The sequence below is a fragment of the Martes martes genome, assembly GCF_963455335.1.
Source record: "Martes martes genome assembly, chromosome: 1".
Classification (NCBI taxonomy): Eukaryota; Metazoa; Chordata; class Mammalia; order Carnivora; family Mustelidae; genus Martes; species Martes martes.
The window spans coordinates 7,774,530-7,918,708 of record NC_137888.1 but is presented as its reverse complement, the minus strand read 5'-3'; the positions used below and the strand labels follow the sequence as shown (position 1 = coordinate 7,918,708).

The following is a 144,179-nucleotide window of genomic DNA, read 5'->3' as shown; positions in this document are numbered from 1 at the left end:
TTGTCACACTGCCTGAAATTCTGGTGGTTATCTCAACTCAAATGCCCCTGTGACCAGCCAGAAACACCACATGTTTATTCTAAAAAGCGAACAGAAACTATCGGACTTGCCAAATTTATGCAGATTACGTTATATTAGAGAGTCACTGAGCTGAAGAGTGAAGTGTGAACACTTCTAGGCAAGCTGAGGGGATTCTTCGGAATCCATTAGTGTAGTCAGGTGCTCTGAATGCTGAGAGACATGAAGTGAGGAAAGACGTTTAAAGGACGCGCTTGGAAGGTGGGCATGCCCTGGCTCAGGGGTGCTTAAATGAGGGGTCAAGTGAAACTTGAGGGTGTTGTGGGAGAAGGGTCCTTGGAGGACGGAATGAATGCCAAAAGAGAGAAGCTACTGCGGACAGACATGAATCTTTTCAAGCAGACTGCAAAGAAGATTCTGCACTTTCCTCTTTGCCTTCCCTGCACCACATCTCTGTCTCCAGCACCCAGGGTTAAGACGGTTTTACACAGACTCTTCGTGGTCTGGGGACTTGCCCTATTAACTCTATAGCCCTCCATGTATCCGGTTTACCATTGTAACCAGGAGCTTCCTGGAAGGAACTGGTGGACGTTTAACTGACATTTCTTTTTTTTTAAGATTTTACTTATTTAATTGACAGAGATCACAAGTAGGCAGAGAGGCAGGCAGGGAGAGAGGAGGAAGCAGGCTCCCTGCCGAGCAGAGAACCCGATGTGGGGCTCGATCCCAGGACGCTGAGACCATGGCCTGAGCCAAAGGCAGAGGCTTTAACCCACTGAGCCACCCAGGTGCCCCTTAGCTGACATTTCTAACATGGCTTTTCCCCTTGAAAAGGGGAAATGCATTCTAAGTGACAACCAATCAAGTGTTCAGCAGACTTTTGGAATAGGGTGGGAGTTGCCCATATTGGGAAAGTCTGTTTTGAGGAGCATAGCACACTGACTGTATTGGGAAAGTCTGTTTTGAAGAGCAAAGCACACTGTGCTAATCTGTGCTAGAATCCAAGTGCCTGTTGTATAGAGAAATACGACTTAGAAGCATGTTGTTCCTTTATAACTGGTTATGTGGAAAGCTGTTTGAATTCACTGAGTATTTTTATTCCTTTGACTTTTAGTCTCTGTCAAACACTTGTAAATTTCTGCTGTGTCCCATCAAAATGACTGCAGGGTCCAAATTATGGAGTTCTCACATATTTCATTGTTTATTCGTAGATTTATTTAAACATCCAAATCTGGGTTAACATCTTTTTTTCATGTCCTAGCTTAGTATATCTTCTGTGCTCTCCTTTTTTGTTAAGGGGATTTTTAGCTATTCTTTGAAAGTAGAAACCTGTCTTTAATTCTGTCAACCTCTACTTTATGTCTTCTGTCCCACTTAGATACATGGTCTCTCATACGTCCTCTTCCTTTAAAGTTTCCTTTATTTCTTTTTATCATCCCTCCTGTTACCACCATCATCCTTATTATCTCTGACTTGGGGTATTGCAGTGAGATTTTAAAAGATTTTACCTTCGGGGCACCTGGGTGGCTCAGTCAGTTAAGTGCCAGACTCATGATTTCGACTCAGGTTATGATCTTGGGGTTATGGGATTGAGCCCATGTCTGGGCTCCATAATCAGCCCTGAGTCTGGTTAAGATTCTTTTTCTCCCTCTCCCTATGCTCCTCCCCCTAGATGTGCTGTCTCTCTGTTTCTTTGAACTAAGTAAGTAAATAAATAAATAAAATATTTTTTAAAAAAGATTTTACCTTCTTCTACCTAGAGTTCTTAACATTAAGGGTTATAATTCATACTGAGCTGTGAAATCAGTTTAATAATGGTGACTAGCATTGTTTTTAGTAATCGAATAGAATAGAAATATCAGCATCTCAGTAAAGGCAGTTCTCTTTCAGTTGTGTGTGTGTACATACATACATATATTACATACACATGCTATGGATCATAATTAAAATGTGTTTGTTATTTTGAGTCACAGTCAAGAAGATGTGAAGGCCACTGTTTTGGTCTAACGCTTTCATGGGCCTTCTTACCCAATCCTAATCCATTTCTGTCTTTCAAAGCTATTTTTCCAAAACTAGAATCTCATCATCTCACTGCCCTGCTTGAGACTTCACTGGCTCCCTATGGTCTACAGGAAAAAGTCCACCCTCCTTACATGGCTTATAAGACCTTTAATAATTTGAACCCGAAGCATCTTGGGTACTGTTCTCCCTGCCCTGCCTTCCATATGTCCACCTTGTGTCCCAGCCACATAGTGCCTCTTGCTTTTTTTCAGACATGCTGTACTCTTTTATCCTTCTGCCTGGCCATTCCCACTGCTTGGAATCCACTCTCCACATGGCATCTCATTTTTTTTCTTTTTTTAAGATTTATTTATTTATTTTAGAGAGAGAGAGCCGGAAGGAGGAGGAGAGGGAAAGAAAAACTCAAGCAGACTCCCTACTGAGCACAGAGCCTGACCGGGGGCTTTTATCTCATGACCCTGAGATCAGACCTGAGCTGAAACCAAGAGTCAGATGCTTAACTGACTGAGCCACTCAGGTGTCTTAGCATCTCATCTTTAAAGACAGAAATCAGAAATTACTGATTTTGAGAAGCCCTTCTTCAGTACCAGATAGTCTGTCACGCCTCTGTGCCTATATATTTGACCGCCTCCCCCAGCCTGATTGGGGAGAGTAGGTGAGGGCAGGTGAGGCCCAGGGCTGTGTGTGTTCTGCTAAACTGGAGTCTTCGATTAAGCGAGCACCACCACAGTTCTGGTCTTTGGGTGTTTGTTTTGGTTTTTTTTTTAAGTAAATCTTCCTATTTAAGTACTTTCTAAACATGTTTTTAGATCTCAAAGACAGAATTAGATTGGTTCCTTGAAGATCTGGAAAAGGAAATTAAAAAATGGCAGCAAGAGAAAAAAGAAATCCAAGAAAGTCTGAAAGCACTAATGAAGAAAATGAGAAAGGTTTTAAATGCCAGTGAGACGTAAGTAACGACTGAAAGGCAATGATTTTTATTGCTTGGGGGAGGGGGTTGTTAATATTTTTCGGACTATGTCAGGTAAAGTACAAACTTAAATATTGTTTTCATCACATTTTTTAGAATATTCAGTGGGAAATTATTTTACCTAAAACTTTTCCTAAACTTACCCTGTTGTCAGATAAAATGGGACTATGAATCAGCAAAGAACTGAATTCCTTCTAGTGGGGACACCACCCCTTACTGTGAACATTACCTTTGACCCATGTTTTCCTTATCTGTAAAGTGAGGGGCTTGGTCTAGATCTAAGGCTCTTTCCTGCACTAGGATTCTGAGATGATTATTTATATTACTCTCATCTTGAATGTTTAAATTATTAAAATTTGGTCTTGTGCTATGAAGGATTTGGTAATGCATACAGGTAAGCAGTTGTCAGATGGGCCACATTTGTTTCGAGATTCTCTGTGATCCATTCCTAATCCCTCTCCCCCCTAAAAAGTGATATGTCATATGATTCCTGAGCTTAATTGTTAACTACCAGCATTTAACAAAACACCCAAACCTGGTGGCTTAAATTAGCGGCCATTTTATTTGATCCTCATCTTGGAACTTGGGCTGAGTTCCACTGGGCTGTTACGCTGGTCTTGCCAGTGGTTCCCCATGTGGCTGGGGGCTACACTCAGCTGGGATGTCCTGGCCTCTTCTCTCCATTTAGTTTCAGGGTTGTTCCCTTTCCATGTGACTTTTATCTGTTGGTCTCTCCATGTGGCATGTGGTCTCCAGCATGGTAGACAGACTTCTTATGTGGTACCAGAAGGCTTCAAGGAGATAGGAGTGGAAGCTGCCATGTCTTCTGAGGGTCTGGACCCAGAACTGTCAGAGCATCACTTCCACCACAATCTGTTGTTTAAAGCAAGTTGGCAGGTCTGCTTTACACTTAGGGGCATGAAGAATGGGAGGCATGGTTCACTTGGGGCCACACCACCACACTCACCGTTCAGGACCTTTGTGCTTTTTCCATTAGCCATGCCATTTGACCAGATGACTTCTATTACGAGTCTTGCTGGCATTACATTTGGGCCATTTTTAGGTAGTCCTTAAGAGAATTATGACATATAAAACACTCCTGTGGCACATCATTTTGAGTATGCTCAGAGTAGAGTAGTTCCGTCAGAACACATTTATGGAAATGATACTGTCTGTAAAGCTCTTTACAGTATTTCCCCCTTCCCTCCCCATCATTGTCACTTTCCATGGTTTTAGTTACTCTCGGGCACCTGCAGTCCAGAAGCTCAGATGATCCCCCTTCTGACATGTTGTCAGGGGATCAGTAATAGCCTAACACTGTGTCACACACCTCACCTCATCTCACCGCATAGGCATTTCATCATCTCACGTCATCACAAGAAGGGTGAGTACAGTGCAGTAAGATGTTTTGAGGAAGACCACATTCACATAACTTGCATTACAATATATTGTTATAACTGTTCTAAGTTATTATTATTTATTGTTGTTAATCTCTTACTGTGCCTGATTTACAACTTGAACTTTATCATAGGTGTAGGTTTAGGAAGAAACATAGGTTCGGTACAGTCTGTGGTTTCATGCATCCATGGGGCGGTCTTGGAACTTGTCGCTCCATGGATAAAGGGGATTGCTATGCCTCTTAATATTTGAGCATGCTGGTAGTTAAGTTATTAAAAAATTCAGGATTATTTATATTTAATATATATTTTTGTATACTCAATTCAAGTTTACAATCAAATTAGGTAAAATAAATGAGGCTATTTAAAAAATATTTTCTGTACTATCATAAAAATTAATGGTTTCTGTTGCAGAATAAGGTTTTATTGATTTTTTTCACTTTATTTTTTCTCACTTTTTTCTGTTTAAAGATAAGTTACAGACTTCTCTATGTGTATTGTTTTTTAAACTTTACAGATGATTTTTTTATTTCCAGATAAATTTTTTATTTAGATTTTGAAGTAAAATCTTAGAACCTTTTGGATCTCTTAGAGAAGTACAAAGGATATGAGAAATGATGGCTGTCCAGTATTGAGACTTAGAGGAGGACGTATTTTACAAAGGAAGTGAAAATGACACTTAAATATTTAGGTTCTTAGAATTTTTAGCAAGTAGAGATGACGAAAATTTGTGTGGGAGAGAATGAAAGAAAGGCAGAGTCCATCTTGTACAGGGTTTTGCTTTATTACTATTGTTATTATTTTTAAGATTTTATTTATTTGACAGAGAGATCACAAATAGGCAGAGAGGCAGGCAGAGAGAAAGGGGGAAGCAGGCTCCCTGCTGAGCAGAGAGCCTGATGTAGGGCTCAATCCCAGGACCCTGGGATCATGACCTGAGCCGAAGGCAGAGGCTTAACCCATTGAGCCACCCAGGCGCCCCCAGGGTTTTGCTTTAAAATCAAAGACTTGTACACTTTGTTTTGTAGGGTTATCAGACTGGATGTATGTGTTAACTGGGCTTTAAGTTCTGTTTTAAGGACTAGAAGGCTATTTTCATTTTGAGTGAGAGCTGCTGGTTCTACCGATCATGATCAACAACACCTGCACTCTTCTGGGTCACGTTGAACCCCATGGGGCTTTCCTTGCAGTGAACTGAGATAGGGTGGTCTACACTCAAACATATGACCCAGGGTGAAGAAAAGGTTTCTGCCCTCCAGGCATGAAAGGAAACCCACCCAAATTGTTTGCCTGTTTCTAAGATAGTAGAAATAAAATAAAAATGTAGAAATTTACAGGGAATTCAAAAAATGTTTGAATGGATATAGGTAGAATTTACTGTGTGGGATCGTGTCTTTAAAAATATTTGAAAATTAAAACAAATAAAAATTAAAAAAAATACTTGAAAATTAATTGAAATTTGGTGATTTTCTTTCATAGATGTACCCAGGAAAATGATGGAAAGGATAAGGAACATGAATTACTTCTGGATCAGTCCCTTGAAATCAGGCAAATTAAGCTTAAATTTGTTTTTACTGTCTTACTATACTTTTAAAACCAGAGGCACCAGCACATTAGGCTTCTAAGTCTATTGTTGTAGCTTGTCTATTTTTCAAGAATAATTATGTGTTTCTGTTCTTTACTTGTTTTTATTTTATTCTTTAAATTAACATGTAAATACATTTATTCTTTGAGTATTTTTATTTTATGATGTTCCTACTACTTTATTTCACATTGTCAGTTAAAAAATCCTGAATTTATTATTGTTGACTACTCTTCTTTTGAATTCTGAAACTAAAAGTGTGTTTTTTAAAACCTTTATTTCGTGTTACTTAAAATAACAATCTCAACTTTGCTATGGTAGTTTGTTGCTCTACAATGATAAGTTTATTTAAGGTTTTTATTATGAACCTATAAAATGTTTTCCTTTTAATCTTTATTAATGGAAATAATGTGTTTACATACTGGTAGCTAGTGTATCCAGTAGTTAAGCAGTTGTGTTCGCATTTCTTTGAATATTATTTCACGTATACATTTCCATTCACGTCATGATTTTTGGCCTCTCTTTTTAACTCTTATAAACATATTTCCATGAATAACTTTGTACATATTACTTTTTTCCTTTGAGTTATTTCCTTGTAATGTGTGTCAAAACAGAATTTCTGACAGAAAGGATGAGGGAATGTTCTATAAAGCTTATTGATATAGGCAGATTGCACTCCACCTGTCCTCATAAAAAGGACGAACCGGTTTCTCAGCATTTCCACCAAACACTCAATTTTATGTATTCCTTTGATCATTTGTGAAGTGCAAAAAGGGCATATGAGTCTGTGTATGCAATAGTCAGATACTAGGCAAGAATGTACTTTAGAGGATGTTATATAAGTCTGTCTGTGGCATGATTCAAAGCTAGGCCTTTGGTTATCTCACTGGTTTGGTTTGGTTTTGTTTTCAAGAAGTTTTTTCCTTAATATTTGCAGTAATACATTTACAAATGAGAAAATGAAAGTAGAAGAATGTATAAAGAAAGGGAAGGAGAATTATGAAGAGAGTCTTCGAAGAGCTGTGGCTGCAGAGGTGAGTCTAAGACACTTGGTGATGGACAGATATGGCAACGTATACGGCAACGTATGTTTACTTTCTATTCAATTACATATGCGGCATAACGGCATTGCCAAAAGGTGTGGAGTCCAGGGGACATCCTGTCACCCATAATCCTACCTCCCAGAAATAGCTGCTTTTTCCTTGCCTATCACATTTTAATGTTTTTTTACCCTTAAGCTTACATTGTGTTACACGCTGTACCCACGGTGTAAACCAAATTTTGCGATCTGCTTAACTATTATTGTAATTCAGTCCTTTTCCATGCTGTACGCTTAGAATGGCTTTATCATATGTAATTAAGTGATACACCATGAAGTAGCCAATCATAAAACATACTTGCCAGTACTAGAAGAACTTGAAAATGTTCCATTTATTAATATACTCTCAAAAAGAAAGAATATGCTTTTTCCCCCAGAAGAACATATACCAATGTCAGTGTACTGTTTGAGACACTGCTAAGACAAAAATCAAAATATTGACCTCTGGCTCTATTTTATTTAGTTCCCAAAATATGGCTGTCTTTGTTTTTCCAATTGAGAAGTCATGTTCTTGGTTGGTGTATATATCTGTGATTATTCTGGGAAATTAAAAAAAAAAAGCTTAGCTTATGTAGTCCACAGATGCACTTTTGATTAAATATCGGCTGTGCAGTTGCTTCTAAGGATAAGAGAGGGGAAGAAAGCCAAAGTACACATATTTTTGGGTCCTATGCCCACATCTGTATTCATAAGCTTCTTCAGATCCCATTTACCACCATTTGGCCAGCCCGTCTGCCTCGTGGGTCCGGGACTGACACCTGCATTAAAACAAAGCACTTCTGTATTTCTGTTAGTGACTTAATGAAAATGGCCAGTAGGCTTATTGGGAAGCTAAAGAGTCTAAAGTTTTAAAAACCTGCCCCAAAGGCTTTTGAAGCTCATAGTGAGAACAACTTCTCGGAGGCCTTTGAATTTGAGAGGGTGCAGCCTTGGGGTTATTCTGCAAGCCCCTGGCCCTCTGCTTTCCAGGAACAGGACCATAGGTAATGCACATCAGGTGTATCCATGCAGGTAGCCTGGCTCTGTGCTCGTACATGGCTCAAGCGGTAAGCCATGTGGAAAGTTCCGTATCTGAGAAAATGTATCATTGAAGGTAAAATAATTTTACTGTCATTATGCTACTCTGTATTCAAATCCAGTTTTGTTTAATTCCTATTCACTTGTGTGAAATTATGACATAATCCAGGTTCTAGTGATTCTGTCATCATCTGTCATTTAAGAAGAAACTTGAAAGTAGTCCAGAATGTTTAGGTTTTAACAACCTAAAATAGTTTGTTTCACTATCTTAAAATACTTAAACACTTTTTAATCTAATGTTAGGTATCCGTGCTTGAGAACTGGAAGGACATGGATGTGTACAAATTACAGATCCTGGAATCACAGGCAGAAGGGTATCTTAAGAACCTGAAGCTTCTGGGCAGGTACTGTGTGGTATCACAGATGTTCGTTTTGGCATGTCATTTAGTAAATCCAGATTAGAGCTGATCTGAGAAAAAAATGTTTATATTAGGACCTTTTTTTTTTTTTTTAAATGTGGGCTGGGCATGGAGGCCAACAAGGGGCTTGAACTCATCACCCTGAGATTAAGACCTGAGCCAAAATCAGATGCTTAACTGATTGAGCCACCCAGGTGCGCCAAGACCATTTTATTTTATTTTATTTTTTAAAAAGATTTCATTTATTTATTTGACAGAGATCACCAGTAGGCCGAGAGGCAGGCAGAGAGAGAGGAAGGGAAGCAGGCTCCCTGCTGAGCAGAGAGCCCGATGCGGGGCTTGATCCCAGGAACCTAGGATTGTGACCTGAGCCGAAGGTAGAGGCTTTAACCCACTGAGCCACCCAGGCACCCCAAGACCGTTTTATTTTTAATAGTTATACAGTCAATACATGTTCAATTGTAGAAATATCAAACTATACAAACAAAACTGATAAAGATTATCCATAATTCTAAATTGATGTGTAACTAGTTAGTATTTTGGAATAAATCGTAATCATTAAATGTTTGAAAAAAAATAGAATTTATGGGTTTTTTCCACTAAGTAATATATAGGAAACTTACTTTCATATCAATAATTACATTTCTCTAACCTAATTTTGTGAAGTTGGATAGTGTTCTAGCATACAAATGTGTTGTGATTTATTAAACAACACTGCGATGGTAGAGTCAGGTTATTTGCACATTCTATTAATAAAAGCTGCACTTCAGTGAGTTTCCTTGTAGCTAAATTTTTATGCACATCATTAATCATTTCCATGCAATAAATTTCTGGAATGATGATCACATTTTCAAACTTTTTAAAAAATTACTTTCTATAAGAATAGTCACTTAACAGTTTTAGTGGTAGACTGAGAATGGAATGTCACTTCCAAAGATACTCACCTGTGGCCCTTTTTTCAACTCTCCATAATCTGTTTTTTGTTTTTTTTTTAAGATTTTATTTATTTATTTGACAGACAGAGATCACAAGTGGTCAGAGAGGCAGGCAGAGAGAGAGGAGGGAAAGCAGGCTCCCCGCCGAGCAGAGAGCCCGTTGCAGGACTCCATCCCAGGACCCTGGGATCATGACCTGAGCGGAAGGCAGAGGCTTTAATCCACTGAGCCACCCAGGCGCCCTCAAGTCTTCATAATCTTTGCTTATTTTTGTTTGACTTCGGTTTTGGAATAAGGTTTACCTGGGAATTCTAAAGGGTCTTCTTCAGTCTAGCCTCAGCACTTTCTGTGTGGATTTTCATATAAGGGATTACTTTTCATCTGGTCTCTTTATCATATTCCACAGTCAGGTTTTTCATCCTTCTCTATGCTTTTTATTTTATACTTCAACTCTCAGTGTTGACCCTCTGTGGGTCATGGAAAAAGTTCTAACAGTTTTTATTTCTTGATTTTTTCAAGATACCGTTTTTTTCACATGAGAAAACCTTTCTAATGAGAGAAAACTAATATGCTGATTCGAATGACAAAACTGGTACAGCTGAAGTGGAGACCAGTGGTGCCAAAAGGCGCCACACATTATGGCAGCTCTGGAAATAGAGCTCTCAGACCTTCCATCTGGTAGTGTCAACTTCCTCATGAAGCGCCACAGTACATGTAGCTTCTTTCTTAGGGATTTTGTATGAACTCTTTCATTCCATCAAAGGATAGGGAAAGAGAAAAGATGTAAAAGGAATGTTCTGGTTTTTCCTCAAGATATATAATGAGAACTGATACAACCATGGATTGATAATGTTATTGATCTTCCCAGTTAGGAATGGAAAGCTTGTTTGTCACTTTCAGTAAAGGTGCTGAGGTATAAACTTACCAGTCTGTTAGGCCCCACCCTTTATTTTACCATAAGGTGAGGGTGAGGTTTTATTGAAATGTTTCAGTGTTCCAGGTTGCCCTTTTATTTTTTTAATGCAAAAACAGCCTTTGATGTTAAACACGAAGATGTTAAATGAAAAATGGTCAGATCTTCAAATTTAGGGCAAGAAATTAAAATTCAGGAGAATATGCTGTCTGCCCACCAGTTCGGGAAGTTTGGTTGATCAATAATTAAGATTTCCTCAAGTGTTTCTACTGGTGAGTCTGTAAGATATATAATTGTTTAAAAATAGTTTTCTATGTGGGGCATCTGGGTGGCTCAGTCTCTTAAGCATCTGAGTCTTGATTTCCGGTCAGGTCACGATCTCAGGGTTGTGAGATGGAACCCCACATTGGGCTCCACACTCAGTGGGGAGTCTGCTTGAAGATTTTATCCCTCTACCCTTCCCCCAACATGTGAGCACTCTCGTGGACCCTCTAAAATAAATAAATCTCCAAGAAAAATAGTTTTGCATGTGTGATCATGTTAAATACATCTTTCTGGGGGGCCTGGGTGGCTCAATTGGTTAAGTGCCAATCTTCTGCTCAGATCATAATTCCCCAGTCCTGGGATCGGGCCCCATATCGGGCTCCTTGCTCAGCAAGGAGCCTACTTCACCCTCTCCCTCTGCCTGCCTCTCCCCCTGCTTGTGCTTGCTGTCTCTCTCTCTCTGTCAAATAAAATCTTTAAGAAAATAATGTATATGTAATCTTTCTCATGTTTACATGTTTTCATTTGCACTTTAGTGTTTTTAACTTTTAAAAACATTTCTGAAGTAGACAGTAAGTGATTTCATGTTTTTCTGCTGTTTCAGTGATTCTGCAGCTTACCCTGATATGGAGTCTGATGTACATTCATGGGAATCGTTTCTTTCTAAGGTTAGAAAAGAAATTGAGAAAGCAAAGGTAAGTTATAAAATATTTTGTAATTCTTTCAAAACCTATATGATGATTATAGTTCTCAGGAGGTAGGTTAGTGTCACTGAAACTCTTTTTTAAACTGTTAAAGGCAATATGTATTTTTTTGTTGTAATTATTAAAAGTTTTTCCTGAAAGTAATGCTGTTTTCTTAATTAGCTGTCTTAAACTCTGCCTGTAATTGAGAAAATTAGAGAAGTTATATTTGATAAGGCTATAGAGCATTCTGATTAATGAGATCTAATTTTGAACTTCTTTCAAGAAGTAATTGTTCTGATACTTTGCATCTCCGTTATATTTCCTGGAAGATTGTTGACCATTTGTAAATATATAGTAAGAAAAAAATATAATTCACAATGGTGGTTTTCCCTGGGAATTTATTAGACGAGCTTAATACTTTCCCTTCTACCTACAGTCTCAGTATGAAGAACAAATTCAGGCAGTTAAAAATGGCTCTCGGCTCAGTGAACTTTCTAAAGTGGAGATTCCCGAACTTTCATTTCCTATCTGCAGCACAGTAAGTCTGTCACACCTTCTTTTTTTCTCACTTTTTTCTTTTTGTGCGTGTGAAGAAAAGAAAACAGAACAGTAAACCACAGTTTCTTTCTTATTTGGCCAGACCAGATGTTTGTTGTTTGTATTTTAGGAGTGGGGATGAAATGGATTAATAAGTTGCCTTAGTGCTTTCATTATTGGTGGTGCTGGGTAACCCTTTATGCTTTATAATAAACATTCTAATATAAATGGAAGATGAATCTTCCTATGTGAGTGTCTGAGGACAGGACTATAGTAAACACAGGGCTGGTACATCTGCTTTCTTCTCTGGATACTGGTGTATGTGTTTTCTGTGTGTGAATGAGTGATCCAAGAGGATCAGCTGCCTGTGATTTAGACCAACTCTGTCTACAGATATAGTCTTATTCCTAGATACTGTGGGCATAGGACCAAAATTAACATTTGTTTTTTCATCAAATATAGACAAAAAAGTGCTATACCTGAGACATACAAAGGTTTTGTTGATCTGATCTGTCGTATTTTACTGCTAATTTAAGGTATTTGCTGAATCTTTTGAATAATAGTGATTGCTGAACCTGGCTTTGTATTTTATTTATTTTATTTATTATTTTTTAAAATTTTTAATAAACATATAACGTATCTTTATCCTCAGGGGTACAGGTCTGTGAATCGCCAGGTTTACATATTTCATAGCACTCATCATAGCACACCCTCCCCAATGTTCATATCCCCACCACTCTCTCCCATCCCCCCTCCCCCCAACAACCCTCAGTCTGTTTTTTAGATTGAGTCTTTTATGGTTTGTCTCCCTCCCAATCCCATCTTCTTTCATTTTTTCTTTGCCTACACCCCCAGGCTCCCCACATTGTATCTCCACTTCCTCATATCAGGGAGATCATATGATAGTTGTCTTTCTCCGATTGACTTATTTTGCTAAGCATAATACCCTCTAGTTCCATCCACGTTGTCGCAAATGGCAGGATTTCATTTCTTTTGATGGCTGCATAGTATTCCATTGTATATATACACCACCTCTTCTTTATCCATTCATCTGTTGATGGACGTCTAGGTTCTTTCCATAGTTTGGCTATTGTGGGCATTGCTGCTATAAACATTTGGGTGCACGTGCCCCTTTGGAGCACCACGTTTGTATCTTCAGGATATATACCCAATAGTGCAATCACTGGGTCATATGGTAGCTCTATTTTCAGTTTTTTGAGGAACCTCCACACTGTTTTCCAGAGTGGTTGCACCAGCTTGCATTCCCACCAACAGTGTAGGAGGGTTCCCCTCTCTCCGCATCCTCGCCAGTATCTGTCATTTCTTGACTTGTTAATTTTAGCCATTCTGACTGGTGTGAGGTGGTATCTCATTGTGGTTTTGATTTGTATTTCCCTGATGCCGAGTGATGTGGAGCATTTTTTCATGTGTCTGTTGGCCATCTGGATGTCTTCTTTGCAGAAATGTCTATTCATGTCCTCTGCCCATTTCTTGATTGGATTATTTGTTCTTTGGGTGTTGAGTTTGCTAAGCTCTTTATAGATTTTGGATACTAGCCCTTTATCTGGTATGTCGTTTGCAAATACCTTCTCCCATTCTGTCAGTTGTCTTTGGTTTTGTTAACCGTTTCCTTTGCTGTGCAAAAGCTTTTGATCTTGATGAAATCCCAATAGTTCATTTTTGCCCTTGCTTCTCTTGCCTTTGGCGATGTTCCTAGGAAGAAGTTGATGCGGTTGAGGTCAAAGAGGTTGCTGCCTGTGTTCTCCTCAAGGATTTTGATGGATTCCTGTCTCACATTGAGGTCCTTCATCCATTTTGAGTCTATTTTCATGTGTGGTGTAAGGAAATAGTCCAATTTCATTTTTCTGCATGTGGCTGTCCAGTTTTCCCAACACCATTTGTTGAAGAGGCTGTCTTTTTTCATTGGACATTCCTTCCTGCTTTGTCGAAGATTAGTTGACCATAGAGTTGAGGGTCTATTTCTGGGCTCTCTATTCTGTTCCATTGGTCTGTGTCTGTTTTTGTGCCAGTACCATACTGTCTTGATGATGACAGCTTTGTCACAGAGCTTGAAGTCTGGAATTGTGATGCCACCAACTTTGGCTTTCTTTTTCAATATTCCTTTGGCTATTCAAGGTCTTTTCTGGTTCCATATAAATTTTAGGATTATTTGTTCTGTTTCTTTGAAAAAAATGGATGGGATTTTGATAGGGATTGCATTAAATGTGTAGATTGCTTTAGGTAGCATAGACATTTTCACAATATTTGTTCTTCCAATCCATGAACATGGAACATTTTTCCATTTCTTTGTGTCTTCCTCAATTTCTTTCATCAGTACTTTATACTGAGTATAGATTTTTTGCCTCTTTGGCTAGGTTTATTCCTAGGTATCTTATGGTTTTGGGTGCAATTGTAAATGGGATCGACTCCTTAATTTCTCGTTCTTCTGTCTTGTTGTTAGTGTAAAGAAATGCAACTGATTTCTGTGCATTGCCTTTATATCCTGACATTTTACTGAATTCCTGTACAAGTTCTAGCAGTTTTGGAGTGGAGTCTTTTGGGTTTTCCACATATAGTATCATATCATCTGCAAAGAGTGATAGTTTGACTTCTTCTTTGCTGATTTGGATGCCTTTAATTTCTTTTTGTTGTCTGATTGCTGAGGCTAGGACTTCTAGTACTATGTTGAATAGCAGTGGTGATAATGGACATCCCTGCCGTGTTCCTGATCTTAGCGGAAAAGCTTTCAGTTTTTCTCTGTTGAGAATGATATTTGTGTTGGGTTTTTCATAGATGGCTTTGATAATATTGAGGTATGTGCCCTCTATCCCTACACTTTGAAGAGTTTTAATCAGGAAGGGATGCTGCATTTTGTCAAATGCTTTTTCAGCGTCTATTGAGAGTATCATATGGTTCTTGTTCGTTCTTTTATTAATTGTATCATTTTATATTATTGTATCACATTGATTGATTTGCGGATGTTGAACCAACCTTGCAGCCCTGGAATAAATCCCACTTGGTCGTGGTGAATAATCCTTTTAATGTACTGTTGAATCCTATTGGCCAGTATTTTGGTGAGAATTTTCGCATCTGTGTTCATCAAGGATATTGGTCTGTAATTCTCTTTTTTGATGGGATCCTTGTCTGGTTTTGGGATCAAGGTGATGCTGGCCTCATAAAATGAGTTTGGAAGTTTTCCTTCCATTTCTATTTTTTGGAACAGTTTCAGGAGAATAGAAATTAATTCTTCTTTAAATGTTTGGTAGAATTCCCCTGGGAAGCCATCTGGCCCTGGACTTTTGTTTGTTTGGAGATTTTTGATGACTGTTTCAATCTCCTTACTGGTTATGGGTCTGTTCAGGTTTTCTATTTCTTCCTGGTTCAGTTGTGGTAGTTTATATGTCTCTAGAAATGTATCCATTTCTTCCAGATTGTCGAATTTGTTGGCGTAGAGTTGCTCACAGTATGTTTTTGTAATTTGTATTTCTTTGGTGTTGGTTGTGCTCTCTCCTCTTTCATTCATGATTTTATTTATTTGTGTCCTTTCTCTTTTCTTTTTGATTAGTCTGGCCAGGGGTTTGTCAATCTTATTAATTCTTTCAAAGAATCAGCTCCTAGTTTCGTTGATTTGTTCTGTTGTTTTTTTGGTTTCTGTTTCATTGATTTCTGCTCTGATTTTTATGATTTCTCTTTTCCTTCTGGGTTTAGGCTTTCTTTGTTGTTCTTTCTCCAGCTCCTTGCGGTGTAGGGTTAGGTTGTATGTTTGAGACAGTTCATGTTTCTTTTTTTTTTTTTTTTTTTTTTTTAATTTATTTGACAGACAGAGAGCACAAGTAGGCAGAGAGGCAGGCACAGACAGAGATGGGGAAGCAGGCTCTCCCCTGAAGCAGAGAGCCTGATGCGGGACGCGATCCCAGGACCCCAGGATCATGACCTGAGCCGAAGGCAGGGGCTTTAACCCACTGAGCCACCCAGGCGCCCCAGCTCTTGTTTCTTGAGAAAGGCTTGTACCACTGTATATTTTCCTCTCAGGACTGCCTTTGTTGTGTCCCACAGATTTTGAACCGTTGTGTTTTCATTATCATTTGTTTCCATGAATTTTTTCAATTCTTCTTTAATTTCCTGGTTGACCCATTCATTTTTTAGAAGGACGCTGTTTAGTCTCCATATATTTGGGTTCTTTCCAAATTTCCTCGTGTGATTGAGTTCTAGCTTCAGAGCATTGTCTGAAAATATGCAGGGAATGATCCCAATCTTTTGATACCGGTTGAGACCTGATTTATGACCCAGGATGTGGTCTATTCTGGAGAATGTTCCATGTGCACTAAAGAAGAATGTGTATTCTGTTGCTTTGGGATGGAATGTTTTGAATATATCTGTGACATCCATCTGGTCCAGTGTGTCATTTAAGGCCTTTATTTCCTTGTTGACCTTTTGCTTAGATGATCTGTTCATTTCAGTGACGGGAGTGTTAAAGTCCCCTACTATTATTGTATTATTCTATTATTGTCGATGTCTTTCTTTGATTGGTTTATATAGTTGGCTGCTCCCTTGTTAGGGGCACAGATATTTAAAATTGTTAGGTCTTCTTGTTGGACAGACCCTTTGAGTATGATATAGCATCCTTCCTCATCTCTTGTTATAGTCTTTGGCTTAAAATCCAATTGATCTAATATAAGGATTGCCACCCCAGCTTTCTTCTGATGTCCATTAGCATGGTACATTGTTTTCCACCCCCTCACTTTAAATCTGGAGGTGTCTTCGGGTCTAAAATGAGTTTCTTGTAGGCAGCATATTGATGGGTTTTGTATTTTTATCCATTCTGATACCCTGTGTCTTTTGATTGGGGCACTTAGCCCATTAACATTCAGGGTAACTATGGAGAGATATGAATTTAGTGCCATTGTATTGCCTGTAAGGTGACTGTTACTGTATATTGTCTCTGTTTCTTTCTGGTCTACTACTTTTAGGGTCTCTCATTGCTTAGAGGACCCCTTTCAATATTTCCTGTAGAGCTGGTTTGTTGTTTACAAATTCTTTCAGTTTTTGTTTGTCCTGGAAGCTTTTTATCTCTCCTTCTATTTTCAATGATAGCCTAGCTGGATATAGTATTCTTGGCTGCATGTTTTTCTCATTTAGTGCTCTGAATATATCATGCCAGTTCTTTCTGGCCTGCCAGGTCTCTGTGGATAAGTCTGCTGCCAATCTAATGTTTTTACCCTTGTATGTTACAGACTTCTTTTCCCGGGCTGCTTTCAGGATTTTCTCTTTGTCACTAAGACTTGTAAATTTTACTATCAGGTGATGGGGTGTGGACTTACTTTTATTGATTTTGGGGGGCATTCTTTGCATCTCCTGGATTTTGATGTTTGTTCCCTTTGCCATATTAGGGAAATTCTCTCCAGTAATTCTCTCCAATATACCTTCTGCTCCCCTCTCTCTTTCTTCTTCTTCTGGAATCCCAATTATTCTAATGTTGTTTCGTCTTATGGTGTCACTTATCTCTCGAATTCTCTCCTCGTGGTCCAGTATTTATTTGTCTCTTTCTTGCTCAGCTTCTTTATTCTTTGTCATTTGGTCTTCTATGTCACTAATTCTTTCTTCTGCCTCATTTATCCTAGCAGTAAGAGCTTCCATTTTTTATTGCACCTCATTAATAGCTTTTTTGATTTTAGTTCTTTTATTTGGTTAGATTTTAGTTCTTTTATTTCTCCAGAAAGGGCTTTTATCTCTCCAGAGAGGGGTTCTCTAATATCTTCTATGCCTTTTTCGAGCCCAGCTAGAACCTTGAGAATCGTCATTCTGAACTCTAGATCTGACATATACCAATGTCCGTATTGATTAGGTCCCCAGCCTTCGGTACTGCCTCTTGTTCTTTTTTTTGTTGTGAGTTTTTCCGCCTTGTCATTTTGTCCAGATAAGATTTGCTTTCTCCTCCTCTGGAATTCTGCTGTTCTTGGTGAGTGAAGTTGGTCTTGGCTGGCTTTTTGTTGATCTTCTGGGGGAGGGGCCTGTTGTAGTGATTCTCAAGTGTCTTTGCCCGAGGCAGAATTGCACCACCCTTACCAGGGGCCGGGCTAAGTAATCCCCTCGGTTTGCTTTCGGGAGCTTTTGTCCCCTGAGCAATTTCCGTAGAGTCCTAAGGACGGGAATGAAAATGGCGGCCGCCCAGTCTCCGGCCTGGAGGAGCTGAGAGCTCGGGATCCCGCTCCTCAGTGCGCCCTCAGAGAAAAGCGCCCAACCGCCCCCATCTCCCTGGCCTCCAGCCGTGTGCTTGGAGAAGAGTGCTCAGTCACTTCATCTCCCTGGCCTCCAGCCGTGTGCTTGGAGAAGAGTGCTCAGTCACTTCATCTCCCTGGCCTCTGGCCACGCTCTGAGCTCACCCAGCCTGCGACCGGTTCAAGGTAACCCCGAGCTGAGAGCTCACTCCTCAGCTTTGTCACTGTAGCCGGCTTCCCCGCTCTAATACCTGTGAGCTCTGCAACACTCAGACAGCCCCGATCCTTTCGTGACCCTGCGGGACCTGGGGCCACACTGACCCCACGTGGGCTTCCCCCGGTTTAGCCTCTGGAGCGATGTCCCTCCGTGGAGCAGACTTTTAAAAGTCCTGATTTAGTGCTCCGTTGCTCCGCCACTTGCTGGGAGCCGGCTCCTCCCCCCGCGGTCTTTCGTCCCGTCACTTTGGATTCACTTCTCCACAGGTCCTACCTTTCAGAAAGTGGTTGATTTTCTGTTTCTAGAATTGTTGCTCTTCTTCTCGTCGATTTCCCGTTGGATTTGTAGGTGTTCGCAGTGGTTAGATAAGCTATCTAGCTGATCTCCTGCTACCTGATGTCGTCTCAGCCTGCTACTTCGCCACCATCTTGACTCCTCTCCTCTGGCTTTGTATTTTAAAATATGCAGCACAGTAAAGGAAAACCATTTCTGTATTGTGGACTTTAAAATATGGCTACACTGAGTATCACTTTATTGTATTCTCGGGTACGTATTTCTTATTTGGGCACAGAGCAGATGCTCAGCCAATATCAAATTGAAAAGAATTAAGACCAAAGGAGATCTGACTATAAGAATTTAAAGGGGGACTCTATTCAAGAGTTGATTAGAGGTAGGTTTCAGAATATTTGGGGACATTAAAATCTTCTGGTTGTGAAATAGTCTTCTGTAAGGAGACTGTTTTCCTTACATCCTGATTAGCACCTTCCTGCCACTGGCAGACCTTTGGGCTGTTCCCCAGCCTGGAGCAACAGCCTCACCCTCCACCTTCTGCCTCTTCCTAAAAGCCCAGTCAAGGCCGCCCACATTTGTGCCTCACCCTGTGACCCTTCTGTCATGTGTGTTAAGTCTCTTTAACATAGGTGACTACACTCGGGAGCTTGATCTTGAAAGTCTCATTCTAGCCAGTACCTTGCATACTAAGCATGCAAGCTTATTGTGGTTTCACCTGCCAGAAAATGTTTGGGTGCCTGAGTGGCTCAGTTGGTTGATTGTCTGCCTTTTGCTCGGACTGTGATCCCAGAGTCCTGGGATCCAGCCCTGGGTGGGGCTCCCTGCTCTGCAGGGGGTCTGCTTCTCCCTTTCCCTCTGCCTGCCGCCCCTCCTGCTTGTGCTCTCTCTCTCTCTCTAATAAATAAATAAAATCTTTAAAAATAAAAAAAAATGTGGAGCACCTTAGTGGCTCAGATGGTTAAGCATCTGCCTTCAGCTCAGGTCATGATCTCCAGGTCCTGAGATGGAGCCCCACATCAGGCTCCCAGCTCAGTGGGGAGTCTCCTTCTCTCTCTCCCTCTGCCTTTCCCCCTGCTTATGCTCTCTCTGTCTCTCAAATGAATAAATAAAATCTTTAAGAAAATTAAAATAAACAAAAAGTTTGTGTTCCTCCTGCTTGTGCTTTCTCTCTCAAATAAATAAATAAAATCTTTTTAAAAAATAAATAAATAAAACATTAAAATGTTTGGCCACCTTGGGGCGCCTGGGTGGCTGAGTGGGTTAAAGCCTCTGCCTTCAGCTCAGGTCATGGTCTCAGGGTCCTGGGATCGAGCCCCGCATCGGGCTCTCTGCTCAGCAGCTTCCCCCTCCCTCTCTACCTGCCTCTCTGTCTACTTGTGATCTCTGTCTGTCAAATAAGTAAGTAAAATCTTAAAAAAAAAAAAAAAAAGGTTTGGCTACTTTAAACTGAGTAATAAATTCTGTTGAGATCCATTTTCTTCTCTCCATAGAAAAACATTTTTCTCTCTGTTGAACTGAATAAGATAGTAGAGTTTGATATAGAATTAAAGATCACTTATTTATGTTTCTCAGTTCTTTCTTTTTTTTTTTTAAGATTTATTTGAGAGAGAGTTTGGCAGGGAGGGACAGAGGGAGAATCACAGGCAGACTCTGTGCTGAATGCAGAGCCTGAGGCAGGGCTCTGTCTCACAACCCCTCAGGGTTGTGAGGGGTTCATGACCTGAATCAAAACCAAGAGGCAGAGGCTCAACTGGCTGTGCCACCCAGATCCCCCTTTTTATTTTCATTTTTTTAAATTTTATTTTAGAGAGACAGTATGTGTTTCTAAGTTCTTAGTGGCAGACATGGAAGGGGAAAAAAATGTGAGATCTCAGTAGAATGTTTGCTATTAATTTTTAGTTGTATCTTACGTAATCTTAGAAATACACAAAAGAATTTTATTTTTTTTAAAGATTTTATTTATTTATTTGACAGAGAGAGAGATCACAAGTAGGCAGAGAGGCAGGCAGATAGAGAGGGGAAGCGGGCTCCCTGCTGAGCAGAGAGCCTGATGCGGGGCTCAATCCCAGGACCCTGAGATCATGACCTGAGCCGAAGGCAGAGGCTTAACCCACTGAGCCACCCAGGCACCCCCACTAAAGAATTTTAATATCTAAGCCTTGGGAACTCTTAGGGTTCCCAAGTAATAAGTGTCCCTAAAAACCATTAGCTTTGTGTGTCATTTCTCCCCCATTCATTCATTGGGTATTTAGTGGTGATCAAGATTAGATGTGGTCTGTTCCCTCAAAGGGCATATGGGTTTGGGAAAAGAGAGTCATTAAGCCCATAATTATAAGTGAAGTGTGCCAGGGTTTTACATAGGAGCAGAAAAATGCTATAGCAGCATAAATTAGAAGGCATTAACCTAACCTAGAGGTCTGGGCCTCAGCAGAAGATTCCCTGTTGGAGGTCTCGGTGAGTCAGAGATCTGGAATAGGAATTAACTAACCAGTCAAAAGGAAGACATGGGTGTGTATTTGAGAAAGGGTGGATGGTATGATATTTGGAGGGTCAGAGTGTTTCGAATGGAAGAAACAGCATATTTGGAGGCTAGAAAAACAGAGAATACTTCTTTCATGGATATAAAAGAAGTTCAGTGTGACAGAGGAGGGCTTTGGTGAGAAAAATCATGAAAGTACCCAGGGGCCAGAATGAAGGGAACCTTACTCTGTAAGGTGTGTTTAGCAGTTTGACTTTTCCTGAGGTCACTAAGAAGCCAATATAGGTTTCAAGTAAGGAGATGCCATCAGCTTGCCCACAATGTAGAGAAGTGGGAGAGGGGCTCACTGTCAGCAGCTGTGTCCTGGATTAGAGAGTGGGGGTCGGGCTGGAGGGAGAGAGTAGGTTTGAGAGGTATATAGGATGAACAGTGGAAAGAACTATACTGCCTGTGAGATGGGGGGGCATGGTGTATTTGGGAGAGTTAAGACAAATCTGGTGTTCTGTCCATGAGGGGGACACCCAAGGAAGAGCAGGGTTGGAGACTGAGCTGAGCCTGATTTTGAAGACGCTGAGTTTAAATGGCCTTGGATTTGCCTAAGAGGAAGTTTGGATTTGTAGGTTTGGATCTGAGGAACACATTCAAGACTAGAATCTTTTAAAAAGTGGGCGTTATCAGTACCAAGCACGTAGTCACTGAGGCATGAAAGAATGTGAAATGTCCTGGGGGAAAAAAGTGAATCTCCACCCCAGCAGCATCCTAAGGAACATCCACATTAAGGCACAGACAAGCATTAAGAACTGCAGGGAGAGGGGCGCCTGGGTGGCTCAGTCGGTTAAGCATCTGCCTTTGGGTCAGGTCATGATCCCTGGGTCCTGGGATCAAGCCCCGCATGGGGCTTCCTGCTCAGTGGGAAGCCTGCTTCTCCCTCTCCCAGTCTCACTGCTTGTGTTCCCTCTCTCACTGTGTCTCTCTCTGTCAAATAAATAAATAAAATCTTTTAAAAAAAGAAGAAAGAACTGCAGGGAGAGCCTGGGAAGGGGCTGCAGAGATGTGGGCGGGAGGCCAGCAGTGTGGAGCCCAGTAGAGCTCATTTTAAAGTGAAGATGAACAGCAGTTTTCTAAAAACAAAACTGTTTAGTTTATTGTATTCAAGTTTCCTGTGCACTTGATCTCGCAAATTTTATTACAGTCACGCTAAATCGTCAGTCTTGGGCACGGATGTTTCTCTTAGTGATCCAAGGACTATGGTATATTCTTCCCAGATTCTTCCTGCGGGACTTCCTGAGTCTTCAGGCCGTGAAGATCACAGAACCTCCACTTCTTCGAGTCATGGGCCTGGAAACCAAACAGCGGTTCCTGAGGATTCAAGTCTGGTCTCTGCCAGTGATGACCCAGTGGGTGTTTCCTCCCCACCATTAACAGGATCGCTCTGCCATCAGCCCGAAGTCACCCAGCTGCCCGAGTATAAGAGCATGGGCCAGGACACTCCGCCAAAACAGAGCCTTGCGGCTGACCAGAAACTACCTGTTCTTCCAGGACGTGCTACCCGCTCAAGCCAGTCTCCAAAAAAGCCGTTCAATAGTATTATTGAGCACCTGTCAGTTGTATTCCCATGTTACAACAGGTATGGATATAAAGTGTCTGTGACTGTTAAATACTCCGTTGAACTGAGGTTTCCTGATCAGATAATATTATGGCCAGTTAGGGGCTAAAGTGGAAATGACTTCGTAGTTGTTTTACTCAGAAAAGATAGGTACTGCATTTTTTTCTTTTGTAAACATAGAGGTGAGCATTTTTAAACCAACTTTTTGATGTGTGGATCTAGACTGAAAACACTGAATCCTGGTTACTCCACACTCATCAGAACCTAGGGTAATTTGCTGATATTTTGATGAGGTCAGTAACATGCTCCAGTCCTAGCATGCAGTCCCTAAGTGAAAAACAAAACTGCAAAGCACCAGTTTTGTATCATTTGGGGGAGGAAATACCACCTAGCAAGGAAGGCAGTAACAACTTACACCTTGCTAGTACCTCTGATTTGTTAGAGGTGTGATGTTGGGAGGACTAGGTGTGATTTGATAGTGAATCAGGCCTGTGGGTGTGTTACAGAGGGTCCTTGAGGGTGGAGATTGCTGCTTTAGCTAAGCCAGTGAGTGTTTGCACCACAACCTCTGGCCTCAATCTCCAGGTTGATATGAGGGAGCAGAAGTGCTCCCTGTCTCAGCCAAGGAGAGAAGCAGTGAAGGCAGTGTCTCAGGGATACAGCTAGGAAGAGGGAAATCCACATCCCAGAATGACCCTCTGTACTCTGTCCCATGTGATTTCTGTCTTTGATACAGTATTAGTTGCAAGTTTTAAAATTACACTTTTGAAACAAAGTAGTGGTTAAATTATGATTGGCTGGAATTAATGTTTTTTTTTTTTTTTAAAGATTTTATTTATTTATTTATTTGACAGACAGAGATCACAAGTAGGCAGAGAGGCAGGCAGAGAGAGAGGAGGAAGCAGGCTTCCCGCTGAGCAGACGTTGGTGGAGCCCTGCTTATTTGAAAATCAGTATATGTTCATGGGCATATCTACCCTAAGTTTGAGAAATATTTTAAGTTCTCTCAATAGCAGTTCCCATGCCAGTTGTAAAAAATGCTCATTATAATTACCAGAAGTACCTTACAAATAAAATGGTTTGCAATCCTGACTAAATTGGGGAGAGTTTAAACAACTGAATAGAAATGCATCCTGATTTTCTGAAAATTAAAACATTTGAGGTATTAGTGCTTCAAATATCAAGTTCTATTGATTAATGGTTTAATTCCATCCGCTGGTACTTGTGAAATATTCAGGCTTTGAAAACCTTGTTGTCAGGTTTTTTTAAGGAGGTAGTCAACAAATCTAGTTTCCCCTTAGGTAAAGGAGATTTTACTGATTTCAAGTCAGAACCAGTGTTGTCTGATCAGTCATTGATTTAGCATAAAGCTACAATATATCCAGCATATATGAAATTTGGTTTCAAAGTAGATACAGATATCCCAGATGGATCTAGCAGATTAAACTGTTCGTTACTTTGAAATTCTAGTAAAATAAATATTTAGAAATAGTACTGGAATTTTCATAACTACTTGTAAAGAGTGATTCTCTTGCTTTTATGTATAGTTACCATTGTTTAATTTTGTTTGTATGTATTTGGTTTCTTTCTTATAGGTGTTGGGTTAATATTGGCACATAATATTTCCACGTAGTAGAAAACTTTGACTTTCTCTTGTCATTTATCTCCACTTTCTTTTTTCTTTTTTTTAGCACTGAGCTTGCTGGTTTTATTAAAAAAGTACGAAACAAGAACAAGAACTCGCTCTCGGGATTGAGTATTGATGAAATTGTCCAAAGAGTGACAGAACACATTCTGGATGAACAGAAAAAGAGAAAGGTCAGTGTTTCATCCAGCTACACTAAAATGGTCCACTTTGTTTATAAAATATGAGAATGAGAAAAAGCAAAAAAAAAAAAAAAAAGTATCCAGCCAAAATCTAGAGAACACTTCAGTAAAGATAAAAGATCTAGGTACTAAACTTGCTTCTTTCCCCACCCACTTTATCTCTGTAGCCAAATTCAAATTCAGGAAAGGATAAGAAATTATCTGAGGCGAACTCTGCTGCTTCTGTGACCAGGGACTCCCAGGGTCCACCCTCCATGATTGCTGGACCATCGCCCAAAACCAAGGGACAGAAGACAGAAGATTCCCCTGTGAGTGTTACATGTACGACAGTGGAGTCAGTTTTGTTTTTTTAATGTACAAAATAGTTGATCCATGATTTAGCCCCATTCTTTTCATTTCTAGACCTAATTTATTTGATCTTAAAATTAGAAACCGGGGGCTCCTGGCTGGCTCAGTTTGTAGAGTGTGCAACTCTTGACCTTGGGGTTGTGAGTTTGAGCCCCAGGTTGGCCATGGAACCTACTTTAAAAAAAAATATTACGGTCTCTTGGATGGCTTAGTCACTTAAGCATGGACTCTTGATTTTGGCTCAGGTCATGATCTCAGGGTGGTGACCTTTGACAAGACCTTTGACAGGCTCCGCGCTCAGTAGGGAGTGTGCTTGAGATTCTCTCTCTCCCTCTTTCTCTGCCCCTCTCCCACTCGTGTGTGTGCACTCTCTGTCTCACAAATAAATCTTTAAAAAATATTAGAGACGAAATTTAGGTGTACTTGAGTGTCCCATTAGAACAGTCTGTGAAACAGTGAGGTTATCTCTGCTTTTGTGGGTATCTGTGGGTCCCTGTTGGGAGAAGCCCCTGCACTAGAGAGACCAGGGGAGTTCTGGCCACATTGTGGGAACTGGGCCTACTGACAGTCAAATACAAGTTAAATTTTATATTAAGTGTGTTATTTTGAATAGTTGGGGAAAATTATTTTTGAATCATTTTATTCCATGTCACTACGGGCTTTGGAATCCCAGACCTGGTTCTGTCATTTAGTCGCACTGTTGTCTGGGTGACATGCTGGAATAGAAGGATCAGGGTGCAACTCTGTGTTCAGGCAAGTCTGGTTGCTTCCCTTCTTTCTCCCCTCGAGTGCCTTAATGGGGCGAGGGGCACTGGAATGCGCTAAACTTGCCTTAATTTGATACACAGATTTAAAATGTTTTTTGTTCTTTTGGGCAGTAAGAGTGTTACTTTTACATAGGCTTTTTTTTTTTTCCATAAAATAGTGTGGTAATTATCTCAATTGATAAGGCATTATATTTGTCTTTATTTTATAATGAAGAAACCGAGGCACAGATGATTCATGCCGCTTGCCAGCATTCCTTCATTCGGTCTGGGTGTGTAGCATGTCATTCCCTAATCCTCACCACATGGACTCAGCTGATGCTAGGGACTGTGTAGTAGGAACCAAACGTGGTTGAAAGAGGCCATTCAGGGCTGTGTGCTCCGGGTTAAATTCTGGTATATAGCATGTTTTCCCCTTTTGTCCAACTGTGATATCAGTTTATTTTTTAAAAGATTTTATTTATCCATTTGAGAGAACATGAGCAAGCATGAGTGGGGGGAGGAGTAGAGGGAGACAGGGAAGCAGACTCCCCGCTTAGCAGAGAGTTTGATGCAGGACTCCATCATGACCTGGCCCAAAGGCAGATGCTTAATTGACTGAGCCACTCGGGCTTCCTGGTATCAGAGTTTAAATGAAATGAAAATTAGAAGAGTTTCTGGCCCCACAGTGGAGTCAGCAATCCCTGATTGCACAGAGTACTAGTTTGCTGACTTGAACTAAACAGCAAATCTTTGTGTGAACCTATGTTTTTATTCCTCCTTTACATTTTCATTATCCACTATTCTTTGGATATTCTCCAAACCACATACACTCATTTTCCAGAGCATCTGACTCCAGTCAGAGCGCTTAGGAGCATACAGAGCATTCCTGCAAGACCCAGCTGGAGTGCCTCCCTCTCCCCAGGCTGCTGACTGGCCAGGTGCTGTGTGGCCCTCCAGCCAGGCCGAATTCTCAGAGCATCCTCCCTGACAACCCCCTACCCGCCGCCTGAGATAGAATGTAGTCACCTTCAGGGGAGAGATTACTTTCTGCTTCATGGTTGTTGGTGATCATAAAGTTGTAAAAGCTGACTTACAAGAAAAATATGTATTCAAACTGGGACTTAGTTTGATAATTATAGGCAGTTTTTTAAAAAATTAAAAGTAGTTTGCTTTATCTTTTCAAATTATAAAAGCCGTATGTATACTGTTCATAGTAGGAAATACAAATTAAAAGCCTTTAAAGAACCCCAAAACCCACCCTCAGGTAACCAGTATTATGATATCAGTATGTATTTTTCTAAACTCTTTTGTTTGTGTGTGTATATGTGAATTTAGTCAAAACTATATATACTTTTTTGTGTCTTTGTTTTTTCATTTAGAAATGTATGTGCCCATCTTTTCATGCTGATAAAAATAAGTCCAGTTAACAGGGTTTTTCAAGTCAAACCTAGCTCTGAGCTTTGCAGAGGCCTTAATTTGCCCTTCTGTGGGACTGACACTTCCGTTGCTTCCCTGACCCTCCCCTCAGGGGCCACAGAGTGGAGACAGAGCACCTCATTTTACTGTATCTACCCCATCAGTGCCAGGGAGAGACAGAAATCCCAGTCAGCAGTTCAGGGTCTTCAGAGCCTTTAGACACTGTCCCCATCTGCATCCCTGACCTTAATCCCACGGCCAGGACTGCTTTCATTCACTCGCCTGACAGTTTATGGAGAATCATTTTGGGGCCAGGTTCTGTGCCATTTGCTAAGGATATAAATGAACAGGACTCCTTCCTTGCCTTCAGGGTCCTCAGAGTTTGGAGGGGAGGAGGAGTTGGAAAATAATGGTGCAGTGTGGGTAGATGCTGTGAGTTGTAGGGGGAACTTGTACCTGGTGTCCTGGGTGGCACTCGGGTCTGCTTTCACAGAAAATGCTGTCTGTGCTCACCAGACAGTGTGCTGCTTGAGCCGGAAACTCTCCCATTCAGCTCTGTGCCCTCGCGCCCTGCACAATCCCTGACCTCAGATGTTTGCTGAATGAGCCATCAGTTTGTTTTGTTTTGATTTGCACACGTAATCCACATTCATAGAAACTTTAGAAAATAGCAAAGAAAAAAGTTAAATCTCTTAACTGAAAGTAACTGCTGTTCACATTCTAGATCTTTCCAGGCTCTTTATAAGGTATCTCTCTCTATGCCCATTCTCCTTATTTCAGAAAAATCAATTATGCGATTATATGATACGTACTGTTTTATAACCCGCTTTTATTCAGAGGGTTGTTGTCACCAGCTTTTTGTATCAGGGATTTTGGACTTCCATCATGATTTCAGTTAGCCCCACAATAGTCCATGGGGTGGATGTTTCATAATTTATGTTTCTGTCCCCAACTGTTAGATAATTAGATGAGCGATTAATTTATAATATTCATACCATAGTTTGAGTGTGGTTTGGGATAATTAGAAATTTGTAATAATTTCCTGGGAACCTATTAGCCATGTAAAACATTTTTTTTCTATGAGAAAATTAGAACTTTAAAGGTATATTTTTTCTTTTTTGTGTGTTTGTAATTTTTCCTAAGAAATGCTATTAAAAAATAAGTTGTTCCCTCAGCCTGCTTAGCTGTAATTGGGAGTAATTTGCCACCTTAATGACAAAAGTATATAAAGGCCACTTGTAGAAAGAGCTTATGTAATAGAAAGGAATTGAGCTATTCTTTATTACTGGGACACGTTTGTCTCCACAGGCATCGGGGGCAGCTTCCTGTGAACTATGCCATGACGTATTCAAATCCAAAAATGTGCGTGTGCTAAAATGTGGGCACAAGTTTCACAAAGGGGTAAGAATTCTCTTTGGCCATCCTGATATCATGGATTTTGACTGTTAAGTATTTTGAACATAAAAAGGGACTTTTTTTCCTCCGTGTCAATACTTCTTGTGTTTTCAAAGCACTTTCTGCATAAGCCTCCTTGTGCCAGTGTTCATTGTTTCCCTTTTCAAAGATTGCTGCTGTGGAAAAGGAGAGAGGCCTCCTGGGCTCTGGAGTGTGCAGTTCTGCACACTGTCCTTTCCATCCATCACATCATGGGTGGAGGAGAACAGTCCTAGTCGGCTCCCTCAAATATGTTGGTGCTGAAATTCAAAACAGTATTTGTTTCTTGAAAGGTACTTTCTTACACACATGGATGCGCAGATGCACAGTGCAACATTTTGTCAATTTAGTGCAGTATATGAAGTACGTTTAACATTTTAGAGGAGAAAAGCTAAACCTAACTGGGCCCATTGTGCTTGATCCTGGAAGATCCTGGCTTATAAACTTTCAAGATCTTTCAATAAATATTTTGGATGCTGCGGGCATTCATTCTCCATGCCTGCTTCTGGTTAGGTCTCTGCCGTGTCAGTTTATTAATCCCTTGAAAAAAGGGATAAAAACAATACACTCACTAGGAGGAGTCAAGACAGCTCGCAGTCTCTTGCGTGGCCTGCCTCCTGCAGGTTTAGGGGTGTTGTACGTGGGCTCTCAGACTTAACACACACACCCAGCTCTTAGTAGCAACAGGCAGCCACAAGCAACTTGGGACCACAGTGGGTAGAAAGTTTCCAGTCAGGGATGTGGTGTGGAGGCTGGTGGGAGGTACAAGAATCAAGATCAGGCAGAGAGAGAATCTGTTAGAAATTGGGTGAGTCTCAGGACCAAGAAAATGCCAACCCCTGGAATGAAATGCCAAGACTGAAGCTGGAGTGAGGGAAAGTGGAGGGACAAGGCCTTCCCCCTAAGATCAGGTTGGAAGCCCAGAGTCCGTGGGTCAGATTCTGGGGCAAGATGATTTGTTCCTAGGGCTTGGGGCACACTCCTCTCTTGAGTAGGCATCAGTGTTCCTGAGTGTTGGGCAGCTCCCGGCCCCACCAGACGTGGAGGTGCACTTAACCATGTCTGTTGAGGAGCATCATGGGGGAACTAAGGCTCCCCATGTTCCCGAAGACACTGACTGATTTCATTCTCTCATTTTCAGTGCTTTAAGCAGTGGCTGAAAGGGCAGAGTTCTTGCCCAGCCTGCCTGGCTCAGGATCTCCTGTAAGAAGAGTAGCCAGCACCTTCTGGAAGAGGCCAGCCTGCTTTCCTAGGTAGTCACAGTTCACTGAAGAGTAATTTACTGTTCTGTTGAATTGGAAGAATAACAATGTATTACTTCTGGTATAAAAAGCAAACATTTGAAGATTCTTTGCACTGTGTGTCGCAGTGCTAATACGTAGAAATCTTTAATACAATTGATGGTAATTTCCCTGCTCTTATTAAACACTTCAGTAATAACAAATAGTGGCTAATAAAATTATGTGTAGCCACATTCCTAAATTGTTGGGGCTGCTTACAGAGGTGCCTTCTGAGTTGGAAGGCTTCTTTTGGGAAGTGTTGTGAGCACCTCAAAGCAGTACTTGAAGTATTCTGACCTATTAAAGTATTCTGACCTATTAAAGTCCCCCAGGTTAAAATTTTTACAAGCCAGTATCCCTTATAACATGCCTACATTTTTCCTCAAAGATTCTGCATTTAAATGGGCTTAAGCAAACACATTTTAATAATCTCTAGTAAATGGTAACATGTTGGCTGATTTAAACCAAAAGATTCAAATCTTCTTTTCATGAGACACCATGTGCTTTTGCTTTTTCATTTCATTATTTTATTCCCCCCAGTAGATTTATAAAGAGCTTATTTTTCATCACCCAAAAGATATAGTCTGGTTTCTTATTAGTGTCAGCCAAGACTTTTTTTTGCCTTGAAAATTGAGGCCACGTATTCATCACCCAGTCCCACATTTGGAACTTCTTTGACTATCTTACTCTTACTAGCAGCATTTGTCCTTTTCCCTGAGTTAGAAGACGAATGTTTGGGTATCTTTGTCTAACACATAGTAGGCACCAGAGGGAAATAGTCACTATGATTCCCCTCCCTTATCCCACCGCCAGAAAGAGGCACTTGTGTAGTTAGGCTGTCCTAGGTGTCCGTGTTTCACTTGTTCTGTGTTTGACATTTGTGTGAAGTAATGCATGCACTCTTACACTGTGGTGTGAGAACAAAACTTTAACTGCATTAGAATCTGTTAAAATACTAGATCTCTTTAGTGATTTGTAGTCAGTGGTAAATATAGAAACATGAATTCCGGACACATTCCATTTCTCTCAGACATCAACAAAATGTTTTCATTGTGTTCTTTGTTCCCCTGGAAGCTCACAGTCCCAAGTTCGTGAGCTAATTTGGTCACCTTCCTCAGCCTTGGTTGCTTGTGAGTTTTGATGTCTTAGTGACTTAGTCTGTAGATGCTCACTCTTTATTGTGAGGCAGATTCCCCTTGCAGGTCCCTGAAGCATTGTCTGCATGTTCACAAGAACAGAACCGTAGGTGGATATGCAGGGACCAGTTTGTAGCGGCAGGTACAAAGGAAAAGAAGAGCAGCTGGAGAGTGAGAAAATGTGTTTTGTACATCAAACAAATATTGTGAACATGCCTTACACATGTCCTGGTGTAAGTTTCAAAATAAAGAACATTCTAAAATAATACCAGTTTACTGTCATGCTTGTCCATCTTCCTCAAAAAATTTTTAAAAAGAATTCTAGAAAATTCAAGACACATACATTATCTTCATTTGGAAAAGAGGAGCCATGATACATCCGAAGAGTCTAACCAAGAATCTTAGGAATTTTAGAGCCTGGATCAGAAAACATCCCTCTGTGGCTAAATAAAGGTTGCTAAACGCAAGTTCACATGATTGGCTATTGTATTTGTGAATAGAAAGTTTATAGACAGATGATAGTTTACTGTTTTAGCTAATGTAAGATTTTTCTTGTGAACACATAAGAATGTTGAAGCTAATCAAATTACATTCCTCAGTATCCATTTTCCTTTGAGGTGCTTATGGATTCATGGACGACTGAGGCCAAGTAGTAGGGTTTCTCTTTTGGAGAATCTTCTGGTGAGCACTAAGAGATGATGAAAGAAAACCAGTATTATCAGTATGTGTTTTTAATCTGATAACATTTAATTCAAAATAACATATAACTTAAAACAGTGACTATTCCTAAGAGTCTAAATTGTTTTCTCTGCTGAGCAGCTTAATCTATGCTATAAATAATGGGAAATCCAGTAGAAAATTGAAATGGTGCCCTAGCAATGCAAAATGTTATTACATTTTTAAAGTAATTTCTAAGCCTGTAGTGGAGGCATGTGAGCAAAAGTGTTCACACCACGGCACTGAAGCAATGAAGCTATTTTAGGTAGTTTTTCAATCAGTTGACTCTCTCTGAAGACATGGATTAAAAGAAACTGGCAGGGGACCTGGGTGGCTCAGTCATTAAGGGTCTGCCTTCGGCTCAGGTCATGATCTCAGGGTCCTGGGATGGAGCCCCACATCGGGCTACCTGCTCTGCAGGAAGCCTGCTTCTTTTTCCCCCACTCCCCCCCACCAAGCTTGTGTTCCTCTCTTGCTGTCTCTCTCTCTCTGTCAAATAAATAAAATCTTAAAAAAAAAAAAAAAAAAAAAAAGAACCTGGCAGAAGAGATAGTAGCAAATGTGGAAACTCCTCCTACCATAAGAGATACTTAGTGATGAGGCTGATAAAAAGTAGACAGTAAAGTTGGTCAGAATGAGGACCAAAAACATCTCTAATATGGTCCTTCGTGAAAGAAATAGGAAATACATTTAGGTATTCTAAGTTTTAATCAAACTATATTAAAAGAAAAATTGTAAAAATAGTTAATCATCAGTCATGTCTAATCCCTTTTTTATTTTCTCCTCTTTGTTCTGCCAAGGATCTGAGAGGGGCATCTACCTTCAGGTAGTCCTATACCTTAAGTGCTTTGCTGAGAAGGATGGAATGGGAAGGCCTGGAAGCCAATGAAAATGAGTGTGTATTGAGTATATCCAGTTGCGGGGCACTGGGCTATTTGTTTTGATACAACAGTGAACAAGAAACCGGGACTCTGAAACTTGTTTTCCAGCTGAACAGACACTATATGGTGTGATTCCTGATGGTAAGAAAGGCTTTGAAGTAGTAGGTATATAGGTTAATAGTAATATTAATAATCTCCTAAAGTGTTTAGCATAGTGCCTAACAAATCCTTGATAAAAGGAAGCTAGTAACTGTTCCTAAGATTAGGGCCTAGAGGAGTGCCTGGGTGGCTCGGTTGGTTAAGCCTCTGCCTTCGGCTCAGGTCGTGGTCCAGGGTTCTGGAATCAAGCCCCATGTCAGGCTCTCTGCTCAATGGGGAGCCTGCTTCTCCCTCTGCGCCCCCACCCCCGCTTGTGTTCTCTCTCTCAAATAAATAAAATCCTTAAAAAAAAGGGGAGGGGGGAGAAAAAAGAGGGCCTGGAAATGGCATAGGAGTGAGAGAGTTTGGTGGTCTTATTAGAAGGGCTTTATTAGATTAGGAAGTAAAGTTCCTCAGTGTAGCCCAGACTTTGAAATGTGATCAAGTGGACAAGAGAGCAGAAGAAATCAATTCACCTCAAAGTTAATTTGAACAATACAGCTTTGTTCCTGAAATCTCCCTAAGATGACTGGACATTGTGATGATACAGCAAAGGATAATTTAACCTGTGGGTTTCACCACAGATGACCTGGATGAGCAGTCTTGAGGCAGCCATTCCAGTCTATTGAGGCTGAGGACCAAAGCTCTATGGTTGGCTCACTTGGGGTATTTGTACTGGAGCATAGGAGGGGTCCAGGCAAGGTTAATCCTAGTGGAGATGGTGTGTGAGCCTGACTTCCTGTTTTGGGGTAAGAACTGTGCTCATTCACTTTCTCATTGCCTCCAGATTATACTGTCTCTCCCTATTTTCCCTTTAAGAGTGAAAGAAAAGGGGGTACCCCGGAGGCTCAGTTAGTTGTGTCTGACTCTTGGTTTCAGCTCAGGTCACGATCTCAGGGTCATGAGACTGAGCTCCACAACAGGCTCCACACTGGCCATGGAGACTGCTTAAGATTCTCTCTCCCTTTTCCTTGACAGCCCCTCTCCCCACCGCGTACATTGCACACTGTCTCTAAAAAGGGGGGAAAAGATAAAATACTTAGCAAAAATGCAGGAATTAACACTTGGAAACTGCAAAATCCTAATGAGACAACCATCAATCAGAAAAAATAATTTTGGATGTACATATGGAAAAGTGAACCTTGACCTCGCACCATACATAAATATGAACTCCAAATGGATCACGATCCTAAGCCTGGAAAGTAAAATAATCAGGGTTCTGAAGAAAACAGACAATCTTCTGGCCTTGGACTAGGCAAAGATTTATTGGGACACAAAAACCACCATATGGGTAAAAATATGATAAATTGAATGTCATTACAATTAACTCATTATCAAATTACCTTCGAGAGAGAAGTCAAGCTATGAAGTGGAAAAATCCAACGAAGGACCCAGAACATAAAAATGTCACATACCAATAAAAAGACAATGTATTTAGAAATGAGCAGGTAATTTGGCCACTTCACGAATATCCAGATAGTTAACAAGCATTTTAATAGCCGAATTTATTCACTACCCATCATCAGGGAAGTGTGAAAACCAGAATGAGCTACTGCTAGATCCCTGCCAGGATGGCTGATATAAAGAGAACTGACACTGCCAAGTGTTAATGGAGACGAGGAGCAACTGGAACTCTACAGACAACCCAAATGGACAAATTGTCCATCTAGGATTCCCTATATGTGAATTTCAAAAACAAGAAAGCAAAGTGGGAGAGGCCAGAGTCACGGTCACCTCTGAGGTGATGCTGCTGACGGAAAGGTCACGAGGTTGTCCACCAGGATTCTGGAAATGGATTGCTTCCGCTGAGCGACGCTTCCCTGAACAGATCATTTGGAAAATTCATGGAGTGGTATATTTTAAAATGTGTGCACTTTTCTGTAGTTATTTTCAATAAAACTAACCAAGAGCACAAGAAGAACAACAACAAAATAATAACCTGAGCCCAGGAGGCCTAGTGATTACTATGGTCTCTGGGCCGAGCTCCTGGAAAGGCTCATCACGCACCTGTGCACGTGGCCCACACGACTGTTAAGACGAAATTCCCGTCAGAGGCCTGGGGCTGACCTACACGCCCCGCCTCCATAGAACAGGTGCTCCCCGCTTGGGTTGCTGGCTCCTGCCGCCTCCCCGCTGTGAGCACAGCCGGCCAGCAGTTCTTCGGGAAGCCGCTCTGCGGGGTAGTGAGGAACATGAGCCTGACGGCAAATTTGCAACTGCTGCTGAATCAAGAGAAAACCGAAGAGTACACCTTGCTAGGAAGGTAGTGCAAATTGTCTTGGATTTGCCTGGTACTGGCAAGCGAGACCATTCTCTCGTTTTGCCATCTTCCTCGGCCTGGGGGGAGGTGTGGGACGCTGGCTTCGGTTTCCACTGGCCCAGCTAGCAAGAGCCAATTGTTAATTTTCAGGGATTTTGTGAGCTGGCTGTTCAGCACAACTATTGAAAACAATGTATAAACTTAGAGTTAAGTTACATAAAAGGCAAAGGTAATTCCTTCCTGTTGCTATAGTTTATGCTTTGGGGGTTACTGATGTATATAGAATCCGTGTGGTGGAAATACTGTGTCATGGGATTCTGTGCATCTCTTCCCAACTCTGTTCAATGCTGGGAGTATCACCACGGTAGAAATTGGCGAAGGCTACATATCAAGGCTTCCCGGCCCTACAGCCCTCCGCCCCTGGAGAAGCTGGGAAGGTGAGAGTTTTGTCTGTAGGAGAAACAGCTGGTCTAATGGCACTGAAGGTGCTCTTTATGCCTTTCTCAGTTCACATTTGACGCAGTGATTACAGGATTTTAATACATGATTTCTGCTGCGCACGTTCCTTCCCACTGCTCTGTTTGGCGAGGTCCTCATTCTCACTGCTAAGGTGCCTCCTGTCTGCCCGTCCTGGGCCCCATGCTGGGCTGCTCTCTCGCCACCACCCTGGAGAGAAGACCGCTCGCCACAACGCCTGGGGCACACAGGCCCAGAGACAGAGGCCAAAGCGTGTGGTGGAGTCACCTCTTACCCTTCTCAGCACCTCCCAGTGGCCCCTGTGCCCATCACACCTGGCCCTGCTGCGGGGCCTCCTCTGCAAAGAAAGACAGGGAAGGCCCCCTTGCTGCCCCTGGTGAGGCCCCGCCCCTGGAGCTTTTGCCGGTGTATCCGGGGCAGGTGCGCTTCCAGGGTGCCAGGCAAGAAACAACCTCGTGGACGACCCCCAGCCAGAGGCGACTCATCTTACCTCCCCGGAGACAGGAGAAGGCTTGAAACTGGGCCAGCCCTCAGTCTTGCTGCGAGAGCCCGCACAGCAAAGCCGTTGGCATTCATTGCCCGGGCTTCTGTGTGTGGCAGGACACTTCAAAGAGAAAGGCTTGCTCTTTCTAACATGTGCTTTTGTGTCAGACAGAGGTGTCATTGTTTCCAGCAAATACCTTGGGACTTGAGTGAATAAACACCATTCTGTTTTCTAACTTTTTTCCCCTCCCTGTTTCAAAAGTTATGTATAAAGGCATTTTGCCTAATTCCTTCAGCCCTCTACTTCAGCTTCTATTTATTTGGTGTGATATAAAGGTCTTAATTTAGATCTCCCTGCTACCAGTTCCAAGAAATCTGCCACCAGCTCCAAGCTTCATGTCCCGAAGTGCCACCCCATTCCAGCGGGGTGAGCCAACCGCCTCCAAAAAAAGAAAGCAATTGAACAGATCGACATTGTGCGTCCAGACGCTGGCCTCTGCCCCAGCGCCAGCAGGACTCCAGCTTTGACTGGGGCCTCATTGGAGGCCACACTGCTTTTGCTTCCAGTTTCAAAACTGCCACAACCTCTAAATTGGCCAAGACCTTTGGAAAGCCGAGGCACAGCCCTTGCTATAAGCCTTCCCTGTGACAGACACAGCCATCAAGTCCTGCGTCCTGGGCCTTTGTGAGACTGCTCAGCCTGTGTCTCCACCCTTCCCTCTTCCTTGGTCTGCTAGGGACCTCTCCTGGGGGACAAAGGCCTTGTCTGCCCTTCTGTCTTCTCCCAAGAAGTTTCAGTGCATCCGAGCTGTGCTTTCTGGAAGTAATCATGGCCCTGGTCACTGATGAGCTGCTGAACCACAGCACATCCACTATTCCTTGGTTCGTTCAGTCATTTGTCAGATCCTCATGGAGTATCTAGCAGGTGCAGGCACTGTTCTGAGCGCAGGAGGTACTACAGGGAACAGGAGACATGAGAGGCCTGTCGTTCAGGTAGGGGGGACTGGCATTAACTATGACAATAAATACATACGGTATGTCAGTGGTAGACTGGTGAGGAAAAGAGCCAGGAAAGGGATGAGGTGGTGTGTATGGGAGGCTAGGGGTCAAATTTAGAGGGGCCAGGGAAGGAAACATTTGGGTGGAACCCTGAAGGAGCCAGGCAAAGGACTGAAGGAGGTAAGGGAGAAGTGCTGGGCGGTGCAGGCAGAACTAAAGCAAGAGCAAAGCTGGCCAAGGGAGGACCTGCCGGGTGTTTAAGGAGAGCAAGACGGTCAGTGCTCCCCTTGTTCTGGTGAATTGTGTAGGGGTAGGAGGTCCCTGTAGGAGACAGGGCACTGGTTGGGACTTGGGCTTGAGATGACTGAAGTGGAGGTATTTCAACATTTGGCAGAAAATATAGCTTGCTGTCCGGCCCTCATTAAATATCAGTCCTAAGCGGGGGCTTGAACTAACAAGGGACTGGCCATGGGGCAGGCCACAGGCATTTCTGATGCAATTTGAACTGCATTTTATCAGGCTCCTAAAAGTGTCTGCTTCCACCCTCAACACCCCTGCCACACTCCCATTCTCCCCTAGTCACTTGAGGTTCCAGACCCAATCAGGCCCCACACACCTTCAGTGGATCTGCTCAGCAGGGCTGCGGGTGTAGCAGTGGGCTCATCATGGATCCTGGGCCCGAGCTCCTTGATTCACTACCAGCCCCTACCCCAGGTCATCAGCCTCATGCTCACTTCTCACACCTGTAACCCAAACCAACTCCTGACCTGCAACTGCCAGCTCCCTTCCAGGGCTCCCACAGCCAGCCAAGATACCCAGGTCTCCCCTTTCATAGTGCCATGCCCTGCTCCCTGAATGCCTTTCGTAGTGTGGCCTTGATCAATTGCTTAATTTCTCAGAACGTTGGTTTCACGTTCGTACAACGAGAATTAAATGAGTGTGCCTTGCACATAGTAGCTGCTCAATAAACATTTTTTAAAACCACTGCAGTCACAGGATAAGAGCCACATGCCCCAAATTGGCTGTGGTGGCCTCCAAGTCTGATGCCCCCAACCCCCATCACCCCTTCCTCACAATCCCCCAACACAGGCTCTGCCCTTCACTGTCTCCCAACATTCCTTTTACAAATGACCATTTCTCGAGTGTAGTAAAATGTTCTGGCTATAGCATTGATCACAAACATCACAGCCTTTAATTTCTCCAACTATGCCCTACAAAGCAGAGATCACATTTACCCCCATTTTCCAGAAGAGGAAACAAATATAAAGGGTTAAATAACTTCACCATGATCACAAGGCTGGAAAATGTCTGAGTCAGGATTTGTACCTCCTAGGCCAGGACTCTGCTCAAGCCATTCATCTCCTGGCCACTTCCCCTTCAGCCGAAACAACTTCCCACACCCTAACAAAACCTCCACCCATGTAGACTGCAAAGTCCTTGGAATTCCCAGTTCACCTGCTGCAAGCACCTACACCACAGCTGCAGTGGGAATCCCCTTCGGACTACCTCACGAGGCCACACAGTGGCAACCCATGGTTACATGACTTTCTCCATGGTTGCAGTGCTACAACCCTTGTGCCACTCATGTTTTTGGGAAGAGAACGTTACTGAATCCTGGATATCTTCCTATTCTGTTTTCATCTTATCTGTGGGTGGGAACCCACTGACTTTTAATTAGGCCAGGCTCTTTTTCTTTTTTTCTGAAAAATTTGATTGCCTCTCTTTCCCTCTTTCTTTGCTCCTCTCTTCTTCCATTATGTATCTTCAGCCTATTTTCTCAGGCTCTTGTCCAGCTTCCATCCTAGAATTACCTTTATTGCTATCTTGGATTGGACTCATACCTTCCTCAGTGCATGCTTTTCTCTAATTGGTTTATAACTCTTTTTAGGGTCAATTCATTAATTTCTACAAAAATAGCCTGCTTGGATTTTAACATGGATTGCATTAAACCCATATATCAATTCGGGGAGACTTGACATCTTTACAATATTGAGTTTTCACTCCATGAACATGGTACATCTCTCTGTTTATTCAAGTTTTCTTTAATTTCTCTCAGGAATGTTTCACAGTTTTCAGAGTAGAGATCTTGCACATATTATGTCAAGTATATGCAAATATTTTCTATTTCTGATGCTGTTATGATTTTGATTTTAATGTCAATTTCTGATTGTTTGGGGTACCTGGGTGTCTCAGTGGGTTAAGCCTCTGCCTTCGGCTCTAGCCTTGATCTCAGGGTCCTGGGATCAAGCCCCACATTGGGCTGTCTGCTCAGCAGGGAGCCTGCTTGCCCTCTCTCTCTGCCTGCTACTCTGCCTACTTGTGATCTCTCTCTCTCTCTCTCTGTAAAATAAATAAATAAAATATTTTTTAAAAATTTCTTATTGTTTATAACTAGGATATTGAAATACAAGTGATGTTTGTATATTTATTTTACATTGTGCAAACTTGCTAAACCCACCTATTCTAGTAGCTTTTTTTATAGACTGAAGGATTTTCATAGATAAGCATCTCATTAGAGAATAAAGACAGTTTTAATTTTTCCATTCTACTCTGGATTTCTTTTATGTTTTGTCTTATTGAACTGTAAACAACGCAGTAAAGTAGAATACTGAATAGAAGTGATGAGAGCAGGCAACTTTACCTATTCCTTATCTCTTATGCTGAAAGCACTCAGTATTACTACTAGTTATTATGCTAACTGTAGTTTTTTCAGAGATGCCCTTTATTAAATTGAGGAAGTTCATTTATATTCTTAGTTTGCTGAAGTTTTTTAATCAGAAATACACACTACTAGAAATATTTTTTTAATCAGACACACTACACAAAAGGAAAATTACAGGCCAGTATCCCTGATGAAGATAGATGCAAAAATCCTCAACAAAATATTAGTAACAAAATTCAACAATACATTAAAAGGATTATGTATGGGGGCGCCTGGGTGGTTCAGTGGGTTAAAGCCTCTGCCTTCAGCTCAGGTCATGATCCCAGGGTGCTGGGATCGAGCCCCGAGTTGGGCTCTCTGCTCACTGGGGAGCCTGCTTCTCCCTCTCTCCCTGCCTGCCTCTCTGCCTACTTGTGATCTCTCTCTCTCTGTGAGAGAGAGATAAATAAATAAAAATAAAATCTTAAAAAAAAGAAGATTATGTATGCTCCGTGATTAAATGGGATTTATTCCAGGCATGTAAGGATGGTCCAATATCTGCAAATCAATCAATCTGATACACCAACTTAATAAAATGAAAGATCAAAATCATATGATTATCTCAATAGCTGCAGAAAAAGCATTTGACAAAATTCCACATCCGTTTATGATAAAAATTGAATAAAAGGAGGTTAGAAGGAACATATCTCAACCTAATGGGGGCAGTATATGACAAGCCCATAGACAACATCATACTCAATGGGAAATCTGCAAGCTTTTTCTCTAAGATCAGCAACAAGAAAGCTTGCCTGTTCTTGCCACTTGTATTCAATACAGTATTGGAAATACTAGCCACAGCAATTAGGCAAGAAAAAGAAATAAAAGACATCCAAATTGGAAAGGAAAAAGTAAAACTTGCTATTTGCAGATGACATAGTACTGTATATAGAAAACCCTAAAGACGCTACCAAAAAACTGCTAGAACTAATAAATGAATTCAGAAAATCAGAGGATACAAAATTAGTATACAGAAGTAGCTGCATCTCTATACACTAATAACGAGCTATCAGAAAGAGAAAGTAAGACAATTGCTTTTACAATTGCTTGAGAAAGAATAAAATACCTAGGAATAAATATAACCAAGGAGGTGAAAGACCTGTACTCTGAAAATAAGATACTAATGAAAGAAATTGAAGATGACACAAATAAATGTAAAGATACACTGTGCTTATAGATTGGAAGGACTAGTATTATTTTTTTTTCCAACAAACATTAGAAGGATTTTTAATTTCCAAGTTCTCTGAGAACGCAAAATTAATGCAACATAAATTGAAAGATCTAATTAATAAATTTAACAAGGCAAAATAAGTTTGTTACATAAATTAACCCATTTATTATAGGCTAGCAATGTTTCAAACAGCGGCGTGTCTACTGGTCTTTCAACTCCTTCAGTCTTCTGATGGCAGACTTTACTGTGACAGCAGAAGTGGTGTTGTAGGTCCAGGTGCCACCAGCGATGGTTTTCATGCAGGAGCCACAATGTCAGATCCCCACAGCTCGTCTTTTCATCTTGGTTTTGCCACAGAAGGAGCAAGTGTACTTGGCGTGCTGGCTTATCTCAATCTTCTTCACCATCTTCCTGAGGGAGGCACCATAACGGGTCCCGTATTTGCCCACTATTCCGACCTTCTTGATGCGTTTAGCCATGTCGCCTCAAACTAGGTCTGAGCCCCAAAAGGCTGGAAGGACTAGTATTATTAATATCCATACTGTTCAAAGCAATCTACAGATTCAGTGGAATCCCCCTCAAAATACCAATGAAGTAGAACTTTCACAGAAGTAGATCAAATAAACCTAAAATTTGTATGGAACCTCAAAAGACCCTGAATAGCAAAACAATCTTGAGAAGGAAGAAAGAAGCTGGAGCTCTTACGCTCCCTGACTTCAAACTATACAATAAAGCTATAGTAATCAAAATAGTATGGTGCTGGCACAAAAACAGACACATAGATTAATGGAACAGAATAGAGATCCCAGAGGAAAAAACTTTACATACACACTCAATTTATGATAAAGGAAGCAAGAATATAAAATCAGGGAAAGACAGTTTCTTCAATAAATGGTGTTGGGGAAACTGGACCACTATCTTACACGATATACAAAAATAAATTGGAAATGCAGTAACTTACATAAACCCATAAAACTTCTAGAAAGAAACATAAGCAGTAAGCTCTTTGATGTCAATCTTAGCAGTATTTTTTCAGACCAGTCTCCTCGGGCAAAGGAAGCAAAAACTAAAATAAACAAATGGAACTACATCAAACTAAAGAGCTTTTGCACAACCAAGGAAACCACCAACAAAATGAAAAGGCAACCTACTGAATAGGAGAAGGTATTTGCAAATCATGCCTCTGATAAGGGATTAATATCCCAAATATATAATGAATTCACACAACTTAATATTAAAAAAGATTTTTAAATGGGCAGACATTTTTGACTAGATATTCCCCCATCCCCCAAGAATACAAACAAATGGCCAACATGCACAAAAAAGATAGTCATCACTAATTATCAGGCAAATGCAAATCAAAGGGTGCCACAGCCACAATGAGATACCACCTCATACCTGTCAGATTGACTATTATCAAAAAGACAAAAAATTAGTGTTGGAGAACATGAAGAAAAGGGGACCATTATACACTGTTGGTGGGAATGTAAACTGGTGCAGCCACTATGGAAAATAGTAGGGGGTCTTCTCAAAAAATTAAAAATAGTATTAGCATATGACCCAGAAATTCCACTTTTGGATATTTATCTGAAGAAAATGAAAACACCAATTTGAAGAGATACATGCCCCCCTGTGTTCTTTGTAGCATTAATAACAATAGCCAAGATATGGAAGCAACCTGTGTCCATTAATGGGTGCATGGATAAAGATGTGGAATATATATACACAGTGTAATATACTCAGCCATACAGAACAATGAAACTTTGCCTTTTGTGTCACAGGAATGGACCTAGAGGATATTATACTAAGTGAAGTAAGTCGATAGAGAAAGACAAATACTGTATTGTTTCACTTATATATGAAATCTAAAAAAACAAATGAACAAACAAAACAAAACAGAAACAGACTCATAGATAAAAGAAACAAACCTTTAGTTCCCAGAGAGGGGAGGGGTTGAAGGGTAGGCAAAATATGTGAAGGAGACTAAGAGGTAAAAATCTTCCAGTTAAAAAACAAATGTCATGAGGGTGTAATGTACAGCATGAGGAATATGGCCAATAATATTGTAACAATTTTGTATAGTGACAGGAGGTAACTAGATTTATCATAGCAATCATTTGTAAGGTCTGAAAATATTTAATCACTGATGTATACCTGAAATTAATAGGATATTGTATGTCAGTTACACTTCAATTTAAAATTAATTAAAGAAATCAGTGTTCGATTTGTCAAATGTTTTTTTCTGCATCAGTTTGGATGATTATATCATTTTCCCTTTTTAATCTGTTAATGTGGTAAATTATATTGATTCGTTCTGAAATGTTAAGTCAACCTTATTTTCCTGGGATAAATCTCATTTGGGCATCCTTTTTGTCTTATTGTTGAATTAAATTTTCTGACTTGTTTTAGAATTTTTCCATTTATGTCTATGAGGAATATTAGTACATAATATCTTTTTTGATAATGTCTTTCCCTAGTTGTGATAATGGGATAATATTTGCCTCATATGATGGGTTCAGAAGTACTCTCTCTTTGATTTTCTGAAAGACTTTGTGTAGAACTGGTACTATTTCTTTCATAAATGTTTGGTAGAATTCATCATTAAGCCCTATAATGTAATGTTGTGTTTTCATTTTGATTCAGTTCAAAATATTTTTTAATTTTGATTTTCATTTTCTCTTTTACCTATGGATTATTTAAAATATATTATTTAGTTTTCAAATATTTGGGGTTTTTAAAAGATATCTTTCTGTTATTGATTTCTAATTTAATACCAAGAGTCAGAGAATCAACTTTGTATGATTTGAATCCTTTTAAAATATTAAGAGTTTTTAAAAAGAATTATTTATCTGAGAGGGATGAGGAGAGGGGCAGAGGGAAATGGAGAGAGAGAATCCTCAAGCAGACTGTCTGCTGAGCTCAGAGCCAGATGCAAGTCTTGGACCCAGGACCCTGAGATCATGACCTGAGGCAAAACCAAGAGTCAGATACTTAGCCAACTAAGTCACCCAGTTGCCCCTAAAATATTAAGAGTTCTTTATGGCCCACAATATGGTCTATCATGGCAAATATTCCATGAGCAGTTAAAAAGAATGTGTGTTCTGTTGTTGGTAGGTGAAGCATCGATCAACAAATGAAATTGGTTGCTAGTATTTTTCAAGCCTTTGATATACTTTCTGATTTCCTGTCAATTCATCCTCCCAATTCATCCTCCCAATTACAGTGTGAAACCCCTGACTATAATTGTGGATTTGTCTCTTCTTAAGAGTTCCAACAGATTTTACTTTGTATATTTTGAAGTTGTGCTATTATGTGCATAAAATTTACTACATGTCCTCGTGATGAATTGACTCTTTATTACTATGAAATGGCTGGTTTTTATCTCCAGTAATATTCTTTGATCTGAAATCTACATCATCTAATGTTAATATAGCTACTCCAGCTTTCTTTTGGTTATTGTTGGCAAAATGTCTTTTCCCATCCCTTTGCTTCTAACTTACATTATATATTTTTTCTTTATATTCAAAAGCAGGTTTCCTTCCCTCCTTCCTTCCTTCCTTCCTTCCTTCCTTCCAGATTTATTTATTTAAGAGAGAGAAAACATTTGGTGGAGGAGCAGAAGAAGAGAGACTATGAAACCGACTCCATGCTGAGTGTGGAAGCCAATGTGGGCTGGATCCCACAACCTTGAAATCATGACTTGAGCTGAAATCACAGTTGGAAGCTTAACCAACTGTGCCACCCAGGCGCCCTGAAACTAGGTTTCTTATAAGCAGCTCTTACATTTTTAACTCACCTGACAAGTTGGGACTTCATTTGGAGTGCCTGGTCATTTGTACTTTATGTAGTTGTTGGTATAGTTGAATGCAAATCTACCATGTTGCTGTTAGTTTTCTATTTGCAATATCTTCTCATTTCTAGTTTCCGTTTTTGTCATCTTTTTTGAGTAACTGTTTTTTAAAATTTTGATTTTAGTTTATTAGCTATCTCTTTTTAAATTTTTAATGGTTTATTTATTAATAATTTACACCTTTAACTTCCTTCAAGTAATATTAAGCCCGTTTACTCATAGTATAAGAATCTTACAACAGTATTCTTTCATTTTCCCCTCCTGGCCTTTGTGTTATTATTGCCATACATTTAAACCCTATAGGATATTGCAATTATTTTTGTTTTAAACAGTTATCTTTTTAATGGCAACTTTATTGAGAGATAATTCACATGCTATACAATTCACCCACTTAAAGTGCATAATTCCATGGTTTTTAGTATATGCAGAATTGTGCAACAATCACCATAATTAATTTTAGAATATTTTCATCATTTCCAAAATAAACTTCATATCTTGTAAGAGTCACCCTCATTCCCTCTATCCTCCTAAGTCCTTTATAACCACTAATCTCCTTCTTGTCTCTATAGATTTGTCTATTCTGGGATATTTGATATGAATGGAGTTAAACAATATGTGGTCTTTTATGACTGCCTTCTTTCACTCAGAGTTCAGAGTTCATCTATTTGGTAGCGTGTACCAGAACTTTGTTCCTTTTTATTGCTGAATGATATTCCTTTGTATGAATATACTTCATTTTATTTATTCATTCTTCATTGATGGAAAAAAAATTTGCCTGTTTCTACTTCTTGACTTTTATGAATAATGCTGAAATGAATGTTCATGTTCAAGTTTTTGTGTGGACAAATGTTTTCTTTTCTCTTGGGCATATACCTAGGAGTGGAATTGCTCAGTTTTACAGTAACTCTATATTTAACTTTTTGAGGAACTTCCAGACTATTTTCTAACTGATGGCTACACCATTTGGCATTCTCACCAGCAGTAAACGAATGTTCCGACTTCTCCACGTCTTCATCACACTTGATATTGCACATCTTTTTTATTATAGCCATTATAGAAATCGTATCTCATTGTGGTTTTAATTTGTATTTTCTTAATGGCTAATGATGTGCATCTCAATGACCTTTCCCCCTTAATTCTACTGAGATACAATCAACATATGTCATTGTCTAAGTTTAAGGTGTACAATGTAATGATTTGATACATGTATATATTGTAAAGTGATTACCAAAATAAGTTTAATTAACACAGTCATCACATCACATAGTTATAATTTCCCCCTCCCTGCCTTCTTTCTCCCTCCCATCCATTTCCTTCCTTCCTTCCTTCCTTCCTTTCTTCCTTTTTTCTTCTGTGGTGAGAGCTTTTAAGATTTAACAATGATCTATTAAGGAGATTCTTTAATAGAGGGGAAAACTCACTTTCATATTTATCAATACACATAGTATTTTTAGTACTTTTTATTTATCTGTGTAGATACTCATTAAATTTATTGGGCTCATGGGCCTATGAGTTTCCTTAAACTTAGAAAATTCTCAGCTGTTATTTATTCAGATCTTTTTCTTGTCCTTCTCCTACTTTTCTTGTGGTGTCCAATTACAGGTATGTTAGATAACTTAGGTTATCTTACAGCTCGATGATATTCTATTTACTTTTTCCCCCATTTCCCCCCTCTCTATGCTTCATTTTGGGTAGTATTTTTATATTCTTAAATTCACTGACTTTTGTCCCCACACTGTCTTATCTGTTGTTTATCCCACCAAGTGTAATTTTCATCACAGATATTGTAATTTTCAAGTCTAGAAGTTCATTTTAGATCTTTTCAATATTTCTGTCTCTATTTAACATGTTTAATATTTCCTCCACCATCTCAAACATATGTTATAAGAACTGTTTTAAAGTCCTTGTCTACTAATTCTATCATCTCTCTCTTTTTTTCTGTTTTTGTTGATTGATTTTTCTCATTATTAGGGATCATATTTCTCTACTTCTTTGTATGCCTGGTGATTTTTGATTGAATGCTGGACAGTGTAACTTTTATCTTATGTGGCAGATATTTTTCTATAAATATTCTTGAACTTTGTTCTGCAGTACAATTAAGCTACTTGGAAAAAGTTTGATACTTTTTTTTTTTTAACTTTGTTAGTTGAGATTCAAGTAGATTTTAACTGGGGCTTTTTTCCCCCCCTCCATTACTGAAGCAATACCTCCTGGGTATTCTGTCTGATACCTTGTAAATTATAAACCTTTGTAGTCCAGATACTTGGAACCATTACTGGTCCTGAGTAAAGCATAAGGATTATTCCCTCTGGTCCTTTTCAAAAAAATATTTTATTTATTTATTTATTTTTTTATTTTTTTAAATTTTAAAGATTTTATTTATTTATTTGTCAGAGAGAGTGAGCACAGGCAGACAGAGAGGCAGGCAGAGGCAGAGGGAGAAGCAGGCTCCCTGCTGAGCAAGGAGCCCGATGTGGGACTCGATCCCAGGACGCTGGGATCATGACCTGAGCCGAAGGCAGCCGCTTAACCAACTGAGCCACCCAGGTGTCCCAAAAATATTTTATTTTTAAGTAATCTCTACACCCACTGTGGGGCTTGAACCTACTATCCTGAGATCAAGAGTCACATGTTCCATTGGCTGAGCCAGCCAGGAACCCCTCCCTCTGGTCCTTTTGGGTGATTCTTTCTCCAGGCTCTGTTGGTGACAACATATACATGTTTTGATCAGTAATCAGATAAAGACTCAAGGGGACCCTCTGCAAATCTCTGGGACCCTCTCTCTGTATGATTCTCTTCTCTCCGTGTACTCTGCCTTCTCAGTCAGAATTGCCTTGGCCTCTTTTGACTCCCTGCTCCATTTTCTCAATTCATGGAGACTACTGGCCTCCACTGGGGTTTCCCCTCCCAATGCTATAGTCTGGAAACTGGACAGTAAATTGGAGACTTTGTAGGGATCTTTTGTTTTGCCTTTCTGAAGGTCACTGTCCTGTGCTGCCTGATGTCCACTCTTCGCACATTATTGTCCCTCCCACCCTGGTGTTTTAGTGTTTCAAGCAAGAGGATACATCTTGTCCCTGTTCCTTCTGGAAGCAGTAGACTTAGAGAGTATTTTAAAATATTGTGATACATCAGGCTCTCTACTCAGCAGGGAGCCTGCTTCCCTCTCTGTCTCTGCCTGCCTCTCTGCCTACTTGTGATCCCTGTCTCTGTCAAATAAAATCTTAAAAAAATAAAATAAATAAATACATTAAAATATTGTGATAAAATTGACATAACATAAAATTTACCATTTTAACTCTTTTTAACGGTACAGTTCAGTGGCATTAAGTACATTGACATTGTTGTGCAACCATCACTACTGTTCTTCTCCAGAACTTTTTCATCTTCCCAAACTGAAACTCTGTACTCATTAAACACTAACTTGCTTGGATTATGTGTTAGATATTGTGGATGCTCCGTTGTTGAGAGTCTGTATTTCGTTGTCTTCCCTTAAGTAATGGGTAATTGTATTCTGAAAGGCAGCTAATTTGTTGATAGAGTCTTAATCTTCCAAGTCTTACTAATAGGCTGTGTGAGGACACGCTGAGTGGCCTTGCCCTGGGCCAAAGAGGACTACCTTTTCTAGGGCCTCAGCTAAATGAACAGGATGCTAAGCAAAGTGTCCCCAAGCAGAGAGCCAGGTTGAATGTGGTACTCACTTAACGTTTCACTTCCCTCAGGGACCATAGTCTTCTAACAGCTTTTATCCAATGTCTGAAAGCAGTTGCTTTACATTTGTTCAGTTTTATTTTATTGTGAGAGAATAAGTCCAATACCTGTTCTTCAGTTCTGACCAGACCTGAAAGTCCTGGAGGGTATTTTAGAAACAGGGTGTCTAATATACCATTTAAAGTTATCTGAATTTTTGTAACATAAGTGCTTTCTCAACCCTCCCACTTCTTCATGAAATCTATTATAGATTCTGTGTTAGTTGAACTTGTGTGGAAAGTACATACTGAAGAAGAGTTTCATGGCTCCATGAGGTGTGGAGCAGAACTGCAGTAACTTGGAGAATGAACAGAAGACCCCTGGAACTTGCTAGTATATTTATTTATTTATTTATTTATTTATTTATTTAAAGATATTATTTATTTATTTGACTGAGACAGAGATCACAAGTAGGCAGAGAGGCAGGCAGAGAGAGAGGGGGAAGCAGGCTCTCCGCTGAGCAGAGAGCCCGATGCGGGGCTCGATCCCAGGACCCCGGGATCATGACCTGAGCTGAAGGCAGAGGCTTTAACCCACTGAGCCACCCAGGCGCCCCACTTGCTAGTATATTTAAGGGAAATTTAGACTTTCGTAGGATAGGGCGAAGAAGAGAGGATTCAACTTAACCTTTCCTGACTCAGAGAGCTGAGAACTCCTGCTGATGCCAGGTTACACTTATATTCTTCACAGCACCTAAAGGGGCATCTTACTTGGAAGATGATAAGAAGTTATCATAGAAATATAATGCATAAATGGATGAAGTAAGTTTATGTTCTTACTTCAAAGGCAAAAGAGAATAGTTTCCTGCGTGTTTCTGCAGTTTTTTTTCTCAAGTGGTCAAAGGATTTTAGATTTAAGTTCGAATGTCAAACTCTCTTATATCCTAACACTTTCCCCCTATACCACACTTTGTGAGAGGTAGGTCTTCTCTGTCTCAAGAAGCATCTGCATGTCATGTCATGGCAGCCTGACTACCCAGAGTGAGTCATTAAGCAGTCTAGAGCAGCTGCCCCTAATGGAGCCAGAGACAGTCCAGCATGCATTCTCTTGGCGAGGCAGCTGGTGTGAGCCTTCCTTTGTGGAAAGGGGCCTCAGATGGCAGGGAGATGAGGAAGGGAAAATGACTATGAAGAACGGAATCTACTGCTTGTCTCCAAGTTTTTGCTACTACCAACCAAAGCCTGGTGGGCTTTGCCAGCCTGGGACCTAGCCCTGTGAAAATGGCATGCCCATTTCTGGTGTGAGCAGCCTCCGAGATCTGAGCTGGGGAGGGTGAAGAAAGGGGAATTGTGGGGAACCCACAGCTTGGGGAGGTGGCCCTAGTGCTTGGTGGCCTGCCCCGGTTTCCTTTCTTCTTGCTGACTTTCTCATTGACCTCTCAGTGTCCTTCTCCCTCCCTGCCTTAGGACTCCAGGGCAAGAGCTGTGAGCAGTGGTGGAGCCTGTGGAGGGGGCAGCCCAAAGTTTGTTGGGTAGAGGAGGCAGAGCCAGACTTGGACAGAGCTGTGATAAGGGGATGGGAGGAAAGAGGCTTCAAGTTACTGCCCTGATAGCAAAGATAAAGGGGACAGCACAAGGGGTGAGCCTGGAGCTCAGATAAAGTAGACGCAAATGCTGGAAACTCCTTCCGTGCCTCTTGCCAGTTGTCACCACACCAATCCTAAAAATAGTCCCCTTAATCCTAAGGAAGCAACTAGACTTGTGGACTGTGTGACTGTGTGACAATGGACTGTGTGGCTGTGTGACAATGGACTGTGTTTGTTTCTAAGGCTTTCATATATGTTAGATTGGCTGTAGGGTGCTTCGTGGTTCCTGCTGGTTCTCACTGACAAATCTTCATCTGTTCATGCAGTGGAAGTAGCAAGAGGTGCCTAGATTGTCACTAAATGGCTCTGGATTAGCATACACCCCAAAATGATAGCATACAAACACAGGAACTTTAAAATGAATAAAACCCACTAACGTCCAAACACGGGCTCCTGACTACATAATATGAGAATAGTATTGCTTTCCTCTCTCATTTACTGCTAGGTTTCCTCACAGTCTGGAAGTTACTAGGGCATAATGGGAAGAGTCTGGATCTTTGAGTGGAGTAAATGTGAAATTTGGTGCCTGCCCAATGACTTCTATTTAGTGAGCATTGCTCTGGGCCTGACATTGGGCTGAGTATGTTACACAGGGGATCCCAGGACCATGCAAGGTGGGGCACATGTCTGAAATAGAACTCCTTCCTAGCAGGCACTTAATCACAGAGTCTCCTTCCAGGTGTCTAGTTGATGTCACCCATCAGTCAGAGCTCACAGAGTCCAGAAGAGCCTCTGTGACTTCAGCCCCTCCATGGGGTGAGTCCTTAGTCCTCACTTAGTGGTTCTCAGCCTCATTAGAATCCCAGGAAGCATTTACACATCCTATAACCAGGATCCCCAGCACAATTTAATCAGACTCTTTAGGGGTGAGATCCATGTTATAGACTGAATTGTCTCCCTCAAATTCACATACTGAAGCCTTAACCCCTAATGTGACTTTTTTGGGAAATGGAGCCTTTAAGGAGATAACTGACGTTGAAGGAGGTCGTAAGGGTGAAGCCCTAACCTACCCCAAACTGCTGTGTCCTTATGAGAAGAGGAAGAGACCACTGGGGATACACATACAGAGTAAAGACCATGTGAGGACAGAGTGAGAAGGTAGATGTTTACAAGCCAAGGAGAGAGGCCTCAAGAGAAACCAAGAGTGCTGACTCCATAATTGGGGATCTGGGACTTCCAGCTTCCAGAACCCTGAGAAAATAAATCTCTGTTGTTTAAACCAGCCTGTCTGTAGTATTTTGTTATGGCAGCCTGAGCAAATGAATATAATCCAGCATCAGCATTTTACTTTTTCAAAATAACTGGCTAGTCTAGATCTTTTTCATTTCCAAATACAATTTAGAATCAGGTTATCATTTTATACATAAAGCCTACTAGGGGTTTGGGGATTGCATTGAATCTACAGCTCAATTTTAGCAGAATGAACACTAACAATGTTGATTATTCTAACTCGTAAACACGATCTTTCTCTCCATTTATTTAGATCTTTTAAAATTTCTCTCACCAATGTTTTATAGTTTTCATGCTGGTCTTTTGTATCTTTCTTTTCTCTTTCTTTTTTTTTTGCATTTATTGATTTTATTGCAATGTACAAGTTTTTTAAACTCCAAATTTAATACCTTAGCCATTTGTTTCCCTTAACATTCCTTTGAGAATGATCTTTTAAAAAATTTTTTTATTATGTTACATTAATCATCATACAGTACATCATTAGTTTTTGATGTAGTGTTCCATGATTCATTGTTTGTGTATAACACCCAGTGCTCCATGCAATATATGCCCTTCTTAATACCCATCACTGGGCCAACATGTCCCCCTCCCCCCTCCCCTCTAAAACCCTCAGTTTGTTTCTCAGTGTCCATAGTCTCTTGTGGTTCGTCTCCTTCTCTGATTTCCCCCCTTCATTTTTCCCTTCCTTCTAATGTCCTCCATGCTATTCCTTATGCTCCACAAATAAGTGAAACCATATGATAATTGTCTTTCTCTGCTTGACTTATTTCACTCAGCATAATCTCCTCCAGTTCCATCCATGTTGATGCAAATCGTGGGTATTCATGCTTTCTGATGACTGAGTAATACTCCATAGTATATATGGACCACATCTTCTTTATCCAGTCATCTGCTGAAGGGCATCTCATCTCCTTCCACAGTTTGGCTATTATGGACATTGCTGCTATGAATATTGGGGTATGTATGGCCCTTCTTTTCAGTACATCAGTATCTTTGGGGTAAATACCCAGTAGTGCAATTGCTGGGTCATAGGGCAGCTCTATTTTTAATCTTCTGAGGAACTTCCACACTGTTTTCCAGAGTGGCTGTACCAACCTGCATTCCCAACAACAGTGTAAGGGGGTTCCCCTTTCTCCACAACCTCTCTGACATTTGTTGTTTCTTGCCTTGTCAATTTTTGCCATTCTAACTGGTGTGAGGTGGTATCTCATTGTGGTTTTCATTTGAATCTCCTTGATGGCTAATGATGTTGAACATTTTCTCATGTGTCTGTTAGCCATTTGTATGTCTTCTTTGGAGAAGTGTCTGTTCATGTCTTCTGCCCATTTTTTTTTTTACTTTATTATTTGTTTTTTTGGGGTGTTGAGTTTGAGAAGTTCTTTATTGATCTTAGATATCAGCCCTTTATCTGTAGTGTCATTTGCAAATATCTTCTCCCATTCCATGGGTTGTCTCTTGTTTTGTTGACTGTTTCCTTTGCTGTGCAGAAGCTTTTTATCTTGATGAAGTCCCAAAAGTTCACTTTTGCTTTGTTTCCCTTGCCTTCGGAGATGTGTCTTAAAAGAAGTTGCTGTGGCTGATGTTGAAGAGGTTACTGCCGATGTTATCCTCTAGGATTTTGATGGATTCCTATCTCACATTGAGGTCTTTCATCCATTTAGATTTTATCTTTGTGTACGGTATAAGTGAATGGTCAAGTTTCATTCTTCTACACATAGCTGGGCGATTTTCCCAGCACCAATTATTGAAGAGACTGTCTTTTTTCCACTGGATATTTTTTCCTGCTTTGTCGAATATTAGTTGACCATAGAGTTGAAGGTCCATATCTGGGCTCTCTATTCTTTTCCACTGGTGTATGTGTCGCTTTTTGTGCCAGTACCATGCTGTCTTGGTGATCACAGCTTTGTAATAGAGCTTGAAATCAGGCAACATGGTGGCCCAAGCTTTGTTTTTCTTTTCCTTGGTGATTTGGGGGTCTTTTCTGGTTCCATACAAATTTTAGGATTGTTTGTTCTAGTACTTTGAAAAATGCCATTGCTATTTTGATTGGGACAGTATTGAAAGTATAGATTTCTCTGGACAGTGTAGACATTTTAACAATGTTTATTCTTCCAATCCACGACCATGGAATGTTTTTCTATCTTTTTGTGTCTTCTTCAGTTTCTTTCATAAGTGTTCTGTAGTTTATAGAATATAGATCCTTTACCTCTTTGGTTAAGTTTATTCCAAAGTATCTTACGGGTTTTGGTGCTATTGTAAATGGAATTGATTCCCTAATTTCTCTTTCTACAGTTACATTGTTAGTGTATAGGAAAGCAACTGATTTCTGTGCATTGATTTTTTATCCTGCTACATTATTCAATTGCTGTATGAGTTCTAGTAATTTGGGGGTGGAGAATTTTGGGTTTCCACACAAAGTATCATGTCATCTGCCAATTTGAATACATTTTTTTGCCAATTTGAATACATTTTTATTTCTTTTTGTTTTCTGATTGCCCTTGCTAGGACTTCTAGTACTATGTTGAACAATAGTGGTGAGGGTGGGCATCCTCGTTATGTTCTTGATCTTAAGGGAAAGGCTCTCAGCTTTTCCCCATTGATATTCGCTGTGGGCTCATATCTTTCATTGACTCTATTCCTAAGTATGCTGCATATTTTGATGCCACTGGAAATGCTATTTTTAAACTTCATTTTCCAAGTGTTTTTTGCTGGCACTCAGAAATATAATTTCTGCATATTGACCTTGTATCCTGCAACCTTGATGAATGTTCTTATTAATTCTCATAGTATTTTTTTTTATTCCTTAGATCTTCTGTTTAGACAATTCTGACTGCAAATAGAGACAATTTTACTCTTTCCCTTCCAATCTTATACCTTTCTTTCTTTCTTTCTTTCTTTTTTTTTACTTAACTGCATTGGCTAGGACCTTCAGTATAAAACATTCTCACTTTGTTCCTAGTTTTAGGGGGAAAAATTTTACTTTTTCTTCATTGAGTATAATGTTAGCTCTGGATTTTCTGTAGATGCCCTTTATCCAGTTAAGGAAGTTTCCTTCATATTCATAATTTGTTGAGAGTTTTAAAAATCATTAATAGATGTTGAATTTTGTCCATTTTTATTAGTGATCACATGATTTTTCTCTTCTCTGTTGATGTGGTGAATCACATCTGATAAACCTCATTTATTCATGATGTATATATTTCTATATTGCTTCATTATATTGGATAATACCCTGAAGATTTTTACCTCTATGTTCATGGGGTGTTATCAGTCTGCCAATCTCTAGCTGGAATATTTTCCTCAGGATGTGGTCAGGGTTGATCTCATAAAATGAACTGCAGTGTTCTGTTTTCTGAAAGAGTTTGTGTAATATGGGTACTATTTCTCTATTAGATATTGGATAATTTGGAATTTTATCTGTGGAATTTTTTAAATAGAGAATATATTTAATACAGATACAGGACCATTCCAATTTTCCATTTCTTTTTGTCAAGTGTAGTAATTTGTGTCTTTCAAGGAATTTTCCCAGTCCATCTAGATTGAATTTGTTGGCATAAAGTTTTGTTTTGTTTTTTTTTTTAATTTCTTTATTGTCCTTTTAGTAGCTAAAGAACCTATAGGTACTTCTTCAACTCTACTACGGGTTATCTGTATTTTGAGTCCCTGTAGCAGAGAAGGGGCCCTGATTTTAAATCTCTCTCCGCCTAGAAGCAGAACAGAAACTAGAACTGGTATCAATTGCAGGGATGGATAAAAGGGACAGATAATTTGCTTTATTCACTTTTTTATATGAAAGACACACCAAAGTTCTCTGCTTATAGAAAACTGGATGATGCCTTCAGATTATTTTACAAGGTAAAGCTCTTCCCAGCAAGTTATCTCCTACCATGTAAAATGACTTTTTAAATACCAGTTTTTCATACTAAATATTTACTTTTAAATATCAGCACCTCCTTTCATCCTCTCGTCTTGGAATCCCTTGCCTGGTGTTCATCTAATTACACGCACCACATCTCACGAGTTTCCTCTGCTGAGAGCTTCCCTCTAGAGCTCTCTTAAAATTGCGGGGAGCAGCTAGCCGGTCCTCGGAAGCTCCAGCGAATTAGACAACAGACCCCCTTAGTCTCTTGGTAGGTGCTGCGTAAGAAAGTGCATTTTCGGCTTTTGCATTTTCCTCAGTGGCAGTAAAAATAAAAGTACACTGCTTGTGAGTATAAATGTAGTCATTGGTCGGACAAGATGATTTATTTTTAGGGTTCCAAACACAAATCCGGAAATCCCCAGGCCCGCAACCTCTGACTTCTCGCCTGCTTACCCCAGAGTGAGGTCATGGGCCGTGAGGACAGGGGCCGGTGCTGGGCCAGGAAGTCCGAGCACAGCGCCTGCCCCACAGCGAGTGAGTCACGCGTGATGAAGTCACCGCCTTCATACCTGCCTGGTCATTGCACATGTTGAGGGAATAATAGTGGCCGCATTTACGCGGCTCTTTTTATGGGCCAGGCCCCGTGCCAAGTGTTTGAATCCTTCCCAGTAGGAGTTACTGTCCATATTTTACAGATGAAAGATTTATCTTTCTATTTGCTACGGAGGCAGGCCTGGGGGTTTACATGCAATTATTAGCTAAATATGGGTTGAGCTAATTTAGGTCTTAACCTCATCTGTTTTTCAAAACAATGGCCAAGTCAGCTGTATGAACCACAGGTTGGTGATCTCATCAGCTTTTCTCCAGGCCCTGCTTTTTATTCTCCTTGTTCAACGAACATTTGTTGCACACCTGCTCCGTGCCAGGCCCTGGGAAACTCAGAGAAGCCGTCGATATTCTGCAGGATAAGGTGGGCCAGGGGTCGGGGAGGAGAAGCTTGTTTCTCTGGAAAAGGGTGTGGTTATAGAGCTCCCAGAAGGCACCGAGCCCTCCCTCTGGCTGCACACGGGAGTCACAATTTGGACTTTCTTCTCAGTAACTGGAATAAGTAGTCCAGAATAAGAGGCTGTGGCCTCTGGGCTTTTAAAAGCCCTACCTGGGTAGGCACCCGGGGGTAAGACACTACAGGTGTTGGCCAACTGGGCAGCCGAGTTAATCGTATGCCAAGCAGGCCTGAGAAGAGCTTCCCCTTGGCAGGGGAACTGGTTACCTCCCACCCTGCAGTCAGGGCCCTACCTGGGGAGTAGCAGTGGCTGAGGGTCAGCCCCAACCTCCCCGCTAGGTAACCTTGGGCAAATTGCAGATTTCTCCACACCTGTTTCCTCAACTATAAGGAGACAGACGAGTACTCTCTTCACAGGCCTGTGAGAACTGAGAGCCAGTAGGAGGCACCGAGAATGGTGGCACGTGATAAGCACTAGAGGAGTATCAGCTGTTATTGTTAGTAATTCAGACCCGAGAGGGTCTCCTCTCCTACCTTCCGACACTTTCAGGCAAAGCGGAAGAAACGGCCCTCCTTACCCGTCCTCCCTGCTTGGCTGAGAGGCTCCCTGTGGACATAGGCTCTCCTGCCTGGTGTGGACTGGACCAGTGGTTACAGGTTTAGGGGCAATGGTCCGGGCCTAGGCACTGGAGGGCTATCCTTGAGTCCCCCCAAGGGCTCTCAGGGGTGAATAATCTGTTTTTTTTTTCTTTTTGAGTCTCACTCATTTTTCTTGTGCTCCCTGAGCCTTTACCCTATTTTCTTTTTTTTTTTTTTTAATTAATTATTTCGAGAGAGAGAGAGAGAGGGTGAGCAGGGGGAGAGCAGAGGGAGAGGGACAAGCAGACTCCATGCTGAGCACGGAGCCCAATACGGGGCTCGATCCCATGACTCTGAGGTCATGACCTGAGTCAAACCCAAGAGTTGGACGCTTGACTGAGCCTCCCAGGCACCCCTACTCCATTTCCTCCTGTTTCAGTTTTATGTACATCCCAGGAAGAACTGTGTATCTTGGTAAAGACTTAATTTCCTCTGTAATGTGAAAATCATCACAGCGTACTTTCTTTACCTTAAACAAATTTTTGGGTGGCGCCTGGGTGTCTCCGTTGGCTAACAGTCTGCCTTCGGCTCAGGTCATGATCCCAGGGATCAAGCCCCACATAACGCTCCCTGCTCAGCGGGAAACCTGCTTCCCCGTCCTTCCCTCCCTCTCCGCCCCTGCTCCTGCTCTCTCTCTCTTGTTATTTCAATCTCTCTCAATTAAAATCTTTTAAAAATTTTTCTGGAGGTTTTTTTTTCCCTTAATCTGTGTCATATACATATTTGCATTTCTGTGTGCACATATGTACACATACATACACCAATTTACAGTCCCACCAGCAGGGCGTGAGAACACATCATGTATTTAAAATGTTTTAATTGAGTTTTTTTTTAATTTTAAAAAAATCTGGATAAGGAAAACTTCAAATACTACAGAAAGTAAGACAACTAAAAATAGGTAAGAATCTGTTCGTCCATCCCTCTACCCTGACCCCCTGTCCCAGGGAATCTGCTTCTAAAAGTTTATTGTGGCTACTTCCATATCCGTTTCACAGAAGATAATGTGCGCCATTTTCAAAGCTACACAAATGGGACAATTCTATACCTACTATTGCACACCTTGCTTTTCTCACTTTATATATGATTTTTCCAAATATAGATACATACAAATCTACCGTATCCAATTTAACAACTCTAGCATTATCAATATTGATGTAACAAAATCTATTGAACTACTTCAATTTTCATCAACTTTGGAAAATTTTCAGTCATTATTCATGCAAACATTTTTCTGCACTCAACCCTTTTTTCCAGGATTTCAGTGATAAGTAGGATAGCCCACCTGACATCATCCCACGGATCATGAGGGTCCTTCTTCATTTCCTTTCCCTCTGTTTCTTCCTTTTTCTTTTCTTTCCTATTTCTTTCTTTTTTTCCCCTGAAGATGTAACTTCAGAAGTAGTTTCCAGTTATTCAGTATTTTTCCAGTTTTTTCAATGTATTTTTCCAGTATTTCCAGTTTATTCAATGATCCACAAATCAGACAGTCTCCTTTCTAGTAAAGAGGTAGGTGCTCCCCATTTGATTCTTTTTTTTTTTTTTAAGATTTTATTTAGTTATTTGACAGAGAGAGAGAAAGAGAGCAAGTGTACAAAGAGGGGGAAGAGCAGAGGGAGTGGGAGAAGCAGGCTCCTCACTGAGCAGGGAGCCTGGTGGGGGCTCGATCCCAGGACCCTGGGATCATCACCTGAGCCAAAGGCAGACGCTCAAAAGACTGAGTCATCCAGGCGCCCCCATTTGATTCTTTTTTATGTCTTCAATTTCTTTTCTCATCATGTTATGTTTTCTCATAAATGTTGCAGCATATTTTAAATAAATGTTTAAAATTCCTTCTCTATTGGACACTTGGGTGGCTCAGTCATTAAGCATCTGCATTTGGCTCAGGTCATGACCCCAGGGTCCTGGGATTGAGTCCCACATCGGGCTCCCTGCTCACTGGGGAGCCTGCTTCTCCCTCTCCCTCTGCCTGCTGCTCATCCTGTTTTTGTGCTCTCTTTCTCTCTCTCTCAAATCAATAAAATAAAATCTTAAAAAAATAAATAAATTCCTTGTTGCTAATTTGAGCTTTTCTGGCAATTCTAGATCTCCAGATTTTGACTGAGTTTTCTCCTGTTTATGGATCACATTCTTCTGCTTCTTGGAGTGTCTAGTAATTTTGACTGGGTACTAGACATTGTGTATCATACTACTGACGGTCTAGAGTCTGTGGCTTCCTTTAAAGAGTGTTGAGTTTGTTTTGGCTGACGGTTAAACTGCTTGAATATCAACTTGAGCTCTTTAAGACTCATTTTTAAGCTTTGTTGGGAAAGGTTTAGAGTAGCCCTGCTAATGATACATAACTCTTCTGGAACCTTCACTCTGGCCGATTGGAATTCACATGCACTGTGTCAGCTCTGGAAACATTTTACATACAGATACCTGGTATTTCCTTACCTTTTGGAGTTTCACTGCACATGCATATGGCTAAGTTTTCGGCAACCGATTCAAGAGTTCTTGAACCGATTTCTAGAGTTCTTTCTCTATGTATCTCTCTCCTCTCCAGTATTCGAAATTTCATATTCCAGCCACTTATATTTTGTTCAATTTTCTATTTGTTTATTAAAGGAAGGCAAGTCTGGTACCAATTGCCCCCTTCATGGATACGAGTAGAAGTTCCTAAACACTATTTTAAAAATTTGAATCTTTCATTATCTGTAATTATAAACCCCATGAAGACATACATGTTGATCTATAAACAAAAATCTGGGATATGTTTAGGCTTAATGTAATTTTAATTTCTTTTTTTTTTTTAAAGATTATTTATTTGAGAGAGAGAGAACACGAGTTGGGAGGGGAGGGGTGGAAGAAGAGGGAGAACCAGACTCCCGGCTGAGCATGTTGTTCAATGCAGGGTTTGATCCCAAGACCCTGAGATCATGACCTGAGCTGAAGGTAGACAGACGCTTAACCAACTGAGCCACCCAGGCACCCCTACAACACTTTAATTTCTTTATAATATGTCTATTATACTTTTGAAAAAGGGAGATGATAAATCACGGAAACTATCACAGAAAAATGGAAGCTTAATGGAGACCAAAGAAAGCATGAGAAAAAATGTGATTTCATTTATAATTGAGGTGAAAATAACAAACATACAGTTGGTTAATTGTCTGCCTCTGGCTCAGGTCATTATCCCAGAGTCCTGGGATCAAGCCCCACATTGGGCTCCCTGTTCAGTGTGGAGTCTGCTTCTCTCTCTCCCTCTGCCCTCCCTCCTACTCATACTCTTTCTTTCTCTAATAAATAAATAAAATCTTTAAAAAAAGAAAATAACAAACATATAATTCACAAATGAACACTACCTTATTTATATTTTCTTAAATTTAAAATTTGAAAAAAGCAAATTTTCTTATGTCAAGCAATTGATTTAAGTCAAGAGGTTAAAGAATACATGGCAGGTGTTTAGAGATTATTTGTTATTTTCTAATACTGCTTAGCAAAAAGGCACACCACAGAAAATTTAGTTATGATGGAGCCAAGCCAGGTTTTAGGCTTATTTAGTGTTCCTTGCTTGTTTCAACCTGATTCATGGACAACAAGTTCTTTGTTTATCTCCATGAGTCATAAATAGTTTGTATCCTTAGCTTCTATTGTGAGGAAAGAACAGAAATTTGTAACATGGAGCCTGAACAAGCAAAGGATTATTAGACCATGTGATTGGCATTACCGTTTTTCTTTAAATGAAAAGATTCCCACATATCTGATTTCATTAATTTCTGAATCATAGAGCTTATATAATTTTGTTCACACTTTTCTCCTTTTTTTAGATTTGCATTTTATTGCTTTTCTTTTCATTTTCTTTTTTTTTGATTTTTAAAATTTTTTCTGTGTTCTAAGATTCATTGTTTATAGACCACATTTCTCTTAATACAGAGAACTTAAGACCCTTTAGCTTTTATAGACGCTATGCTTTTTACCCTTTTCACTACGTATCTTAAAACAATGGCTTTTAAGTAGTATTTCTTAATAGAAATGTTGCATAAATTAAGAAATTAATGAGGCTGACCTTTTTTTTTTTTTTTTTTCCATGAGTTTACTGGCTACATGCTTTTTTTCCTTTGGTGAATTGTCTATTCAGATCTTGACCTATTTTCTTTTGGGGTGCTCATATTTTTTTTTTTTTTTTTTTTTTTTTACTGATCTGTAGGAGTATTCTATACGTTAATGATATTAATACATTTCAAGTCACTATGTCATAAATATTTTTCCTAATCTGTCTTTTCTCTTTCAGAAAATTTTTATGTACTGAAGGTTTTTATCATTAATATTTTTCCTGATGACTTTTGTCCCTGCTGTTATATTGTAAAAGTTTCACCATATGCAAGTTCTATTTTATCTATATCACCTTTTTTTAAGGTTTTAATTTAAATTCCAGTGAATTAACATACAGTGTAGTAGTAGTTTCATGTGTGGGTTTTTCACTTAGTATATCTTGTGGTATTATTAGGTCATTATTTACTTTCACATTTTTATAACTTTGGAATTTACTTCCCTTTGAGGTGACTAATGGCAATATAATTTTTAACACAACGTAAAATTTTCATTTCTTTTGCATCCGGTTTGAAGTGACATTTTTACTTAATGTTCCTTGCTTATCTCATATACTAAATTATTTATACACCTGCGTCCAATTATGGCTTTTATATTTGTTAAGTTGACTCTTAAAAATTATTTATTTGTTTTTAAAGATTTTATTTATTCATTTGAGACAGAGAGATGCATAGAGAAGATGAGCAGGGGAGGAGCAAAGGGAAAGGGAGAAACGGACTCCCTGCTGAACTGGGAGCCCGACATGGGGCTTGATTCCAGGACCTGGAGAACATGACCTGAGCCAAAGGCAGATGTTTAACCACCTGAGCCAACCAGGCACCCGGACCTGTCATTTTTGACATAACTACCGTGCTGTTATAAGTTTTATACTTTTATTATTTTTTAAAGATTTTATTTATTTATTTGACAGACAGAGATCACAAATAGGCAGAGAGGCAGACAGAGAGAGAGGAGGAAGCAGGCTCCCTGCTGAGCAGAGAGCCTGATGCGGGGGCCGATCCCAGGACCCTGGGATCATGACCTGAGCCGAAGGCAGAGGTTTAACCCACTGAGCCACCCAGGTGCCCCAGTTTTATACTTTTAAATACAATTTATTATCTGGTTTGGTATTACCTTTTATTTTTTCCTTCATTTAAAAAATGTTACTGAATATTCTAGCATACTTATTCTTCCATATGAATTTAAGAGCCAAAGAAAATACTACCATTAAGATTTATATTAAAATAATGGGATGCCTGGGCGGCCCAGTTGGTTAAACATCTGCCTTAGGCCCAGGTCGTGATCCAGGATCATGATGCTGAGGAGTCCTGCCTGCATCCAGTTCCCTGCTCAGTGGGGAGCCTGCTTCTCCCTCTGCCTGCTGCTCCTGCTGCTTGTGCACTCACTCTCTCTCTCACACACAAATAACTAAATAAAATATTAAAAATATTGTATTAGAATAAGGTTAAGTATTTAAATTTTTCAATTAATTTGGTAACTGATATTTTTACAACTGAGACTTTCTATATGTTATAATTTTAAGAAGTATTCCTAAATAGTGTTACAAAGATTTCTTTAAAAAGGTCTTACATGTGTCTTATTAATAATTTAATTTTGTCAATGTTTACCTCTATTTTTTTGGAAAGCTATCTTTGTGTATTTGTAATGGGCTATCTTCTTGAATTGCCTTTACAATTATAATCTTTTTTAATTCAGCTGATTTTCTGGGATTTCCAGGTTTTTTTTAATAATGTCTGCTAATAATGATAACTTTATGTTTTCCTTTGCAATGTTCATACCTAGGGCAAGGAACAGAAACTCACTCAGATTAGCTCAAGTAGAAAACAAAGTAATTTTTAAAGAAATATTTTATTTATTTATTTGACAGAGAGATAGAGAGTACAAGTAGGCAGCGTGGAAGGCAGAGGAAGAGGGAGAAGCAGGCTCCCTGCCAAGCAGGGAACCTGACATGGGGCTTGATCCCAGGGCCCTGGGATCATGACCCAAGCTGAAGGCAGCTGCTCAACTGACTGAGCCACCCAGGCACCCCCAAAACAAAGTAATTCGTAAGGATACATTCAGACAAGAAGGCAAAAGCTATTTGGATCCAAGGAAGTCTATAGACTGCTATCTTCTGTGCCCACTCCCTCAGTCCCCTTGGTCTCCTGTGGGCTGTGCAAATGTGTCTACATCCCTTTCCCTAAGCATGAACCTAGAAAAGGGCTCTGGCATTGACTTAACACCAAGTCACCTGGAACTGCCCTCCTGGGCTTTCCTAGTTCAAGTACCTGGTCCAATAAGTTCAATCCAGATTAAAAGGCTTTGTTTTGTTATAAGCACATATAACCATCACTAAGAGGCTTCCTAGTCTAGCTAGTGAACAACTCCTTTTTAAAAAATCTGACTGCATTGGCTAAAACTTCAACAGAAAATTTGAATAATTACTTGGAAAAAAGATACCCTCTTGCTCTAAAAATTATCAAGATATCCCCAACACTTTGTTATACAGAGTATTTCCTATTCATTTTTATAAATCCATTTACTTACATTTTTAGAATTCTATATTTCCCTAGTTTAAAAAGTTTTTAAAAATCAAAATAGATATCTTGAACAACTGGTCTTTTGAATATATGAATATAGACACAAAAATCCTGAGCAGAATACTATCAAACCAAATCCAGCAACATATGAAAAGGATTGTACACCTCTGACAAGTGAAACTTGTCCCAAGGCTGACTTAATATTTGGAAATCAATTAATGTAATGTACTTTAGTAATAGAATAAAGGGCATTTCCCACAAGATCATTTAAATAGATGCATAAAAATCATCAGACAAAATACAACACCCTTGCATAATAAAAATACTTAACAAACTAGCTTTATAAGAGAGCATCTATGAAAACCCCACATTGTAACATCATACTTAATGGTGAAAGACTGAAATGTTTCTCCCAAGATCAGGAACAAGACAAGGATGTCTCCTCTCATTATGTGTATTCAACATTTACTAGAGGAGCTAGCCAAGGCAATTAGGTAAGAAAAAGAAATAAAAGACAAAATTTGAAAGGAAAAAGTAAAACTATTTGCAGATGTCATGATCTTGTATATAGAAAATCCCAGGGAATCTACAAAAAAACAAAAAACAAAAAACAAAAAAGACAACAACCCCACAAACTTATTAGCATTTAATTAGCCTATTTTAGTAATTAACCTATTAGTAAATAATGTCAGCAAGGTTGCTGGATACAAAACAATATATAGAAATCAACCATATTCTATACACTAGTAATGAACAACCTGATATTAGGAAAACAATTCCATTTACAATAGCATCAAACATAATGAAATATTGGGGAACCTGTGTAGCTCATTTAGTTGAGTGTCTGACTCTTGATTTCAGCTCAGATCATGATCTCAGGGTGGTAAGATCAAGTCCTTTGTCAGGCTTCCTACCCTCAGTAGGGAGTCTTCTTCCCTCCTTTGCCTCTCCCTTTGGCCCTCCCTGCACTCACACTCTCTCTAAAATAAATAAATAAATCTAAAAAAAAAAAAATCTTTATTTATTTATTTATTTATTTGACACACAGAGAGAGAGAGAGATCACAAGTAGGCAGAGAGGCAGGCAGAGAGAGGAGGGGGGGAGCAGGCTCCCTGATGAGCAGAAAGCCTGATACGGGGCTCGATCCCAGGACCCTGAGATCATGACCTGAGTCGAAGGCAGAGGCTTAACCCACTGAGCCACCCAGGAACCCCAATAAATAAATCTTTAAAAAATAATGGAATACTTAGGAATAAATTTAACAAAAGAAAAGGAAGACTTGTACAACGAAAAGTATAAAACATTGTTGAAAGAAAAATGGGGTCTAAATCAATGCAAAGACATCTCATGATCATGGATAGGAAAACTTGGTATTACTATGACGATAATACTCCCAAAACTGATCTACAGATTCAATGTAATTCTTACCAAAATTCTAGGTAACTTTTTTGCAGAAACTGAAAAGCTGATCCTCAAATGCATTTGGAAATGCAGAAGACCCCAAACAATTTTAAAAATGAAAATAAAAGTTATAGGACTCACAGTTCACAATTTCAAGACTTACTGCAAAGCTACAGTAACCCAAGACAGTATGGTACTGATATATGAATAGACATATAGATTAATGGGAAAGAATCCAGGATCCAGAAACCCAAACATTTATTGTTGATTGACTGTTTACCAGGGTGCCAAGACAATTCAATGGGGGAAATAATAGTGTTTTTTGACAAATGGTGCTGGGACAACGGGATACCTAGACATAGAAGAATGAGGTTAGATCTCTACTTCACGCCATGCAAAAAAATTAACTCAAAATTGTTCAGAGACATAAATCTAACAGCTAAAACTATACGTGTCTTGGGGAAAAAAGCCACTGGAGTAAATCTTCATGGCTTTGGATCCCAGGCAGTAGGTAGGTCCCTAGATATGATACCAAAACTCAAGCAAGAGAAGAAAAAACAAACTGGACTACATCAAATTTTAAAACTTTCATGCTGCAAATTATGTATTAAGATGGTGAAAACACAGCCCACAGAATGGGGGAAAATACTCGCAAACCATATATCTGAAAAGGGATTTGTAAACAATGTACAAAGAACTCTCATAACTCAATAAGAAATATAATCCAATTAAAAATGGGCAAAAGATCTGAATAGACATTTCTCCAAAGATGACATACAAATGGCCACTAAGCACATGAAAAGATGCTCAATATCATTTGTCTTTAGAGAAATGAAAACCAACATCAAAATGAGATACCACTTCACACCCACTTGGATGAGTACAATAAACAAGACGGACCAGAGTAAGTGGTGATGAGGATGTGGAGAAATCAGAACCCTGATGGGATTACTGGTGGGAATGTAAGATGGTGCAGCTGCTTGGGAAACAGTCTGGCAGTTCCTCAAAAGATTAAACAGAGTCATATGACCCTGAACTTCAATCCCTGGATGATCTAAGCAGAGTAAAAACATATGTCCACACAAAAGTATGCATGTATATGAGTGTTCATAGAAGCATTTTTCTTAATTGCCAGAAAGTGGAAACAGTTCAAATGCTTGTCAACCGATGAATAAACACAATATGGTATAGCTATGCAATAAAATGATATTTGGCAATAAAATGTAATGAGCTACTGATCCACACTGCAATATGGATGAACCTCAACTACATTATGTGAAGTCCAAGAAGTCAGTCACGAAAGGCCACATAACAAATGATTCTATTTATACAAAATGTCCAGAATAGGCAAGCGTATGGAGACAGAAGGTAAATTACTGGTTTAACAGGGCTGAAAGTGACTGACTGCTGATAGGTTCAGAGTGCCTACTTAGATTGAAGAAATGTCCTGAATTTAGATTTTGGTGATGGTTTCACAATTCTGTGAGTATACTAACAACTGTGAAATCGTACAGTGTGAATGGATCAATTTTATGGTAAATTATATCTCAACAAAGATGTTAACAAAAAGAATACATAGCTTTTGGATATGACATAATCTATGTGATTCTCTCCTTTTGTATATGTTGTATATGTTTTGTACATGTATTTCCAAAATAAAAAGTTAAAATATATGCCCTATGGCATCTATCAAGATGGTTTCCTTTGGGGCGCCTGGATGGCTCAGTGCATTAAGCCTCTGCCTTCGGCTCAGGTCATGATCTCAGGGTCCTGGAATTGAGTCCTGTGTTGGGCTTTCTGCTCAGCGGGGAGCCTGCTTCCCCCACCCCCCTGCCTGCCTCTCTGCCTACTTGTGATCTCTCTCTGTCAAATAAACAAATAAAATCTTTTTTTTTTTTTTTAAGATGGTTTCCTTCAACCCACTAATGTGGTAAGATTTCCTGGTGTTGAACTGCCTTTTCTTACCCCGCTCCCCCACCACTTTATGGTCATGATATATTGGTTTTTTAATATAATGAGAAATCAACTTGTATTGGTAAGTGATACAGGGTTATGGGCTTTTTCCTGCTGTCAATGTTCAGTTTTCCCTTCTTGTAAAACTTCTGGTATTTCTCAGTTAGCTACATGACCACACAGAATAATGTGTTTCTTGTTTCTCTGCCGCAATTTGTCGCCACATGTTTCTGATTATCAGATAGAGGCAGAAGTGTCATATGGCACTTCTAGAAACCATCTTTAATAGAGCTAGTGCCTGGCCTTTGCCTCTTCTCACCCTTCCCTCCATCCTGCTTGCTGGGATACAGATGTAATGGCTGCAGCTAGCTGTGACTGCCTTATACCGTGAAGACAAAGTGGCACCACAAGCCAGAGGTAGCCTGGATCCCTGAGGCCATCATGGCTCTGTGCTGACCTGCCAGCTCTGGGCTACCTGCCTGTGGACATTTACGTAAGTCTTATTTAAGTCCCTCCAACCGTGGGTCTCCCTCCCTCACATCTAAATCTAATTCCACCTGCTAGGTTGGATTTTGATATTAGGGCTACACTGGCTTCATAAAATACACCGGGAGCTTTTCAACTTTAGCAGCAACAAAGAGCAGAACTACCCGGTCCTTGAAGCTGTGATAGAAACTCAGTATGCAACCATCTCAGCCCGGCACCTTTTTAGTGCCATTTTCTTTGCCAATTTTTTCTCAGTTTCTTCCCAAGGCTATCATTTTATTCAGGTAGCCTATATTTTCTGGAGTCACTTTGCATTTTATAAAAGTTTGCAAATTTATTAACACGGGAAGTACATACTGCAATATAACTTATCAGGCTTTTTATCTGACGTAGTTCCTGGTGTTATGTATTTCTTTTCCTCTCCTTGTGTTCAGTTTGTTTTATTAAAGATGTGTCAACTGAACCAGTCTTTTCAAAGTACCAACTCATGGACTTACAAATTTCCCAACAGTTTTGCTTTCATATCAGTTAATTACTGATTTTATTGTCATTCTTATTTTGTTATGCTTTTCTAGACATTTGGGTGCCCAGCTCATTAGTTTTCATTCTCTCCAGTATGATAATAAAAACACGTAAGACTATGAATTAGCCTCTGAGTGCAGCACTGGCCACAGCACAAAGCTCTTTGCCATATAGTATATGTTCATTTTCATCAAATTTTAAAAGGTCTGCAAATGAAGTTTTGGTTTCCTTTTTGAAGAATGTTATAAAATTTAAGTTGGGGGGGGCACCTGGGTGGCTCAGTCAGTTAAGTGTCTGCCTTCAGCTCAGGTCATGATCCCAGGGTCCTGGGATTCAGTCCCGTTTTGGGCTCCCTGCTCTGTGGGGAGCCTGCTTCTCCCTCAGCCTCTCTCTCTCTCATGAATAAATAAAATCTTTTAAAACATTTACAAGTGGTTATACTGAATTTGATTTTCCCTTTGGTATTAATTTCTCATCTTATTGCAATATGGTAGACTATGTGGCTTGGGCAGTTTCTACTTGTTAAAATTTTACTGAGACTGTCTTTCTTTTTCAGAAGAACATAGAACTGATTTTTGCAAATTTTCCATGGATTAAAAAATATATGTATTTTCTATAAGATAAAAAGAAAGACGGTGGTAAGCACTTTAGGAAGTAAATGCTCATCTCTTAACATGTTTCTCTTTTTACGTACTGGGTTTTAAATTTGGGTTTTAATACACACTGATATTGAAAACTATTTTAAAACCAAAATGGGAGCGCCTGGGTGGCTCAGTGGATTAAAGCCTCTGCCTTCGGCTCTGGTCATGATCTACAGGGTCCTGGGATCGAGCCCCGCATCAGGCTCTCTGCTCGGCGGGGAGCCTGCTTCCCCACTCTCTCCCTGCCTGCCTCTCTGCCTACTTGTGATTTGTCAAATAAATAAAATCTTTAAAAAATATATATATATATAGCCGAAATGAATACTTGATTTTATTTTTCTGCTTTTTTCCTACCATCTTCCCACAACTAAGCGTGAATGCACCCTTTTCTCAGTGCATCAGGATACAGTATGTCGAGGGTGTTGGCCCAGCCTCCAAGTGGCCCAGTCAGTGGTTGCTCATCTGAAACAGGAAGCTGGTCCCATCCCATCACTTAAGACCCAGAGATGATGGTTTCGAAGCTCTAGTCCTTGTCCCCCAAATGGCAACCCCCAAGAAAAGAAGTGACTACATCTCACCTCGTGGGGCCCTCACTGAACAAACCCGGCATCAGGGAACTCCAGCTTCCTGCCCCGTCTAGACACTGTCAAGGGAACCAAACAGAGGCGTCACTGGAGAAAGTGACAGTGGACGCTGATCAAAGGCAAACCAGACATTTTGGTGTTTTTTGCTCCTTCGGTCTTGGTCAGGCAGGTGCTCCTCCAGATCCGACAAGAGTTTCACGGACCCAGGTGCAATGTCTTCCTACTTTTCTAAGTACTTACGCCCTCCAGAGTATTTCTTACATGTTGCGTGCAATGTTTTGGAAGGACTGGCTGGGTTTGGGTATGAAAACCCTCACAACACTTAGAATCCTGTCTACCCGGACGGGGGTGAAAGGTATCCCCATTTTACCAGCAACATTTACAGGAAAGCACAGTAGGTATCAGGGGTCCTCACTGAGTCTTCATTCCCGCCTGCCTTTACTCCCTCTCTCATTTGACTGCAATTGTGTTAAGTGTAGTTGGACCAACTTTGAGTCTACAAATTGGGTGCCCTTAGGTTTCTTAGTGAAGTCACGTTCTCTGGATATTTCAGCCACTCGGAGAGTCTTGAATATGAATAGTCTTTGGTGGTCACAGTGGAGAAGACGCCAACGCAGGAGACTCAGTCTCGCCTCCACTTCTTAGACCCACAGGCATAACTTTTTTCTACTCACGCCTTCCCTCCACAGAGCATTTCCCCAAGCAGTTGTGCTGCTTTGTGATTTTTCACCTCCACACGCCGAGCCCCGACATCCATTAGCTTGGATGAGCCTTACCGTGTTTTCACGCAAAATGTTCTCCGAGCTCGTGAACGACCGGTGGGAATCATGAAGACCGGCTCTGACAGCAGTGGTTCCCGATGGAGCGTGGCTACCCCAGGAACAAGATCAGGCCTTGGGCCTTGGCTGTCTGTTCCAATTCTCCTTGGGCAATGGCTGTCTGTTCCAATTCTCCCCTGGTATGGGAAGTAGGGGCTGTTCGGGGGGATATCGGGCCAGGGAGTCAGCAGAGCGATGTGGCTTGGGCAGGTCACAGCTTCCCTGTGTCTCAGCTTGCCTAGCTGTGAAGTGAGGATAACAAAACCCCCTCAGAAGGCTACTGTGAGGTCATTACTAAAGGACATTATAGTGGTCTGAGCTGGTCTAGAACATTCCCTGATATTTTCACTTTCCATAAAGGACTTAGGATTAGACTGTGATTTACCTTGGACTTTTGGGCCTTTAAACACTCACCTCGTTCCTAGGCTGCATCCAGCTGCAAACGATTTCCTGTCCCATGATTTCATCTTCCCGTGATTCACCTCATCAAAGCCGAGGCAGTCGCTGTGAACAGAGGTGGCCCTCCGCTCCCAACAGCTACGGTGGCGTGGCCAACGTGTGATGGCGAAACAGGGGGAGACAAGCAGAAAAGCATGTCGCCGACACAGCCAAGTGAAGCCCAAATGAAGCGGGGCGAGGGTGGCCTGGGCTTTGGTGCCCCTAAAACTTGGCCACACCGAACGAGCTCGCCGGGCCAGCGGGCAGGTGTGTGCAAACACGGACAGGTGCTTCCCATCAACGACGATCCCTTCAGCGGTAATGCGGGTAGCCGTTCCCTCCTCGCAGCATTCCCACAGTCCCATGACACGTGTCCTTAGAACAGGGCCGGATCCCAAACAACCAGGAATGTTCTTGTAGTTCTCACTTTCACTGGCCCCAGAGCCGTAGATGGCACCTTGGAACCGCCGGGGTCAGCTCCCCTGGGCCGGGCAGCGTGTGGCCCATCCCCCCAACCCCAGGACGCCCTGTGAGCCCAGTGCAGCTCTTCTCTCCAAACGAAGGATCGAGAAGGGAGGCACCACAGTTGTCTTCCCAGGACTTATTCTCAGTACGGATACTTGTCTCCGGGAAAACCAAGAACTTAGGTTTTTTTAATTGCCTGACTAGTACCAGTGGAAACAGCCCATTTTCCTTCCACTAGGGTCCGGGAAGTTCTTCTGGGTAGGGCTGGGTCCAGCTGGGTCCTGTGGCCACTGGACGGGGGACAATGATGGCCGCAGGGAGCACTGGACCTACACCCACCCTGGCACTTGGCCAGCTGGCTCCAGCAAGGTTCTGGACCCCTGAGAGCCTCGAAGTCCCTTCTCGGCCCAGGGGATGGTCATGAAGATGGGAGGAGTAGTTCCCTGTTCTACGCACATGCGCACGTCAAGTTCCACGAGGCCCTAGGCCCCGGTTGGGGCTGGGCTGCCAAGACCCCCAGCAATCTGGTGGCTGAAGACAAGTCCCCTCCCTTCTCTCTCCTGTGACAACCCAGGGCAGGAGGTGAGCTGTTCTGCTTACACGTTGCAGGGGTTGGGGTGGGGGTGTCCTGCTTCTCCGCCATCCCCGACGGCACCGAGCTCCAGTGCGGGCCAGGCCGGGATGCAGGCCTCCTCCTGGTCCAGCCCCGCGGAGGGGCCCCTGTCCTTGTCACAGGACCACACCCAGCCCCAATTAGTCGGAAGTAAGTCCCTAGCGGGGCGGGGGGCCATGGGTTCACGGAAGCACAGCCTCATTTCGGAAAAAGAAGGCGTCATCTGAAGGGGATCGTGGGACCCCCGATTGTAGCAATCTGTCGCAGCCCAATCCTTGCCAGCACGCGGACGTAATCCTATCCCCCAAAGTTTTAAGAGGACAATTCAGACTCGGACTCGAGACTCGGAGACAGCAGTGAGGATGCGGACGTGAGGCCGGGGTTCCACTGCCCACCAGCCACCAGAGCAGGCGGGCTCAGGCCACCAACCGGGCGAATTCCGGCACAAACGCTGCGGCTTTTCTACACCTGATTTCTGATTTCCCTCCTGCCTTTACTCCGGAACTGACAACGCGGCCGAGCGGGGGAGCCAGGCCCCACTTCTGCGGGAGCTCTGACAGCCCAAGGGGGCGGCTGCCTACAGGGCATTCCCCGAGCAGGATACGGTCACGGATTCACGCTTCGGACTCCTTCCTTCCCCTCCCCTCCCCGTCCTCTTGCTCTCATGGGAGAACCCGACCACCCCGAGCCTCCGACAGCGGACGGTCCCCACCCCCGGCCACACAGCCGGACATCTGTGCTCTCCTTAACCCCCGACGGGAGGCGCTGGCCAAGAAGGGGCAGGAAATGGCAGCCTGAGGCCCTTGTCTGGGCCACTCAGGATCGAATGAAATGAAAACGAGAGCACCGGGGTGCTGGCAGGTCTCCAGTTAACAGCTGCGCCCTAAGAGCGCTCGTCCTATTTATATCCGTAAAAGCGCTTTACTGAAGAAGTGATACAGCAATGTACCTCCCAAACCTTTGCTCAACATTCTTATTTAGCTTTTTTTTAATCATTAAAACTGATTTCTACCTTTGAAACGTCCCAGACAGTACGGCCTCTCTGTTTCCCAAAACTCTGAACACATCATCAAACACAGATCACTGTTGACGTCAGGGGAGCATAAAAGGAGATTTATGGACCAGGAATGTATTCTCCGGGAACCAGACTAGAAATGACCCCGTGAGTAAGTTGTATCGGTTTCACTGGTGAAGCCCTGGGATAAAGCAGGGCCTGAGTCAGGTCTGTTTGCCCTCTGTGTCACGTCACCAGATGCGGTCCCAAGGCGATGGCAGCACGGCCGGGCGTGGGGGCGCGGGAGGGACATCAGCCCAGCCAACTGGCTCAGGGCTGCCCGGGGGGGAGGGACTGTCCGGGAAGGCCGGGTGGCGTGCAAAGCTCACAGCTTAGTCCTGAGGCCGCGGCCACCGTGGACCAACCGGATCAGACGGAGAAAATGCGCTGCAACAGGCTCCGCGCACACTGTGAGCCCTGGCGGCTTTCCCTCGGGGGCAGGCCACGCCATTCAGAACCCACCCACCAGCAACAGGTCCTCCTGCGACAGCCAGGAACGCTCCGTTCCGGTTCCCTCAACGTCCTGGAGTCATCACGAAAACCGCGATGAAAGACCTACAGAACAGAGTGGAAAATGCCACGTGGTTCCAGCGGATGGTGCCTACAGACGTCATGGACAACCGGTCGGCTTGTCACCGTCCCCGCGCGGCCGCTTTCTGCCAGGGCTCTTAGCAACACCCACTGGCCCGGTGGGGAGGGTTTCCTTTGCCCCCAGAGCCTCACTTCCCAGCCGAGTGCTGCTGCGGTTACAGTTTGACGGCTCCCTAATAGGCCAGCTGAGCCGGGAGTCCGAGGAAATCGTGCTTTCTGCCAACCGATCTCGCCACCCACAGTTAAGAGGTCCTGATGCACGGTAGGGACCAGGTCTGATGAGACGTGCCCCACCGGAAGCGGAAGCCTCGGGGAGATGAGGAACTACAGCGATTGTACTGAGGGGTCGGATTCATTTCTGATACAGAATCACCTCGAAAATAAGCCTATGCTGCTGGCTTCGGCTCCCGTGAGCGACGGCTTCCCACGGCATGTCCGCTCGGCCTCGCTGGCCGTCCACACCGCCTGCTCCTGGGCTACACCCTGCAGAGCTTCAGCGGAAAGTTCTCTGTGATGAGGTGATCCGCGTGAAGCAGCACAACGATGTTGACCTCAAATTCTGGGAAGAGAAAGAACGGGCATTACGCCCACCCGGCCCGGCGGCAGACACCCCGTGCCCACTGCACCCCAGGGGGCTCCGAGAGGTGGGGACGTGGGTGCCGCGGGGCGTCTGTGGCCGCGTCCCAGGTCCATCACCCCACGCTTCCAGGGGAACCAGCGAGGACGGTGGCACCGGCCTCTGACCACCCCTGGTGCGCCTTCTCTGAGGAAACGTGTCTCCTCGCCTTGGGAGAGGAAGGGGGTCTGCTTCCCAAGCACACCTCACTGTCCTCCATCTTTACTAGAATCTTCTAAAATTCCTTCTGTTCTTTCATACTCTTGCTTTATTTTTCCACTTGTGACTTTCTTTTTTTTTTTTTTTTAAAGATTTTATTTATTTATTTGACAGACACACAGCAAGAGAGGGAGGACAAGCAGGGGGAGTGGGAGAGGGAGGAGGAGGTTTCCCACTTAGCAGGGAGCCTGATGCGGGGCTTGATCCCAGGACGCCGGGATCATGACCTGAGCCGAAGGCAGACGCTCAATGACTGAGGCACCCAGGTGCCCCCAGCTGTGACAGTTCTTATTGGAAGAACCTCTCCCTCTCCCCCTGTTTGTGCTCTCTTTCCCTATCAAATAAATAGGTAAAATCTTTAAGAAAAAAAAGAAAATGACCAAGACATCCTACGCTGGTGGAACCAGCCTTCGGGATGATCTGCGCCCGCCCTGGACTGTCACGCTGCGTCTCTGCTCAGACTCCGGCCTGTCCGAGGAGCCTCCCGGACCTGCACGCTCCCCGCTGCCCCGCTCCTGGCGGCATTACTGTCCCTGCCCGAGCGCACGCCGACAGGGTGGCACTGTCTCCGGCGGCTTCTTGGGGAGCTTCTGTTGCGGGACCGGGGGACCGAGTGCCCTGCGCTGAGCCGGCCCCAAGCAGAGCGGCCTGTCGGCCTCGGGGGCGCTCGGGGGGCCCCAGGCTCCCGGGAGAACCGGGCGGGCCCGCGGGCGCGGGGAACAGGCGCACTTACCCACTTTGAAGTTGGTGGTCTCCAGCGTGGGGCAGGTGAACAGCCGGGGGAACACCATGTGGATGGGCACGGAGAGGCTCCGACACACATCCCCGTCGGCGATCTGGATGTTCTGAATCTCCGTGGCGTCTCGGGCGTAGCCTTCTGCACACCCTGCGGGAGGCGGCGCGCACGGTGCGGTTGACGCCCTCGGAGAACAAGGGCCGTCCCAACGGGCCCCACTGATGGCCGCTGGTGACACTTCTGCCATCTGCTCCGCGGGATCTAGGGCTCCCTCCCCTCCACGTCGCACTTTCTCAGACGCTTCTCGGAATCCAGGGGTGCGCCCTTCCTTCGCCCCCCGCCCCCGCGCCCCACGGGCGCCCTTACCGCAGGTCTCCACGCGCACCAGCTGCAGCTCTATGCTCTTGATGGCGGCCTCCGAGCTCTCGACCACCAGCTCCCCGGTCAGCGGCTGCGTGATGACACAGTTGGTGGAGTTGAGGTGCCCTCTGATCAGAAATTTGGGGAGCAAGGCTCTCTGGAACGAGACAAGGGACGGTGGGAGTGGAAGGTGCCCAGGGAACTCCCTCCAGAGGCGGTCACTGGGTACACAGAAAAACTGAAGACAAAGTTGGGCAATTTTTATAAAACCCGCTGGGCCCCTGTTTTACAAAATGGGAAAAAGGTACAATAGTCCTTATATCTCCTGTCAAGTTGATGAACAGACTGAATTATTCAACAACCGCCTGCAGACACCCGGCGCCGACGCTGCCTGGCCGAACCGCCAGCTCCCCCAGAGCCGTCCCGACTGCCGGGGTCAGATCTGGAAGCTCCTTCTCACCAAGCGACACGACCTAGAAACTCCTGAGCAAGCTGCCAGCAGTGTTTACAGGGAACCGGTCACACACACCCCAAAAATGTTTTAAAAGAGAATCAACTGAAAAATGCTCCCAATTAAACAATTCTGAAAAGCCAAGATACTTCCTTTTATTTCAAGGACATTCAAAGAGAACAGTTTTCATCAGTGCTTGACTAAGACTTTCTGGAGCTTTCCCCTGTACACCTAGGAAGCTGGGCACGGTTAGACGATGATGTTTTTGTGGGACGCGGATCTGAGGAGGCAGAGGCAACTGTTCTAGCACACGTCGCCCAGCTGGTCCTAGGTGCCAAAGCTATGTCGGAGTTTAGAACACCACTGTCTCGCAGAAGAAAAATGCGGCCACAAATGTGAGCCACAGACATAATTTAAAATTTTCTAATAGCTGTATTTTTTTTTAAGATTTTTTTTTTTTTTGACAGAGAGAGATCACAAGTAGGTGGAGAGGCAGGCAGAGAGAGAGGGGGAAGCAGGCTCCCTGCTGAGCAGAGAGCCCGATGTGGGGCTCGATCCCAGGACTCCAAGATCATGACCGGAGGCAAAGGCAGAGGCTTTAACCCACTGAGCCACCCAGGCGCCCCTAGTAGCTGTATTTTAGAAAGTAAAAGGAAACAGCTAAAATCAACCAATATATCCTAAACACCACTTCCACATGTGATCAATATTAAAACATTACGCTTATATTCTCTTGCTCTTTGAAATCCAGTCGCCACCTTACACCTACGGCTCTGCTCGGCTCCGACCGGCCACACCTTGAGGGCGAGCGGTCACTGTGGCTGGTGTTCGCCCGTTGAGCAGGGAGCTCTGTACCTCATGGCCCCAGAGACAGAGAGGTCTTGATTCAAGTCAAAGAGAAAAGTCTTGAATCAAGACAAAATTCTAACAACAACGAAAAAGTAAAGTAGCTATTTGTTTAGAAAAAAAAAAAGCAGTTGCAATCTATATTAAAATTCTTTTAGGCAACTGGTAAAAAAGAAAACTTTCAATATCCGACCGAAGATGCTGACTGAACATTCATGTCACCCTCTCCGCCCAGGGCATAACATTAACATATACAGCTAAAATAAACTACGCCGAGAAAGGCCATGTGGGACACCACAAGGAAACACCCCAGTAAAGAGTTTCTGTGCATGGAAGTGCTCAGGGAGGCTCCCAAGAGCTCAGAGGATCATGCCCTGAGGTCGGGGGCACAAGGGTGTCCCCAGTAGGGAGTAGCCCTGAGATCAGGAGTGGCGCCCACCCAGGGAAGGGGCAGTCGGGGAGGGGGGCATGAGTGGCCTCTGGAGTCAGCATGTGCCCAGGCTGCTACCACAGCTTCCCTCAAGGCAACTCCCCCGCCAGGACACTCCCAAAGCAGGTTGGGCAAGGCAGGGCAAGCGTCCGCAGTCATTTACAGCCACAACGCAGGACGACGTCCTCACCCCAGAAGACAAGCTACCAGCACACCCCGAAAGAAAGCCCACAGGGTCAAACACATGTTCCCCAGCAGCAAAGCTCCTGTCAGAGTTCGTTCATAACCAGAAGGACAGACTGTCATTTGGGCTAAGGACAGACACTCTAGTCAACAAGACCATACGTACTCGATCCTCATGTATAATTATAAGCTGACAACCAAGAATCAACAAACAGCTGAGGAAAATAAAAGCAAGAAAGATGCACACCTTCTGCAAACAGAATAACCAGCCCTAGAGAGAGACGAAGGGCCGTGCATCTGCAGTAAAAGAAGGGGCTATCTTGGAAAAGAAACCGCTTGGAGATGAATGATGCTCTTGCTGAAGGAAACATGTCAATAGTTGGGCGACATACCAACCAAAGAGTAAACAAGTGAGCTGAAAGACCGTGCCAAGATTCTCCTTGATGCCCCTAAGAAACACCGAGAGAAGTTCACAGAGCTGAAGGAAAGATGGCAGGCACACTGACTAATTAAACACCCAAATCTGGCAAGGGCTTTGAAATTCCAGAGTGCTAAGGATGGGGGAGGGGTGCTGGAATTTTCCGGGTTGGGGGGAAGGGAGAGGGAGGAGAAACAGAGGAGCTCCCAAATATTTGGGGATCAGATCATCAGTATCACAAGGTACCAGAAAACCAGGGAGCTCCTCTCCCAGGTTCAAAGGGCAAATGAAATTGAAGCCAGAAGCTTCCACCTACCTAGACAAAGTAGGGTTCAGCGTGAGAGCAAAGGCAGGTGTCCATTAGACACTCAAGGATGTAAGTTCACTCCTCATCCATTCAGAAAGCATGATTCTAGGATGTGCTCCAGAAGCACAAAAAATGCACTGAAGAAAGAAAAGACGGTGAGAGAAAGCAGAGGAGAGCAATGACCATGGTGAAACTTTCAGCAATTCAGTGTTGGCTAAATTGTGACTGTTTACTTTGGGCAACTACGAAAAATCATTTCTAAGCCAACAGAGGCTTCATACTGGGAAAAATAAAACAGATAAACTGGAACTTAGATTTCAGACCATTTCAACAAATGAGAGGGGTATGGTGGGAGGAAAATGCAAAAATGTTACAAACCTTCTGGCAGAAGGTTCTCGTTCTCAGTGTTGTTACTTAAACTCATGAGTGCCTCTGTACGTTTGAATGTTTGGGGGTGACTATTAGGAAAACAGAGAAAGGATGTGAGAGGAAAAACAAGCAACCATAGGATAATAGACCTTAATCAATCAGAGTAAGGGCAGGGACAAAGAAGAAGAAAACCAGTAAAGTAAAGCAGAGACAAGATATAGGGAACAAAACAAACTGTACAAAGTCCAGCCAGGAGGTCTTTCCAAGACACACTCGATCTGCTCCACTCTCTTCCTCACTCCAGCTCTGTCACTGGGTTTTGTGTTACTGAGATTCTTGGGAAGGAAGAAACACAAACCCACTTAGGGTATTGAGCGCTCATGGCGGCGCTAAGAGCCGAGGCCCGGGTGACCACCTGTGCTCCCTGGGTATTTCCAGTCACGTTCAAATCCCTGCGAGAGAACAAGCTGACTGGCCCACAGGGGACTTGTCCCCTCCAGTAAATGGACTTTCAGAGATGCCCCCCCAGGCTGCACCCCTGCCTCCGCTGTGCCTCCCCAGGGAGCGAGAGGCCTCCCCCACTTGCTGGTCAACACGGTCTGGAGAGCGGGGGGAGAGGCTGCGGCCTCCATGACTACGGCAGGCAGCCAACTACGAAGTAAGGGGCTGCGGCTCCAAGGACGGGTGGCGGGGGCAGCCAGGGCTCAGGGAGAGGGGCTCTGAGCCCCACATGTTAGGCTGGGGGGTTGGGGGGGGAGCACAGCAGGCAAATTGCCTCTCCGAGCAGCTTTTCAGAAGCATTCTCCCTCTCAGAATTTACAGAGTTTAAAAAGAAATCAGAATTGAAAATCCAGACTACTTTGGGTATCGACAATAATCCGAAATTTCATCTCGATGACTTGATACCCAAGGGAAGACCTGGGCCATGGGGCGTCCGCGGGACGCAGCGGCTAAGCGGATACCCCGGCCCGCAGAGCCGAGGGGCGCCGTACCTCTTTGACGTTCTGCAGGGTTTCAGGTGTAATGGTGAAGTCCACGGGACTCGGGGTCAACTTCCCCTTCTGAGGCTAAAACAGGAGGCAAAATCCAAATCAGCTGCTTGAAGCCAAGAGCCCCACAGGCCAAACTCCCCTTTCCCCTTCTAGAGAAACAAAGGGCAGCATAATGAACTGGGAAGGACTTAGTACTCAGACGCAGGTCGTGTGGGGTCTAAACGCACAGTTTTGCCAAAAATCTACGCTGTGTTCTCTGTCAAATTTCTTCATCCCCTGTGACTCAGTCTCCTCATCTGTACGATGAGGGAACCGCTTTCTTAAAAATCTCTTGGGGCCCTTTCGGGTCCAGAAATGAAAAATTAGACCTAAGAACCAAGAGTAGCATTCCTGGAAGGTATTTATTTTAAATCCCTCTCTTAGAACAAGAGCTGACACCGAACTAGCATGATGACCGAATCGGCTGCTGTCCCTGTCCCTGGTCCCATTTCACAGACGTGGACAGTGAGGCGTGACGAGCTCCCACGGTTTTCTCCAGCGGCCGAGCTGAGAGTCAAACCCAGGTGGTCGGGCTCCAACACCCGTGCGGTTGGCCACTCAGCTGTCCACCTAGAAGGCCGCTCCTCTAAACTAGAAATGTTACCATAATTACGAACGATGGTCCTCGCCACATCACATGACCGCAGAAGCCACCTGGGCAGCCAAGCGTCAGTCACCAGGGCCTGCCTGGTGTGGCGCGCTCGGGTGCCGGGACCCATAGGCCCGGAGGGGGCCGCGGTGGAGGAAAGGCACTGGCCAATCCACCAAGTTTACTCATTTACAAAGCACAGTCTACAATATTCTTCTTAACAGGTTCGTGAACACACGCTTCAGGGAACACATTCTTCCTTCCAGCATTTTAAAGGAATATTTGAGTTGGCAACTGTTGATCACACATGGTTTGGCCTTCTCTGAAATCATTCACAAAGAACAGGCTTCTTGGAGGCTGTGTGTTGGTAAGCTGTTGGGAGGGGGCCCCGGGACCTCTGCCCCTGCTGCGTACCCTGAGCTGGCCCTGGGGTGGGGGGCCTGCGGTCCTGAGTGGGCTGTGGGCCCTGGCTCAGGGGCCAGGGGGTGTCCTCAGCCGTACCAGCCCAGGGAGCGAGAGGCCTCCCCCACTTGCTGGTCAACAGAGTCCAGAAATGAAAAATTAGTCCTAAGAACCGAGAGTAGCGTTCTTGGACGGTATTTATTTTAAACCCCTCTCTTAGAACAAGAGCCTGGGGCCCAGCTCTGGACAGGGAGCTGACATGGGCTCACTCTCCTTCACAAAGTTGGAGGCTCTTTTTGCTGAAAACCTGAAAGGGTGTGTCTCTTCTTGGGACTAATCCACATGGAAAAAAAAATTTTTTTTCCTTCAGTTTCAAGACCCTTCATAAAACAGGAAAATACCTAAATCACATCACTTCTAAAAAAGATAACTATTTTTAATATTTTATATGTTTATCACTTAAAGAAACAATTAAATACAGTTAATTATTAGTAAGAGGAAAACTATAAATGTTGCAAGTCCCCAAAATTCACAAAAATGATGCAAATAAAGGACATCAGTGATTTTGCCAGTCTTATACACAGGAGACGTAAGTCTCCCATTTTTACTGAACCATTACTAAAAGACACCCGGGGACATTTCGTAACAGTGTCCAAGAAATGCAACTGCAAATGTTCCACAAACACCAACCTACCTCACCAGGGAGCTCCGGAGAAGCCCCACTTCCTAAGGCCCATGGCAAAGACTATGGGACCCGTGTGGGGTCCCCAGGTCAGTGCCAACGAAGCTGTAGGCCACACCGGGGATGTGACCCAAGGAAAGCCAATGGCTCTTGTGTCTGTCCAATCTGGGTGGCACCTCGGACACAACATGCAGCCCCACGGCACCCACATGCACATCCAGTCTCTGTTCACCTGGGCACCTCCAGGAACCCCAGTTTGGCTCCCTCCTGTCCCCAGACTGCTCAGAATTAAATCAAAGGCAGATGGACCACATTCTGAGTCCAGGTGGCTCCTCAAGGAGGGAACCAGGCTGCAGCCCGCAAAAGAGGGGGCGGGCCAGCCCCGAACCAGAGGTGTGTGCACACAGCCCCGGGAGGGCGGGGCAAGGCCCGGCAGCTGCTCCGATACCGGACCTGGAGAGGCCGGGGACACAAAAGAGGGGAACCCAGTGCGGTGGACATCTGTCACCACGTGTCACACCTGGGGCAGGCGCTGCCCGTCACTGCTAAGTTCTGCACGATGACCGAGTCATCGAGCAGATGAGCTGCAGAACGAGGTCTCTGCCCTGAATTCACCCAGGGTCGCCTACAGCCGTGGGCAGGGGGGCCCAGTTCCGCTGACACGTGAATGTGATTTTTTTTTTTTTAATATTTTATTTATTTATTTGACAGACGGAGATCACAAGTAGGCGGAGAGGCAGGCAGAGAGAGAGAGAGAGGAGGAAGCAGGCTCTCTGCCCAGGCAGAGAACCCGATGTGGGGCTCGATCCCAGGACCCCGAGATCATGACCTGAGCTGAAGGCAGAGGCTTTAACCCACTGAGCCACCCAGGTGCCCCGTGAATGTGATTTTTTAAGAACATTCTGTCACTGTAAGATGTGAGCAGAAGGTGTTGGGGGAGGCGACCCACTCTGGCCCCAGGTGTCCCTGCTGTCCTTGTCGGGCAGAACAGGACTGTGGGGCTCTGACCGTTCTTTATCGGGCCCGGGCCACAGCTCTGGGCTGTGTTTGCCGCAGCAACCGTGAGGAAGGGCGTGTCTCTCTGAAGCAGGCTTGCTCACCGCTCACTTGCTCTGAGGGGGGCTCCCAGCCTGGTGCTCCTCGGCTGAGGCACGAGCCCCCCTGGGGGGATTCTGGACCTGGGGGAACGAGGCACACGCCGATGCTGTGCTCTGACCCGGCCAGGAGAAACAAGGTCCCTTGTGTCCCACCCCGGAGTCTCTTTCCCCAGCAGCCACGACACAGCACCAGGCTGACATATCAGCTTCGAATTGGGGTAAGATACCAGACCCTACAGAAGATTCCTGTGACCAAGCACGGAGCCCCCCAAATACAGCTTACAGCAGAGTGAACGATGAATTCGCAGGTCTTGGTCAAGTCCTTGGCCAACAGAGACCGCCGCATGTCACAGCGCAGGGTGTACTGTAGGGAGAAGTCAGAGAAGAAGACGTCACGTTAGTGTGATTTGCTTTCATCGTGGAATTATATTGAGAGAGACAAGGAAGTCAATGTATTTTAGGGAAACTTGGTCCAATTACCATGTTGTTTGAATATATATAATAGGGGGAGCCAATGCTCAAAGTAAAGGCATTTCTACAAAAAGACCAAAACCAAGAACACTTGAAGGTGGTTCCAAAGCCTAGTCCCACAGTTGGACCCCAGAGCAAGCAGCTCTCGGTAAAGTGGCAGCTACTTTGTCATTGGGAGGAGAAAGCGCTCAGGAAGGACCGGGACCCCAGGACCGCATCCAGCATTCCACAGAGCAAGGTAAGGTAGGCAGCACCACACTGGCTTTTAACCTAGCTGTGTTCAGTCTCTCTGCCATCCCCGTGCTCATTTTCTGAACAAGCCACTGCCGGTGTACCACCCCCCCCTCCACCCTGCCCCAGGGAGAGCCGGCTCCCCTGCCCAGCCGGCCCCAGAGCTAAGGGCTCTGACCCAGGACCGCTCCCTCACACTCCTGTCTGTGGACGGACAGACTGATTGGTAACAAAATTCTACAGTGCCATCACGGTCTTAATGCTAACCTTCCAAAAAAAAAAAAAAAATCACATAACCCATGCTGCATAAAGTTAGCTGTTGTTTTAATCATCCAGGTAAAATTTCAGAATTCTGTTAAAAATGATTTGTGTATCCAGGACTAAATACATGGTTGAATCAAGAAGCTACATTATTATGAACAAACTAATACATTATATGAGAAGTTACTAGACATCTAAGGTACCACCGGGAAATTAAAACGCTTTTATTTTATTTTTAATTTTTTATTTATTTTTTTTGGAAAACACTTTTTAAACAGAAACATCCCTTGTCTGCGAGAACCTTTTCATACACACACACACACACACACACACACACATACATACATATATATGCATTACATACATACACACTCATACATACACACACACACACATACATATATATACACACACACATATACATATATATGTGTATATATACACTCTTCTGAGATTTCTATCCGGTCTCCCCAACGCAACAAGCTCAGTGAGGCCTGGTGCTGTCAGATCCATACAGGCACATGTGCATGCAGGTGTGTGTGCACGCAGGCGTGTGCACGCGTAGTGCATCTATGTAGATGTGTATGCCCGGATGTGTTTCATCGTTCTCCTGCACGGCTCACACGCTGTCTGGCACAGGCGACATTCTGTTCAGGCTTGCCTGGTGTCTCGGATTCTTGTCCCAGTGGGAACTTCCCCTTCCTCATTTTCCAGTCTCAGGGGTTTGGCGGGGCTGACCTCCCCCGAGCCCTCCCGGGCAGAGCGGCTCCAGGCACTGTTGGGAAAGGTTCTCTCCACCGGGGGAGCCGGCCCAGGAGATGGTAAGCCTGTGGCAGCTTAGCCTGACCTCAGCCAGGGCAGAGGTCTAAAAGGAGAACCCTGGAACGAGATCTGCGCAGAAAGCTAAGCTGGACCCCCACCCGGCTTCCCCTTCCCCGGAGCTGCTGGCTCTGTGGTCTCTTTTTAGGCTGAGTCAGTTTGAGCCGGATTTCTACAACTTGCAAAGGAGTGAGAACAACAGGCATCAACTTCTGGCCACAAAATGTTTCTGAGCACGGAAGCCATCATCAGTAATCCAGGGCGGCTGCTAAGTGACGGTGGGGAGAAAGGTGGAGACGAGAGGAACACGCTGACGTTCTGTTCTGCGAGTGACGCGAATTCTCTCACGTGTACCATCTCAGCGGATTCTGAGGACGGTCACCAAGAACTCACTGATTCAGCCACTTGGCAAATACATCCTCGGGGCATTCTACATGCCTGGCACTGTGCTAACGAAGTGTTCAAGCCAAGACCTCATTCATCTCCTAGGAGGAGGGATCATGAAGGCTGGTCGGGGTCACAGAGGTGGGATTTCAACTGACACCTGCCGGTTGCCAAAACCAGGCTCTGAATCCTTATGCAATGCTGGGACTCAGGCCCGGATCTGCCTGCTGCGAAGCCCTAGATCTTTTCATTTTATCGTGATCTTGCCCAGGGGCTGAGGAGGATCCGGGGGGTGGGAGGTCAGAGGGGGTCAGGATGGTCAGACCGAGCAGGGCGCCAGGAGGAGGTACAGGACTGGATCTCAGGACCGTCCGTAAACACAAGGCCAACAGGAAGAAGAAGGAAGAAGCACGTCAGCAGATGTGCAGCGGACTCCTAGAAAGGCTATTCGCAACTGTGACGAAGAATGACTAGCATCTGGACACATTAATTCTGAAACACAATTCTGCAGACACGCTGGGACTGCTGTCATGTTGGGTTGCAGTATAAAACCTTGCTACTATAGCCACAAGAGTAGAACAAACGTAATAACATTTGCCTCCGATTTACATACCTTGTAAAAGAAAAGGTATTTGCGCAAAGGGCAACTGGGAGAAGCGGATTGCTTCTGGTGCACACGATCTAATCACAAAGGTAAGAAACAAACACAACATGCCCAGGAAGAACAGGACCAAACGGCACCAAGCCTCCACCTACAGAGTGACAAGGAAACCCAGCCCCTGCGAGCTGGAAATGTAATACTCACTACGCCTTAAACCCTTTATTCTGTCTTACGGTTTTTACTATTTTTACATTATGTTACTACAACACAATTCAAATCATCCATGTAAAATGCCTTGGCACCCACATCATTTGAGAAAGAGGATGTTACTGGGTTTAGCAACACTTTCTGTACCTAGTAATGCACCCGTGAATCTTCAGGGAAAGCACAGCAAGCAAGGGTGGGACGGAGGGCAACGCCCCATGGGACCCCCGCCGAGGCCAGCCCTGTAACCCCAGCAGTCACCGTCTGCTCTAAAACAAGGAGGCTAGCAAAAGACCCTTCTAGAAACTGAATGAACGAATCAATGAATGAAACACAGATTTTTTAAAAACCACCATCCTAGTTTCTCTCAAGAGGTATATTTTCAAGGAGCCCCTGGCTGGCTCATCGGGTGGAGCACGTGACTCTTGGTCTCGCGGTTATGAGTTCGAGCCCCATACTGGATGCAGAGTTTACTTAAAAATAAAATCTTTGAAAAAGAAGCATGTTTTCTCAAAAGGAGCAATAACAAATGTGAATACGAATTGGGAATGAGAAGGTATTTGAGAATTTTTGTTAATCTGGATAGGTGTGACAATGCCAGCGTTCATTACCCAGGAGAGCGTCCCCACTTTCTGGAGACGGATATTGACATAGCTCACATGATTCTGTAACTGACTTTGAAATGACTCAGGAAAGATAAACACAGATGAAACAAAAATGGCAAAATTCTAATAAATGTTGAATCTAGGTGATAATAAGCTCTTCTAAATCGGAGGTTAGGATGAGAAGAAATCTCTTCATTTTTAGGAATCTGTGAGATATCTGGGGGGCAGGTAGAGAATTCTATGTTGTAGCACCCTGAAGTTAACCCTACAGGGGTGAAACCCGATGACCAAAACAAAGGTTGGGTCTGGGTGACCATACATCGTACTGAAGAATTCGCCACCTGCTAACCCTCCAACAGCATTTTAAAGAGTTTCCAATTTACACACAACCAGGCAGGACGCAGGCATGTGGTTTTTAATGCACAGCTGATTCTTAACAACGTGGGGTGAGGGGTGCCGATCCCCGCACAGTCAAAAATCCATGTACAACTTGTGACTTCCCCAAAACTAACTACTGAGAGCCTGTTGTTGCCCAGAAGCCTGATGGGTAACATCAACAGTCGATCAACAGATATTTTGTATGTTGTATGTGTCACATACAGTATCCTTCCAATAAAGTAAGCTAGAGAAAAGAAAACCACAAGGAAGAGAAAATATATTTGCACTCTAAAAAATCCAGGGAAAGGGGACCTACACAGTTCAAACCTACGTTAGGGTCAACTGTACATCTGCATGCCCTTCTTGGCAATATTGGCGGATTTCCAATTTGATTTTTTTTTTTTTTAAGACTTTATTTTTTAAAGTAATCTCTGCACCCAACTTGGGGCTGGAACCCACAACCCTGAGATCAAGAGTCATGGACTCTGCTGACTAAGCCAGCCAGATGCCCCTCCAATTTGATTTGAAATAAATTAATTTCTTTTCTTTTTTAAAAGATTTTATTTATTTGTTTGACAGAGAGAGATCACAAGTAGGCAGAGAAGCAGGCAGAGGGAGAGGAGGAAGCAGGCTCCCTGCTGAGCAGAGAGCCCGATGCGGGGCTCGATCCCAGGACCCTGGGATCATGACCTGAGCCCAAGGCAGAGGCTTAACCCACTGAGCTACCCAGGTGCCCCGAAACAAACTAATTTCTTAACAAGAACAATGAACACAGGAGGAAGGCACAAGGAGTATGACCAGTGAAACCCGAACGTTAGTATCTTCCTTTTTTCATGAACAGACGCTTATGTTATTAAATAAATGGTACTAAAGCGCTACGGTGTCGGGAAAGCAAGGCGATGCTGATTCTGGAGAGAGAATAAATGTGTCCGAATGAGACATCTGAGATGCCGTCAGTCTTGCTAAGAAGGCATGCTGCGTTGAGTACTGCGGTGAGAGTACTGGGAAGTACTCGGACCTGGGAAGCTGGTCGTTCCTGTCACTTCCTGGGCGCTGTCCGAAGCCCTCAGCGGCCAGATTGCCTGAGACAGGTGCACCCGGGATGCAGGACTAGACGCGCTTTTCCGGGACGGAAAGACAGTGCCTGCCGTGCGGGATGTCATGCGGCATGTGCGTCTGCTCACCCCATCTTCCCAGCGCTGTGCAGCACTCGCACGCACACAAACCTTGGGCTGAAACTCTCACAAGTGTTTTGAGGATCCGTATTTTTGGAGGCAGGAGAACGGCCTCCTGCGGAGACCGGATTATCAGCTACAGCTTAATCAATCAGGAAACTTCCCAACTTGCCGCCCTGCTGCACGTCCGCAAGACAAAATGGTTTTGTCTCGCGCGGCAAGGGGAACCCTGCAAAGCTGGTATCACAAAAGTCCCTTTCTTTCCACTGACTAGAGGAGAGGCTCTCTCTCGCCCGCTCGCTCTGAGTCATGACTCCGAACCGCGGCAGAGACAATAGCGGCTGTGAAAGGCGGCCTGGGCCGGCGGAGGTAGACAGGAAGTCATAAATTCACTTCCCCTCATTTACAAGGTTTGTTCAATAAAGAATACAAGCCTATGTCAGAGTAGTAGCCTTTGGATATCGAACAAAGAGATATTTATACGTTTAAAATAGACAGGGCGGGTGCCGGAGAGGAGCGCGGGCCTAGCTGTCACTGAACACTAACAGCACCCGTCGCGGTGTCAACGTGGCCAGAACAAGGCCCCAAGGAAACAACGGAATTTTTTAGAAGAAGCTCTAGCAGGGGTCCTCCGGGGTTCCTATCCAAAATAACGGCCACCCATAAAATGGGTTCTGCGAAGCAAAATGAGAAGTCAAAACAGAAAATGCGCGGGTGGTCTTGGCGTGATTACAGTATTAAACTCTTGGGTCCATCTATTAATTCTGCCGCCAAAGAAAGACGGAGCCGTGTTTGCAGAAGCCAAGCCAGGAGATGCACTGCCCGGGACTGGGCAACTCTCACCTGAATGTTGACAAACACGCCGTGGTACGTCTCGTACAGAACTTTGTTGCCCTTCACGTGCAGAGGAAATTCAAAAGGAATTTCTGTTTTGCCGCTGGGAAATTTCCCTGGCTTCACCATTTCGATGGTGCTGTTGATAATCTGGATAGGCTGTGGAGAAAAAGCAATTCCATCTATCAGCACGCACTTTGGATGCATTGCCCAATTACCATGTCTATTAACGATCTCCCGAAAGACGCGAGCCTTGGGCCCTCGGAGCCGACCCTCCCCATGCCCCGGCCGGCCCAGGGCTGAGTCTGCGGCTCAGGACCCAGGGGGCTCGAGTTTCTGGCACAATTACGGTTCGTTCACAGTACCAGATGCTTAGGTGTTTGGTGCACATCCAAAGCCCTATTTCCTCTCCTTTCCCCCCAAAACTCCCTTCGCTGTCCTAACAACCCTCCTGCCAGTAGCCCCCACCTTCAGAATGAAGCAGCAGACGCCGCACAGTCAAGGTGCTGGGCCAGGAGGGCCACCGCCGCCAGAACCCAGGGTCCTCACCAGCCCGTGGGTGCCTCGGACCCCATCCGCGGGGAAGGAGCGGGCCCGTCCTCAGCCCTGTGCGCCTCCGGGGTCCACTGGGACCCACCCAAAGGCAGCTCTCACCCCTTAACTAGTTCACGTATTCAAAGCCTTGGTTTGGCATCACTCAGAAAATCTACCACTTCTAAAGTGGGTCTCTGAGTGCTTCTGGAAGAAAACGGGGAGACAGGGAAGGGCACGGGAAGGCCCTGAATCTGAATGTGGTTCCTGAGAACCCTTCTTTCCTCTGACCTCCTTCCCCCTCGAAACTCACAGTTAATACATCCCTCCAGAAAAGGAAACGCTAAGTATAGAAAAAGAGTTTATATGGGGCGCCTGGGTGGCTCAGTGGGTTAAAGCCTCTGCCTTCGGCTCAGGTCATGGTCCCAGGGTCCTGGGATCGAGCCCCACGTCGGGCGCTCTGCTCAGCAGGGAGCCTGCTTCCCCCTCTCTGCCTGCCTCTCTGCCTACCTGTGATCTCTGTCTGTCAAATAAATAAAACCTTTAAAAAAAAATAAAAACTTTAAAAAAAAAAAAGAAAAAGTTTATATTCTGGAACACACACCTCTACCCAAAATGACAAAAAGGAGGGAATGGCCACGGCTCTATCTGCGTCTTACCGGAGTGTCAACTCCAAGAGCTGCCGCGTGCACTGTCCCAGCAACGGTTTTGCTTTGGGAAGGGCAGTGCCAGAAGCCACAGGCACAGAAGAGCTCTGTTCTCTTTAAAGGCTCAGTTTAGTGCACTTACAGTTCTGCTAATCCTATCTTATAGGAATAAAAACAGGCAGACTTGCAATAGAATATATTCAGAGGCAAAACATCTGAATATTTCTGCAGTTTGATCAGCAAGTATTACAAACAGGACCACCGCGAGGCCTTGCAAAATATCCACAGGTAAAAATAAAGCCAGAAAACGAGTAAAAACCACCACACACATCGGGATAACGAACGAAAAATGTGCAACGTCAGCGCTCTTACCTTAACGGAATTATAGAAAGCCTCGAACACTCCCACGCTCTTGGCACTGAGCTGGAGGTTCACGCTCCCTTCCACTGTCAAGGACACTCCCTGGTGCTGGATTGAATCCTTCCCAGATATGACCACCACGCCCGAGAGCACTTCCTAGGAGAGCAGAGACAGCCACCCGTCAAATCAAGGCGTTTTTGCATTCACCTTGTTTATGCGCAGAAGTAGGTCGCCTTAACGAGCAGTTTGTTCAAAGGTGCAGATAGTCACTGAGCACCTAGTACAGACCAGAGACCTGGACGCTGGGATGGAACAGCCTCGGGGAGGAACCGAGGGTGCAGGGCGGGGCCAGACCGTGGGCGAGCCCTAGGGGGAGTGGGCGGGGGAGCCCTAGGGGGAGTGAGCAGCGAGCGGATCTCAGGCCATCACCACCTGCCCCACAAATGTCGCATTCCACAAAGGGTAAGGAGCGGGGTCAGAGGCAAATGGCAGATTCATAGCCCCACTGCACACAACTATGTATAATGACCTCTTCAGAAAGAATACAATAAAATCCTTTCCTTTGGGTTCTTTCTCAGGTATGCTAAAATGACTAAGGATTTTTTTTTAATTTATTTTTGATTTTAAAGACCTTATTTATTTATTTGACAGAGAGAGAGAGATAGCGACAGAGGGAACACAAGCAGGGGGAGTGGGAGAGGGAGTAGAAGGCTTTCCACAGAGCAGGGAGCCCGGTGCAGGGCTGGATCCCAGAACCCTGGGATCAAGTCCTGAGCCACCCAGGAGTCCCATGACTACGTGTTTTCAAACGCATAATGTAACCCAACTCCTGGCCCGGTCCCCTCTCTGCCAAGGAAGCCTCACTGAGGAGGGGTCTAGAGCTTGTCCACAGAACACGGGAGGGCACCCCACCACTTTTGCTAAGTCTTCCCCGTCCCTCCACAGCCCGGGTCACTCTGCAGACACTCAAGCCCAGATTTCCCCGGATCATAAGTCATTTAGGAAAGATTTCACAACAGATCATCTATTCATCTATCTGAAGATAATTACAGAGTAACAGAATGTGGGCATTATCCTCTCTCCTGGATGGCAGTCTCTTCGGGTCACCAATTTGCTATGGGGGTTTTGGGTGGAGAAGGAAGTTCAGGAAGACGACAGTGTCCTCCGGAGCGGAAGGAGAATCCATAGTAAATTCAAACAACATGTTTGTGAAATGACCTTCAGAAATGTAGCACGACTGCTGTCAAATGGTAATATGACGGCAGAAAATTACTGACAACCAAACCAAAAACAGAAAAACAGCAAAATTAAAAGGGGCCTGCAGATCAAAGCATTAAAAACCATCTGTCCTATTGGTGTTTAAATCTTTTTATTTCCTCTAGTCATCCAGTGAAAAAACTTTTACCAAGTTCTCACAGTATGAGGAATTTCGGGAACAGGGAATAGTCTATGTCCCTTAAATGTGCTAAGTATTTTGTCTTTGTTTCCTACTCCCCCATAAAAAGTGCATAAACAAATTTATTTATTTTTTTTTTAAGATTTTATTTATTTAGGGTGCCTGGGTGGCTCAGTGGGTTAAAGCCTCTGCCTTCGGCTCGGGTCATGGTCTCGGGGTCCTGGGATCGAGCCCCGCGTCGGGCTCTCTGCTCCGCAGGGAGCCTGCTTCCTCCTCTCTCTCTGCCTGCCTCTCTGCCTAGTTGTGATTTCTCTCTGTCAAATAAAAAAAAAAAAAAAAAAGATTTTATTTATTTATTTGACAGACAGAGATCACAAGTAGGCAGAGAGACAGGCAGAGAGAGAGAGAGGAAAAAGGCTCTCCGTGGAGCAGAGAGCCCGATGCGGGGCTCGATCCCAGGACCCTGGGATCATGACCGGAGGCGAAGGCAGAGGCTTTAATCCACTGAACCACCCAGGCGCCCCGCATAAACAGATTTAAATGAAAATTCCTCTGAAATAATTTGACTTTTAAACTTAATTAAAATTAATTCTATTACTTCTTGTATAACCCAAATTAAATAGAAGTCTAATTTTTAAAAATTTAAATTCACTAGGATATTTTTAAAAATTTACTTGGCCAGTGTGTCCCAGAAATAAAATGAGCCAAAACAATTGCCACGGACTTTATCGCTTGTGCAACACAGCAGCACTCGGGACGCTCTGTTCCTATCTAATCACATTTTCAGTTAATCTCATGGGAACAGGATCCGGGCTGACCACTGACTGGCATATTATAGTTATGACATCAATACAACCTTTCCTTCCCTGCTCCCCACGGCATAAGAAGGAAAAGGAAGCAGAGTAAATATTTTATGACTCAGGGGACTCTTTTGTCATTCTTTGATTCAATTAAGAAAGAGTACGTAGAGGGGCGCCTGGGTGGCTCAGTCGGTTAAGCATCTCCCTTTGGCTCAGGTCATGATCCTGGGGTCCTGGGATCGAGCCCCACATCTGGGTCCCCCTGCTTCTCCCTCTCCCTCTGCCCGCCACTCCCCCTGCTTGTGCACTCTCTCTTACTCTGTCAAATAAATAAGTAAAATATTTAAAAAAAGAAAGAACATAGCAGAAATACAACATTAATAAAGTATTTGTTGGTAAGTTTGGCAGGTCTGTTCAATCCCCACCAACAAAAGAGGGATATGGAATTTGTCCAAGTGTAGCCCAAAGAGCCAGGGTACAGCATTTCTTCTTCTTATTTATTTACTTATTTATTTTTAAGAAACAGAAGATAGTTCAACAAAGAGGTAAGGCTCATAGTGACAGGAACCAATTCTTTTATTTGTTTTTCATGGGAAGATAATTGACATGTAACACCTAATTAGTTGTAGGCACCCCAGACAATGCTTGATTAATTCTGGCAAAGGAGCACAGAATAAGCTTGAATAACTAAAACTAAGGGAAAATTCAAGGCCTCGCCAAGAACGTGCCCCTCCCCCCGACTTATGTCCAGAACTGGCAACAGGGAGAAGGATGGTGCTGGTATTTCACCCAATGTCATTAGCAGGGGTCGCTCATAGACTCAGGGACGGGAGCAAACCCCAGAAACGATGCACAAAATCACACGCACAGGTGCTAATTTTTAGAAGAGGCCTGGCTGTCGTCACGGCATCAAGGGGGCCCCGGGCCTGAGAAAGGCCTAGAAACGCAGGCTTGAGCGATGCAGGCCCCGCACCTGCATGCGTGCAGAAGACTCGAGGGGACAGACCCTGCTTTGGCTGGCACAGCTCCGCTGACAGGGACTCATGGCCGTGCCATCTGTCACAGCGGCCCAGCACAGATGTCCGCGGCCACCGCAGGCCGGACACGGGCCCCTCTGTGAGGTGACATGCTGCACCCCAGCTCGACTCTGGCCCGGAGAAGCCAGGTCTGGAGAAAGGCCTAGAACAGCTGTCTTGAGCCACACACGAAAGCTCAGGCCGGAACAAGCTCCGAGAAGGTAGTGATCGCAGCCATCTCAGCCACGCTGGATTTCTGGGCAGAAACGACCCCAAGTCCCTTCAGACACCTCGTTCTTCTCGAAGGGAAAAAGGCCACTACCAAACAACACGAACTTTTTCTTTTGTGTTCCTCGGAATGAAATACCAAACCCGTAATTTGGACTCTGGGTTTGAAGAGGGTGGCGTCAAGTCAGCATCCCCGCTCCAGCTTCCTGGAAGTTGCCCAAAAGGATGAGAACTAAAACCCACAGACTCCATTTTCGGTGAAGCCAGGAGACAGGGGAGGACCATGCCAAGGAGGAAGGGCTGCCGAGGAGCGAAGACCCCGCAGGGGCATGGGGTAGAAGCCGAAACAAGGCCCCGCGGCTGGGGAACTCCGCTCCGGGAGGGTGAGGGCACACCCGGGAGCAGCGGCCCTGGTCCCCAGCCTGGCTGGAGCTGTCGAGAGTCTATGCGGGAAGCAGGCAGGCCATCCCACTGCGAAACCTTCCCCAGCGGAAGAACAGTATAGGATGAAGAAACTCACACATCAAACCTCAGCCAGCCTGGTCGAGGGATACATTCAAGGCCTACAAGAAGAGACATAATTGATGAAAACGTGAGCAAGGGAGGGACGAGAGAAAAATCCAAGCAGCAGATGATGAATTCACACAAGACAGATCATGTCGCTCTTCTACTTCAAGGGACTTTATGGCAGCTCCCCGTCTCACTCAGGGTAAAGGCCAAAGTCATTTCAATGGCCTACAAAGGGGTTGGGGGGGGTCTGCCCCTCCCTTGATCGGTCTGGCCTCACCTTTTAACCTTCTCCCTCAATCACTTCATTTCACTCCTCCCTTCCTCCCTGGAACCCCTGCTAGTTTTTTTGGTGCCGGCAAATTTCAGCCTCAGGGCATTTGCACGTGTTCTTCCCACCACCTGGATGTTCCTCCCGCGGGGACACACATGGCGTGTGACAAAAATTCTCTCCTTGACGAAATGCTTCGCAGCCTTCCTAGAGCTCTTTTCAACCAGGCCTTGACTTCTGGACTTCCACGTTCATCTCTGCATGGTCCAACTGTAGCAAGAATTCTGCTAGTTGCTTTAGCTGGCCCCCATATCTGATCACCCTTGCTTGGGTTTCTCATTCTCCCCCCAGCGCCCCATTCGAGATTGTCACCCAGGCCTGCCTTCAGCAAGAATCCTGTTGGGTTGGTTTAGCCAGAATCCGCTCTTAGACTTTGAGCCCAATGTCTCCTCTCTGTAATTTTCCACACACCGATGCCTCCTTGCCTGTGTTGTACTCAGAGTTGAGACTCCCTGCTCAGCGGGGAGTCTGCTTCTCCCTCTCCCTCTGCCCCTACCCCCAATTCATGCTTCCTCTCTCTCTCTCTTTCTAATAAATAAAATCTTAAATACTGAAAGGGTAAATGAATCAGGAATGGTCAAGAAAAGGACAGATTTTAGTAAAATTATTCTACCTCGAAAAAGAAAGAATCCTTTAGGAGTCAGGCCAAAAGATAAAGTCACTCACCAGAGGGGAGAAAAACCAAACATTTCCACAGTAAGACGCAATTCAAAATGAAGGTACAGCAATGCCCATTACAATGCTCAACGAACACAACGTGATCATAGAATTTTATACCCACCTAAACAGACACTCCACTATAAAGGAGTTTTAAATGTACAGAAATAAACCCCAAGCAGTGATGTGTGAAAATCCTCCTTGAGGAATTTACTATATAGTGAACTATAAGCACCCATGGGTTGGCTAGAAAAACTGTTAAAAAAAAACCAAAGACTTGTAAAGACTGAATACATTTAACTCTAATAAGACAAGGAGATACGTGATGATGATGGTAAGAGAAAAGAATGCAAAATACAAGGCCCAACAGTGTAGAAATGACTTAAGTAATAACACTAGCGGGGAGAGGAAGGGAGCAAGAATGTGGAAGGTAGCATAATGTCTGTGCTTCCCTTCCCCCCACACTCTCACAGCTAGGGCTGACAAACACTCCATGAAAACCATGCTCTCCAGGGTGCCTGGCTGGCTCGGTTGGAGGAGCATGTGATTCTTGATTTCGGGGTCATGAGTTCGAGCCTCATGCTGGGTGTACAGATTATTTAAATAAACTTAAAAAGAAAAAAGACAAGCCATGCTCCCCAATACAGTGGCCACTAACCATACGTGGTTATTTAAACTCAAATTTATATTAAATGAAATTTAAGTTCAGCCCCTCAGTTGTACCAGCCACACAGTCAAGTGCTTAAAAGCCACTTTCTGGCCAGTGGCTGTCACAACAGGCGTCAGATAAACAGGACCCACACACCACCGCGGAGAGCTGTACTAGACAGTCCCGATCTAAAGTTAACAAATCAAATCACAGAGTTCAAATAAACGTCACAAAGGTAAATACCAGTAAAGGTGGTATGTGTAAGTAACTAAGACGAGCTGGGAGAAGAGAAGAAAGGGGGAAGGAAAGAAGAGGAAATATAGTTATTTCATCATTGCTCTCAGGAGGGGATTAATAAATAACATCTAAAACAGAGCAGATGTAGGGCATAATAAAAAGTTGTAAGGGTAACAATTATAACAAATAAAACTCCAAAGTATTAGAAAATCACATAAACAACATAAAGCCAAGCAAAGAAGGCTGGAGAGAGGAAGAAGTTTTAAAAGCTACTTAAAAAAAACCATCCCCTCAAGTGACACCAAAGCAGCGGCGACAGAACTGATGCCAAACACATGTCATATTAATAAATGGGCTAAATTAACATCTATTAGAAACAGACATTCAGATTCTATCTCAAAGCAAAACCCAGTTTTCTGTTGTATGACAGAGAAGCACCTACAAGAAGAAGAAAGGCTAAGCAGAGGGCCAGGAAGCCAGAGCGAAGAAATCAATCACAGGCTGTAATCTTCACATCGGACAAGGCTGAGCTCAGAGCAGGAAGGACCGAACGAGACAAAGAAGGGCATTGTGCCATTCCCAGCAGCTCGGCTTGCGGTGAGGACCCCGAGGCACGATTCCCTGCGATCGAGGAATGTGGCACTGACATCTGAATGCAGAAACCACAAGGGGACATGGGGAGAAACTGAGGAAAACACATCCGGTGCGTGAGATGTTAATTTACCCCCTTAGCTCAGGACAGATAAAACGACAAGAAGAGGCAAAGATATAAAGGACTTCTGTGACATGTCAGTAAGGTACGACTACTCGGCTCAGGTGGAAGCCCCCCACCCCGGGGGGGCTACACGCTTTTTTGTGTCCATGGTTCATGCACAAAAATTGACCAGGCTGGCCCGTAAATAAGTTCAACAGTTCTTTTTTGTTGTCGTTGTTAGGGGGGAAAAAAATAGCAAAGCAAATTATTCAACTAATCAAGAATAAAGAAAGAGGAAAGCACACATAAATTTCCAAAATAAGAAATAAGAGGGAAATATCAGAGATCTAGAGGAAATTAAAAGAATAAGAGAATGCATTGTTCGGCTGCATGTGAGTCAATGTGAAAAGTTGAAGGAGTGAGTTATTCTAAGAAAATATAATTAACCTAAACTAACCATAAAGGAATCATGAAACCTAAGCAAATCGGTCACTGCAGAAAAAATAGAGAAATTTGAAAGTAAGTCCTGCACCATACCCAGAGAGCTTCAGAGATCGTCCCCAAATGTATAAAGAACAGAAAATTCCGATATTAAACTACTCCAAAACAGACAAGGAAGGAACTTCTTTAATAAAGCAAATATAGGGGCACCTGGGTGGCTCAGCTGGTTAAGTGTCTGCCTTCAGCTCAGGTCATGATCCTGGAGCCCTGGGATTGAGCTCATGTTGGGCTCCCTGCTCAGTGGGAGGCTGCTTCTCCCTCTCCTTCTGCTCCCCTGCTCCTGAGCTCTCATTCTCCATCTCAAATAAATAATAATTAAATCTTTTTTAAAAAATTAAAATTAGGGGCGCCTGGGTGGCTCAGTGGGTTAAAGCCTCTGCCTTCGGCTCAGGTCCTGGGATCTCAGGGTCCTGGGATCGAGCCCCGCATCGGGCTTTCTGCTCGGTGGTGAGCCTGCTTCCTCCTCTCTCCCTCTCTGCCTGCTTCTCTTCCTCTCTGCCTGCCTCTCTTCCTCCCTCTCTCCCTCTCTGCCTGCCTCTCTGCCTACTTGTGATCTCTGTCTGTCAAATAAATAAATAAAATCTTTAAAAAAATAAATAAAAATAAATATAAAAATTAAAATTAAAAATTAAAAGTTAAAAAATAAAGCAAATATAATAATGACACCAAAAAACAAAATCTATACACATACCCATTTCCACAGAAAGCTAGACTTTTCTCACTTATGAATATCAATGCAAAGGTCCTATATAAAATATTAACACATACAACCTAGGAACAACTTAAAGGAATAGCACACCATAATCCCATGGGATTTAGTCCGGGAAAGAATGGATAGCTCAATTATTAAGAAAAACTATTAATACAACTCACTATATTAATAGCTCTCCAGAGAAAAATCAGAGTTGTCTCTAGAGATGCTGAAAATTCAGTTGCTAAAATGTAATATCCATTCTTCGTAAAATTCTCAGTAACATAAGGATACTTCCTAAATGCGACAAAACAGATCAATCTTTCCCAAAAGCCAGCATCAAACTTGATGGGAAATGAGATATGCTACATTTAAATCAAGAATAAGGATGAACACAGTCACCACTATTAATGGACTGTAAGTACTAGTTAATGTAATGAAACTAGAGAAATAGGAAGAAAATTGAAAAGGAGAAAGTAAAATGGTCCTTACTGCAGATAAGATGACTGTATGCCTCAAAGAACCCATGAGAATTCACTGAAACCTATCAACACGAAGGGGATTGCAGGGAGACAGTTGGTACGAAATTAATGCGCAGAAATTAATAAGGCATCATGTACAAAACAATGAGAAAACAGGTTGGAAGAAAAGTCTTAATTTTCAAAAGCAACTGAAAGTTAAAATATCATAGCTTAACAGGAAATGACCAAAACACTGATAAGACAAAAATTTTAAAACACAGCTGAGGGGCACAAAACAAATGGAAAGCCATACCATGTTTTTTTTTTTTTAAAGATTTTAAATCTTTTTTAAAGATTTTTTTAAAGATTTTAAAGATTTTATTTATTTATTTGAGAGCGAATGAGTGAGAGAGAGCACGAGAGAGGAGAAGGTCAGAGGGAGCAGCAGACTCCCCAAGGAGCTGGGAGCCCGATGCGGGACTCGATCCCGGAAGTCTGGGATCATGACCTGAGCCGAAGGCAGTCGCTCAACCAACTGAGCCACCCAGGCGCCCCCATACCATGTTTTTTTAATACAGAGGGTTTTTTTGTTTTTTGTTCAGATTTTATTTATTTATTTGAGAGTGAGAGAGAGAGAGCGAGAAAGCATGGTCGGGGGACAGGCAGGTTCCTCACTGAGCAGGGAACCCAAGGAAGGGCTCCATCCCAGGACCCTAAGATCATGACCTGAGCTGAATTAACCAACTGAGCCACCCAGGCAGCCCTGAATACAAAGTTTTAACACCCTCAGCGTGTCTACATTCCTTAAGTTAAGTCTATAAAGATAATAGAATCCTAAAGAAAATAATTCTTTTGGGGGCTATATGGTGGGGTACTATAGACCAGATAAGCAGATTTGAAAATTCTTATAGAATAGTCAATGCATTTTTTTTTAAGATTTTATTTATTTATTTGACAGAGAAAGATCACAAGTAGGCAGAGAGGCAGGCAGAGAGAGAGGAGGAAGCAGGCTCCCTGCTGAGCAGAGAGCCCGACGTGGGGCTAGATCCCAGGACCCTGGGATCATGACCTGAGCCGAAGGCAGAAGCTTTAACCCACTGAGCCACCCAGGCGCCCTAGAATAGTCAATGAATGTTGAAGAGAAGAGGAAGGAGACTAGCTCTGTGAGATATGACATCACCACGATAATTTACAATGTGTGGTGCAGGGCATATGCAGCCTGAGAGGTCAACAAAACAAAATGGAGGAGTCCAGAAATAGACCCAGATAGTAGGAGAATTTAACAGATGATAAAAGTAGCATTTTAAATCCAGAGGAAAAGGTGGAAGAGTCACTAAATGATACTAGAAAACTGGCCAGAGAACTGGGGAAAAAAAAAAAATTAAGTGGGAGCCATACTGCAAACCTTCATACATGGGAACTTCACAATGTGCCAAAGACTTCAATATTTTTACACAAACAACCAAAATGTTAGAAGAAACCATTTGGGATAACTTTTATCATACCCAAGTGACTCACAACTCTGAATAAATAAATACTACTACAAATACAACCCCAAATTAAGTTTGTTTCTTAAAAGTGATCAGGAGTTAAAAAAAAAAAAAGTGATCAGGAGTGATATCACTTAGATAAATGTTAAACTAGGGAAATTGTGCAACTCAGTATAACAGGCAAATATGAAAATATGCCCAAACTCAATAATATGAAAAATAACAACTAAAACTATCATACCTATCAGATTACCAAAGACTAAAATATTTGAGGATACTGTGTTAGGGGAGGTGGCAACGGGCACTCTGAGATGTTTCCGGCGGGAGTCTAGAATACCATGACCTTGTAAAGAACATCTGGCAATACCAAAGACATTTTACAAACACCTGGGCCCAGCAATTCCATTTTAGGAATTTTCCTCAGAAATACTGGTACAGGTGAAACAACTTATGAACATGGTTATTCAGGGCAATACTGTTTGTAGTAACAAGACTGTAAACAACCTAAATTCCAACAATGGAAAATGGTGGGTCTTCCCTTGAATGATTTCCTGAAGATCATTCACATTAGTACATACATGTTCTTTTTTTTTTTTTAATTTTACTTATTTATTTGACAGAGAGATCACAAGTGGGCACAGAGGCAGGCAGAGAGAGTGGGAGAAGCAGGCTCCCTGCTGAGCAGAGAGCCGGATGCGGGGCTCGATCCCAGGACCCTGGGATCATGATCTGAGCCGAAGGCAGAGGTTTTAACCCACTGAGCCACCCAGGTGCTCCCACGTTCTTTTTTTTTTTTAAGGCTGCATATTACATCACTGTGGAAAAAAATGTTGCCATTTGTACATATTTAATACTTACACATGCATAAAATATCTTTGGCAGGAATCACAAGAAACTGATAGCTTTTGGTTACCCCATGGAGAGGACCATGATGGATGGTGAGGGGTAGATGCATCCATCTTAAAACTCATGAATTTAAGCCATGTGAACTGATTAACTATTAACATAATACATAATAAATCAATTATAAAGTAAGATCAATTCCAGAATGGGCGGCCTCTGGACCTAAATGTACAAATATCTAAGTGCTTTAAATTCTGATAACCCAAGGGCATATTGCTCGCCTTGGGAAAAGATCTAAAGACTGTGTGCTAGAAAGTACCATTTCCAGGGATTATCTCTTGCTTTGGACTTGAACACAACTGCTGGAGAAGCAAAAGCCTCTTACTTAATGCCTCAGCCGTTCTCTCTCCAACGTCTCTCCTTTCTGATGGTCCCAGCAGCATGAGAGCTATCACTGTCCCCAAGAGTCCTCTGCATACCCAAACAAGTCCCTCCTTCCTTACACTGGGGCAGTACTCAGAACCACCTGGGATCCTCCCATAGTTGGTCTGGAGATCTTGTACACCAATAGTGGGCTGCCCCTTCATTTACCCAAAGAGAAATCAAAATCACAACAAAATCACAAGATAAATCAGTGATCTGGGTGGGCAACCGCAAGTTAGACAACTAATTGCTAAGACAACTGTTGAAACACTAGTCTTTCTTAGTAGCACTCAAAAGATCCATTTTGGTTGGAAAACAGAAATCAGAAACATCAGAGGGATTTCAACTTGTTAGGTACCCCCATCCATCTCCACAATTCTGTATCACAATTGTTTTCCGTCTTGTTTGAAAAAGAGAACAAATCATCACCAGGTATTTTTCCACATAGTAATGGCCAATAGTATGTGGTGTTTACTGAAACTTCCAGAAAGGAGAATTTTGAAGAGACTGTGTCATCTCCAATCCGTCATTAAAACCCATAATGGTACTTAACAATCCCATTCCTAGATTTTACTCAAGTGAAATGAAAGATTTATGTCCACACAAAAAAATCTGTACGCAAACGTTTCTAGTAGCTTTATTCCAAATCACCCGAATGTCCTTCAACAGGTGCACGGCCAAAACACACAGTGGTATATTCATGCCGGGGAAGACAACTCAGCAACAGAACGGAACAAACCACTGATACGCACAACAATTTGAGAGTCTCAAAGGCATTATGCTATGTGGCAAGGCCAGATTCAAAAGGCTACTTATCATGTAATCACGGTTATGTTACTCACAGGATATTACGGAAAAGGGCAACCAGACTGAAAAGTGGATGGGAAATTGCCAGTGGCTGGGAGGGGCGAGGGGCGGGCTGAGAAGCGGACTATAGGGGACACAGGGAATTTGGGAGGGCCAGAACTGTTCCACATCTGGATTGTGGTGGTGGTTAGGGTCTCAAAAAAGCTCTACACTGGAGAGTAATCTATTGTGTGTGATAGCCTCGATTAAGAAATCCACAGAGATAATCAAGTATGGAAGGAAATACTGTCATCCTACTTTCTTGGCGACAGGGTCACAGTCTGAAAATGGTTAATATTTAAGTAAAAATCTATGAAGAGCAATCAGTTCACTAGCAATGGAACTGTAACAAAATACTGAGATACCGATTTTGTTTGGCTTACGTATACATACTGCCGAAACAGCAGACATAATAGCAACACTGTTCAGGTGCTAGGGACAGGGCAGGGGACAAAAGAGACAAAACTGCTGCTCTCGGGGGCTTACATTTTATGTATTTATTATTTTATTTATTTATTTATTTATCTAGGGAAAGAATGAGCACGACTGGGGGTGGGGGAAGAGGGACAGAGAGAGAATCCCAAGCAGGCCTTGTGCTGAGTGTGAAGCCCGACGTGAGGCTCAGTCTCACAACCCTGAGATCACGACCTGAGCTGAAACCGAGTCGGATGCTTAACCTCCTGAGCACCCCCCAGGTGCCCCAGTGGCTCACATTTCAGTCCCGCATTGTGACGCTGTTCTACTATGGTGAAAGGCAGCAGGTTTCTTCTAGGTATAGCACAGTATAAGTACAGGTGTAAATACTAAGTAAAACGAGCCAACAAAATTCATGGCAATTGTCCGATGTAGGTCTCTCTGAAATTTCTAGTTCTGAAACTTTCTTCAGAGGCTGGAAAAGAAATCCGAGCCCTGAGTGAAAGTTTAGAAGGGGCAAAATCAGACTGCCTAATACTAGTCACAAAAAGTAAAACTGTTGTTTTTTTTTTTTAAAGACTTTACTCATTTATTTGAGATACAATGAGCAAGACAACATAAGCGGTTGTGGGGTGGGAGGGGGAGGGAGGGCAGAGGGCGAAGCAGACGACACTCCACGGAGCAGGGAGCCCAATGCCGAGCTCAATCCTAGGACTTCAGGATCGTGACCTGAACGGAAGGCAGACACTTTACTGACTGAGCCACCCAGGCGCCCCAAAAGTAAAACTTTTATTAGTAAATACAGAGTGTTTTGCATGGGAGTGTTACGTTAGGTTCCCGGTGTGCTGTGTGGTTGCAGGGCTTGGATACTACCTATTAGCAAAACTGCGAGTTAACAGAGATGACTGGATTTCAGATTTTAATAACCTAAAACTCGCAGAAAGCTTGGAACGCTGACATTTGTCTGAACTACTGGTGTAAGTGAATGTGAGGACTTGGGACTGTAAACCAAGAGTTTCGGAGAGCTCCGATGACAGGAGGTTGGGAGCTGCCCTAATTATATGCCAAAGTAATGACCGTGGAATACAGGGAGTTGGCCAGAGAAAATGCTTTGAATAGCCAGCCCACTTACATAACGAACAACTCCAACAGCCACCGAACTGAATCCCGGTCAGAGCGAGCTCACGTATGAAAACCCGCCGATCCCCAAGTCCAAGGCAGAGCCTGGGCCCAGGAGGAGGAGACCAGAGGTGAGGGGAGCAAGGCCCAGGGGCTGCTGACGGGCAGGAGCGGGACCAGAGAGCACAGGGCCGACCGTGCTCCCCAGCACGGCAGCGGTCTCTGCTCCAGGCGGCCCAGGGGCGCCCGGGCACCCTGCCCGTGGCGGGCATCCTGCCCGTCGGGACCCCAGGACCACACCGTGGGAGGCTGGGAATGTCCAGTGCTAATTCTCAGGCGCGCTCATGGAGCAGTGAAGGAGGGGGATACTCCTTCCTATTACTTGAATTCTCTCGGCAAGTGAAAACATGTAAATTTTTTAGATCTGAAAAGTATGGTCAAATTAACACTACCAGATCATTTTTTTAAAAAGATTTTATTTATTTATTTGACAGACAGAGATCACAAGTAGGCAGAGAGGCAGGCAGAGAGAGAGGAGGAAACAGGCTCCCCGTTGAGCAGAGAGCCCGACGCGGGGCTCGATCCCAGGACCCTGGGATCATGACCTGAGCTGAAGCAGAGGCTTTAACCCACTGAGCCACCCAGGCGCCCCCCCCTTTTCTTTTTAAAGAACACTACCAGATCATTTTAAAATTTAAGTGTTTCTTTCCTGATTATTTTTTAGAAAAAAATTTTTTTTTAAGATTTTATTTACTTATTTGAGAGAGAATGAGTGAGAGAGAGCATGAGAGGAGAAGGTCAGAGGGAGAAGCAGACTCCCCAAGGAGCTGGGAGCCCGATGCGGGACTCGATCCTGGAAGTCCGGGATCATGACCTGAGCCGAAGGCAGTCGCTCAACCAACTGAGCCACCCAGGCACCCTCTTTCCTGATTATTATTGAAGAGAGCAATTTCTGCCCTTTTATCCCTTACTCTTGATTGAAGGGACTTCTCTTCCTTTCCCAAAGATGGCAATTTGGGTTTTTGAGTATGGTCTTAAATGACTTTTTTTTTTCTTAAGTTTTATTAATTTATTTGAGATTTACTTATTTATTTGAATTTATTTACTAATTTATTTGAGAGCGAGAGAGCACAAGCACGGGGAAGGGTAGAGGGAGAGGGAGAAAGAGACTCCCCACTGAACAGGGAGCCAACAGGGACTCGATTCCAGACCCTGGGATCGTGACCTAAGCCCAAGGCAGACACTTAACTGACTGAGCCGCCCACATCCTTAAATGATCTTTTCTGATAAAACAAAGGCAGACCAATTTCTGGCTGCCATCATGCCAGATGTGTGACAGAACACCGTAAGCACAGAGAAGAATGTCAGCACAGAGGACACACATGGTGATGGGGACGAACAGAACCCAGTCATCGTTAGAAAGCACACGTGTCCGCGTCACAAACCAGGAGATCCTGCCCAACAGCCAGGAGGACAGCTCGTGTAAGCCCTCGGTTTCTCAGAGGCACACTCTTTCCAAGATTCAGCATCCGGGGTCAGAAAAGTATGAACGGGTACAATATCTAGCAAGAATCAAAGGCTACTGACAACCTCACATTGTTCTTCCCAAGGCAAGTTTAAACACCAATAAGGAAACCAACAACAAGGGTGGCCAGATCCCACTGGCTTCTGCTGGGACTTCCGGCCCAAGTGAGCAGGTTGTCAAGGAGGAACTTGGCAGAAGACGAAGTGACAATGGTGGGTCTGTAATCTGTATGGAGTAGGGGCCCATGTTCTTCGATTTAAATCCTCCAGTGAATAAAAGCAAAATGTTTTCAGCCTGGTGGCAGGCACTGCATTATACCTGGAAGTTAACAGAGCTTTTAAATTTTGGCATAAGACAAAAGAAAATGGGACGGTATGAAGAACTCCAACCTTGTTGGCTCTGGCCGGTCACTACATCGTACAACCAGTACTTTTCAAACTGTGAGCCCCCGGGCCCCAGGCCTGTGCAGACACCTCAGCAGCCACTTTGGGATTTGAGGACGAGTTGGGAAAGGCAGGGAGTTGGGGGGAGGGAGTCACTTCAAATGGAAAAGCTCTCATTTTATATGCCTATAAAACAAACTACTTTGATGTTATAAAAACTGGTATATTAGAATTCTATATAAGATTTCATTTACTAAGAAGAGTTCCACTGCTTACATTTCGGGGGGGAAAATCTTTATCTTAAACAATGTTGTTCATCTTCTCGAGCTATTTATAAGTAAACACCCACTTTGCTTTTCGAAGTGAAGGTAATATATATTTTCCATCACCTGGAGAAAGGCACCATTGCTCTGAGCCTGAATGTTCTTCTGCCTGTGTGTGAGAAAGTAGACTTTCTCTTCAATATAGACAATGAAAGACCAGGACAGTCTTTTTAAGAGTTGCTCAGCGTACAGATGTGTCCGGAAAGTCTTGTGTGCAGGTGGAAGACAGTAACTGAAACTAATAGGAATTCTTCACTCCACAAAAGTATTTTCACAACAGTTGGCTCTTTACCTGTTTGTGTTTGCATGGAAAGCATCTCAAAGGACCCACACCCCACGGCCAGAGAGCAGTAGTACCCCACACACCACAGAGCCCCACACCCTGGATCTCCCACCACACACTGGGAATGCTGGTGGCTCTGTGCTAACTGAAGGCTCCTTAAACTCTCCATCCAGACAAGACAAAGTTTATTTCGGAGCTTCAGAACACTGTGCTTTTCTTGTTGGCATGATACTCTCGGGCATGATGCTCTTCTGAAATTTCCACGTCTTCGTCTGCTCACAGGGAGGGGAAATGGGTCAGCCCACCTGCCCAATGGCTACCAAGTAACTGTTTTCTGAACAAAAGTTGAAGCCAAGAAAAGGAAGGTGAGGTCATAGCTCTGTCCACTAGAAGAACCCCATTCATGTATCATGACTACTTGATTAAAAAGAACACTGAATGAGATGAAGAGGTATTTGGAGCTAGGGGGTCAAAAACTCCCAAAGTGCAGCTGAAATGACAGCGGAAAGCCAATGGAAAACTGACTCGAACTTACAACCTTTCCAGAACACGCCTGTGCTAAGAGGGCAGAGAACAAGCAGGGTGAGCAGAGGTGCAGGACGAACAATGGAAGCAGGAGGGGGCCAAGGACAGTGGGGAGGGACAGCTGGGGAGTCAGGTCAGCTCGGCCCAAAGCTGGGGGAGTGAGTGAGGCACGGTTCACGGGAGCCGGAGAACCAGGAGAACCAGGAGCGAGGGAGGTAAGGGAGGCACAGGAGGGGGACGATCTGTAGGGACGGTCAGCACGCCTGGAAGTCTGTAGAATAGACCAGCGGGGCTCTGCCAACTCAGGTTGGAGCAGTAGTGAGAAGGAGTCAAGAGGGGGAACAAGAGAAGAGAGGAGCCATCTCTCCAAAACCTGCCGGTGTCACTGGCTCTCCAGACCGGGAGCAGCACCGCTAGGAGGTCAGTGCTGGGGGACAATCACCGCTGGAAGCAGGGCTGGGCTAAGGGCAGAGAGCCCACAGGGAGGGTGTGGCTGGCTCCACCCGCAGATCCAGGATGCTGCAAGGTCAGGAGATCCAGACCCGGAACTCAAGGTCAGGAGGTCCCAACTGGGGACTAGCATCTAGAGGAAGGCAGAGGAAACCCAACCAGCCTGCTGGAGTCAGAGCAGCCTGCTGGGAGTCAGGGGTGTCCCTGGTGTCCCCCTGCTGCAGTCTAGAAACCCCCACACCCACAGCGGCCAGGCAGGCTTTACTAATGCTTGGGCCAGTACAAAACACGCTGTCACAAACTCCAAATGGAGAACTACATGAATCATTTTACTGCACCCAGTTTTCAAACAGGCTTAGGTAATTCTGAAAATGCCTCTCTTGCATGGCACCAGGGTTAGGTTATGATTTACGAGACAGGCCTTTTCAGGAGCATTCGATTATTCAAGAGAGAAGAGACCCTCTCAAGGTTGAGATGACAGCAATTCCTAAAAGGTTCATAGCTCCCCCAGATTATCCTGGGATCCCTGCTGGCTCATTTTTGTACCCTAAGTACTTCCAACAGCATTCACCGGGAATGACCATTCACGTGTCAAGAATCCAGCAGTACAAAGCACAATAGTTATTCTTTTTTTCCATACCATTCTAGTTCTGCAGTTTTTCTTCCTAATAATGAACTGTTACATAGAGGATTTGTCCTCTATAATTTTTTAAAAAGATCTTACTTCTTTGAGAGAGAGGGAACACAAGTGGGGGCAGGGACAGCGGGAAAGGGAGAAGCAGACTCCCCGCGCCCCCGCCAGGTGGGGCTCAATCCCAGGACCCCAGGATCATGACCTGGGCTGAAGGCAGATGCTTAACCAACTAAGCCACCCAGGCGCCCTCCTCTTTAACTTTTCAACAGGAAATTACACACAAGCCAAAGAAGACAAAATCTAGAGGTTCTTATAACAGTAACCAGCCCGCTGTGCACAGATCCCTTATCGCTGTCACCGGGCTACGCTGGATAGCAAAGCTCTTATTTATGGTTTGCAGAACCACAATATTTAATGGTGTCACTTTCACGAGTACATGTGTCAGGATTTTAGAAAGCAAAACATTCTGAATTTGTAAAAACAAATGAATCATATTTATATTACAGTAAGATTTACTGCAGGGTTCTTTTAACCAATAAGCTCCTCTGGTGAACTGGAAACATCACACAATGTCTAATGCTGTTGAGTCAAACTGTTTGATCTGGAGCACTTCTCCTGCACCGTGGGGGAAGCATAAAGGCATACCCGAACCACACTCAGGTCTCAGTGCCCAAATCCGCCATGCTCCCTAGCGGGGATCCTAGGGCACTAGCCCTCCTTCCTCCAAGTCAGCCATGGGTACACGTCCAACTATCTGAGAAGCATCTGATACACACTCACTTGGATAGTATACTAACTTCCAGATCCACATCGTGGCAGACACAGCAATTCTGAGTGACTAGACATTACCGAAAGGCATACCGTTACCAATGCTCACCATCTGAGCCTCTGCTAAGGGTCAGAACCTATAATAAAATGTCTTAAAGCATCATCTCATTTAAACTCACAACAAAAACTTTGCGTAGGTATCAGCTGCATCCTACAGATGGCCAAAATTAAGGCCTGGGGAAGGCCTACAGAAGCATGATTTCAAGTATTTACTCTTCTCCGTGCCTTTGGCATGTCACTGAGTTCTCAGAGTCTCAGTCTTCTGAGCCAAAAAATGGGGGAGAATTCTTCAGTGTTAGTGGGGATTAAAGCTGTCTGTGATTGGAAATGGGCATATTATTATATGTTACTATAAAACATTATTACTGGGGCACCTGGGTGGCTTAGTAGGTTAAGCGTCTGCCTTCAGCTCAGGTCATGATCCTGGGGTCCTGGGATCGAACCCCTCATTGAGCTCCCTGCTCAGCAGGAAGCCTGCTTCTCCATCTCCCACTCCCCCTGCTCCTGTTCCCTTTCTCCTTTTCTCTCTCTCTGTCAAATAAATAAATAAAATCTTAAAAAAAATTAGTTAAGTGTTTTCATGGGATGTTAAAGCATTCACTAGAAACATGGAATTAGGGCATTTTTTTTTTTTTAAATCACATATTCCTGATGATCTTGTACCATACATGGGGCTTTGGAAACATGGGTCAAGTTTCTGGACTCAAGGAGAAGGACTCTCAGAGTGGAAGGGCAAGAATGCTTCAAGTTCTGAGGAAGGTCTACTCACTCTGAGCTGTGTAAATGATGATGGAAAAATGCCAGGGATTAAATTCTATTATTTTCTATTTCTGAATTTGAAGAGAATCACACTGACAGGAATTTGGAAGTCCACATTTCCATATTTATTTGAATCATTCTCTTAAAAATGATTGTGCTAGAGCAAATACCAGTAATGGGAAGTTCATGTGTAGCTGTGGGGCGACGCCAAAATAAGAATCTTACCACTATCTTCTGGAATTTATGCCTGGAATATTATTTGTAATTACAAAGGAAAATCTATAGTGTACCTGTAAGACCTAGCTTTCCCTTTCTGATCAATGCATTTATAAAACTAGTAGCTTGGGGCGCCTGGGTGGCTCAGTGGGTTAAAGCCTCTGCCTTCGGCTCAGGTCATGATCCCAGGGTCCTGGGATCGAGCCCCGCATCGGGCTCTCTGCTCAGCAGGGAGCCTGCTTCCTCCCTTCTCTCTCTGCCTGCCTCTCTGCCTACTTGTGATCTGTCAAATAAATAAATAAAATCTTTAAAAAAATAATAAAACTAGTAGCTTTATGAATTTTGTTTAAATGTTTTAAGGCTTCAACTATCAATTTAATAAAGTTTTTGAGTGCCTACCAAGTGGGCAGTTACTGACAGGCCTAGGTATATAAATATAAGCAGAACAGTATTTTAGTTAGGCAGATTCAAAGTACAAATTAATTACAAGTTTATCAGCACAATGACAGAGGAATATATAAAATGTGCTGCTAACATATTACAGGTTACTACTAAATTACTGAAAACTTTCCATGATATTGAGGCTTTTGCTGACCACTGCACCTGACACTTCTGGGCTCCACCATGACCTCACATTCCAGTTCCAGGTACTTGTCTCATAAGGAATTTCCTAAAATTTATATTTAAATGTAAGCATGATTGTAAATCTATGAGTGAGAGTTGTTTTTAGGATTTATTTACTTGAGAGACAGAGAGCAAACGAGAGAGTGAGTGTGCAAGTTGGGGGAGGGGGAGAGGGACAAGCAGACTCCCCGCTGAGCAGGGAGCCTGATGTGGGGGCTGCCACCCAGGTGCCTGAGAGTTGTTTTTATAACAGAAATGAAAACACACACTTGTAAACAATTCAGGTGTCAAACAAAAAACCATAAGGTTAATTGGAAGATATTTTAGTACAATTATAAAAATGCCACAAGTCATATCTCATGAGAAAGGGCAGCAGAGTGTTATTTTGGGGTCTTCCCATGTCTAGACTGTGAGGCTGCTGTGCCAGGAGGCCTCAGCAGGGTCCCTGGGAGCAGTGACTCCGGGCAGCGCAGGGCTAGAGCGTTTCCACTTCTTCCCATCACCCTGGCATTCCTGGCCCTGCCCCTCTCTGGCAGGAGCTGCATAGGGTTAGGTGGGGTCCGGTTTACAGTAACTCCACCCATCTGACTAGAAACAAAAGACCCAGGGGGATGCAGCTAAAGCAGTCCTTAGAGGGAAATGTCTGCATTTTTAAGAGGAGGCTACAATTTAAGAAGCTAAACAGCCAACTTAGAAAGGTAAAACACAACAGGAAAAGAGCCGAATAAATTCAAGGGAAAGAGAAGAAATATCTGGAAAGATGATAAAGTGAAATCCCTTTAAAAAACTGCTGCCAAATGAGAGTCTAGAAGTGACTGGAAAAGCCTGGGAAGCAGAGGAAACAAAAGCATTCACTGGATCCAGACTGTTTCGCCAATGTCCGCGAGTTCTCGTTCACTGTGCCTCCCTGTCTGCTCCTCCTGCTGGGAATGAACAAGGGCATTTGTGGTCTCTGGTGGGAGGGAGACCCCAGCCTGGCGCTTACGTTTCAAATCTTAGGTTCAACCTCAGTGAGGCTCCAGAGGACCCTGGCTTCCCCCTAAACGTCGATGTCCTGCTTTGTGCGCATCAGATCCCACAGATGCTCCTATTTGAGCGCTGTATCACCTTTTCTTTGTGTGTTTACCTGTCTCTCTCTACGCCCTGCAAGCCTCATGAGATCACCAGACACTGCCTGAGTAAATGTGTTTGCATTTAATAAAAACCTAAAAAAGGATGAGACCAACAGAGGTCCAAGGTAAGGAGATACAGCGTTAAGCAGAAAGAACAAGTTGTGTGTGCGTGTGTGTGTGTGTGTGTGTGCATGCGTGTGTGCACACGTACACCATTCCTCACAGGAAGTGCCTGGAATAGTGTATGAAGTGTCAGGGAACACCTCCAGGGACAGAAAAGGAAGAAGAGGAGGAAGAACTTACTTTTCACTTTCTAGCCTTATGTAAAATGTTAAGTCATTCACATGGCATGTATTACATTTATAGTTTTTAAAATGATTCAACAGTGATTTTTTTTTAACATCCATCATTTTGTCAAGAAGCACTTTTTTCCTAAGAAAAAACCCAAATGCCAATTTTAAACCCAAGTATTACTTAGGTTCTCTGGTACCCACAGAATGAAAGCCATTTTCGAATGCTTTCATGACAGCTAAAACACTGAAAAGCACAGTAACAGAATCAGTACATTTTCTGAGTATAAGTCATAATTTTTAATTTTTTAAAGAGATTTTATTTATTTATTTGTCAGAGAGAGCCTGTGCAAGCACACAAGCAGGGGGAGCATGGGGCAGAGGGAGAAGCAGCCTCCCCGCTGAACAAGGAACCCAATGTGGACTCAACCTGGGATCAGGACCTGAGCCAGAGGCGGACACGTCACTGACTGAGCCACCCAGAGAAGACTGAGAAGACTGCTTTATGCAGCTACACAGGCAAATGTGCTTCGCAAGAAAGACACTCATCTACCACCTGAAGATCAGGCTACCATAGATGGCGGCCACATCAAACAAACTACGACACTTACAGGTACCGGCTGAGAAGTCAGATCCTTTGTAAAGGAATCTTCCCCAGTGCTGCTGAGATGTACAGAGAACATGGAAAATGTGGACTAGTTCCGCTTGCACCACAAGCACTGAGCCCATCAAGCAACTGGCCAGCCACAGTCCTGCCCCTGGAGTTTAGGAAGCAGCCACGGCAGCACTGGCCACCTACTCCCCCTATCCCGAACCACAGATCACAGAGTCTAAAACCCGACTCACAGGCACATGGGTCCAAATATATACTTGTGATCAGACTTACCTGTCTAGTAACTTTCTTTTTTGGGGGGTGGGGGGAACTCCGAAATAATACATAGGAACCATCTGTTTAGGAGAAGTTACGCTGATTTTTTTTTTTTTTTTCATAATCGCCGCATAAGGTTCCCTGACACAAGATTAAGAAACATTGCCAGAAGCCAGCCACTGCAGATTCTGTTCCCATTAATGGCACCAAGGGATGCACGTTGGTCATGCAAAGCTACGCCACCTTCAACTCTGCCGACCATGAGGACTTGTAGCTGGGTCAACTTTACGATTTCAGTTCTTGCAGCTTTTCTAAATGTACTTTTCGTTACTTGTGCCAGTAATTAAAACCACAGAAAACATCTCAGCTGGAACATCTCTGCATAGAATGTGTTGAGTTTTTGATGAAATAATAATTATTAGAGCAAAATGTATACAGTCTCCTATCACTGCCTCCACCAATTCTTATTTTGAATTTCCAAGCTACAAAAAAGTTATGAGAATACAAAGTAGAAAGAAAACCTGAGCCCTCACACACTGTTGGGGGAATGTACAAGAGTGCAGGTGCTTTGGAAAACAGTTTGGTGGGCCTTCAAAAAGATAAAGACAGTAGGGCGCCTGGGTGGCTCAGTCGGTTAAGTGTCTGCCTCTTGATTTCGGCCCAGGTCATGATTTCAGGGTCATGAGCCAAAGCCTCCTGTTGGGCTCCGTGCTGGGTGTGGAGATACTCTCCACGTGCTTAAGATACTCTTTCCCTTTGCCCTCCTCACCCCTCCAGCTCGTGCAAGTGCCGGCTCTCAAAAAAAAAAAAAAAAAGTTGGGGCACCTGGGTGGCTCAGTGGGTTAGGCCTCTGCCTTCGGCTCGGGTCATGATTTCGGGGTCCTGGGATCAAGCCCCGCATCAGGCTCTCTGCTCAGCAGGGAGCCTGCTTCCCCCTCTCTCTCTGCCTGCCTCTCTGACTACTTGTGATCTCTCTCTGTCAAATAAATGGATGAAATCTTTAAAAAAAAAAAAGTTAAATATAAAGTATCATATCACCCAGCAATTTCACTCCTCTGTATGTATCCAAGAGAAATGAAAACATATGTTCACACAAACACTCATACTAGAATGTTCATAGTAGCATTATTCATATAAGCCAAAAAGTGAAAACAACCCAAATAAATGTCCATCAACAGATGAATGGGTAAATAAAAGATGGTCTACCCATACAATGGAATATTACTCAGCCATAAAAAGGAACCAGGAGGGGCGCCTGGGTGGCTCAGTGGGTTAAAGCCTCTGCCTTCGGCTCAGGTCATGGCCCCAGGGTCCTGGGATTGAGCCCCGCATCAGGGGGAGCACTGCTCAGCGGGGAGCCTCCTTCCTCCTCTCTCTCTCTGCCTGCCTCTCTGCCTGCTTGTAATCTCTGTCAAATAAAATAAATAAGATCTTTGAAAAAAAAAAAAAAAGGAACCAGGAACTGATACGAACACTGAAAACATAATGCTAAGTGAAAGAAGCCAGTCACAAAAGACCACATATATGAAATTTCCAGAAGAGGCAAATCCATGGAGACCGAAAGCACATCTGTGATGCCAGGAATATCTGCTAATGGGTACAAGGTTTCTTTTTGGGTGAAGCAAAATGTTCTAAAATTAGATGGTGGTGATTATTTGAGCAACTCTGTGACTATATCAAAACCACTGAATTCTGTACCTTAAATGGGTAAATTTTATGGTATCTGAATTACATCTCAATAAAACTGCTATTAAAAAAGAATACAAGGGCGCCTGGGTGGCTCAGCTGGTTGAGCGTCTGACTTCGGCTCAGGTCATGATCCCGGGGTCCTGGGATAGAGTCCTACATAGGGCTTCCTGCTCAGTGGGGAGCCTGCTTCTCCCTTTCTGTCCCCCACTTGTGCATGCTCTCTCTAGTGCTAACAAATAAATAAAATCTTAAAAAAAAAAAAAAAGAATAGGGGCGCCTGAGTGGCTCAGTGGGTTAAGCCTCTGCCTTCAGCTCAGGTCATGATCCCAGGGTCTTGGGATGGAGCCCCGCATCGGGCTCTCTGCTCATCAGGGAGCCTGCTTCCTCCTCTCTCTCTGCCTGCCTCTCTGCCTACTTGTGATCTCCGTCTGTCAAAGAAATAAAAATCTTAAAAAAAAAAAATACAAAGTAGACTCATACGGCTTTCCATTAGAGTCGTCAATTATTAACACTTTGCCCTATTTGCTCTCTCTTCACCTCACATGTGTATTCACACACAATCTGTGGTTGAATTATTCAAAATTTAGTTATTGCCATATTTTACTCCTGAATACTTCAGTATGTGGTGTATACTCCTACATAGCCAAAATACAAATATCACACTGCGGAAATTTAACACCAAAACAAAGCTATTATTTAATATATAGTCCACACCCAAATTTGTCAAAAATTATGCACAGTATTTGGTTATCATATCCCTTTAGTTTCTTTTAATCTAGAAAACTTCCCCTTTTTTCATGACATTCACATTTTTTAAGAATGCAGGCCAGTTATTTCAGAGTGTTCCTCAATTTGGAAATGTCTGATTGCTTCCTTATGAGTTGATCTAAGTTGAACCTTTTTGGTAGGAATACTACATAGAAGAGCTGTTCCCTCTTCAGCGCATCATGCCAAACCCTCTGTGATCATGCTAGAACATAATGTCAGTAGTATCATCAGTAGTGATAGTGAGGGATGCTGTCAGTCGTGGCCAGACTGGTGATGACCTGATTCCTCCATTATGAAGGCAGCCTTTTCCCTCTGAAATTAGTAATTTGGGAGGTGACCCTCTGAATCTGTGTAAACATCAGGTCTCCCCTGTGATGTTGCACTCAGAAGGGTTTAGCATCTGTTCATGATCTTTGCCCTGTATTCAATCCCTTCTGAGACTGCTCCGCATGTATGGGGCCAGCCACTCCTCTCAGTTTTATTCCAGTGTGAGCCAGCTGTGATTTCAACACTGGCTGCACATTACAATCAGTGATATCTCAGGGAGTGGGACCGGGGTAATCACACTTTAAAATTCCCAGGGTGACTGATTCTGATGTAAAGTAGGGAACCCTGAATCATCCGCGTTTTGCAAATAAGGAAACTGAGGCCAGAGGAGGTTAAATGATAGACGAGTGGCACAAAATCCGTTCATACCATCATTACGATTTTATTTTATTTTTTGTACTTGCATTTTAATACGCCATGCGTTCTGAACACCAGAGAACAACAAAAAAAGAGTAACTGCTGCATGGTGTTAGAGCTGGCCGGACCCTGAAGTGCCTAGTTCTGTTTTCGAGGCGAATTCTGCCTTTCATTCATTAACACCTCCGCAGTCGCGTCGGGAGTGAGGGAAGGGGGCATGTGCACACCAAGCTCCTCAACCCTCAACGGACAGCTCAAGCTCTGGACCCAAGGCCGAGCGGACGTTCCAAGGGCCAGACGGCTAACACTGCAGCCCAGGCGCCGGCCCCTCGGTCCCCACCCCTGAGGACGTGGCGGGGACTCCGGCCGGGGTCCTGTAGGGCTGCGGGCCGCGCGCGGAGCACACCTGGCGGGGACGCACCTGGCAGAGCGCTCTGCCCGGCCCAGGGACACCCAGGAATGCGCGGGACCCTGCCGACGACCGAACCCGCAGGACCGCCCACCCTACTTACCCCGGCGTGATAAACCTTGTTCGCTCTCTTAATCTTAATGTCCAGGGAGGTCCCCATTTTCGATTACTCGGCTGAGGGAGCGACTTCCTGACGCGCGTGACCCGAGGGGAAGGCGAGTCGCCCCGCCCCTCCGAGCCGGCCACGCCCCTTTCTCCTCGCCGCCTGCAGCCGTTTCTGGAGACCTCGCTCGCGATTCCGGATCGACTCCCCCGCCTTCCTTTTTCCGGTGCAGGGGCGGGCCTTAGAGCGGGCTGAAGATCTGTCACTCTTCGCCCCGCCCCTGCCGGGCGTGAGGGGCGGGACCAGGCCAGCCCCACCCTTTCCGTAAAGACGCTCTTAACACCGGAAATGCCCTCTCTCCCTGGTTTACGGAGGGGGGAGGAGGGGAGAAGAAAACGGCTATCTCCCAGCATGCCCCGCGGTGGTGGGAGGCGCCGTGGCCGCGGCGCGGGCCCTGCCAATGCCGGAGAGGTGAGGCTCCCGTCAGACTGGGCGGCGCACAGGCGGTAGGCTAAGGAGTGGACGTTAAGGTCGTGATAGCCGGGGAGTGCGTTCCCGCCCTAGTTTCCTTCCTCTCGTCGTCTCTAGTCCTCCCCCGGTCTCTCCCGGGGGTTCTGAGGACCGGCGTCCTCGGTTCTGCGGCGTTGCCTCCCCTCCCCGCGGCCCCGCGCTCCGCCTCTGCCGCCGGGCCGGGAGCCAAGATCTCGGGGAAGCGCCGGATGGCCTCGCCCGGCTCCGAGCCGCAGCGCTGGGTACCCGGGAGCCGGGGCCGCGGGGCCTTGTGGGTACTCCCCCGGCGCGCGCCCTGCAACGGTGCTGAATATTCATGGCGGTGCGCAGAGTGCTGGCAGGCGCGGCCCGCAGGCCCTCGTCCCGGCGGCGCGTGGACCCACCGGACCTGCCGGGTCTCCTTTTTACTCCCGGCCAGAGATGTCTGAACCAGACACGAGACACAGATTGGTTTGGGGGGCAGAGGTGTCCCCAGGCAGGGCAGCAGTACAGAGTTAGGCGACACACTGCTTTGACTGAAGTAAAATTCCCTGTAGGTGTTTTAAACCAGGACTTTTCCAGTAAGCCCAGAGGTAATATTTCGTTATTTTGGTAACTGGCAGTGGGGTGGAGAAGTGCTTTTTGTTTTTAAATTCCTTGGTTCTGATGTCCGTGTTTTCAAGTGCATCACGTTTAAGATTACATTAGAAATTTTCAGTAAAACAATTTCATGAGTCCGTATCACCGGCGCCTCCCTCTTGAGAATTTAAGGCATTTTATAGGACGACCGGGATGGTGCTGTAGCTACAATTGCTTTTGAAGGGTGATACAAGGTGGTATTTCCCAATACTCAGGTCTCCGGTTTCAGCTCTTCCTCTGCCCCCAGGGCTTCAGTCTCTTTGGATGTCTTCCTGCGACTCAAACTCAGCAATTCTAAGAACAGTTCATTAGGGATTAAATAATCACAGTCTAGTCTCCTTGCAATTCAGGAAATGAATCCCTCTCCACTGGACTCACCCATCATTTCCAACTGGTAAAATATCAATCTCTGTAGACAATGCAGGGAAGCAGGAAAAGAAACAAGGATCCCCATTCTAGACGTGTTGGCTCAGCAAACCTGCTTTATACTTAGTTTACAACAGAACACTTCTTGTTCCTGGAGGTCAGGTATGCCATGTTTTACTCATCTTCGTAGGGTGTACACTATCTTTATGGAATGCTAGTGCAGGGCAAAGAGCTTTTGTTCCAGCAATTACCAGTGTAATCCATTTTTGAGCCCTCTCTGTGTGATGGCTTCCAAACAGGAAACAGTCCAGTTTTCTCCAATCACCGCTCTTTTGAATCTTTCCATCCCTTAACCACACCTTAGGCCATATCCCTAACTTCCTGGTCAATTTCAGTTAGTAAGAATCAGACCATGTCAAAGTGCCAATCTCCTAACTTGACTGGGACGCCAGATCCTTAGTGGAGGTGGGAGGGTGCGAGTCATGGTCCTGGCTCTTGGACACTTCTTCAGTGTCCTCATCAGGCCTGGCTTCTGTGTTAGGCAAGCATTGGGTAACTGGCCTCTGCCCAAAGTTCTCTCTTGATTGGTTCCTGCTTACATGGATAACTGGCCCTTGCTGGAAACTTTCAGGGGACACCTATGAGGAGGTCTTGTGGGCTTTTTCCCTTCCATACACTTCCATGGGAGGTTGATCTCCAGCCTGACCTTTTCCATCACCCCCCTGCCAGCACCCAATAGTGCACTCAGCCTTTCGGTGAGGGTTCAGCAAGACAGCTCAAGACAGTCTATCTTCCACAGAGTCCACGTGACTCAGAAATGCACATCCTTACCACACAAAAGGGCTGGACTGGAAGCTGACCGAAGGCCTCTCCTCTCCACCCTGCTATCTGTCTTCAGTTTTCTTGCTCCCTCCTGAAATCCCACTAAACATCTTTTAGTGGAGGCTGTGATGCTCTGCTCAGACCTTTTGGGACTAAGGGACATGCTCCCGAGCTGCTGAGAGTTTTGCTCTCAAGAGCTGTCAGCTCAGCCACTCTTCACAACTTGCCCTTGGGTAAAGAAAACCACTTTGCCCAATGTCATGGTCTTTTGGTTGGAGGGGGAAGGTTTGGGGGACAGCCCACATCCAATGACTAGTCTATTTACGATATAAACACCTCTTCCAGTTTGGAACAACTCTGAAGGACAGGTCAGCTCCCTATATTAGTTATCTACTGTGTAAAAAGTTACCTTCAACAATTAATAGTTTAACACAACAGACATGTTTGATCTCATAGTATCTGTGAGTCAGGAAATCAGAAGCAGCTTCCCTGGGTAGTTTTGGCTCAAAGGCTCAGGTGGTCACAGCCAACATGTTAGACAAGGCCACAGTCTCCAAGGCTGGAGAGCCGACTTCCAAGATGGTGCCCTTACGTGGCTATGGGATGGAGCCCTCAGTTCCTCACCACCGGAGACTACCCAGAGGCTGCATGAGAGTGTTCACAGCATGGCACTCTGCTCCCAGTGGCTGGGGAGCCTTGGCTGTGATTGCATCACAATTAAACTTCTTCCTCTGCCCAACCCAGTCCTGCTTGCTTCACCTCCACCCCCACACCTGTTGATCTGGAGAGTACCCCCTAATATATTTGCTGCACGTTAATCTCCAGCTCAGGACCTGCCCCCTGGCAGCCCAGCCTTTAACAATCCTGTCACATGAGCTTCCTGACTTAACTCCTCTGAGCCTCTGTAAAATGATCTCAGTACCTTCATTATAAAGTTGACAAAATTCATAATGACTCACATATACGTTAAATACTTGTGGTGGGCCAGGCACTGTTGTAAGCACCTTAAATATTTTAATTTGTTCTGTCCTTACAGGGACAATTACAGTTCCGTCACCTTACAAAAGGGAAAAAAACTGAGGCAGGGAAGGATTAACGGACTCACCCAAAGCCATGTAGCAACTAAATGGCGGCCACTCATTTGGATCCAGAGCTCCCATGTGCCATCACCAGTCACCATGCTCCATATGTGCACGTGACAAATGTCTGGGCAGTGCAAGGGGACACAGCGTCTTAAGGAAAAGCCCGGGCAAAGGACTGCCAATCAAATGTGAAAATCAAGCAGGGGTGCAACTTACAGGCAAAGGCAATTCTGCAGAAACTGATAGTGAAGATACACGGTAAGAGCCATAGGAGAGTCGTGTGGCGTATTAGCTTACTGGGGCCGCCGTCACAAAGTAGTGCAGATGAGCAGCTCAGAGCAACAAACATGGTTCTCTCGCTTGGTTGTGGAGACTGAGGTCTGGAAACAAGGCGTCAGCAGGGTCAGTTCCTTTCAAGGGCTGCGAGGGAAGGTCCTCTTTCTTCCTTCTCTCCCTGGCTTGCATATGGGTGTCGTCTTCTGCACTCTTCACGTTGCCTTTTATGTGTCTTCACCATCACATCACTTTCTCCCTGTGTTGGCATCTCTCTCTAAGTGCTCCCTTTTTGTAAGGACACACTCATGTTGGAGTAGGGCTCGCAGTCATGACCTCATTTTGACTTGATTGCCTCTGTAAAGACCCTGTTTCCAATGACAGTCACGTTGTGAGGTACTGGGGGTTAGGAGTTCACTAAATGAATTGAACCTGTAACATGTAACAACAATATATATACAGCGAAAATAGTTAGATAAATGGACAGTTAGTAGAAGATTTTATTTTATTTTTTTAAAAGATTTTATTTGTATGACAGAGAGATCACAAGTAGGCAGAGAGGCAGGCAGAGAGAGAGGAGGAAGCAGGCTCCCTGCTGAGCAGAGAGCCCGATGCGGGGCTCAATCCCAGGACCCTGAGATCATGACCTGAGCTGAAGGCAGAGGCTTAACCCACTGAGCCACGCAGGCGCCCCATTAGTAGATTTTAACACAACTCGCTCTGTCAGAGATTGAGTACATAAACAATAAAGGGACAGAGGATTTTAACAAAGTAATTAAGAAGTACAATTAAATATAATGGGATCACAGGGGATTCACCTTTTCAAGTGTCTGTATGCATTTATAAGCATTGATTATATACTGCCACAAAGAAAATCTCATATTCAATTAACTAAGTACAGTCCAGATCCTTTAACCACCCCAATTTTAACTATTTCAAAATTTAGACAACCTCCCCCAAATATATGAGGTCAAGGAGCAAATAAAAATAAGGTAACCGGGACACCTGGGTGGCTCAGTTGGTTAAGCGGCTGCCTTCGGCTCAGGTCATGATCCCAGCGTCCTGGGATCGAGTCCCACATCAGGCTCCTTGCTCAGCAGGGAGCCTGCTTCTCCCTCTGCCTCTGCCTGCCTCTCTGTCTGCCTGTGCTCACTCTCTCTGACAAATAAATAAATAAAACCTTTAAAAAAAAAAAAAAAGGTAACCAACTGAAAATAAGAAAGTGTGAATGCTTCATGCCAAAGCCTGTGGGAAACACCAAAGAAAGAAACCTCTGAAAAATTATTAGAAAACACTTTAAATATTTGGCCACAGTGAAATGACAGGATATGTGGAATTTATTTTAAATTAACTCCAGGGGAAGGGAAGAAAAAAGGAGAGGAGCTGTGGTTGGGCTAGGGCCATAGGTGAGAGATGTTGATAATTACCGAGGCTGAGTGATAGGGACATGAAGCTTTATTATACGATTCTCTGTGCTTTTCTGTACGTTTGAATTCCGTGGTAGAAGCAGACAATATTGTTGAAATATTAGCCAAGTTTTTTTTTTTTTTTTTTTATCCCTTGTAATTTCTAGTAGGCTCCCCGCTGCCCCCAATTCTCCCTCCATCAAATTTATGCCCCGGGTCACGAAATGTTTGATAAAGAGCACTTTGCCAAAGACACGGCCCTGTGTCTGATCTAGAAGAAAAGACACAAAAAGAGAACAGAACGAAGGACATCTTGGGGCAGGGTCTGGCTGCCTGCCCGTCATCTGGAGTTGCTATCCCAGCTGAGGATGGGAATGGGCCAGGTTAGAGAAAAGGACAGAAAAAAGCAGAGAGCCTGAGTGAAAGAGCCCAGGATTAGAAGACCCTGCAAGAGTGAGTTGCAGGTTGGGTCAGCACTGGCTTATTCTAAGAACCCCTCAGATGGTTCTTAGCGTGGTGTTGCCTATGCCGGGATGGGACTGCAAACTACTCCTGCTGGGATACTGGCCAAGATGTATGGCATTTTTGAACCATACACTCTTCCCGTGCCAGATAGAGTGTTTCAGGGAGAAAGCAAGAAGGAGAATGGGGGTGGGCAAAGAGAGTGTAATACTCTATCAACTGAATTCGAACTAAATAGTAACATTGATTTTTTTCCCCCACCCTCAGCAGAAATGGTTGCTGGAGAGCTAAATTGGGTTAATCTACAGAGAAATGAAGACTGTTACTTTTTTTGACCAGTTATGTGTTATGCCTGCAGATTTTAAAACAGCTACGTATACAAAAATTAATAGGCATTTCTATTTAACAGCAGTAACCAGTTGGAGAATAAAATGAAAATAAGGATTGCATGTTCAATAGCAATAAAAATATAAAACACACGAGTAATTTGAATGTAATATATGATTGAGTTACATGAATAAAACTATAAGGCTGAATTAAGAGATACAAAATATGAAAAATGGAGAAATGTACAGTATTTCTGAAGAGGAAATCTCATTTTTTTTAAAATGTCCAGTCTTACGAAATTAATTTTTAGGCTTAACTAATTCCTCTCAATATAATTTTTAACGAGTGAACTTAATGAAATTTTTCTTTAAAAATAATGGAATTGATGTATCTTTTTAAAAAGTTAATTGTAGGGAAAAGAGCTTTACGCATCATTTTGGCATAAGATCAATTGGACAGAGAAGCTCAGAACAGATTCCAATATGTTAGTATATGAGATTTTAATATATGGTAAAAGATACCATAAATCTGTAGAGAACAGAGGAGAAAAAAAATTGGTAATATATACCAAAGCCTGTAAAATGTTTATATTCTTCGACCTAGTAATTTATCTCAAGAAAATAATCCTAAATTTGGAAAAGAAAAAAAAAAAGGTCTTTAAACTCCCTGACATTCACAGCAAATTATTAATAATAAAAAAGTAGAAACAACCTAATTGACAAAATGGGCATGGTTTGGTAAACTATGACTCCAATTCAGTGAGATAGTATCTGTCACTAAAAACATGACTATACTGAAAGAAATACAATAAATTATAAATTGATGGAGTATAAGACTCAATATTATTAAGATGTCCATTCTTCCACCCAGTGCAATCCCATTCTACAATCCCAGCAGCCTTTTGTTAGAAATGGACAAACTAATTTAAAAATTTATATGATAATGCAAATCACCTAGAATAGCAAGTATAATTTTGAAAAAGAAGAACAAATTTGGAGGATTTATACTGCGTGACTTTTAAGACCTAATATAAAAGAATGGTCAAAAAAAATTAAAAATAAAATCAATGGTCAAGCCTTAAAGATCAACAAATACATCAATGGAATGAAGTAGGAAGCTAGGAAGCCCAGAAATAAACTCAATAAGTATGTAGTCAACAAAATCTTATAAGTTTTAACAAAAGTGCCAAGGTAATTTTGATGGGGAAAGGGAAACCTTTTCAACATACAGTTTGGAACAACTAAATATTTGCAAAATGATGAAAAGTTGATTAAAAAAAATTAACCTCAGTCCTTACCTCACACCATATACAAAAATTAACTTGGAATAGATCATAGACCTAAATGTTAAAAGGTTAAATTTTCTGAAAGAACACATAGGAGACAATCTTCCTGACATTGGGGTAGACAAAAAAAGTCTTAGACTAAACATAAAAATCCTGAATTATGAAAGAAGAAATGGTAAATTATACTTCAGCTGTTCCAGATACACAACTAAGAAAACCAAAAGGCAAGCAACACATTGGGAGAAAATATTAACAGTACACATATCTGACTAATATATAAGAATGTATTTAAAAACCTCTGGGGCACCTGGGTGGCTCAGTGGGTTAAGCTGCTGCCTTCGGCTCAGGTCATGATCTCAGGGTCCTGGGATCGAGTCCCGCATCGGGCTCTCTGCTCAGCGGGGAGCCTGCTTCCCTCTCTCTCTCTGCCTGCCTCTCTGTCTACTGTGATCTCTCTCTGTCAAATAAATAAATAAAATCTTAAAAAAAAAAATATATGCACATATATATATACACACACACATATGTACATATATGTGTGTATATATATATACACACACACACACATATACACGTGTGTATATATATATATGGTTTTAAAACTGTGTGTGTGTGTGGTTTTAAAACTGTATAGACACACACACACACGGGATGTGTTTAATTTTCTTATTTTTACAAAATATTTTATTTTTGGGGTTCCTGGGATTAAAGCATCTGCCTTCGGCTCAGGTCCTGAGATCAAGCCCCACGTTGGGCTCTCTGCTCAGCAGGAAGCCTGCTTCCCCCTCTCTCTCTGCCTCTCTGCCTACTTGTGATCTCTCTCTCTTTCTGTCAAATAAATAAATAAAATCTTTAAAAAAATATTTTATTTATTTATTTGAGAGAGAGTCGGAGAGAGGCAGGACTGAGGGGCAAAGGGAGAGAGAGTCTCAAGCAGATTCTGAGCTGAGCTCGGAGTCCAATGCGGACTGAGATCATGACCTGAGCTGAAACCAAGAGTTAGACGCTTAACCGACTGAGCCACCCAGATGCCCTGGCTGTGTTTTATTTTATATAAGTTATACTTTTATATAAACTATACTTCTATAAGTTGACTTTAGAACTAAATTTTATAGTTATGAAGATCATATTCTAACATTAGAAAATGATTGTGTTAAAATCAAAGATTAAAAGGAATACAGAATTTTATCTGTATGATTACTGCTATGAAAAACAGGCAAATAAAAATTAAACAAAACATGTGCAATGTAAGTTTCTGACTTAAACAAACAAAAAGCACAGAAAATCTAGCAGAAAAACAAATGCCCCTGGACTATCAACAGTGCCTATACTGCGGTATTTAGGACATGGGTACCTTTTGTTTTTCTTTGCTCTTCTCACAAATATGCATGATTTCAAAATTATTTGCCATCAGATTTAAAGTATTTATTGTTAAGGTTAAGAGCACCCAGCTGGCTCAGTTAGTGGAACGAGAGACTCTGGATCTCAGGGTTGTGAGTTCGAGCACCATGCTGGGCATAGAGATTACTTTAAAAAATAAAGCAAAATCTTTGAAGTATTTACTATTAATGTTAAATATATACATATATATGTCATTAAAGTTTAAGAGAGGAAGGAGGAATTCATTGATAAGGGCAGAGTCAGGATTCTTCCAACTGCCAAGAGTCAGAAACCAATTTAAATGATCTGAAACAAACCACGGATATATTGGCTCTCCTAACTGAAGTCATGGATGGAGTTGTTTTCAGTTACATACAAGATTAATTTACTCATTGCTGGATGTTCTTCCTTACGAGAGATCCTCACCATTTATAGGGGAGACATTTTAAATTTCTCTCCTATTAATAGGCAAATCAATGAATACTACATAATAAGCACTTTCGGCATTAAAAAGGCAGCACGGGTAGGGAAACTTGTTAAAACCACATATTTTATCTCTTACATTAATTTCATTTTCACAGCCTTGCAATAATTCAGCTTGGGTAAAGTGAAGATGTGGTGCCACGCGGGGTCTTTTCTGGGGTTGTGTTGTTGGCTTCTGTTCACCTGCAGTGACATAGGGTGTCATTTCCCATGGAGACACTGCCCATGCGCCAGCTGTAAACTTCCTACAGCAAAGCCAGCATGGGCCACGGTGTCCTGAGAGTTTGTGTACTGGAGTCACCCAGAACCCTAAAGCATAAATCCACTAAAAAAAAAAAAAAAAAATTGTTTTTTTTTTTAAATAATGAATGTAGCCAGAACTTATGCAAAACAAGCCCCCCAGAATGTGTACTTTGGAGTAAAGCTAACAACTCTGGGAAGAGTAGAACAAGATGATGTCAGGGAGGAAATCACAGAAATTGACTTGGTTTCCTGTCATTGCTCATGAAGGTCTAGGGCACATCAGGGATGGGGCTCACTACGGTTTAGGCATGGTGGTGGCCCCCTTCCCATGCTGTCTCCATTATCAGCTGCAGGAGTGTCCTACTGGGTTTTCCTGGAATCCCATAAGGGCTGGGTGGTCAGGAGGGATCAGGTGCTACCACAGCCCGGGAAGTTCCACATCTTGGTTCACCCTCTCTGACCCCGGGTGAGCAGGACAATGGCTGCACACCCCAGATGAGGTGTCCTCTATTCCATTTCAGTTATGGATCCATTGATTTAGATTCTCAGCCATCACAGAGCTCTTTTTGGTTTACCTGGGCAGTATCTATATTAATCTTAAATATACACCTAATCTGAAAATAGGTAAGGATTGAGAATCAGGGAAATACTGGATAATTCTACAGAACTCCACCTTTAAATTCCAGTTATAAATCCATATGATCAAGGCATTAGCACAAAGGACTAAGGATATAGTTTCAGGAATATTTGTAGTCTGCTGCCCTGGGGTATCTACTAAACTGAACATGCATGTTTCCCAGGGACCTTGGGGGCATCTATGACTTGAAACTCATACTCAAATAAGAGATATTGGTGGATGGATAGGCCTGTGATAAAACAAACATAGCCAAGCATTAATTCTAGAATCTAGGTGTTTGATATATGTCTGTTCACCCTATAATTTTTTTGACTTCATTCTGTGTTTGAAAATTTTAAAATAAAAGTTGGGGTAAACATGGAAATAGAAATACACAATTTACATGGAAAATATATCATTCATTCATTTGACCAGTTGTCCCACATCCATTTATGGGTGCCAAGTATACATCATGCTAAATCTCGAGGACTTACTGGGGAACAGCAGACAAGGTTTTTCCCTTCCTGTAGCGTACAGCCTAGAAGGGAAAAGAGGATTGAGGAAGCAATTCCAGCAGCATGAAGAGTCATTATTGTAGGGCCTCTGGTGATCTTGTCTTACTTTGACCACCTCTGTAAAGACCCTATCTCCAAATAAGGTCACATTCTGAGCTCCTGGAATTAGGACTCTACCACAATTTTTTTTGCAGAGACACAATTCAAACTACAACATGAGATGATAAGCTTTGCATTCTAGAAAGATCTTTCTGGCTGTAATGTGCAAAATGTATTGAAGAGTAACATCTCACTAAACATCTCAGTTTTGTAGAAATCTTAGCAAGAAACAATAGTGACTGGACAATAATCATGGCAATAATGTAGGAAGAAAGAAGTGGGCCAAGAGAGGACATCTCAAGGGCTATCCCTGATGTGATTTGATTAGTGAAGAGGTGTGAGTTAGGGGAGCAAGAGGGCTTCTACCTGTAGATGAGAGGGCAGGATCCCCAATGAGGTCTCACCCAAAGCCCATTCCCAAGAGGTATACCCATGCAGCCTTCATGAATCTTATGGGAAGCTCGGGGAAGCATCCCCATCTCCTGCTTCTCCATCCCCTGGTGCCTTACTTCTACTCTGAGATGCACCTCCTCCAGCCACCACACCCTCATTCAGTAAGAAGTCAAATTACCCACTTACTGGTAATCGGTAGATCACTCAGTACACGCAAAGTTCTGGACGAAAATCTCTTTTATTTGCTTCTGAAATCACCGAACTTCCATTTTATGTTCTTCTCTCCTGGAAGGTATTTATGTGAATGTTTCTCTCCCTTCCTTCTTCCTTCTTTCCTTCCTTCCTCCGGGAACATTGGTCTCAGGGCTACACAGAGAACTTGCTGCATTACTCCAAAGATCGGCATGAGACTAGTAGCTGTTAGGTAAAATCCATCTGCTTCTGGAATTTAGCACACTTCCATGTGAATTCAATTCATTTTCCACCCAAAATGTACATACAATTTTAGAAAGTTAGAAACACTGGAGGGACTACTGGATGTCCCCCCAAAGATATCCTCCTTTTCCCTTGTAGTAGTAGAAACCCCAATTTCTAAAAAGATTTTATTTATTTATTTTAGAGAGGTGGAGGGGGGAGCAGCAGAAGGTGAGGGAGGGAGAGAGAGAGAATCTCGAGCAGACTCTCCACTGAGCACAGAGCCTGATGCAGGGCTCGACCTCATGATCCTGAGGTCATGATCTGAGCTGAAACCAAGAGTCAGATGTTCAGCTGACTGAGCCACCACGTGCCTGAGGCACCCGCCCCCCCCCCCACTTTTTTTAAGCTGGGTCTATCCAGAATAATGTCTACACTTCTCAGTCACACTTATCACTAGGTGTGGCCGTATGACCAAGTTTTGGCCAAAAGGATGTTCATGAAAGCCAAGAGTGCAGCTCTCAAAAGTATGTTTGAAAAGAGAGTGCAAATCCTTCTTTTTTCCTTTGCTTGTCCTCCTAGTTAGAATTTGGATGTGCTGACGACAGTCTGAGGGGTCCTCCTGGATCACGCGATGGAGGCTGCTTGCTGAGGAATGGAAGCAGGACAAGGCAAAAGCAGCCTGAGCTCCTCGTGATCGTTGCCTCCCCCGTACTGATAATGATGGCCTCCATTTAACTGAGAGAAAAGTAAACTTCCTTGTTGGAATAGATAGAATAGTACTCCTTCCCTACTTCCCCCCAAAAGGGAAGTTCACATCCTAATGCCTGGAAACTGTGAATATGTTATCTTACAAAAGGGATGTTGCAGATGAGTTGAGAACATTGAGAGGAGATGATTTGGGTGGGCCCCATGTCAACAAAAGGGGGCTTATAAGAAGGAGGTAGGAATGTCAGAGGCGGAGCTATTAGCAGCTAAGTTTAGAGGGATTCACCTTGAAAACAGAAAGAAGGGACATAATAAACCAAGGAGCATGAGTGCCCTTGAGGAACTGGAAAAGTCAAGGAAACAGATTCTCCCCTAGTTGCTCCAGAAGGAACCAGATTTGCAGGTCCTTGACTTTAGTTCCAGAAATCTCATTTCTGATGTGGGACCTCTAAAACTATAAGAGAATAAATGTGCATTGTTTTAAGCCACTAAGTTCATGGGAATTTGTTAGAGTAACAAAAGGAAACCAATTATCACCTGCTTCAGTGACTCTTATTTTGTGACTTCTGATGCCTGCAGCTGACTCCAGTCCTAACAGAACCGAAGACGGTGCACTGATCAAGTAGTTGAACGCCAAGAACTCTGTAGGCAGGTAGGAAAAAATGATGACCTTTAGGACGTGGCCATGAGACATTGAGTAGCACGTTCCCATTGCTACCTTAGAAGGCGTACCGCCTACTGACCAAGGCAGAGCATCCAGAAAAAAATGGTTGGAAGCTTTCAGAATCTGGAGCACATTCAGCTGCTTCCTGCCACTTCCTGAAAAGTCCAAAAGAGAGGTGAACTTGGGGGGGAAAGCCAGGCAGCCTGGACACAGAATGAAGAATGTGTTCTGCCAAGGAAACCCTTTCTGTCTGGAGTCTCTAATTTGACTCATAACCTGATAATTTGGAGTCTTGCTGAATTAAAAAACCCAAGCTCCTACACTCCATGCAAAGGCAGCCTGGGTAGGCAGTTTTACTGGGGCCTCGTGGTTTCACCAACTTCCTGTCTCAGTTTTTCTGTCTGTAGACGGTGAGAGCCAGTCAAGGGGCAAACATCAGTGTATGGGCGTTGTCTTCCTGTCTGAGGGCAGTGATCATTAGATTGAAGACAAGCAGGTAGGAGAGCAGAGCAAATAATTTTTTAGGGTAAGACTGTCTCAAATATTTTACCTCTAAAGTATCGCTGAATTCAGGCTTCACTGGGAATCCTGTTTTCTTAGGGTTTGCTAAATCTGGCAATCCTAAAGAGGAACAGACCAGAAACAAACATATCAGAAACCCAGAGGTTTGTGAAGATATTAATCATATTGATAAGAAAACTGCAAACTAGCCCCAAATTGCAGGGGACTGACCAATCCCTAAAGCAACTCCCAGGACCCTGTATCTGTTCGGTTCCCAGGCAGCAAATACTCTCTACTGCTCACTTCTGATGGGGCTTTTAAAGGTGAGGGACAAGGAAGTCCTCCTCAAGGGCAGGGACAGGAGGATATTGGGCAAGAAGAATTGTTCCAGAGCCAGAAGTATGCACATGGGCCAACCAAATAACTTACTCTGTTGCCGGAGAAGGGGGTCCTTACCATTCCTCTTCCCATAGGATTTGATCCCTGCTGTGGGCCGAGGACAGCTGGGTGTTCTTCTTGATTCCCCTTTCCAAATGGGGGTTTTTGCTATAACTATTTTTCCTACTGAACCTTTGTATATTGCTTGTTTTGAAGCAGAACTTTTCTTTAGGTGCATGGGTTTCCAAACCACAAGGAGCCCCTCCGCACTGATGAATAGCTCTGGACACCATCCATGAAGCAGGCTTTGGAGCTGAAGGGTGTGCTTGAATGGGACTCTGAGGTTGTCAATCTTGCAAAAGGGATGAGTCAGTACTACATGTTGGAAGATAGGTACATAGATATTTGGATGGCTGAAAGGGCAAGTTCGATTTTGTGATGGCTTGCTCTTCTCTTCCAACGTTCTCCCCTTGCTTGACAGCAGATGTCTTTTGTTGCAGTATGTTGGGATGTCCTGACTGAATTACAAGCTTATTCAGATACTAGAACCTTTATTTTCAGGTCAGACAGTGAGGCCTGGTGCGCATAGAGCCTCTGGCCAGAAGCAGGCCAGCCCTTTCGTTCCATCGTGCCTTTACCAGGGAACGCTCATGCAGGTAGCATGAGCACAGTCCACGTCAAACCACTCTCACTTCTGAGACCAATTACAAGTTTGTGGGATTCCCCAAACCATCCTCAGTTTCAGTCATTCACTGGAGAGTCTCACAGAACTCATTAAAAGCTGTTGTACTCGTAGTTACCGTTAATTAAAACAAAAGGATACAGATTAAAATCAGCCAAGGGTAGAAATCCAGAGGGCAGAGTCCAGGAAAGTACCCAAAGTGGAGCTTCCATTGTCCTCTCCCTGTGGAGTCATGGGCAGTGTACTCTCTTGGCATCAAGGAATGGCAACATACATGGAGTGCAGCCAACCAGGAAAGCCCATCCAAGCTCTGAGAGCAGAGTTCATAAGTCCTCTTGGTTTCCCATAGATTGATTCTCAGTCCCGAGCCCTCCTTGAAGCTGTACTACTACCTCATGACCCAAAGACCCCACCTTAAGTGTCCTTAAATCACATGGACTTGCTGACATGGCAGCCTCCGGTCTAGACACTCCAGTGGAGCTTGACGATCTATCGGAAGTAGAAGGCAAGGGCCAGAATGCTCTCGGGGCACACAGAGGTACTCTTCTGCAACAATAGAACCCGAGTTTTTAACTGAGCACAAAGTACCCGGAATCAAGAAACCCAACCTCCACCAGAATCCCAACCTCCCATGCATCTAGTTGTGACCATGTGACTTAATTCTAGGCAATGGGATGTGAGTAGAGTTGGTATTTGCCACTTCCAGGAAGTATCCTTAAATAGAGGAGCTTGTTCTCTTTCCCCTTCTTTCAGTTTGCTGCCCAGATGGGACTTGAAGAGCTGTCTTGGCCCATAAGGTGAAGCTTCACATTGAGGATGTGAGCAACCAGGTAGAAGGAACCTGGGCTCCTGTTGGTTGGGGCACCTTTCACACAACTGTTTAGAGAAAACATCTGAATCGTGTTTAAGCCACTGGACTTTGGGTTTTCTGTCATTTGCAGCAGGACCTAATTTGCTTGAAACTTACCCCCCCCCCTTTTTTTTAAACTTACTTTTATATTGTTTACATCTAGCTTTGTAAAACTCTATGCCCACTGGTTACTATCTAAATCACCCGCGTGCTATCAGATCCTTCCTGGTCATTGCCTCTCTGTGTCTGGGCTGGCTCCTGCCTCCCTGCAATTCTGGCCTTTCATCCCAAGCCTGTATCACACGCAGGTGCTTTATTTTCCATTTTCAGCTGAGGACAGGAAGGAACTGTTTTCTGGTTATTTGATCATCACACTTTCCATGACTAATGAAATTGGAGATTTGACTTAACACCTAAACTTTACCTAAATTTTGAGGTTGATTTTCTTGATACACCTTTTTAAAATTGAAGAACAGATTATTTGTTTCATGAGAATGAAGACTTACAGATCTTTCTAAGACCTGATATTTGAATTTTATCAAAATGTACCAGGGTTCCCTATGCCCATTTGCTTCACATCATGTTTCCAGAAAGCAGGAAAAACACCGAATCTTCAATTTTTATGTTTTTGGTGTTCTGTGGTTCTTTGTTATGAAGAACATCCTTTGTTCTTCACGAAAATTGTATCACAGCTTTTTCAGATAACTGAGAAATAATCATTAAAACTTCAAAGATGAACAAATACTACTTTTTACATTATAAAAACGGGAACTTTATCCTTTTTATTTAAGAATGTGGGACATTGGGATGCTGGTGTCATATGACCTCTGTCACCATCTTCATGGTTTATCAGTCTTGGAATTGGAGGTTGGAGGAGGACAGGAGAAATAACACTAAAACTCCAAAGTCTCACTTCTAATTTGCCTACGTTAATGATTTGATTTTCTCATTTTCGTGGTAGAAAGGGTGTGTGTGTGTGTGTGTGTGTCTATATAACACAAAAGTTTGGGATGCCTGGGTGGCACAGTCAGTTACGAATCTGACTTGATTTCAGCTCAGGTCCTGATCTCAGGACTATGGGATCAAGTCCGTGTGGGGCTCCGAGCTCAGTGCAGAGTCTGCTTAAGACTCTCCTTCTCTGCTCCTTCTCAAATAAATCAATCTTTAAAGGGGGTTGGGTCAATAAACCCAAACCAAAAAACAAAAACAAAAAACACAAAAATTAATTTTCGTGTTACTACTTAGGCAAAATTCAATGTTTGAAACCTCAATACATATCAGGAACATGTTTCTTAACTTTGCTCCATTATAATCCTAAGGAAAGAAAAAATGTGCACCACCTGCAGACTGGAAAAGTCATAAAGCCTTAGGAGGGTTACCTAACAGTAATTATTAGACAAGGGCTTGCCAGGGATTTGTTTCCTCAGTGAAAAAGCCTCATGGAATTTTCTTGCTGAAAGGGACCTAAAAACTTATCACCACGAGTGCCCTCCTTTTCTAGATGAAACAACCAAGACCCCGGGGAAATCAACGTTGATGCCAAAGATCAACTGCTGATTAACAGCAAAGCCAGAAGCAGCACCCGGGTTGGGTCTGGCTCCCGGTCAGAGCCCCTTCGGAACCTGCCGTGTCCCCTCAATGACGGGTACAGAAGTTTGCTACCATCAAGGTTAAGATAAAAGATCTCCTAAGCTGCAGATGCACCTTCACAAAAACAACTGGATCCACTTAACTCATGCTCTTCTGATGGGAAAGAAACTTGTATTCGGGGGAAGCAAAAGGTTTCTGTCTCCAGAGTAATTCAGAAACGATTTTTCTGCCAAACCAACCAAGGAAAGAACACGTAGGTTTCCAAAGTTCATCAGCAAACACAGATCGCCTGAAGAATAACACCCAGGTCCTGTTTCCTCCCAAGATGATATACGCTTGAAGATGAAAATGACTCAACTTCCTATCTCCCACCGCACCTAGCCCATAGTTGCTGTTAAAATTTCTTTTTAATGAATGAAGTATATAAATCATTGCTTTATACCCTGGCATTGTGCCCTTTTCCAAAGAAGCACTTCATAAACATGTGTCTAATTTCCTGTGCTGTCAGAAATAATTGTTTAATCATACTGTTAAAAATAAAGACCTCCAGGGCCCACTGAACTAAATTCTCCAAACCACTAGATACTCTTTCCTCTTTGGGCCACTCAGCTGTGCAGCCGGAAATGGATCGTGGGGGGAGAGCGGTAGCTCTTCTGCAAATACCCCGGAATGTGGGCTATGTCAGAAAGTGTTTGGAGAATGCCTCCAAAGCTGAGAAAGTATTTCCAAAGCAATATACACGCAAAGATATTTGAACCAGAAGCTATGCACTCCAAAACAGATGCACTGAGCACGTTCACAGAATATCACATCTTTATCACGTTTAGGAGCTGCAGCCCATTCCTGTGAACCCAAGAATTAAGGTGATTATAAAACATGCATGCCACAGACTGGTATGCTTGCAATAGATCATGTAGTTTTACATGGATCTTCCTATATAGTAAAATACATATGAAATTGTGATTAAGCACACAGGCATATGATAAATCTTACCTGATCAATGACATTAGCAAGTTTCAGAAAAAACCTGCTTTCAACAATTGTATCCTATAAAAGACATGCAATGCCTTTTCACTGAAAAATAGGTATCATTATTTGAAATCTGAGAACAAAGGTTGAGTGTTGAAGCAACATTCCGTAAACTATCCTCTCGTGTTCTCTGCCAGCTGACAGAGTTGAAACGAACTGCAGGTTTCCTCTCCAACAGGTGAAGGGAGCCTTTTGGATGGGTGGAAGTGTTGGAAAATGGGATTCATTCATAATATACATGTAAATACGGAGATCTGCTAAAACGCATCTACCGTAACCTCACAACGGGTGAGTCTGCTGTATGTCAATTTTCTTCAAGCAAACTCTGTGCCCAACACGGGACTCAAACTCATGACCATGACCCTGAGATCAGGAGTCTCATGCACTACAGACTGAGCCAGCCAGGCACCCCTACTATGTAAATTATATCTCAACAAAGTTGTTTTTAATTTATTGTTTTAATTATTATTATTATTTTAAAAGATTTATTTATTTATCTTAGAGAGAAAGAGACAGAGAGCATGAGCAGGAGGGGCAGAAGGAGAGGGAGAGAAAATCTCAGGCAGACTCCGCACTGAGTGCGGACCCTAACGTGGTGCTCGATTTCATGACCCTGAGATCACAACCTGAGCCAAAACCAAGAGCAGACACTTAACCGACTGAGCCACCCTATTATTGTTTTTTAAGAAGGCTTCATGCCCAACATGGGGCTCGAACTCGTGACCTCAAGATGGAGAGTCACGTACTCTACTGACTGCGCCAGCCAGGCTCCCCAACACCATCACAAGTTTGAAACCCCCGGAGTGGGGTGCACCATTCCTGGAGGCCCTGCAATACCAGCTCAATGCATGGAGTGGACAGAGCAAGTTCCTACCCCATCTCCCTGCTCCTAAACCCCATTTAATATATTGTCCTCAGATAAAGGACATATCAGATATTAAACTGATAAGAACAGATGCTAGATCTTAGCCAAAAGACTGAACATAAAGCTGTTTCTAAAAACAAGAACTGAAAAGAAACAGATCTTTCAGGACCAGCCCAAGACGACCTTATACACCCAGGTTGACTCATCTGTAAGCCCAGGGTAGCTATTATACTTTCCACACCGGAGACTCTCTTCTAGTAAGAGCATTTGACATACGAATCTAGATACCATTATATCAAATCAGGCTTGGTGACATTTCAAAAATTAGAATTTACAATTTCTATGTAAACAGAATTATTATTTTGTTAGCCAACTCACAGTACCAATGCCATGTTCAAGAGTGTGAATACATTATTGAATCAAGGGAAGCAAACAAACCACTTCCCTAATCTGGGGAGATGGTGGCATGACTGGCAGCCCAGGAGAGCTTCGGGATCTTTTCTTGAACCAGGCAGCTGTTAGGGCAGCTCCTGGGGCAGGACGAGAGGTATTTAGGGTGTAGACTTAAATGCCTCCACTAACAACTGCGGTATGCTGCCTACACACATCTCCATCACCACAGAAATGTAGGGAAATTATATTAGGAAAATTCATCTTGTTTAAAGGCACAGGAATGAGTGGAATATTCTGGGGTCAACCTGACTAATGTTTCTGCTCACAGCAAGTGGTGCTCCAACTTGGGTGTGTATCAAAATCTGCTGACTTGTGAAAAAGGCAGATTCCCAGGCCAGGCCCCAAGGCTGCCAGATTGAACGTCTGGGAACCAGGTCTAGAATCTGAATCTTGAAGGAGCCTCTGAAGTGATTTGTGCTGGTGGTCTTCAAAACACAGATGGAGGAACACTGAATAAAGAAGGAGAGAAAGAGCAAAGGAAAGCGAGCAAGAAAGTAGTAGAAAAGGGGAATGAAAGGAGAGAGAGAGGAAGCAAGGAAGGAAGGAAAGAGAGAAAGAATAAGGAGTTAAGAATAAGGAGGGCCCAGCGAAGAAGATGAGGATGAACATACCTAGTCAGGCCTTGCCTCAAGCACTTCGGCTGAATTTAGTCTTTCATTCTTTCCCGACCTCTAACTTTGTCTCGTCTCTACATATTGTACTGTGCCTTCATCTTTTCCTGCCTCTTAGCCTTGCTTTTAGGTCCTGTGGTGGATGGGGGACCTAGTTTTAAAGGGTTTTCTCTTGCAACCCCACAGCCCCCACCTGCCATGGTGACCGACTAATCCTAGCTCACTCACTCACTGGCCTGTAGGGTGGTTCTCATTTGGGGACCTGGAGAAAAACTTGCAGGGGAGTCTGTGTTCTAAAACCCTCAGGGGGAGAAGCACAGAGTTGGCTGAACTTGACAACCCATCCCCGAATGGAATCCCTTCCCTAGTGAGGACACCTGTCCACTGTTGCATGGGGAGAGAGGAATGCTCTCCTGCTTGAGACCCTACACATGGTCATACACCATTGACTCCTTAGCTCCAGTGATGTTTCTGCTCTCAGTCTTCCTTGGCAACAACCCAGACCATGAGCAATGGCCCTTAGCTTTCTCTGGAAGATTCTGACTCCTCACCAGACCACATGGGTAAACTTTGACAGCCATGTTTGTGACATGTGACCCACCCCCTCAGTCACTGCTGACCAGACCAAGAGTGGACATGTAACCCAAACTGACACGATCAGAGCCCCTTTTCCTGGAAACTTGCAATTATAACTAAAATACTCTTGTCCCAGAGTTGGCTGGTTTCTTTTACAGAGAAGTAGAGAAAATTCGGGGGCTTAAGCATAGCTTTTTCCCACACATGAGGAATGAAATATAGGTGAGAAAGAAAAGAGTTGTATGGTGGAGAGGGTTCCCCTGGGGTGACTCTATCCCATTTCCCAGTTCAGATCCCTTCCAGGCCCCTGCTGACTTCCTGCACCTTGGTTCCATTAGATACTCCAGTATCATTGAAATAAAGGGTCCTTTTACCATTTATTCTGACCTGCAGTCAGAGCCCTCACTAATCCACGTATCAACCAGATATGATCACATTTCCCTTTGCCTATCTCTATCCTTGTTTTAACTCAAATCCCTTCCTTCTGTAGACAGGAAGGCAGACCACATTGTCTTACTTACAGTACAAAATGAGAGCTTTCCTCAAAAACTGATTTGGTTTGAATCACTGACTATAATATAATCCGTTGACTATGTTCAAAATTATAAAATATTATTCATTTTTAAGTGCAAAATGGAACTATGGTTTTGTTTTATTTAAAAAAGAACCCCTGGGAAGCCTGGGTGGTTTAGTCGAGGGGCATGTAACTCTTGATCTCGGGGTTGTGGGCTCGAGCACAACATTGGGTGTAGAGATTACTTAAAAATAAAATCTTTAAAAAATAAAATAAAAAATGAAAAAGAATCCTTGGGCACCTGGGTGGCTCAGTCGTTAAGCGTCTGCCTTTGGCTCAGGTCATGACCCCAGGGTCCTGGGATCGAGCCCCACATCTGGCTCCCTACTTGGTGGGAAGCCTGCTTCTCCCTCTCCCACTCTCCCTGCTTGTGTTCCCTCCTTGCTGTGTCTCTCTCTTTCAAATAAATAAAATCTTAAAAAAGAAAAAGAAAAAGAATCTTTGTCAGGGTGCCTGGTTGGCTCAGTCCGAAGAGCATGCAATTCTTGATCTTGGAGTCATGAGTTAGACCCTCACATTGGGAATAGAGATTACTAAATTAATTAAATACATACATACGTACATAAGAAACTGAATCCTTGTCATTTAGAGTTACATATTGAAATATTTATGCCTGAAATTATAAGATGTCAGGATTTGATTCTAAATAATACTAGAGGGCCAGAAATAGGTGAGGGAATAGATAAAACAAAGTTCACCTTGAGCTGGTAATTGTTGAATACGGGTGACTTGGGTTCATCATACTAGTCTGTTTGCGTTTGCATATATTTTAAATTTTCCATAATAAGAAACTCTAAAAATAAGGATGGAAATTTTTTCAGGGGAATACCTCTGAAATAACATGAAACTATCAACATTCAAAAGTAAGAAGAAGCTTCTTAAATTAGCGATCTAAAAGTAAGACTCTAAAGTCAGTTACCCACAGCAGGAGTGGGTCTCATGCAGCATGTAGTTAGTATGTGAGTAAAAACATGCCATGTACGTATGACCCCATTCCCTTGAATGAAAATAGCATCTTGTGTTCAACTCAAGATACCATCATGATGGTATCAACTTCAACTCATGATACCATCTAAAATAAAATATTCGAAGATCTATAGATTTCCTTTAAATTTAAACAAAGCACATTTCACTATATACTGAAGAGGTTTGCATGTCTTTCTTGCACAGAGACCATGCTAATCTTCCCTGGATCGCTCCAATTTTATTCCGTGTGCTGCCAAAACGAGCACAAGATACTTAGTAGTATTTATTTTATTAAAAATTATTTGGTGTATTTCAGAGTAAGAAACATTGCTCAAAGTAGAACATTTTCCAAATAGGTTGAAAGCATGTGTGTCAGAAAATAAAGCATCTTGAGAATTCTCCAATGTCTCCAAAAAGCTCACTGTGTCTGTGCATACCTTCTTATTTAGAGGAGCGAGTAGGAGGGAGGAGGAGGGAGGATGCTTGTTGAGTATTCAAGAGCGGCTGATGATTCTTTATATATTCATTATGGTTAAGAGTGTCTTTTCAGGGGGGTGTGGATCTGAGGAGAAATATTTAGTTTTCCTTTTAAGTGTGGTTGTCCATTTCACCCCCATGCCAACCCATTTTCAAGGGGACCAAAGTATGTTCTCTGTCAGAGGACCCAAGGGGACCATCTTCTCCTTGCATGACACACAGCTGTCTTGGTTTTATGATTACTCTCACATTGTGGACACATTTGGGGGTGCATATCTGAGACCAGAAGTCCCCAGCTTCCCTTTTAGCCTCTGAGTGCCCACTCCTTTATCATTTCCCATCCACAGCACGACTTCCTAGATCAAGGGTGGTGCTACTTTGATTGGACTTTTGCAACACTCCACTCCCGATGGATTTTTCCATGGTAGGATTTTGCTCTGATAACACCTGTGTACTCAAAGCAATGCATTCTATGGTCTAAGTTGTAGCTCCATCAGTTCCAAGGACTAAAGACCCACTCTCTACCTCATGGAAACAAGAAGTCATTGTAAGAACATTTTTTTCATCCAAATGCATCAAGACTAAAAAACAAAACCATTTCTCCATTCAAGAACCTAATGACCCCCCTCATTATATCTTCAGTGTTCATGAATTAAATGAAGCTAAAGCTTTAGAATTATGAGGATGGCATTTAAAAATATTTTTGTTAATATAAAATATTTACACCACAAAAAATAAGGCAAATAATATAGCTGAATCAATAAACCAATCAATAGTTGGCATCATTTTTCCACAGAGCATATTTTTTTACAGACATGGTGATATAATAAGAAGTAAAAGCTATATCAAGCCCCCTCATGCCTTCCCACCCCCAAGCCAAGCTAAATTTTAGGTAAATCGCAAATTTCAGACCTTAAAATGATGTCTTAAAGAAATTTTAAAATATAAAATATTTAAGTATATATTTAAATATATTTAAATTTTTATTTACATATTTAATAAATTCAAATGTTTTAAAGAAAAATAAGAGGGCTTTTCAAATCAAAAGTTCTTCTGTGGGGTGTATTTCTGTAGATATGACTGGCTATGGAACAAAGTTTAATATTGTTATACATAATTTAATTGTTTAAGACTAACACAGTAAAATTGCTTAAGGTCAGACGTAAGAAAAATTTGATGTCACCTAGTTAGTATGTTTGCACAATAACTTCAGATATTAAACAAATGGTTTTGGAATATTTTGGTCTGGGACCCTCAAAAAGAAATATATTTTATAAATCTGTACAGTAAATCCTGTATGAGCAAGGGCACTCTTTTTTGTTTTAATTTTATTTTTCCAGTGTTCCAAAATTCATTGTTTATGCACCACACCCAGTGCTCCACGCAGTATGTGCCCTCCCTAATACCCACCACCAGGTTCACCCATCCCCCTACCTCCCTCCCCTTCAAAACCCTCAGTTTATTTCTCAGAGCCCATAGTCTCTCATGCTTCATCTCCCCCTCTGATTTACCCCAATTCACTTTTCCTTTCCTTCTCCTAATGTCCTCCATGTTATTTGTTATGCTCCACAAGTAAGTGAAACCATATGATAATTGACTCTCTCTGCTTGACTTATTTCACTCAGCATAATCTTCTCCAGTCCCGTCTATGTTGATACAAAAGTTGGGTATTCATCCTTTCTGATGGAGGCATAATTCTCCATTGTATATACGGGCCATTTCTTCTTTATCCATTCGTCCGTTGAAGGGCATCTTGGTTCCTTCCACAGTTGGGCAACTGTGGCCATTGCTGCTATGAACATTGGGGTACAGATGGCTCTTCTTTTCACTACATCTGTATCTTTGGGGTAAATACCCAATAGTGCAATTGCAGGGTCATAGGGAAGCTCTATTTTTAATTTCTTAAGGAATCTCCACACTGTTTTCCAAAGTGGCTGTACCAACTTACATTCCCACCAAAAGTGTAAGAGGCTTCCACAAGGGGCACTCTTATTCAGATTCCATTGCTACGGATTGACTGTATCCTCAACATTCATATGTTGAAGCCTAGTCCCCAGTGTAATGATATTTGGAGGTGGGGCTTCTGACAGTTAATGAGGTGATAAGGTTGGAGCCCTTACCAATAGGATTAGTGCCCTCAAAAGAAAAGACACGCGAGGGGTCTCTCTCTCTCTCTCTCTCTCTGTTGTGACGTTCTGACAAGAAGGTGGCCCTCACCAGACACTGGTTATACAAGTGCCTTGATCGTGGACTTCCAGCTTCCAGAACTGTAAGAAGTAAATTTTTGTTGTTTAAGCTACTCAGCCTATGGTAATTTGTTATAGCAGCTGGAACTAAGACACTCACCACACCAGATGGAGTGACCAGTGACAAAGTCTCTGTAACATCAACAAGCTGAGTAATTTTTTTGGACTTGATTGTTTAGTGTCTCCTCTGCGGTAGACAATTTCTTCTTTCTTTCCCCTTACAGCATTAGTTTTTCCTCAACAGCATTATTTAGGTATAACTGGTAGACAATAAACTATAAATACTTAAAGTATAAAATGTTGTTTCAGCAGGAGTATATATTCCATTGAAACAATTACCACAATCAAGATAATGAACATATGCCTCACTCCAAAAAATTTCCTTGTACTCTTTTTAATCTCTTCCTGCTACCCTCCTAAAACATTCTAAGAGACACTTGTTGGGATGTGGTTGTTGAAATACAATCTGACTCAAATAAACAGTTCAGAGAAACCACCTGTCCCATACATGTGAGCATCACCATATGGTACACAGAATTACCAGAGGTATATTCTCTTAACTAAAAATTTTATTCTTATAATTCACATACCATAAAATCATCCTTTCAAAGTAAAAATAAAATTAATTTCAGAGTATATTCACAAAGCTGTGCAACTATTGCAATGATCTAATTCCAGAACATTTTCATCATTCCCAAAAAGAAATTCTGTACCCATTAGCAGTCAGTGCCCAATCTCTCCTCCTTCCAACTCCTGGAAACCACAAATCTGTTTTCTGTTTCTATGCATTTGCCTGTTCTGAACATTTCATATAAATGGAATCATACGGTATGTGGCTTTCCTCACTTATCATGTTTTCAAGATTCATCCATGTTGTACCTTATATCAGTATTTTATTCCTTTTTATGGCTGAATAATTTTTCACTGTATGGATAGGCCACCTTCTCTTTTTTCATCCATCAATTGAAGGACATTTAGATTGTTTTCACCTTTCAACTATTATGATAGTTGCTTTTATGATAATGCTTTTATGAACATTCATGTGCAAGTTTCTCTGCAGTCATATTGTTTTCATTTCTGCTGGGTGTATGCCTAGGAAGGGGAATGCTAGGTCATATGGTAACTCTATGTTGAACTTTTTGAAGAATTGCCAGACTGTTTTCCAAACCAACTGCAGCATTTTACATTCCCCATAGGTAAATTATGAGGGTTCCAATTTCTTCACATCCTGGCTGACACTTGTTATTACTTGCCTTTTTTAAAATTATAACCATCTAATGATGTGAAGTGGTATCTCATTGTGGTTTTGATTTGCATTTTCCTAATGACTAATGATGTCATACCTCTTTTCATGTGCTTACCAGTCATGTGTACATCTTCTTTAGATAAATGTCTATTCAAGTCCTTTTCCCATTTTAAAAGTTGGGTTATTTATCTTGTTATTAAGTTTTGAAAGTTCTTTACATACTCAATATATAAGTCTTCTATTTGATATATGATTTGCAAGTACATTTTCACATTCTGAGTTGTCTTTCGAATTTCTTAATAAAGTTCTTGGAAGCACAAATTCTTTTTATTTTGATGAAGTAAAATTTCTCTGTTTTTTCTTCTGTTGTTTGTGTTTTTGGTATCATATCTAAGAATTCATTGCCAAATCCAAGGTAATGAAGATTTGCCCCTATGTTTTCTTCTAGATGTTTTATAATTTAGCTTGTACATTCAGCTCTTTGATCCATTTTGAGTTAATTTTTATGTATGGTGTGAGTCAGGGCTCTAGCGTCATTCTTTTCTCTGCACCATTTGTTGAAAAGACTATTCTTTCCTCATTAAATTGACTTTGCACTCTTGTTAAAATTGACCACACGTGTTTGGGTTTATTTCTAAACCCACTAGAGACTGCTTCATCTAATAATAGCAGAATACATATTCTTTTCAAACTCACATGGAACATTCACTAAGATAGGCTATGTATTGGACCATAAAACAGACCTCAACCAATTTGAAAGAATAAAAATCATACAACGTGTCCTCTCAGGCCACAGTGTAATTAAACTAGAAATCAACTTTAAAAATAACTAAAATATTTGGGCATTAAACAACACATTTCTAAATAACACATGGGTTAAAGAGGAAGTCCCAAGAGAAATTTTAAAATATTTTAAACAAAATAAAAATGTAAATACAACTTATCAAAATTTGTGGGATGCAAGGAAATTTATAGTATGAACTATATAAGAAATAAAGAAAAATCTATAATCTATAATCTAAGATTCTACCCCAAAGGAAGCAGAAAAGAAATAATAAAAATAGACCAGAATTCAATGCAATTGAAAACAAGTAAACAATAGAATTACCAGTGCCAAAAGCTGATTCTTTGAAAAGATTGATAAAATGATCAACCTCTAGCCAAGCCAACCAAGACAAAAAGAGAGAAGACACACATTACTAGTACTAGAAGTGTAAGAGTGGGACTTAAGAGTTTCCAGTTCTGCATGTAAGAAGTTTGGAAGTCACCACTTCTTTCTAATAAGTAAAAAGCTGAACAGACTAAAAAACCAACAACTCTTCTTGGATCCATAAAAAGGGGGACAACACGGGGCCACTGGGTGGCTCAGTGGGTTAAAGCCTCTGCCTTCAGCTCAGGTCATGATCCCAGGGTCCTGGGATAGAACCCCACATAGGGCTCTCTGCTCAGCAGGGAGCCTGCTTCCCTTCCTCTCTCTGCCTGCCTCTCTGCCTACTTGTGATCTCTGTCTGTCAAATAAATAAATAAAATCTTTAAAAAATAAAAAATTTTTAAAGAAGGGGACAACACAGGGCAAACTGCTGCTGTAAGGTTGCAGACAGGTGAATACAAGGAGTCAAAACTTACTGGAGTAGAGACTTTCTGAAATGCAACTCTTGAAGAGAAGATCATGAAAGATAGAATAAAAGATGTGAGGTGGGTCTCTAGGAAAAGGCAAGGCTCAAGAAACATGGACAAAGGCAGGGGAAGACCAAGAAGACCATCTACAAAGGTGGAGGGTACTTTGTTGGCAGGGAACAAGAACATTTCAGTGGGCACTTGCACCACTACTGGTTCCTGGCTAATAAACCAGCTACTGGTAGAAAGAGAAGTGTCAAATGCAAGGAAACAAATGCTGCAGTGTGAATCACTATCCGTTTGTGCCAAAGTATTCACCCATTAGGGAAAAAAATGAGAAAAATCAGTGCACCAAAGTGAAATTATCATAAAGGGCAATTAAAAGGATAGCCTTTTATTGTGAAAAGTTTTGAAGTTAAAATGTCTCTCTTTCTCTCTCTCTCTTTTTTTATCATACACTAAAATAAACACAAAATGGATTAAAGACCTAAAGGTGAGACCTGGAACCATAAAAATCCTAGAGGAGAGCACAGGCAGAAATGTCTCTGACATTGGCCATAGCAACATTTTTGTAAATGTGTCTCCTGAGACAAAAGAAATAAAAGCAAAAATAAGCTATTGAGTTTTCATCAAAATAAAAAGCTTTTGCACAGAGAAGGAAACAGCAAAACTAAAAGGCAACCTGCTGAATGGGAGAAGATGTTTGCAAATGACATATCTGATAAAGGGTTAGTATCCAAACTATATAAGGAACTTATACAACTCAACACCAAAAAAACCAAAAATCCAGTCAAGAAATGGGCAAAAGACATGAACAGACATTTCTCTAAAGAAGACATACAGGGGCGCCTGGGTGGCTCAGTGGGTTAGAGCCTATGCCTTTGGCTCAGGTCGTGGTCCCGGGGTCCTGGGATCGAGCCCCACGTCGGGCTCTCTGCTCGGTGGGGAGCCTGCTTCCTCCTCTCTCTCTGCCTCCTTATGATCTCTCTCTCTCTGTCAAATGAATAAATAAAATCTTAAAAAAAAAAAAGACATACAGATGGCCAACACACACATGAGAAGACTCTCAACATCACTTATCATCAGGGAAATGCAAATAAAACTACAATGAGATATCACCTTACACCTGTCAGAATTACAAAGAAAACAAAACAAAACAAACAAACAAAAAAACAAAAGAAACAATAGGGTTGGCAACGATATGGAGAAAAAGGAACTTCATGCACTGGTGGTGGGAATACAAGCTGCTGTAGCTACTGTGGAAAACAGTATGAAGTTTCCTCAAAAAGTTGAAAATAGAGCTACCCTACAATCCAGCAATTGCATTATTGGGTAGATACCCCCCAAAAGACAAAATTCTAATCCAAAGGGATTCATGCATCCCTGTATTTGTTGCATCATTCTTTACAGTGGCCAAATTGTGGAAAGAGCCCAAATGCCCATCAATAGATGAATGGATATGGAAAATGTGGTATATAGGTAGAAAAAGGAATATTATTCAGCTATAGAAAAGAATGAGGGGCGCCTGGGTGGCTCAGTGGGTTGGGCCACTGCCTTCGGCTCAGGTCATGATCTCAGGGTCTTGGGATTGAGTCCCGCATCGGGCTCTCTGCTCAGCGGGGAGCCTGCTTCCCTCTCTCTCTCTCTGCCTGCCTCTCTGCCTACTTGTGATCTCTCTCTGTCAAATAAATAAATAAAATCTTTAAAAAAAAAAAAGAATGAAATCTTGCCATTTGCAATGACAAAGATGTAGCTAGTGAGTATAATGCTAAGTGAAGTAAGTCAGAGATAGACAAATACCAAATGATTTCACTCATAAGTGAAATTTAAGAAACAACAAAAATGAGCAAAGGGAAAAAAAGAGAGAGAGAGAGAGACAAACCAAGAAACAGACTCTTAATTATGGAGAACAAACTGGTGGTTACCAGAGGGTAAGTGGGTAGGAGGAAGGCTGTAATAGGTGATGGGGATTAAGGAGTGCACTTGTCGTGATGAGTGCTGAGTAATGTATAGAATTGTTGAATTGCTATACTGTACATCAGAAACTAATATAATACTGTATGTG

At 43.1% G+C, this 144,179-nt stretch overlaps 2 protein-coding genes, 2 long non-coding RNA genes and 1 pseudogene across 5 annotated transcripts in view; 3 read left to right on the top strand and 2 right to left on the bottom strand.

Annotated features, from left to right (window-relative positions):
- Window positions 1-31,116, top strand: part of TTC3 (tetratricopeptide repeat domain 3) — a 132,483-nt gene extending 101,367 nt beyond the window's left edge. Inside the window, exons 35-45 of the mRNA XM_080826135.1 lie at window positions 2,850-2,989; window positions 5,887-5,955; window positions 6,927-7,023; window positions 8,409-8,509; window positions 11,241-11,331; window positions 11,759-11,860; window positions 22,330-22,691; window positions 24,362-24,488; window positions 24,665-24,805; window positions 28,316-28,408; window positions 29,583-31,116. Coding sequence (XP_080682261.1) covers window positions 2,850-2,989; window positions 5,887-5,955; window positions 6,927-7,023; window positions 8,409-8,509; window positions 11,241-11,331; window positions 11,759-11,860; window positions 22,330-22,691; window positions 24,362-24,488; window positions 24,665-24,805; window positions 28,316-28,408; window positions 29,583-29,648 — 1,389 coding nt within the window. The 3' untranslated portion in view covers window positions 29,649-31,116. The remainder of the gene's footprint in view (window positions 1-2,849; window positions 2,990-5,886; window positions 5,956-6,926; window positions 7,024-8,408; window positions 8,510-11,240; window positions 11,332-11,758; window positions 11,861-22,329; window positions 22,692-24,361; window positions 24,489-24,664; window positions 24,806-28,315; window positions 28,409-29,582) is intronic.
- A 9,603-nt stretch (window positions 31,117-40,719) lies between these two features.
- Window positions 40,720-41,176, bottom strand: LOC308351795 (large ribosomal subunit protein eL43-like; annotated as a pseudogene). The gene has a single exon. The product of its transcript is annotated as a large ribosomal subunit protein eL43-like (transcript).
- Window positions 41,177-71,994: 30,818 nt separating this feature from the next.
- Window positions 71,995-115,709, bottom strand: VPS26C (VPS26 endosomal protein sorting factor C). The gene is made up of 8 exons (XM_080806866.1): window positions 114,788-115,709; window positions 89,024-89,167; window positions 87,483-87,632; window positions 81,794-81,874; window positions 78,702-78,776; window positions 74,712-74,862; window positions 74,343-74,495; window positions 71,995-73,333 (listed from the first exon to the last, which is right to left on the bottom strand). The coding sequence occupies exons 1-8, from the start codon at window positions 114,842-114,844 to the stop codon at window positions 73,251-73,253; spliced, it is 894 nt and encodes a 297-aa protein (XP_080662992.1). The 5' UTR covers window positions 114,845-115,709; the 3' UTR covers window positions 71,995-73,250.
- On the top strand, window positions 102,325-111,559 carry LOC308344990. The gene is made up of 3 exons (XR_013967031.1): window positions 102,325-102,445; window positions 108,785-108,887; window positions 110,605-111,559. It is a non-coding gene; the product is annotated as an uncharacterized lncRNA (long non-coding RNA).
- On the top strand, window positions 115,174-132,026 carry LOC308344983. Its single transcript, XR_013967030.1, has 3 exons — window positions 115,174-115,258; window positions 118,140-118,443; window positions 131,366-132,026. It is a non-coding gene; the product is annotated as an uncharacterized lncRNA (long non-coding RNA).
- The last annotated feature ends 12,153 nt before the right edge of the window (window positions 132,027-144,179 follow it).

Coding starts and splice junctions, on each gene's coding strand:
- VPS26C (XM_080806866.1), bottom strand. CDS start 114,844: ATGGGGACCTCCCTGGACATTAAGATTAAGAGAGCGAACAAGGTTTAT. Junction 89,168..114,787: donor ACAAGGTTTATCACGCCGGG/GTAAGTAGGGTG, acceptor CTGCTCTCCTAG/GAAGTGCTCTCGGGCGTGGT. Junction 74,863..78,701: donor CCCTGCAGAACGTCAAAGAG/GTACGGCGCCCC, acceptor GTCTCGTTCCAG/AGAGCCTTGCTCCCCAAATT.